The sequence below is a fragment of the Bombina bombina genome, chromosome 11 (assembly GCF_027579735.1).
Source record: "Bombina bombina isolate aBomBom1 chromosome 11, aBomBom1.pri, whole genome shotgun sequence".
Taxonomy (NCBI): Eukaryota; Metazoa; Chordata; class Amphibia; order Anura; family Bombinatoridae; genus Bombina; species Bombina bombina.
Genome location: NC_069509.1, coordinates 23,555,782 through 23,678,281, shown reverse-complemented (window position 1 = coordinate 23,678,281; position 122,500 = coordinate 23,555,782). Strand labels below are relative to the sequence as shown.

General features: G+C 39.2%; 1 protein-coding gene across 1 annotated transcript; it reads left to right on the top strand.

The window, feature by feature from the left end:
• Positions 1–37,584: 37,584 nt before the first annotated feature.
• LOC128641606 (uncharacterized) lies at positions 37,585–108,132 on the top strand. The gene is made up of 7 exons (XM_053694144.1): positions 37,585–37,686; positions 62,940–63,212; positions 84,678–84,926; positions 91,121–91,146; positions 100,874–100,945; positions 101,021–101,074; positions 108,088–108,132. Exons 2-7 carry the CDS (start codon positions 62,960–62,962, stop codon positions 108,130–108,132), a joined length of 699 nt encoding a protein of 232 aa, XP_053550119.1. The 5' UTR covers positions 37,585–37,686; positions 62,940–62,959.
• The last annotated feature ends 14,368 nt before the right edge of the window (positions 108,133–122,500 follow it).

Here is a 122,500-nt window from a genome sequence, read left to right as displayed (position 1 = left end):
ACACAGCTATCTGACGATAAACCTCTGTATAACATACACATCTATCCGACTATAAACCTCTGTATAACATACACAGCTATCTAACTATAAACCTCTGTATAACATACACAGCTATCTGACTATAAACCTCTGTATAACATACACAGCTATCTGACTATAAACCTCTGTATAACATACACAGCTATCTGACTATAAACCTCTGTATAACATACACAGCTATCTGACTATAAACCTCTGTATAACATACACAGCTATCTGACTATAAACCTCTGTATAACATACACAGCTATCTGACTATAAACCTCTGTATAACATACACAGCTATCTGACTATAAACCTCTGTATAACATACACAGCTATCTGACTATAAACCTCTGTATAACATACACAGCTATCTGACTATAAACATCTGTATAACATACACAGCTATCTGACTATAAACCTCTGTATAACATACACAGCTATCTGACGATAAACCTCTTTATAACATACACAGCTATCTGACTATAAACCTCTTTATAACATACACAGCTATCTGACTATAAACCTCTGTATAACATACACAGCTATCTGACTATAAACCTCTGTATAACATACACATCTATCTGACTATAAACCTCTGTATAACATACACAGCTACATGACTATAAACCTCTGTATAACATACACAGCTATCTGACTATAAACCTATGTATAACATACACAGCTATCTGACTATAAACCTCTGTATAACATACACAGCTATCTGACTATAAATCTATGTATAACATACACAGCTATCTGACTATAAACCTCTGTATAACATACACAGCTATCTGACTATAAATCTCTGTATAACATACACAGCTATCTGACTATAAACCTCTGTATAACATACACAGCTATCTGACTATAAACCTCTGTATAACATACACAGCTATCTGACTATAAACATCTGTATAACATACACAGCTATCTGACTATAAACCTCTGTATAACATACACAGCTATCTGACGATAAACCTCTTTATAACATACATAGCTATCGGACTATAAACCTCTTTATAACATACACAGCTATCTGACTATAAACCTCTGTATAACATACACAGCTATCTGGCTATAAACCTCTGTATAACCTCTGTATAACATACACAGCTATCTGACGATAAACCTCTTTATAACATACACAGCTATCGGACTATAAACCTCTTTATAACATACACAGCTATCTGACTATAAACATCTGTATAACATACACAGCTATCTGGCTATAAACCTCTGTATAACATACACAGCTATCTGACTATAAACCTCTGTATAACATACACAGCTATCTGACTATAAATCTCTGTATAACATTCACAGCTATCTGACTATAATCCACTGTATAACATACACAGCTATCTGACTATAAACCTCTGTATAACATACACAACTATCTAACTATAAACCTCTGTATAACATACACAGCTATCTCACTATAAACCTCTGTATAACATACACAGCTATCTGACTATAAACCTCTGTATAACATACACAGCTATCTGACTATAAACCTCTGTATAACATACACAGCTATCTGACTATAAATCTCTGTATAACATTCACAGCTATCTGACTATAAACCTCTGTAAAACATACACAGCTATCTGACTATAAATCTCTGTATAACATTCACAGCTATCTGACTATAATCCACTGTATAACATTCACAGCTATCTGACTATAAACCTCTGTATAACATACACAGCTATCTGACTATAAATCTCTGTATAACATTCACAGCTATCTGACTATAATCCACTGTATAACATTCACAGCTATCTGACTATAATCCACTGTATAACATTCACAGCTATCTGACTATAAACCTCTGTATAACATACACAGCTATCTGACTATAAACCTCTGTATAACATACACAGCTATCTGACTATAAATCTCTGTATAACATTCACAGCTATCTGACTATAATCCACTGTATAACATACACAGCTATCTGACTATAAACCTCTGTATAACATACACAGCTATCTGACTATAAACCTCTGTATAACATACACAGCTATCTAACTATAAACCTCTGTATAACATACACAACTATCTAACTATAAATCTCTGTATAACATACACAGCTATCTGACTATAAACCTCTGTATAACATACACAGCTATCTGACTATAAACCTCTGTATAACATACACAGCTATCTGACTATAAACCTCTGTATAACATACACAGCTATCTGACTATAAACCTCTGTATAACATACACAGCTATCTGACTATAAACCTCTGTATAAAATACACAGCTATCTGACGATAAACCTCTGTATAACATACACAGCTATCTGACGATAAACCTCTGTATAACATACACATCTATCTGACTATAAACCTCTGTATAACATACACAGCTATCTGACTATAAACCTCTGTATAACATACACAGATAGCTGACTCTAAATCTCTGTATAACATTCACAGCTATCTGACTATAATCCACTGTATAACATACACAGCTATCTGACTATAAACCTCTGTATAACATACACAGCTATCTGACTCTAAATCTCTATATAACATTCACAGCTATCTGACTATAAACCTCTGTATAACATACACAGCTATCTGACTATAAACCTCTGTATAACATACACAGCTATCTGACTATAAACCTCTGTATAACATACACAGCTATCTGACTATAAACCTCTGTATAACATACACAGCTATCTGACTATAAACCTCTGTATAACATACACAGATAGCTGACTCTAAATCTCTGTATAACATTCACAGCTATCTGACTATAATCCACTGTATAACATACACAGCTATCTGACTATAAACCTCTGTATAACATACACAGCTATCTGACTATAAACCTCTGTATAACATACACAGCTATCTGACTATAAACCTCTGTATAACATACACAGCTATCTGACTATAAACCTCTGTATAACATACACAGCTATCTGACTATAAACCTCTGTATAACATACACAGCTATCTGACGATAAACCTCTTTATAACATACATAGCTATCTGACTATAAACCTCTTTATAACATACACAGCTATCTGACTATAAACCTCTGTATAACATACACAGCTATCTGGCTATAAACCTCTGTATAACATACACAGCTATCTGACTATAAACCTCTGTATAACATACACAGCTATCTGACTATAAATCTTTGTATAACATTCACAGCTATCTGACTATAATCCACTGTATAACATACACAGCTATCTAACTATAAACCTCTGTATAACATACACAACTATCTAACTATAAACCTCTGTATAACATACACAGCTATCTGACTATAAACCTCTGTATAACATACACAGCTAGCTGACTCTAAATCTCTGTATAACATTCACAGCTATCTGACTATAATCCACTGTATAACATACACAGCTATCTGACTATAAACCTCTGTATAACATACACAGCTATCTGACTCTAAATCTCTATATAACATTCACAGCTATCTGACTATAAACCTCTGTATAACATACACAGCTATCTGACTCTAAATCTCTGTATAACATACACAGCTATCTGACTATAAACCTCTGTATAACATACACAGCTATCTGACTATAAACCTCTGTATAACATACACAGCTATCTGACTATAAACCTCTGTATAACATACACAGCTATCTGACTATAAATCTCTGTATAACATTCACAGCTATCTGACTATAATCCACTGTATAACATACACAGCTATCTAACTATAAACCTCTGTATAACATACACAGCTATCTGACTATAAACCTCTGTATAACATACACAGCTATCTGACTATAAACCTCTGTATAACATACACAGCTAGCTGACTCTAAATCTCTGTATAACATTCACAGCTATCTGACTATAATCCGCTGTATAACATACACAGCTATCTGACTATAAACCTCTGTATAACATACACAGCTATCTGACTCTAAATCTCTATAGAACATTCACAGCTATCTGACTATAAACATCTGTATAACATACACAGCTATCTGACTATAAACCTCTGTATAACATACACAGCTATCTGACTATAAACCTCTGTATAACATACACAGCTATCTGACTATAAACATCTGTATAACATACACAGCTATCTTACTATAAACCTCTGTATAACATAAACAGCTATCTAACTATAAACCTCTTTATAACATACACAGCTATATGCCTAAAAACCTCTGTATAACATACACAGCTAACTAATCTGACTATAAACCTCTGTATTACATACACAGCTATCTGACTATAAACATCTGTATAACATACACAGCTATCTGACTATAAACACCTGTATAACATACACAGCTATCTGACTATAAACATCTGTATAACATACACAGCTATCTGACTATAAACCTCTGTATAACATACACAGCTATATGACTATAAACCTCTGTATAACATACAAAGCTATCTGACTATAAACCTCTGTATAACATACACATCTATCTGACTATAAACCTCTGTATAACATACACAGCTATCTATAAACATCTGTATAACATACACAGCTATCTGACTATAAACCTCTGTATAACATACACAGCTATCTGACTATAAATCTCTGTATAACATACACAGCTATCTGACTATAAACCTCTGTATAACATACACATCTATCTGACTATAAATCTCTGTATAACATACACAGCTATCTGACTATAAATCTCTGTATAACATACACAGCTATCTGACTATAAACCTCTGTATAACATACACAGCTATCTGACTATAAATCTCTGTATAACATACACAGCTATCTGACTATAAACCTCTGTATAACATACACAGCTATCTGACCATAAATCTCTGTATAACATACACAGCTATCTGACTATAAATCTCTGTATAACATACACAGCTATCTGACTATAAACCTCTGTATAACATACACAGCTATCTGATTATAAACATCTGTATAACATACACAGCTATCTGACTATAAATCTATGTATAACATACACAGCTATCTGACTATAAACCTATGTATAACATACACAGCTATCTGACTATAAACCTCTGTATAACATTCACAGCTATCTGACTATAAACCTCTGTATAACATACACAGCTATCTGACTATAAACCTCTGTATAACATACACAGCTATCTGACTATAAACCTCTGTATAACATACACAGCTATCTGACTATAAACCTCTGTTTAACATACACAGCTATCTGACTATAAACCTCTGTATAACATACACAGCTATCTGACTATAAACCTCTGTATAACATACACAGCTATCTGACTATAAATCTCTGTATAACATACACAGCTATCTGACTATAAACCTCTGTATAACATACACAGCTATCTGACTATAAATCTCTGTATAACATACACAGCTATCTGACTATAAATCTCTGTATAACATACACAGCTATCTGACTATAAACCTCTGTATAACATACACAGCTATCTGACTATAAATCTCTGTATAACATACACAGCTATCTGACTATAAACCTCTGTATAACATACACAGCTATCTGACTATAAATCTCTGCATAACATACACAGCTATCTGACTATAAATCTCTGTATAACATACACAGCTATCTGATTATAAACATCTGTATAACATACACAGCTATCTGACTATAAACCTCTGTATAACATACACAGCTATCTGACTATAAACCTCTGTATAACATTCACAGCTATCTGACTATAAACCTCTGTATAACATTCACAGCTATCTGACTATAAACCTCTGTATAACATACACAGCTATCTGACTATAAACCTCTGTATAACATACGCAGCTATCTGACTATAAATCTCTGCATAACATACACAGCTATCTGACTATAAATCTCTGTATAACATACACAGCTATCTGATTATAAACATCTGTATAACATACACAGCTATCTGACTATAAACCTCTGTATAACATACACAGCTATCTGACTATAAACCTATGTATAACATACACAGCTATCTGACTATAAACCTCTGTATAACATTCACAGCTATCTGACTATAAACCTCTGTATAACATACACAGCTATCTGACTATAAACCTCTGTATAACATACACAGCTATCTGACTATAAACCTCTGTATAACATACACAGCTATCTGACTATAAATCTCTGTATAACATACACAGCTATCTGACTATAAATCTCTGTATAACATACACAGCTATCTGACTATAAATCTCTGTATAACATACACAGCTATCTGATTATAAACATCTGTATAACATACACAGCTATCTGACTATAAACCTCTGTATAACATACACAGCTATCTGACTATAAACCTATGTATAACATACACAGCTATCTGACTATAAACCTCTGTATAACATACACAGCTATCTGACTATAAACCTCTGTATAACATTCACAGCTATCTGACTATAAACCTCTGTATAACATACACAGCTATCTGACTATAAACCTCTGTCTAACATACACAGCTATCTGACTATAAACCTCTGTATAACATTCACAGCTATCTGACTATAAACCTCTGTATAACATACACAGCTATCTGACTATAAACATATGTCTAGCATACACAGCTATCTGACTATAAACCTCTGTATAACATACACAGCTATCTGACTATAAATCTATGTCTAACATACACAGCTATCTGACTATAAATCTATGTATAACATACACAGCTATCTGACTATAAACCTCCGTATATAACATACACAGCTATCTGACTATAAACCTCTGTATAACATACACAGCTATCTGACTATAAACCTCTGTATAACATACACAGCTATCTGACTATAAACCTCTGTATAACATACACAACTATCTGACTATAAACCTCTGTATAACATACACAGCTATCTGATTATAAACATCTGTATAACATACACAGCTATCTGACTATAAACCTCTGTATAACATACACAGCTATCTGACTATAAACCTCTGTATAACATACACAGCTATCTGACTATAAACCTCTGTATAACATACACAGCTATCTGACTATAAACCTTCACATTTATCTGACTATAAACCTCTGTATATAACATACATAGTTATCTGACTATAAACCTCTGTATAACATACACAGCTATCTGACTATTTACCTCTGTATAACATACACAGCTATCTGACTATAAACTTCTGTATAACATACACAGCTATCTGATTATAAATCTCTGTATAACATACACAGCTAAATAATATGACTATAAACCTCTGTATAACATACACAGCTATTTAATCTGACTATAAACCTCTGTATAACATACAGTTATCTGACTATAAACCTCTGTATAACATACACAGCTATCTGACTAAAAACTTTTGTTTAAAATACACAGCTATCTGACTATAAACCTCTATATAGCATACACAGCTTTCTGACTATAAACCTTTGTATAACATACACAGCTATCTGACTATAAACCCGTCTGTCTATCTATCTATCTATCTATCTATCTATCTATCTATCTATCTATCATCTATCTATCTATCTATCTATCTATCTATCTATCTATCTATCATCTACAGTATCTATCTCTCTATCTCTCTATCTCTGTTGATATCTATCTATCTATCAACTATCTATCTATCTATCTATCTATCTATCTATCTATCTATCCATCCAACTGTCTGTCTGTCTATCTGTCGATATCTATCTATCTATCTATCTATCTATCAACTGTCTGTCTGTCTGTCAATATCTATCTATCTATCTATCTCTGTCTGTATATATCTGTCTATCTATAATCGTATTATCCCTTACCAGTCTATCTGTATATAACACACAGCTATCACCCAGATACCTTTTCTTTAGATAACACACAGATATCTCTCTCACCTCCTGATATGTGTATTATATATTCTCATGCCTCACGTATCACATGCTGATATATAGCAGGATGTTACCAGGATTTTGTTACTGGGGTATTTGCATTTCTGAATTTTTATATTGCGTCTATAGGTTTGTTGTTACCTGTCGCCCTGTTTGCACATCATTTTATTAGTCTAGTTTTATGTGATTATTTGACAGTGCTTCTTATCTTAGTATTTGTTTTTTTCCATAACTTTGTGTGACCCCACAATTAGGCACTCTTGTCCTTTAACCCATCCCCCCCAATAAAGGCTAAGACACAGTCACTTGGGGTTGAAAAGGCTGCAGCCAATTTATTTTAAAACACGTAAACAAATAAATAACGTTTAACCACTTGAAAAGGTATTGGTTACAAAGTAACCAACATAGTGCTTGCCCCATAGGAGTTCAATAACTCTTCAAACTTTATCAAGTAAACATATTGCTAACCTCTCCTGAACCCATAGGAGGTACCCACATTACTTCCGAAACTTCTAAACATCAAGCACACCGCCGAAAACGTCTCCCCTGCCATATAACCAAACAGGGAAGGGAGGGCGGGAGCTGTTCTTCTCCCCAACAGGTCCGGATATGGAGATGTCACCTATACTTCCTGCCTCTCCTTAATTACCCTACTCTGGAGCTCGCCCTCTAACACAACCCACCTATCCTTTCCTCTGGCCTGCCCTGGGGTCAAAAGCCCCTCCTTTCTATATTCTGCATCTGGGGCTGCCTTGACCCCACAATTAGGCACTCTTGTCCTTTAATCCCCCCCCCCAATAAAGGCTAAGACACAGTCACTTGGGGTTGAAAAGGCGGCAGCCAATTTATTTTAAAACATGTAAACAAATAAATAACGTTTAACCACTTGAAAAGGTATTAGTTACAAAGTAACCAACCTAGTGCTTGTCCCATAGGAGCTCAATAACTCTTCAAACTTTATCAAGTAAACATATTGCTAGCCTCTCCTGAACCCACAGGAGGTACCCACATTACTTCCAAAACTTCTAAACATCAAGCACACTGCCACAGGCCCGGACACTGTCTGAGCCCCGCCAAAAACCTAAGGCCTTTAAAACCCCTTCCTTCAAATTAAAATTGAAGAGCTGCAAACCTACCTCGTTTAGGTGAACCCCATCCCATAAGAAAAAACATCTTCCCGCTTCCCCTTCGAACTCCCCGTGCCATATAGACACCCCCCTTTTGCCTCACAAAGCTACTCAATACCCTGTTAATTTTCCTTCTAGATGTATCCAATCTTTTACTATCCCATACCGCCCTCCAGACCACCCTGGGTTCCAACTCTGACCAAAACACCAGCAGCTGAGGAAATAAAACCCACAAACGCACCAAATCCCTTTTCATCTTTGACACCAGATCCTTCTGTGCCGTGTACCCAAGATCGTTCCCTCCCGCGTGAATTACCAAAATACCTGGAGGGCAGAACAACCTGGAATAATCTACCACTTGCAACAGCACTTGGTCCCACTTCAAGCCCCGAACCCCAAACCACCGCATCACCACCTCCTCAGTAGGCAAACCCAGCAGGCAACCATCATTCTTCACTGCAGCAGCACGTCGTGCCCAATAGATGTAAGAGTGCCCGACAAACCAACAATCCATAGGACCTAAAAACAACAAATATAAAACTTATAAAGCCAAATACTGGTGAACGTATGACTTAAACCTTCCCGATGACCACCTCTCAATTCCCTGAATCATTTCGTCACTCATTCCTAACATTCTCGCTTCAGTAGCCGCGCCAATTCTGAACGAATGAGAACTAAATTCCCTGGCAGGAAAACCCACTAAAGTCAATGCCTTCCGGAACACGGCAACAAACTGGAATTTTGACAAAGACGAACCCTCAGCATGAATCAACAACGGGCCATCACCAGCTGGTCTTATTTGCAAGAATTCACTCACGGCCCCAACTGGGCAGCACGGGCCCCCAATCACCCTCAAGCATATCAAACGGCCTCTACCCATCTGATCAGTGTTTGATCGCCGGAGCCAGATGACAATCTGTCGCCCCTCAGCCACCACATCACCTACTTGGATCCCACCCCTGTCCTTCCTGTTGGCACAACTACTTCTGAGACACGGAAGGCTGCAAAAAAGGCTAGCACAAAGGCCGCCCGGAACAATGCAATTTCGAACGCATCCGAGCAGACAGAGGGCAAAACCCCCACCACCTTTTGTAGAACAGAAAATATGACAGGCCGCCTCCCGTCCACCCTAGGAGGGCCCCTACACAAACTGCGTCCTACCATCCAGACCACGAATGACTTTTTAATATCCTGGAAGCCCAACAGTTGACATATAAAGGCAAAAGCTGCTAAGCACCTCCGAACTAGTGCCATAGAGACCCAGGACTCATTCCACCCCCCCATCCAATCTACCAGGGCTTGGAACCACCCAACTTCTGAAAAAGAATAACCACCTGACCCCAGAAACAATTGCCAATCACCCCATACCTGCACATATGCCTTCCAGGTACTCTTGTCTAACGCCAACCTCACCAAACTCATCAACCTGGGAATGCCGCCTTCCACAATCCTGCTGGACAGCGATCCCCCTCCACGGCTGCTTCTGAGGCCAAAGCCCAGAAACGATCCCACTGCAGACGTGAGAGCATCAGCAATGTCATTAGATGCACCAGGGACATGAACAGCCCTAAACCACACGTTCAATCTCAGACACTCCAACACAAACAGGCGTAGCAAGAAAACCACTGGAGGGGAAGAGACCACCCCATATTATCCGAGTGGAAAATAACCTTCCTGTCCCTCAACACATACGCCCACAATTTTAAAGACACTAGCAAAGGGAACAGCTCCAAGAACACCAAATTTTTATTTAAACCTGCATCCACCCATGTCTCCGGCCATACGTCAGCACACCATCTGCCACCCAGATAAGCTCCGAACCCATGGGAACCGGAAGCGTCAGTGAAAAGGTTCAACTATGACCCCAACACTACTCTCTGAATGATGGACTTGCCCTTATATTCCTGGAGGAACACGAGCCAAACTCTCAAATCCTCCCTGATCTGAAAGGTCACACGAATGTGGTGGAAAGGCTCCGTTGCCCTTGCAGTCGCCAGGGACAACCGCCTTCAGAAAACCCGACCAACCGGAATAATCCGTCACGCAAAATTAAGTTTACCCACAATGGACTGTAACTCACGCAACGTCAGCTTATGGCGACCCACAGTCATTCGTAAATCCTGCACTAAATCAACCACTTTTTCCATCGGTAAACTACACTGCATCAAATCTGAATCAATCTATATCCCCAAGAAGCACAGGACCGACGTCGAGCCTTCAGACTTCTCCTCTGCTATTGGGATACCGAACTCCCCCGCAACATGCATAAAGGTCGACATCAGCTTGCGACATACATCAGACTGCGGGGGACCAATGAATAAGTAGTGGACTAACGATTTCAAACCCGATAGACGCTTAACCACCCACTGCACAAAGCAACTAAAAGTCTCAAAGTATGAGCAGGAAATGGAGCATCCCATCAGTAAACAAAGGTCTACGAAAAACTCATCATCGAAGGTACAACCCAATAGATGATGGCATTTGGAATGGACCGGCAACAAATGGAAGGCAGCCTCCATGTCCACCTTTGCTAAACACGCCCCCCTGCCGGCTTGCCGGACTAAACCCACCGCTGAATCGACGGAAGCGTAGGACACCGCTGCCAATTCTGGGTCAATGCCGTGATTCACGGACGATTCTTTAGGGTAGGACAGATGAAGGATCATCCGGAATTGCCTGTGGACTTTTTTGGGTATGACCCCTAGCGGAGAAATCCGCAAATCGGACATGGGCAATTTGGGAAATGGACCTGCCATGCGGCCCAATGCCACCTCCTTCGCCAGCTTTTCCCGAATGATCTCCGGATGGACACTGGCTGATTTTAAATTACCAGAAACGCGGGGGCCCTCCCCCGGCAGAAATGGTATCCAAAAACCCGAGCTGAAACCAGTAAGCAATGGTTCAGCTGCTCCTGCTTTTCCCCTAACCCTAGCATATCGCCTTAACCATGGCACCATCTTCCTTATGTTCACTGGCGTCTTGGCTCTGTACAGCCATGTCTCCTGGGCGTGCTCCCGCCCATCCTCTTTTGAAGCATTTGGCATAGGAGTGCAATCCTCCACACCCCGAACACTCATGCTTGTATTTGCATGAGAGACCAAAACGGCATTGACTCTCATTATATTGGAAGCACAGCCCCTTCCTACCGGAGACAGCGGTACTGGCACCGGTGCCGCCAGTAACGGAGGCTCCCCCGACTTGAAAGGACTGTCCCGACCGTAAAGGGGTCATGATCTCGAGCCAGATACCCATATCCCTATCGTCCCAACGCATGGCGGGCCGCACAGCAAACTGCTGACAAAACTGTTTGTCGTACCACCACCATGCTAACCCGCCATACGTATAGTACGCTGAGGAAATCTCATCATAATAACAAAAGAGAGCTGACCCCTGCTCCGGGAATCTCTCTGTAATGACGCTGGCCAATATACAAAATGACCTAGACCAATTGCTCAGAGTTTTCGGCAACTTCCGATATCTCTTTTTTCTCTCCTCATCCTCTTTCTTTCCCGACTCCCCCTTAGGATCTTCCTTAAAGTCTAGAAACTGCTCAACCGGGAGTAAAGAAAAGATCTCCAAAAACTCACGCTTCCAGATCTTTTCCTTGACTTCCGACTGCAAATGTAGCCCCAGCGGGCCGATGGAGCACAGGCAAGGATGCTGAAAGGCTTCCTCGGAGACCCGGAGCCCTACAGTAACGCCAACCGACCCCACAGCAGGAGTCCCCGCTCCTCCCGGAACCGGGCTACCTTTTGGCTGCGACTCTACCCCCGGGGCTGGTGGGGCCCACGCACCCCTGCCCCTTGACTCCCCGAAGAACCATCACTCTTCTCAAAATTCGCAATCAAGTCTTTCAAATCTTGCAATAACGCATGCTGTTTGTCTAAGCCCCCGCCCGGCCCAACAGGCGTCCCCACACCCGGCACCTCACCTGCTCCACCAGGCGCCGTCCCAGGTCCTATAGCATAAGCCGTGTATGCCACTGGAGGCGCCGCCAATGTCCTAGCCCTATGGCAGCTTTCGTCTTTGTCATCCGACTGTCTCCTCTGTAAAGGCGACCTCCTCCTGTTATCAGCACATTGCCTCCGTTCTCTGCTCTTGCCGCGAGGGGATCTGTCCAAACGCGCCCATGTAGGCGATAAGCGTGAGTCAACATCTCTTCTTCTAGGCAGCGGCGAACGAGACCGGCCCCGCCTGTAACCAGCACCAGCACCTCGTGGTGCTGCCAGCCGACTGTTCCTATCCTCCTGTAACAAAAGATTAGATGCTAATGCCACCTGTCTCCTGCAACCTGGCCCACCCACCGGCGGCTCACCACCACCGGCGGCCTTCCCTCTTAGCAGCCTAGCACTCTGTTTTTTTATTTTTTTGCATACAAAATTGATTACGAATGTATGAAAAAATGTATAGATTCTAATTTAAGCAGCTAACAATTTCATAAAGAAAAAATTCAGGGAATGGCAACATTAAATGAAGGGATTAGGAATTAGATAATTTCTTATCCTGCAGCGCCACCTGCTGGGAAAATATATATTCTATTTTATTTATTATTTTTTTAACATTCGGGACACATATACATACAAGGACAAGTGAATATGGGGTGGGGGGTGGGGAGGTGTATAAAACCTCCCAGGACCTCCTGCAAATTTGCAAAATTGACCCCCCTACTCCCATACACACTGTGAAGTGCAATAAAACTGGGGCCGCTTCCTAGAAGATCCTCCTTGTTCTGCCTAGCCTCCAGCATTCTCCCGTCAAAACTTCCCGCGCAACCACCCGTGTCCTCCTCCCCCCAGACAACAGCCTACCGCCACACACCTGCACCCACATCCGGACTCCTTCCCCAGGAGGACCACTCCCACCACTTAGGAGCCTTACCTGGACGCTGCGCAGCCGATGCCGCCAGCGTGTGAATTCCGGACAGTTCCTGCAGCTCGGCTTCCTCCTGGCCACCATCCGCAAGCGGCAATGTCATGGGTCCCACCGTCAACGCCTTACCTCGCACCACAGGCGCTCCGCTCTCCATATGGCCTGCATCCAGTCTCCTCTTCTCCCCCACCTTCCTTGGACAACCAGTGGACCTACGAGGCCCTCCACCCTGGGCTCCACGGGACCGTCGTGCAGGTGCTTCTGGACTCAGCCGCTCCGGAGCCTTGGATCACCGGACCGGCCTTTTCATCCGCCCAGCAACATCACCCGCTTCCTGAAGGGCATCGGCCACCTTCAGTTGCTCCAGCAACCAGCCCGGACCAGGCTCCTTAGAGAGGGCCGCCGCCGCCGCCATCATCTCTCCAAGATTCTCCATTCAGGTAAGTTCTCCTTTTCCTCCACAGGAGTTGTTCTTCTCCCCAACAGGTCCGGATATGGAGATGGCACCTACACTTCCTGCCTCTCCTTAATAACCCTACTCTGGAGCCGCTCTCTAACACAACCCAAATATCCTTTCCTCTGGCCTGCCCTGGGGTCAAATGTGTTAAATGTGGAAGTGAATAGTACGATACACATCCTATAGCACTGAGAAAACTCATAGCCCTGGGTACTCACCAGCACTCACAGACAGCTGGGTTTACATCTAGTGACTCAGGCAGTTAACCCCAGACAAGCTTGGGACAAAGCCCAATAAGAGAAATCACATAAATATTATAGACATAAAAATCATTAGTTACTTTTTATAGCACACAAAGATACAAAAATCTATGTGAAGTTGGCACCCCATGTTTGTAAAAACTGAATAAAAATATATAATTCGTGCTGCGTTTGTGCTGATTTGTGCCTCAAAAACTAACGTTTGTGCCGGTTTTGTTTTGGAGATATTGTGCACTATTTTTGCTAAAACTCCGCCCACTTTGCACCCCAGGTTATTACATTTTAAAAACAAATATACCATTTGTTTGTGCTGATTTGTGCCGCAAAAATGGACGTAACAAGTACGGCCACACCTACATGTAAATCCCGCAGACGCAAAGGAAATAGAGCGGTTTCCTATCCGCCATTTTTGTTTCAAACGGAAGCTGATGTTAAAATAGTGGTCGGATGGTTATATTTGGCTGTTTTCAGTGCAGATCTCGCAGAAACATCAAAAAATTAAAACATAAACTCAAAATATTATGTATGGTATTAGCTTGTGATGATAGCGTTCATTTTATAAATGTATTTTTCATGCTATGTAAGAACAAATAATTAAAACATATCTCTAGCCTGAAAAATACATTTATAAAATGAACGCTATCATCACAAGCTAATACCATACATAATATTTTGTGTTTATGTTTTAATGTTTTTTTGTTTCAGCAAGATCTGCACTCAAAACAGCCAAATATAACCATCCGATCACTATTTTAACATCAACCTCCATTTTAAACAAACATGGCGAATATGAAAGTGCTCTATCTAGATGTAGGCTTGGCCGTACGAGTTACATAGGTAGAAAACGTAACAAGGTAGGAAAAATATTATAGAACACCGGTTTGGTTTCTGAGATAATGGACATTCAAGATTTTTAGATTATGTAACACCAAGCACCGCCCACTTTGCACCCATGTTATTAAATTTAAAAAACAAACATACCATTCGTTTGTGCTGATTTGTACCACAACAAGTGTTTGTGTCGATTTGGTTTAAAAAATACTGCATATTATATGGTATCAATCCCCAATTTATGTTATTAAATGTTAAATACAACTATATTAATTTGTTCCCTGTTTGTGCCGATTTGGTGGATATTGCACATGAAATTTTAGTTAATCTCTGTAGTTGTGCCTACTGAGATTTTACACATATGTCAGGACAGTCTGCAACCAGTAATTAATTGTAAATAAAAATACACTATTGTGCTGGATAGAAACAATTTGTGGATGTTTTTTTAGGGAAAATATATAGAAAACTAGTGATTAACACTGCAACAGAAAGTTTAATGTAAGGTGGTTAACATTGCAACCGAGATGTTATTGTAGAATTAACAGGGCCAAATTTCTAATGAGGCAAAGTAGGCATGTGTCTACAGGTGCTCTCCATAGAGGGGCGCTGTGCCCATGCCTGCCGTGCCTAATTGCTGGTGTTCTGTCAACTAATTCAACAGAACATTGACAACAACACAGAGGGTGCGCTCTATACAGAACTCTATTCAGAGCGCACCTGCTTATTTTCCATGACCAGCGGCTTCCGTGGGAGCAGAGATCGACCTCGGTGTAGGCTGCCCATTGAAACGCCTGTCCAGCACAGGCAGGCTTTTCATTGAGCAGCCTATGCCGGGGTCCTTCCCTGCCCCCACTGAAGCTGCCGGTCACAGAAAACAAGGAGGATGCGCTCTGTATAGTGTGCTCTGTGCCTATTGGCACCCAAAATGTATATCCAAAATGTATATTAAAGCATAATGGATGTGAAGGAGCCCAAACCATAGCTTAAGTAATGTAACTGCAAAGTGAATAAGTAGAAACTCACTACTTAATTGAAAAATTAAGTTTTCAATTAACCCCTTAACAACCAAGGATGTGTCAGACACATCCTACAAAAAAATACCCTTAAGGACCAAGGATGTGCCTGATACGTCCTCTGGGGTTTGAAGCTCTGGAAGCGATTGGGATCACTTCCAGCCACTTCCAGGGTGTTGCAGTGATGCCTCGATATTGAAGCATCACTGAAATACCTTTTTTTAAGCATCCGATCCAGAGAGAGACACTCTGTGGCCTTCTCTGCACCGGTCAGCGATAGTGCCGATCATTGATGGGTGGGAGCCATTGCAGAGAGGCGGGTGGGCGGCCATCACTGGAGGGAACTTGTCAGAGGGGGGCGGGATCACGTGTGGGGGTGTTGGGAGTGCGCACGGGTGCATACGCGCATGGGACCTGAGGCAGGTGCGTGCACGGGGGCGGGAGCAGGTGGGAATGCTACACTTCGGGACAATTTGTTAAGGGAAGGAGGGAGAGAGGAGGGGGTAAAATTGTATCTAAGGGATCTGGGAGCGGCTGGGAGGTAAGTTATTGAGGGGGGGCAGCTACACTACAGAAAAATAGTTTTTCTTATTTTTATATTGAAAGGATATTCCAGCCAAAAATGGAAACCACATCGGTGCATTTCTGTATTGGACAGAAGCAATTTTGTAATATACATGCATTAGCAAAAAGGCTTCTAATAACAACTATAGCTGTTTCAAAAGTGTATTTAAAGGGACACTAAACCCAAACATTTTCTTTCATGATTCAGGTAGAGAATACAATTTTAAACAATGTTACAATTGACTTATATTATCTAATTTGCTTCATTTTTTAGATATATTTTGTTGAAGAAATAGCAATACACTTGAGTGAGCCAATGACATGAGGCATCTATGTGCAGCCACCAATCAGCAGCTACTAAGCCTATCTAGATATGCTTTTCTGCAAAGAATATCAAGAGAATAAAGCACATTAGATAATAAAAGTAAATTAGAAAGCTGTTTAAAATTGCATACTCTTACTAAATCATGAAAGAAAAAATTTGGGTTTAATGTCCCTTTAACCCCTTAATGACCGGACCATTTTTCAGTTTTCTTACCCTTAATGACAATGGCTATTTTTAAATTTCTGCAGTGTTTGTGTTTAGCTGTAATTTTCCTCTTACTCATTTACTGTACCCACACATATTATATACCGTTTTTCTCGCCATTAAATGGACTTTCTAAAGATACCATTTTTTTCATCATATCTTATAATTTAATATAAAAAATATATAAAATATGAGGAAAAAATGGAAAAAAACACACTTTCTCCAACATTGGTGTGTCCGGTCCATGGCGTCATCCTTACTTGTGGGATATTCTCTTCCCCAACAGGAAATGGCAAAGAGTCCCAGCAAAGCTGGTCACATGATCCCTCCTAGGCTCCGCCCACCCCAGTCATTCTCTTTGCCGTTGCACAGGCAACATCTCCACGGAGATGGTTAAGAGTTTTTTGGTGTTTAAATGTAGTTTTTATTCTTCTATCAAGTGTTTGTTATTTTAAAATAGTGCTGGTATGTACTATTTACTCTGAAACAGAAAAGGATGAAGATTTCTGTTTGTAAGAGGAAGATGATTTTAGCAGACAGTAACTAAAATTGGTTGCTGTTTCCACACAGGACTGTTGAGATGAAGTAACTTCAGTTGGGGGAAACAGTTAGCAGACTTTTCTGCTTAAGGTATGACTAGCCATATTTCTAACAAGACCATGTAATGCTGGAAGGCTGTCATTTCCCCTCATGGGGACCGGTAAGCCATTTTCTTAGTCACACATAAAAGAATAAAGGGCTTAAAAAAGGGCTTAAAAACTGGTAGACATTTTTATGGGCTAAAACGATTGCTTTATTGGGGCATATTATGCAGATTCTAGCTAATAATTGGCATTATAATCTTGGGGAACGTTTAAAAAACGGCAGGCACTGTGTTGGACACCTTTTTTAGTCTGGGGGCCTTCCTAGTTGTAGACTGAGCCTCATTTTCGCGCCATTACTGCGCAGTTGTTTTTGGAGAGCAAGGCATGCAGATGCATGTGTGAGGATCTAAGAATCACTAAAAAAGCTTCTAGAAGGCGTCATTTGGTATCGTATTCCCCTCTGGGCTTGGTTGGGTCTCAGCAAAGCATATAGCTGGGACTGTATAGGGGTTAAATTTAAAAACGTCTCCGGTTCCGTTATTTTAAGGGTTAAAGCTTTGAAATTTGGTGTGCAATACTTTTAATGCCTTAAGACACTGTGGTGAAATTTTGGTAATTTTTGAACAATTCCTTCATACTTTTTTACATATTCAGTAATAAAGTGTTTTCAGTTTGAAATTTAAAGAGACAGTAACGGTTTTATTTTAAAACGTTTTTTGTGCTTTGTTGACAAGTTTAAGCCTGTTTAACATGTCTGTACCATCAGATAAGCTATGTTCTATATGTATGAAAGCCAATGTGTCTCCCCATTTAAATTTATGTGATAATTGTGCCATAGTGTCCAAACAAAGTAAGGACATTAATGCCACAGATAATGATATTGCCCAAGATGATTCCTCAAATGAGGGGAGTAAACATGATACTACATCATCACCTACTGTGTCTACACCAGTTATGCCCACACAGGAGGCCCCTAGTACATCTAGTGCACCAATACTTATTACCATGCAACAATTAACGGCTGTAATGGATAACTCCATAGCAAATCTTTTATCCAAAATGCCTACTTATCAGAGAAAGCGCGATTGCTCTGTTTTAAACACTGTAGAGCAAGAGGGCGCTGATGATAACTGTTCTGACATACCCTCACACCAATCTCAAGGGGCCATGAGGGAGGTTTTGTCTGATGGAGAAATCTCAGATTCAGGAAAAATTTCTCATCAAGCTGAACCTGATGTTGTGACATTTAAATTTAAATTAGAACATCTCCGCGCACTGCTTAAGGAGGTGTTATCTACTCTGGATGATTATGACAATTTGGTCATTCCAGAGAAATTATGTAAGATGGACAAGTTCCTAGAGGTTCCGGTGCCCCCCGACGCTTTTCCTATACCCAAGCGGGTGGCGGACATAGTAAATAAAGAGTGGGAAAAGCCCGGCATACCTTTTGTTCCCCCCCCTATATTTAAGAAATTATTTCCTATAGTCGACCCCAGAAAGGACTTATGGCAGACAGTCCCCAAGGTCGAGGGGGCGGTTTCTACTCTAAACAAACGCACTACTATTCCTATTGAAGATAGTTGTGCTTTCAAAGATCCTATGGATAAAAAATTAGAGGGTTTGCTTAAAAAGATTTTTATACAGCAAGGTTACCTTCTACAACCAATTTCATGCATTGTTCCTGTCACTACGGCAGCGTGTTTCTGGTTCGAGGAACTAGAAAAGGCGCTCAGTAAAGAATCTTCGTATGAGGAGGTTTTGGACAGAGTTCAAGCACTTAAATTGGCTAACTCTTTTGTTTTAGATGCTGCTTTGCAATTAGCTAGATTAGCGGCGAAAAATTCAGGGTTTGCTATCGTGGCGCGCAGAGCGCTTTGGCTAAAGCCTTGGTCAGCGGATGTGTCTTCCAAGACAAAATTGCTTAACATTCCTTTCAAAGGTAAAACATTATTTGGACCAGATTTGAAAGAGATTATTTCAGACATCACTGGGGGAAAGGGCCACGCCCTCCCACAGGATAGGTCTTTTAAGGCTAAAAATAAGCCTAATTTTCGTCCCTTTCGCAGAAACGGACCAGCCTCTAATTCTGCATCCTCTAAGCAAGAGGGTAATACTTCACAACCCAAACCAGCCTGGAAACCAATGCAAGGCTGGAACAAGGGTAAGCAGGCCAAGAAGCCTACCACTGCTACCAAAACAGCATGAAGGGATAGCCCCCGATCCGGGACCGGATCTAGTGGGGGGCAGACTCTCTCTCTTTGCTCAGGCTTGGGCAAGAGATGTTCAGGATCCTTGGGCGCTAGAAATAGTTTCTCAAGGTTATCTCCTGGAATTCAAGGAACTACCCCCAAGGGGAAGGTTCCACAGGTCTCACTTATCTTCAAACCAAATAAAGAGACAGGCATTCTTACATTGTGTAGAAGACCTGTTAAAGATGGGAGTGATACATCCAGTTCCAATAAGAGAACAAGGAATGGGATTTTATTCCAATCTGTTCATAGTTCCCAAAAAAGAGGGAACATTCAGACCAATTTTGGATCTGAAGATCCTAAACAAATTTCTCAGGGTACCATCGTTCAAAATGGAAACTATTCGAACGATCCTACCCACCATCCAGGAAAGTCAATTTATGACTACCGTGGATTTAAAGGATGCGTACCTACATATTCCTATCCACAAGGAACATCATCAGTTCCTAAGGTTCGCTTTTCTGGACAAGCATTACCAGTTTGTGGCACTTCCATTCGGATTAGCCACTGCTCCAAGGATTTTCACAAAGGTACTAGGGTCCCTTCTAGCGGTTCTAAGACCAAGGGGCATTGCAGTAGTACCTTACTTGGACGACATCCTAATTCAAGCGTCGTCCCTGTCAAAAGCAAAGGCTCATACGGACATCGTCCTAGCCTTTCTCAGATCTCACGGATGGAAGGTGAACAAAGAAAAAAGTTCTCTGTCTCCGTCGACAAGTGTTCCCTTCTTGGGAACAATAATAGATTCCTTAGAAATGAGGATTTTTCTGACAGAGGTCAGAAAATCAAAACTTCTAAGCTCTTGTCAAATACTTCATTCTGTTCCTCGTCCTTCCATAGCGCAGTGCATGGAAGTAATAGGATTGATGGTTGCAACAATGGACATAGTTCCTTTTGCACGAATTCATCTAAGACCATTACAACTGTGCATGCTCAGACAGTGGAATGGGGATTATACAGACTTGTCTCCGATGATTCAAGTAGATCAAAAGACCAGAGATTCACTCCGTTGGTGGCTGACCCTGGACAATCTGTCACAGGGAATGAGCTTCCGCAGACCAGAGTGGATCATTGTCACGACCGACGCCAGTCTAGTGGGCTGGGGCGCGGTCTGGGTATCCCTGAAAGCTCAGGGTCTATGGTCTCGGGAAGAGTCTCTTCTCCCGATAAACATTCTGGAACTGAGAGCGATATTCAATGCTCTCAGAGCTTGGCCTCAACTAGCAAAGGCCAAATTCATAAGGTTTCAATCAGACAACATGACGACCGTTGCATATATCAATCATCAGGGGGGAACAAGGAGTTCCCTGGCGATGAAAGAAGTGACCAAGATAATTCAATGGGCGGAGGATCACTCCTGCCACTTGTCTGCGATCCACATCCCAGGAGTGGAAAATTGGGAAGCGGATTTTCTGAGTCGTCAGACATTCCATCCGGGGGAGTGGGAACTCCATCCGGAAATCTTTGCCCAAATAACTCAATTATGGGGCATTCCAGACATGGATCTGATGGCGTCTCGTCAGAACTTCAAGGTTCCTTGCTACGGGTCCAGATCCAGGGATCCCAAGGCGACTCTAGTAGATGCACTAGTAGCACCTTGGACCTTCAACCTAGCTTATGTATTCCCACCGTTTCCTCTCATTCCCAGGCTGGTAGCCAGGATCAATCAGGAGAGGGCCTCGGTGATCTTGATAGCTCCTGCGTGGCCACGCAGGACTTGGTATGCAGACCTGGTGAATATGTCATCGGCTCCACCATGGAAGCTACCTTTGAGACAGGACCTTCTTGTTCAGGGTCCATTCGAACATCCGAATCTGGTTTCCCTCCAACTGACGGCTTGGAGATTGAACGCTTGATTTTATCAAAGCGTGGGTTTTCAGATTCTGTAATAGATACTCTGATTCAGGCTAGAAAGCCTGTAACTAGAAAAATTTACCATAAAATATGGAAAAAATATATCTGTTGGTGTGAATCCAAAGGATTCCCATGGAACAAGATAAAAATTCCTAAGATTCTATCCTTTCTACAAGAAGGTTTGGAGAAAGGATTATCTGCAAGTTCTCTGAAGGGACAGATCTCTGCTTTATCTGTTTTACTTCACAAAAGACTGGCAGCCGTGCCAGATATTCAAGCATTTGTTCAGGCTTTGGTTAGGATCAAGCCTGTTTACAGACCTTTGACTCCTCCCTGGAGTCTAAATCTAGTTCTTTCAGTTCTTCAAGGGGTTCCGTTTGAACCTTTACATTCCATAGATATTAAGTTACTATCTTGGAAAGTTTTGTTTTTAGTTGCAATTTCTTCTGCAGGAAGAGTTTCAGAGTTATCTGCTCTGCAGTGTTCTCCGCCCTATCTGGTGTTCCATGCAGATAAGGTGGTTTTGCGTACTAAGCCTGGTTTTCTTTCGAAAGTTGTTTCTAACAAAAATATTAACCAGGAGATAGTTGTACCTTCTTTGTGTCCGAATCCAGTTTCAAAGAAGGAACGTTGGTTACACAATTTGGACGTAGTCCGTGCTCTAAAATTCTATTTAGAGGCTACTAAAGATTTCAGACAAACATCTTCCTTGTTTGTTGTTTATTCTGGTAAAAGGAGAGGTCAAAAAGCGACTTCTACCTCTCTTTCCTTTTGGCTTAAAAGCATTATCCGGTTGGCTTATGAGACTGCCGGACGGCAGCCTCTCGAAAGAATCACAGCTCACTCTACTAGGGCTGTGGCTTCCACATGGGCCTTCAACGAGGCTTCTGTTGACCAGATATGTAAGGCAGCGACTTGGTCTTCACTGCACACTTTTGCCAAATTTTACAAATTTGATACTTTTGCTTCTTCGGAGGCTATTTTTGGGAGAAAGGTTTTGCAAGCTGTGGTTCCTTCCGTTTAGGTGACCTGATTTGCTCCCTCCCTTCATCCGTGTCCTAAAGCTTTGGTATTGGTTCCCACAAGTAAGGATGACGCCGTGGACCGGACACACCAATGTTGGAGAAAACAGAATTTATGCTTACCTGATAAATTACTTTCTCCAACGGTGTGTCCGGTCCACGGCCCGCCCTGGTTTTTTAATCAGGTCTGATGAATTATTTTCTCTAACTACAGTCACCACGGTATCATATGGTTTCTCCTATATATATTTCCTCCTGTCCGTCGGTCGAATGACTGGGGTGGGCGGAGCCTAGGAGGGATCATGTGACCAGCTTTGCTGGGACTCTTTGCCATTTCCTGTTGGGGAAGAGAATATCCCACAAGTAAGGATGACGCCGTGGACCGGACACACCGTTGGAGAAAGTAATTTATCAGGTAAGCATAAATTCTGTTTTTTCTAACTTTGACCTCCAAAATCTGTTACACATCTACAACCACCAAAAAACACCCATGCTAAATAGTTTCTAAATTTTGTCCTGAGTTTAGAAATACCCAATGGTTACATGTTGTTTGCTTTTTTTGCAAGTTATAGGGCAATAAGTACAAGTAGAACTTTGCTATTTCCAAACCACTTTTTTTCAAAATTAGCGCTAGTTACATTGGAACACTGATATCTGTCCGGAATCCCTGAATATCCCTTGACATGTATATATTTTTTTTTTAGAAGACAACCCAAAGTATTGATTTATGCCCATTTTGGTATATTTCATGCCACCATTTCACTGCCAAATGCGAGCAAATAAAAAAAATTGTTCACTTTTTCACAAATTTTGTCACAAACTTTAGGTTTCTCACTGAAATTATTTACAAACAGTTTGTGCAATTATGGCACAAATGGTTGTAAATGCTTCTCTGGGATCCCCTTTGTTCAGAAATAGCAGACATATATGGCTTTGGCGTTGCTTTTTGGTTAGGCTGACCATACGTCCCGTTTTGAAAGGGACAGTACCGTTGTTTTATGTTTTTTCCCCCGTCCCATCGTTTCATTAATAATATTAATTTTGTCCCGTTTTGAGGGTTATCAAACCGTGCGGTCAGCGCAAGTGTAATTTTTTAGCACACACACCACTTACTAAACATTTTTTTTAACTGCAGGGTTAGGGTTGGGTGGCCGTGCCCACATGATCCACAGCACCGCGTCTATGCTGCCCGTGCTCAAAATTAGGGGCATGACTCATTGAAAGCAAGTGACAGCAGGTCAGTACTCAGTCGTGAGCTGTCAGACTGAGCTGAGGAGAGAGACTGGTCATGAGAGGGAAGTTAGAACTACTAGCTAGTGCCTAGTAAGGACAGGAGTCGGACTAGATCTGTCATCATCTGATGTGCTGATCATCTGCCTCTGCCATCATCCGAATTAGTGGCTGACCATCACCAGAGAGATAATTCTTGCCATCTTCTTGTGTCACAGTGCGAACATACAAACATAGTGATCAAGTAGATCAATTGTCTAAGTTCTGCAAGAATTGTGCACTTCCAAGGTAAAACCAGTGTCTGTGCCTGTCAATCCATTTAATTGTCATTAATTATGCTTATTATTATGCTGTTGCAGTGCTGGTTGTACAGACTTTATAAATAACGGTTATCATTATCAAGTAACTATTTCCACATTTTTCTCAGTTCTTCCACCATGTAACAATGATTTTGGGCAACTTAGCTAAAAAAAATCTACAATTACTAATCCAGATCTTTAAACCAAATGCCTGTTCAGAGGCTACACTTTTACCATTTAAAATCAGTTAATACGGGGAAATTTGCCTTGACAACATAGAGGATAATTTCAATTTTGGAAACATTCAGGCCCATTTATCAAGCTCCGTACGGAGCTTGAAGGGCCGTGTTTCTGGCGAGTCTTCAGACTCACCAGAAACACAAGTTATGAAGCAGCGGTCTAAAGACCGCTGCTCCATAACCCTGTCCGTCTGCTCTGAGCAGGCGGACAGGAATTGCCGGAAATCTACCCGATCGAATACAATCGGGTTGATTGACACCTCCCTGCTGGCGGCTGATTGGCCGTGAGTCAGCTGGGGGCGGCGTTGCACCAGCAGCTCTTGTGAACTGCTGGTGCAATGTTAAATGCGGAGAGCGTATTGCTCCGCATTTAGTGAGGTCTTGCGGACCTGATCCGCAGTGTCGGATGAGGTCTGCAAGACCTTTGATAAATTGGGGCCATTGAGTTAAGGGCATGTGATTAACCCCTTAATGACAACTGACGTACCAGGTACGTCATGCATTAACTAACAGTTAATGACAATGGACGTACCTGGTACGTCAGTTGTCTAAGAGAGTGCTGGAAGCGATCGCAATCGCTTCCAGCAGCTCTCAGGGTATTGCAGTGATGCCTCCATATGGAGGCATCCTGCAATACCATTTAGAAGACTCCGATGCAGAGAGAGCCACTCTGTGGCCCTCTCTGCACCGGTAGCGATGGTGCCGGTTCGTTGGTGGGTGGGAGCGTAACAGGGAGGCGGGTGGGCGGCCCATCGCTACCCGGCATCCGGTTCCTAGAAGTGCAATGTGCACGCCGGGTGCCGGGAGCGTGGGGGGGGGCGCGCGTGCTCGTGCATGTGCGCGCGTGCGCGAGCGCGCATTAGCTGGCACTGACACTGACACCAATGAGGAGGGAAGAGGGGGGGGGAAATATTTTTTTTTAAAATAATATAAAAGGATCTGGGAGGGGGAGGGGGATAGGGGTATTGTGGGGGGCTGCTACACTACAGAAAAAATAAAAAAAAGCAAAAGAACAAAAAACACTTGTTTTTGGGGCAAATTGGGTACTGGCAGACAGCTGCCAGTACCCAAGATGGCCGCAATTAGATAGGGGAGAGGGTTAGAGAGCTGGGGGGGGGGGGGATCATGGAGGTTGGGGCTAAGGCAGGAGTCCATCACAGCTAAAATATTTTATTTTTTTTATAAAAAAAAAAAAAAAAACTCCTTTTATTTAGTACTGGCAGACTTTCTGCCAGTACTTAAGATGGCGGGGACATTTGTGGGGTGGGGGAGGGAAGAGAGCTGTTTGGGAGGGATCAGGGGGTGGGATGTGTCAGGTGGGAGGCTGATCTCTACCCTAAAGCTAAAATTAACCCTGCAAGCTCCCTACAACCTACCTAATTAACCCCTTCACTGCTGGGCATAATTTACGTGTGGTGCGCAGCAGCATTTAGTGGCCTTCTAATTACCAAAAATCAGTGCCAAAGCCATATAAGTCTGCTATTTCTGAACAAAGGGGATCCCAAAGAAGCTTTTACAACAATTTGTGCCATAATAGCACAAGCTGTTTGTAAATAATTTCAGTGAGAAACCTAAAATTGTGAAAAATGTAAAGTTTTTTTTTTATTTGCTCGCAGTTGGCGGTGAAATGGTGGCATAAAATATACCAAAATGTGCCTAGATCAATACTTTGGGTTGTCTTCTAACAAAAAATATATACATGTCAAGGGATATTCAGGTATTCCTGACAGATGTCAGGGTTCCAATGTAACTAGCACTAATTTTGAAAAAAAGTGGTTTGGAAATAGCGAAGTGCTACTTGTATTTATGGCCCTATAACTTGCAAAAAAAGCTAAGAACTTGTAAACATTGGGTATTTCTAAACTCAGGACAAAATTTAGAAACTATTTAGCATGGGTGTTTTTTGGTGATTGTAGATGTGTAACAGATTTTGGGGGTCAAAGTTAGAAAAAGTGTGTTTTTTTCCATTTTTTCCTCATATTTTATTATTTTTTTTGTAGTAAATTATAAGACATGATGAAAATAATGGCATCTTTAGAAAGTCCATTTAATGGCGAGAAAAACGGTATATAATATGTGTGGGTACAGTAAATGAGTAAGAGGAAAATTACAGCTAAACACAAACACAGCAGAAATGTAAAAATAGCCATTGTCATTAAGGGTAAGAAAATTGAAAAATGGTCCGGTAATTAAGGGGTTAAGAAAAATACACACGTCACATTCCCAATTTAGATCATGGGAACATTGTGAAAACACTGTGGATTGGTATTTAGATGTTATAGCTCTATGTCTACCTAAAATTTTTTGTATGAGTTCTCCTGTAACTGAAGGATAATTGTTGGCTCAATAGTTTATATTCATGTCAGAAAAGTTAACTTTTGTTAAAATCTTACTTTTTTTCCTATGAATAAAGAATATTAACCCCGTCCCGTTTTTGACATCTCAATGTCCCGTTTTTGTCTCAAGGAAATATGGTCAGCCTATTTTTGGTAATTAGAAGGCCGCTAAATGCAGCTGCGCACCACACGTGTATTATGCCCAGCAGTGAAGGGGTTAATTAGGGATCTTGTAGGGACCTTGAAGGGTTAATTTTAGCTTTAGTGTAGTGTAGTAGACAACCCAAAGTATTGATCTAGGCCCATTTTGGTATATTTCATGCCACCATTTCACCGCCAAATGCGAGCAAATAAAAAAAAAAAGTGAAATTTTTCACAATTTTAGGTTTCTCACTTAAATTATTTACAAACAGCTTGTGCAATTATGGCACAAATGGTTGTAAATGCTTCTCTGGGATCTCCTTTGTTCAGAAATAGCAGACATATATGGCTTTGGCGTTGCTTTTTGGCAATTAGGAGGCCGCTAAATTCTGCTGCGCACCACACTTGTATTAAGCCCAGCAGTGAAGGGGTTAATTAGGTAGCTTGTAGAGAGCTTGCAGGGTTAATTTTAGCTTTAGTGTAGAGATTAGCCTCCCACCTGACACATCCCACCCCCTGATCCCTCCCAGACAGCTCTCTTCCCTCCCCCACCCCACAATTGTCCCCGCCATCTTAAGTACTGGCAGAAAGTCTGCCAGTACTAAAATAAAAGGTGTTTTTTTTTTTTTTTTTTTTTTTTTTTAATTATTCAGCTGTGATGGACCCCTGCCTTAACCCCCCAACCTCCCTGATCCCCCCCCAACACCTCTCTAACCCTCCCCACCTACCTATTTGCCACCATCTTGGGTACTGGCAGCTGTCTGCCAGTACCCAGTTTTCCCCAAAAAATAAAGTGTGTTTTTTTTTTATTTTTAAATGTTTTTTTCATTTTTTCTGTAGTGTAGCTGCCCCCCCCCCAGTACCCCCACCCCCCTAACCCTACCAGATCCTATTATTATTAAAAAAAAATTACAGTTTGCTGCCCCCCCTCCCTCTTAACAAAATTCATTGGTGGCAGTGTTTGCTGCGCGCGCGCGCACACACACACGCACGCGCGCGCGCGCACGCAGGCCCCCCCTCCGCACGCTCCCGGCATCCGGCGTGCACAATGCACTTGTAGGAACCGGATGCCGGGTAGCGATGGGCCGCCCACCCTCCTCCCTTGTAAGCTCCCACCCACCAACGAACGGCCCCATCGCTACCGGTGCAGAGAGGGCCACAGAGTGGCTCTCTCTGCATCGGATGCTTTTTAAAGGGTATTGCAGGATGCCTCAATATCGAGGCATCACTGCAATACCCTGAGAGCTGCTGGAAGCGATTGCGATCGCTTCCAGCACTCTCTTAGACAACTGACGTACCAGGTACGTCCATTGTCACTAACTGCTAGTTTTTGCAGGACGTACCTGGTACGTCAGTTGTCATTAAGGGGTTAAGTATGCACCGTGCACCAGCATTGTAAACATAACACTTGTTCAGAGAGCCTAAGGTGCTTGTACCATCTGGTAATGACTCAATTTGTTAATTGCTGACATGATACAAGCCCCAGTGATGATCTGAGCAGCTGCATTATTTAAAATGTGGGTGCAGTGAAAATATCTAGCTATGCCTCACATGCACGTGCAGAGAAAAATGTTAACACTAAAATAGTGATAACTCCTAATTGAATCATTATTGCCAATACATTTATATTGAAAATATGTTTCTACTCAAAGATGCAATAGATTTATGTGCATTTATATTTTCACTGGAATGTCCCTTTAACAAAAAATGATAATTTTATGGCAAACTGGGTACTGGCAGACCATTGCCAGTACCCAAGATGGCGGACAATAAGGTAGAGGGGGAGAGTTATAGAGCTGTTTGGGGGTATCAGAGAGGTTGGTGGCTAAGGGGGGATTCTACACACTATAATATATCTTTTTATATTATTATTATTTTTAAAAAGCCTTTAATTTTAGTACTGGCATACTTTCTGCCAGTACTTAAGATGGCGGGTACAATTGTGGGGTGGGGGAGGGAAAAGAGCTGTTTGGGAGGGATCAGGGGGTGGCATGTGTAAGGTGGGAGGCTGATCTCTACACTAAAGCTAAAATTAACCCTACAAGCTCCCTAATTAACCCCTTCACGTCTGGGCATAATACAAGTGTGGTGCGGAGCGGCATTTGGCGGCTTTCTATAAAGCAATGCCAAAGCCATATATGTCTGCTATTTTTGAACAAAGTGGATCCCAGAGAAACATTTACAACCATTTGTGCCATAATTGCACAAGCTGTTTGTAAATAATTTCAGTGTGAAACCTAACGTTTGTGAAAAAGTGAACAATCTCTTTTATTTGATCGCATTTGGCAGTGAAATTAGCTGCGTAGAAAACCAACAAGACGGGCTTTTTTTCCCGACGCCAGGATGTAATTTCACCCATATGTTTTTAAATATTTTTTTTCTGGTGTGTAAGTCACATCTGTTCTTTTTTGTACCCCAAAGTTTTATAATTCTATTGGTACTTATGAACATTTTTTGTTTCTTATAATACTTTTGAATCAAACAGTAAATGTATTAATAGACTAAGTAGGAGCCAGGTGCTGCTAATCAAATGCCCTTAATTAATTGATCATCAGCAAGTGTAACCACCTCTATAACAGCCAAAGTTTTTAGCAGTTTACCCTGTCTTGAGCATTCAGGTGTGTGTTAACGAAATGCCAAGAAGGAAAGACATCAGCAATATTCTTAGAGAAGCAATTGTTGCTGCCCATCAATCTGGGAAGGGTTATAAGGCCATTTCCAAACAATTTAAAGTCTATCTTTCTACAGCGAGGAAGATTATTCACGAGTGGAAAACCTTCAAGACAGTTGCCAATCTTCCCCGGAGAGGACGTCCTAGCACATTCTCCCCAAGATCAGACCATGCTGCAACGCTCTGAGAAATTGCAAAAAAACAAAGAGTTACACCCTACAGGCCTCAGCTAGCATGTTAAGGGACCTTAAGAGCGATGGGCATAAACAAATGCTGGCAAACCTCAATGACCTGAAGCTACATTGTAAAGAAGAGTCGGCCAAAATTCCTCGACAATGATGTGAGAGACTGATAAAGTCATACAGAAAACGATTACTTGAAGTTATTGCTGCTTGTGGTAAAATAGGGTGAAGAGGGGGAAGGCTGAAATGGGGTAAAAGAGGGGGAAGGCTGAAATGGGGAGAAAGAAGGGCCTATTTTTGTCCCAGTCCAGGCCTGCGTAGAACTATAGAATTTAGAGAGGTTGTACTTTCTTTTTCAGATGACTGTACCTGGTTCCATCAGTTTGTAACACAACAAAAGTAAAAGTTAGGAAGTTAAATATTGATTTTCCATGGATTATCTTGGCAAGTAGTCAAACCATCAAGCATGTAGTTGCTTAAGCTCTATTGGTGCCTTTCCCAGAGTACAGTATGCAGTGCTCTGTACAGGGGCGGAGCATTACATCAAGGAAACCTAGGCTGACTACAGAGGCGGATCGAGGGGAGAATGGGGCAATTACCGATGGCCATCTTGGTAATGGGTGCATGACATAATGTGCATGCACACATGCGTATTAGGTCAAATGCCCATTACCAAAATGGCCACCAGTAGAACTTTCACTGCCGGTGGCCATCTTGATTATGGGCACCGTGTCCTTAGGGACACATAGTGCCCCTCCCGACACAACACTCTGGATCTACCCCTGGCTGAGAATAGGAAACATCTAAACATTCTTGCTATTATAATATTATGGATATTTTTTTTTAAACAAATTGCTCTGGCAAGCCAAATGTGTTTGCATAAATTGATCTCTTCTTTCTTCCCTGTTTCCATCTCTATATATCAGTGATGGTGAACCTTGGCACCCAGATGTTTCTACAGGCAGCATCTCCCATGATGCTTATACACTCTGCAGTCTAGTTGAGGATCATGGGAAATGTAGTTCTGAAACATCTGGGGTGCCAAGGTTCACAATCACAGCTATATATTTTATCCAGTAAACCCATAGATGAAATCTACAACTGGGAATTCTCCCTCCCCATTATTTACACTTTATTAAACTTTTTTTTTTTTCAACATAGCATTCTCATTTTGTATCAGAACGAATTATTATGGGCTGTTCAGGAAGTGCTATCTGTGTGAAAGCGAAATGGTTAGAATGTCATAGGGCATTTATTTGGGAACCAATGCCCTGGCTCATGATTTGCACTTTACCACTACATTTGTTTTTGTGGCACAAATCAGCACAACACAAATTGTATATTTGTTATTAAAATTTAATAACACGAGGTCAGACATCCCAACCTTCAAAAACTCATTTCAGGGAGGTGGCTACTGCGCAACCCGCCCCCCCCCCCCAAAAAAAAAAGTGGTTTAACGTCCCTTTAAATTGTTACCTGACCAAATTATATATATCTTTTTTTTATATATAATATATATAGTGATGTCGCGAACCTAAAATTTTCAGTTCGCGAACGGCGAACGCGTACTTCCGCAAATGTTCGCGAACAGGTGAACCGGGCGAACCGCCATAGACTTCAATAGGCAGGCGAATTTTAAAACCCACAGGGACTCTTTCTGGCCACAATAGTGATGGAAAAGTTGTTTCAAGGAGACTAACACCTGGACTGTGGCATGCCGGAGGGGGATCCATGGCAAAACTCCCATGGAAAATTACATAGTTGATGCAGCGTCTGGTTTTAATCCATAAAGGGCATAAATCACCTAACATTCCTAAATTGTTTGGAAAAACGTGCTTTAAAACATCAGGTCATCAGGTATGATGTTGTATCGATCAGGTAGTGTAAGGGTTACGCCCGCTTCACAGTGACAGACCAAATTCCCCGTTTAACGCACCGCAAACAACCGTAAACAGTCCATTTGCACAACCGCAAACTCCCCATTTGCACAAGGTTGGATACCAAGCTAGCTAGCAGGCCCTGAAACGCACACGTGTGAAGGAAACTGACTGCTATTATTTCACAGTCAAATTTCTAGTTTTTTTTTTAATGTACACTACTGTTACACCAGACATGAGTTGCACTGGTGTGACACTGTGCCCTGGCAGGCCCTGAAATGCACACGCGTGAAGGAAACTGACTGCTATTATTTCACAGTCAAATTTCTAGGCTTTTTTTAATGTACAATACTGTTACACCAGATATGAGTTGCACTAGTGTGACACTGTGCCCTGGCAGGCTCTGAAATGCACACGTGTGAAGGAAACTGACTGCTATTATTTCACAGTCAAATTTCTAGTTTTTTTTTTTAATGTACACTACTGTTACACCAGATATGAGTTGCACTGGTGTGACACTGTGCCCTGGCAGGCCCTGAAACGCACACGTGTGAAGGAAACTGACTGCTATTATTTCACAGTCAAATTTCTAGTTTTTTTTTTTAATGTACACTACTGTTACACCAGATATGAGTTGCACTGGTGTGACAATGTGCCCTGGCAGGCCCTGAAACGCACACGTGTGAAGGAAACTGACTGCTATTATTTCACAGTCAAAAAAGTGTTGTTTTTTTTAAATGTACACTACTGTTACACCAGATATGAGTGGTGGCACTGGTGTGACAATGTGCCCTGGCAGGCCCTGAAACGCACACGTGTGAAGGAAACTGACTGCTATTATTTCACAGTCAAAAAAGTGTTGTTTTTATAAAAGGTACACTACTGTTACACCAGATATGAGTGGTGGCACTGGTGTGACAATGTGCCCTGGCAGGCCCTGAAATGCACACGTGTGAAGGAAACTGACTGCTATTATTTCACAGTCAAAAAAGTGTTGTTTTTTTTAAATGTACACTACTGTTACACCAGATATGAGTGGTGGCACTGGTGTGACAATGTGCCCTGGCAGGCCCTGAAACGCACACGTGTGAAGGAAACTGACTGCTATTATTTCACAGTCAAAAAAGTGTTTTTTTTTTAAATGTACACTACTGTTACACCAGATATGAGTGGTGGCACTGGTGTGACAATGTGCCCTGGCAGGCCCTGAAACGCACACGTGTGAAGGAAACTGACTGCTATTATTTCACAGTCAAAAAAGTGTTGTTTTTTTTAAATGTACACTACTGTTACACCAGATATGAGTGGTGGCACTGGGCAAGTGGGCACAGTATACGCTGTGAGCCTGACACACACGCTGGCAGGCAGGCAACTGCAATTAGATTACACAGAAGAAAAAAAAAAGCAGACTGATGTTCTAGCCCTAAAAAGGGCTTTTTGGGGTGCTGTCCTTACAGCAGAGATCAGATGAGTCCTTCAGGACTGTAGTGGACACTGAATACACTAGCATAGCTATCGATTTCCCTATTAAATCAGCAGCAGCTACACTGTCCCTCCTCTCACTAAGAATGCAGCTTCCAAATTAATCTAAAATGGATGCTGTCCAGGAGGTAGGAGGGTCTGGGAGGGAGGGTCTGCTGCTGATTGGCTGCAATGTGTCTGCTGACTGTGAGATACAGGGTCAAAGTTTACTCAATGATGACGAATAGGGGGCGGACCGAACATCGCATATGTTCGCCCGTCGCTGCGAACGCGAACATGCTATGTTCGCTGGGAACTATTCGCCGGCGAACTATTCGCGACATCACTAAATATATATATATATATATATATATATATATATATATATTAATATATAATGTTATCCACACTTTGTACAGCTCATGGCAGAAATTGTAAAACTGAACTAGAAAACATCACCATTCTCTCACCATTACAAGACACCCTCCCCTCTGTTACAGGCATAGGTTGCTCCACGGCCACCTGACCTCTTAAGAGTATGGGAGTCTGCACAATATAGAGGTATGGGAGCCTGCACAATATAGAGGTATGGGAGGAGAGCCTGCACAATATAGAGGTATAGAAGCCTGCACAATATAGAGGTATGGGAAGCCTGCACAATATAGAGGTATGGGAGCCTGCACAATATAGAGGTATGGAAGCCTGCACAATATAGAGGTATGGGAGCCTGCACAATATAGAGGTATGGGAGCCTGCACAATATAGAGGTATGGAAGCCTGAACAAGCCTGCACAATATATAGGTATGGGAGCCTGCACAATATAGAGGTATGGAAGCCTGCACAATATAGAGGTATGGAATCCTGCACAATATAGAGGTATGTGAGCCTGCACAATATAGTGGTATGGGAGCCTGCACAATATAGAAGTATGGGAGCCTGCACAATATAGAGGTATGGGAGTCTGCACATCTCACTTATATATATCAGGTCTGCTGCTGTCTCACACTGCACTAGAGTAGAGTAGAGATCAGGAAGGGGGAAAAGTCTAGAGAGGAACGCAGTAACTATTTACATTGAGCTATAACGGAACAGTGACACCTAGAGGTAGAAATGAAAAGAGCAGGCACACATTTGATTTTCTCTGGTACTGCTATTTCCGGGAGATTGTGTTTAATTTGCAGGTGTCAGGGAGCCGCTATTTCAATGCGGAAGACTCCCGGACCTTCCGGGAGAGTTGGGATGTCTGCGAGGTGCAAATGGGGGGGGTCTCATAAACTATATGCACAATATCTCCAAAACCAAACCGGCACAACCATTTGCTTTTGCGGCGCAAATCAGCACAAACGCAGCACAAACAAATGGTACATATGTTTTTGAAATGTAATAACATAGGGTGAAAAGTGGGTGGAGTTTCAGCAAATATATAGCGCAATATCTCCGAAATCAAACCGGCACAAATATTCATTTCTGCGTCCGAAAATCAGCACAAACACAGCAAAACAAGTGGTATATTTGTTTTTAAAATTTAATAACATGGGGTGCAAAGTGGGCGGGGTTTTTGCGATATCTCAAAAACCAAACTGGCACAAACGTTAATTTTTGCGGCACAAATCAGCACAAACAGAGCACAAACAAATGGTATAATTATTTTTAAAACTTAATAAAATGGGGTGCAAAGTGGGCAGTTTCATAAAAAATAATGCGCAATATCTCCTAAACCAAACTGGCACAGACGTTCATTTTCGGGCACAAATCAGCACAAACAAATGGTATAGTTGTATTCAGTTTTTACAAAAAATAGGTATATGTAAGTTTTCTAGACATATATAAAATATAATAATGGACTTAATGCTCAAACCAGTATGGGTACATATACCGTGCCACTGGCAAATCTCCCAGCTCTGGGTGCGCAACTGCACTCACAGGTATGTTATAGGGGCCACTTCAATACCTTACCTTACCATCTGCTCTCACATTCCAATGTTCATCACATAGAAGAATATGTTCAAATACCTATTTCTATATATAATGCTGATTTAGTAAAATATATAGCTATAACTATATACATAGGTGATTATATATAGATAGATATATACAGATACAAAGAAATATCTTTTAAAAAAATACATGGAACATATTGTGCTATATGCAGAACATTGGAATGTGAAATTTACATGTTTTCAAAAGGGCTCCAGTGCATGTGCGTCTCTCTTTCTTTCTTTCTTTTTTCTTTATTTCTCTTTCTCTCTCTTTTTTTCTTTCCCTCTCTTTCTCCCTTTCTTTCTTTCTTTCTTTCTTTCTTTCTTTCTTTCTTTCTTTCTTTCTTTCTTTCTTTCTCTTTCTCTCTCAATTTTTTGCTTTCTCTCTCTCTCTCTCTCTCTCTCTTTCTTTCTTCCCCTCTCTCTCTCTTTCTCTCTCTCTCTCTCTCTTTCTTTCTCTCTTTCTTTCTTTCTTTCTTTTTTACTCTCTCTCTTTTTTTCTTTCTCTCTCTCTCTCTCTCTCTCTCTCTCCCTTTCTTTCTTTCTTTCTTTCTTTCTCTCTTTTTTTCTTTCTCTCTCTCTCTCTCTCTCTCTCTCTCCCTTTCTTTCTTTTTTCTTTCTCTTTCTCTCTCTTTTTTTTTCTTTCTCTCTCTCTCTTTCTTTCTTTCCCTCTCTCTCTCTCTCTCTCTGTCTCTCTTTCTTTCTTTCTTTCTTTCTTTCTCTCTTTCTTTCTCTTTCTCTCTCTCTATTTCTTTCTTTCTCTCTCTCTCTATTTCTTTCTCTCTCTCACTCCCTGAGGCCTATATATCAAATGTCTGTCGGACCTAATCCGACAGTGCAGATCAGGTCCGACAGACATCGCTGAATGCGGAGAGCAATACGCTCTCCGTATTCAGCATTGCACCAGCAGCTTACAAGAGCTGCTGGTGCAACGCCACCCCCTGCAGACTTGCAGCAAATCGGCCGCCAGCAGGGGGTGTCAATCAACCCGATTGTACTTGATCGAGTTGAATTCTGGCGATTCCTGTCCGCCTCATCAGAGCAGGTGGACAGGGTTAAACCGCTGCATCATAACTGCATCATAAACACGGGCCGTCAAGCTCCATTCGGAACTTGATAGATAGGCCCCTCTCTCTCTCACTCTCTCTCTCTCTTTCTTTCTCTCTAATTCTTTCTTTCTCTCTCTCATTCTCTCTCTCTATTTCTTTCTCTCTCCCATTCTCTCTCTGTATTTCTTTCTCTCTCTCTCTTTCTTTCTTTTGCTCTCTCTTTCTCTCTCTCTCTTTCTCTATTTCTTTCTCTCTCTCTCTATCTCTCTTTCTTTCTCTCTCTCTCATTCTCTCTCTATTTCTTTCTCTCTCTCATTCTCTCTCTCTATTTCTTTCTCTCTCCCATTCTCTCTCTGTATTTCTTTCTCTCTCTCTCTTTCTTTTGCTCTCTCTTTCTCTCTCTCTCTTTCTCTATTTCTTTCTCTCTCTCTCATTCTCTCTCTATTTTTTTCTCTCTCTCATTCTCTCTCTGTCTTTCTTTCTCTCTTTCATCTCTTTCTTTTTGTCTCTCTCTCTCTCTCCCTCTCTCTCTTTCTTTCTTTCTTTTGCTCTCTCTTTCTCTCCCTCTTTCTCTATTTCTTTCTCTCTCCCTCTCTCTTTCTCTTTCTCTCTCTCTCTATTTCTTTTCTCTCTATCTCTCTCCCTCTCTCTTTCGCTCTCTCTTTCTCCCTTTCTCTCTCTTTCTCTATTCCTTTCGCTCTCTCTCTCTCTCTCTCTCTCAGTCGTTATTGTTTAGGAGATACAAATACATGTACAGTAACTCTCACTGTTTTATTACAACTAAAGTACAAAAGTGAGAATAAGTCCATGTGCCAAGTAATTTGTAATCTTATCTGCTGTTTAATCACATCCAGTGAGCAAAGGTTCATTTTATAAGTAACAGTCACTCCCCGCCCCCATACAAGTCACAGAAGCTTTTATAGTTCACTTCCACTTTCATTTTGAGTCACAGTCAGTTTCACTTTATGTTTTTACAGACAGAAGACGACAGACGCAATATACAGAGGAAAAGAGAGCAGTGATCATACAAAAAGGTGAGCATTTGTATTACATATTGTATGAAATAACGGATACAGTTACAAGAAAAGGAGAGAAAAGAATAAAGATTTGAGAAGCAGATAAAAGTATATATAGATATAGCTAGGAAGAGAGAGGGTTAAAGAGTTACAGGAGTCAAATGAGAGACAGAAATGAGATCTAGAGCATAAGAGAGAGTGTTAGCAAAAGAGAAAGAGGAACAAGGTACGTCATGGTCGTTAAGAGGTTAAAAGGATAGACATAATTGCATTTCAATTTGAAATAAAAGCACTTTTGCAACATTCTTTCATTACCAAAAATGCTTCTAATGCTTTTACTGTTTTATAGCGGCATATGCACATATGCTGTGGGGGCCGTGCACTAGTATTCAAGCGCAGAGAGCTGGCTATGGCGTTGTGTTAGGTCTGAAGGTGTCATGAATATTGCTGGATATGTGCGTATGCTGTGGGGGCCGTGTACTAGTATTCAAGCGCAGAGAGCTGGCTATGGCGTTGTGTTAGGTCTGAAGGTGTCATGAATATTGCTGGATATGTGCGTTTGCTGCTGAATCACACTAATAACGTTTACTAGCAGCATGTTTGCAAATGGAAGTATATTGTTAAATGCTTCTATTTCAAATTGAAATTCACATTTTTTTACTTTTTATTCCTTTAACCAAAACACAACATTTCAACAGCAAATTGTTTCTATCAATAGTGTATTGTATAAACAAACAAATGAATATTGATAACTTTATCCGTACATTGCTGAACAAATTCTTTTGGTGTCTGCTTAACCCCTTGAATGCAAGAGGATTGCAGGATAATAATATACAATGTGCAGCAGCCATCTCTGGTAACTAATGGGTTAAAACAACATTTCTCTTGTAAGGTGTATCCAGTCCACGGATTCATCCATTACTTGTGGGATATTCTCCTTCCCAACAGGAAGCTGCAAGAGGATCACCCACAGCAGAGCTGTCTATATAGCTCCTCCCCTAACTGCCACCCCCAGTCATTCTCTTGCAGCTCTCGACAAGAGAAGTATCAAGAGATATGTGGTGACTTAATGTAGTTTTTCTTCAATCAAAAGTTTGTTATTTTCAAACGGTACCGGAGTTGTACTGTTTTTACCTCAGGCAGAAGTTAGAAGAAGAGTCTGCCTGAGGTTTTTGGATGATCTTAGCGGTTTGAAACTAAGGTCCACTGCTGTTCTCACACATAACTGAAGAGTATGGGAAACTTCAGCTGGGGGAATGGCCTGCAGAATTGCCTGCTTTGAGGTATGTTCAGTATATTTTTTTCTAGAGAGATGATAAGACTAGAAAATGCTGACAGTGCCTGATTTATTTAAGGTAAGCCTGATTACAGTGATTTAACAACAACTGGGATCATGCTTGCAGTAAAGGGTAATATTCATGTTAATTGCTCTTATTACTTAGTATGTAAAACGTTTGCTTGATGTATATAAAACGTTTGTTACTAATGGTGATAAATCTTTATTCTGGGGCCTAGTTTTCCACATGGCTGGCTAGATTTTTCCTAGGGATAGTTATTTATGGCCCTCTCACTGTGAGTACATGTTGGGAGGGGCCTATTTCGCGCTCTAATTGCGCAGTAATCTTTGCAGTTTGAGACATCCAGCTTCCCTGAAGGAGTCCCCTGACATTTAGGACCTCTCTAAAGGGTTTTTGTGCCTTCAAAAGTCATTTTAAGGACAGGTAGGAGCCACAGTAGAGCTGTGGCAGTTGGTTTGTGACTGTTTAAAACAGTTATATAATTTTTTTGATCCGGTTTTGAGACTAAGGGGTTAATCATCCATTTGCAAGTGGGTGCAATGCTATTTTAGTCTATTATACACACTGTAAAAATTTCGTAGAATTTACTGCTTTTTTTCACTGTTTTGCAGTTTATGTGATTGTTTTTTTCTCTTAAAGGCACAGTACCGTTTTTATTTTCTGCTTGTTCACATTTATTAAAGTGTTTTCCAAGCTTGCTGGTCTCATTACTAGTCTGTTAAACATGTCTGACATAGAGGAAACTCATTGTTCATTATGTTTAGAAGCCATTGTGGAACCCCCTCTTAGAATGTGTACCAAATGCACTGATTTTACTATAGATTATAAAGACCATATTCTGGCTTAAAAAATTTATCACCAGAAGAAATTGACAAGGAGGAAGTTATGCCGTCTAACTCTCCCCACGTGTCAGAACCTATAACTCCCGCTCAAGGGACGCCAAGTACATCTAGCGCGCCCATTGCGTATACCTTACAAGACATGGCGGCAGTTATGAATCATACCCTTACAGAGGGATTGTCCAAACTGCCAGGATTACAAGGAAAGCGAGACAGCTCTGGGGCTAGAATAAATACAGAGCTTTCTGATGCTTTAGTGGCTATGTCTGATATACCCTCACAATGTGCAGAAGCCGAAGCAGGGGAGTGACTGTGGGTGATTTTTCTGATTCAGGGAAGACACTTCAACCTGATTCTGATATGTCTACATTTAAATTTAAGCTTGAACACCTCCGCGTATTGCTCAGGGAGGTTTTAGCAACTCTGGATGACTGTGACGCTATTGTAGTCCCAGAGAAATTGTGTAGATTGGATAAATACTATGCAGTACCTATATACACTGATGTTTTTCCAATCCCTAAGAGGTTTTCAGAAATTATTACTAAGGAATGGGATAGACCAGGTGTACCGTTCTCTCCCCCTCCTGTTTTTAAAAAGATGTTTCCTATAGATGCCGCTACATGGGACTCGTGGCAGACGGTCCCTAAGGTGGAGGGAGCAGTCTCTACCCTAGCTAAGCGTACAACTATCCCTGTCAAGGACAGTTGTGCTTTTCTAGATCCAATGGACAAAAAAATTAGAGGGTTACCTTAAGAAAATTTTTATTCAACAAGGTTTTATTCTCCAGCCTCTTGCATGCATTGCCCCAGTCACTGCTGCTGCGGCTTTCTGGTTTGAGTCTCTAGAGGAGGCTCTACAGGTCGAAACCCCGTTGGAAGATATTATTGACAAGCTTAAGGCTCTTAAGCTAGCCAATTCATTTGTTTCTGACGCCGTTGTTCATTTAACCAAGCTAACGGCTAAAAATTCAGGTTTTGCTATTCAGGCGCGTAGGGCGCTATGGCTTAAATCCTGGTCAGCTGACGTTACTTCAAAGTCTAAGCTTCTCAAAATTCCCTTCAAGAAACAGACCCTATTACGGGCCTGGACTGAAGGAGATAATTTCTGACATTACTGGAGGAAAAGGTCACGCCCTTCCTCAGGATAGGTCCAACAAATTAAGGACCAAACAGACTAATTTTCGTTCCTTTTTAAACTTCAAGAGTGGCACAGCTTCAACTTCCTCTAATACAAAACAAGAGGGAACTTTTGCCCAGTCCAAGCCGGTCTGGAGACCTAACCAGGCTTGGAACAAGGGGAAACAGGCCAAAAAGCCTGCTGCTGCCTCTAAGACAGCATGAAGGAGCAGCCCCCGATCCTGAAATGGATCTAGTAGGGGGCAGACTCTCTCTCTTCGCCCAGGCGTGGGCAAGGGATGTCCAGGATCCCTGGGCGTTGGAAATTGTGTCCCAGGGATATCTTCTGGATTTCAAAACTTCTCCTCCAAAAGGGAGATTTCATCTCTCACAATTATCTGCAAACCAGATAAAAAGAGAGGCATTCTTACATTGTGTTCAAGACCTCCTAGTTATGGGAGTGATCCACCCAGTTCCAAAGGAGGAACAGGGACAGGGTTTTTATTCAAATCTGTTTGTTGTTCCCAAAAAAGAGGGAACCTTCAGACCAATCTTAGATCTCAAGATCTTAAACAAATTTCTCAGGGTCCCATCCTTCAAGATGGAGACTATTCGAACCATCCTACCTATGATCCAGGAGGGTCAATATATGACTACCGTGGACTTAAAGGATGCTTATCTTCACATTCCGATACACAAAGATCATCATTGTTTTCTCAGGTTTGCCTTTCTAGACAGGCACTACCAGTTTGTGGCTCTTCCCTTCGGGTTGGCCACGGCACCAAGAATCTTTACGAAGGTTCTAGGGTCCCTCCTAGCGGTCCTAAGGCCGCGGGGTATAGCAGTAGCCCCTTACTTAGATGACATTCTGATACAGGCGTCGACTTTTCAAATCGCCAGGTCCCATACGGACATTGTTCTGGCATTTCTGAGGTCTCATGGGTGGAAGGTGAACGAAGTAAAGAGTTCTCTATCCCCTCTCACAAGAGTTTCATTCCTAGGGACTCTGATAGATTCGGTAGAAATGAAGATCTACCTAACGGAGGCCAGATTGTCAAAACTTCTAAATTCTTGCCATGTTCTTTATTCCACTTCTCGTCCTTCAGTGGCTCAGTGTATGGAAGTAATCGGTTTAATGGTAGCGGCAATAGACATAGTGCCGTTTGCCCGCCTACATCTCAGACTGCTGCAACTTTGCATGCTCAGTCAGTGGAATGGGGATTACACAGATTTGTCCGCTCTACTAAATCTGGATCAAGAAACCAGGGATTCTCTTCTCTGGTGGCTATCTCGGGTCCATCTGTCCAAAGGTATGAGCTTCCGCAGGCCAGATTGGACTATAGTAACGACAGATGCCAGCCTCCTGGGCTGGGGTGCAGTCTGGAACTCCCTGAAGGCTCAGGGCTTGTGGACTCAGGAGGAGGCACTCCTTCCGATAAACATTCTGGAACTAAGAGTGATTTTCAATGCTCTTCAAGCTTGGCCTCAGCTAGCTGGGGTCAGGTTCATCAGATTTCAGTCGGACAATATCATAACTGTAGCCTACATCAATCATCAGGGGGAACAAGGAGTTCCATAGCAATGTTCGAGGTTTCAAAGATAATTCTATGGGCAGAGGTTCACTCTTGCCATCTATCAGCTATCCATATCCCAGGAGTCGAGAACTGGGAGGCGGATTTTCTAAGTCGGCAGACTTTTCATCCGGGGGAGTGGGAACTCCATCCGGAGGTATTTGCACAGTTGATTCAACTTTGGGGCAAACCAGAACTGGATCTCATGGCGTCTCGCCAGAACGCCAAGCTTCCTTGTTACGGGTCCAGGTCCAGGGATCCCAAGGCAGCGCTGATAGATGCTCTAGCAGCGACTTGGTCCTTCAACCTGGCTTATGTGTTTCCACCGTTTCCTCTGCTCCCTCGTCTGATTGCCAAGATCAAGCAGGAGAGAGCTTCGGTGATTTTGATAGCACCTGCATGGCCACGCAGGACTTGGTATGCAGATCTGGTGGACATGTCATCCTTTCCACCATGGACTCTGCTGCTGAGACAGGACCTTCTACTTCAGGGTCCTTTCAACCATCCAAATCTAATTTCTCTGCATCTGACTGCTTGGAGATTGAACGCTTGATTTTATCAAAGCGTGGTTTCTCTGATTCGGTCATTGATACCTTAATTCAGGCTCGAAAGCCTGTCACCAGGAAAATCTATCAAAAGATATGGTGTAAATATCTTCATTGGTGTGAATCCAAGGGTTACTCATGGAGTAAGGTCAGGATTCCTAGAATATTATCTTTTCTCCAAGAAGGATTGGAGAAGGGATTGTCGGCTAGTTCCTTAAAGGGACAGATTTCTGCACTGTCTATTCTTTTGCACAAACGTCTGGCTAATACTCCGGACGTTCAGGCATTTTGTCAGGCTTTAGTTAGAATCAAGTCTGTGTTTAAACCTGTTGCTCCACCATGGAGTTTAAATTTAGTTCTTAAAGTTCTTCAAGGCGTTCCGTTTGAACCTTTGCATTCCATAGATATTAAGCTTTTATCTTGGAAAGTTCTGTTTTTAGTAGCTATCTCCTCGGCTCGAACAGTTTCGGAGTTATCTGCTTTACAATGTGATTCACCTTATCTCATTTTCCATGCAGATAAGGTAGTGTTGCGTGCCAAACCTGGGTTTCTTCCTAAGGTGGTATCTAATAAGAATATCAATCAGGAGATTGTTGTTCCTTCACTATGTCCTAATCCTTCTTCTAAGAAGGAACGTCTATTACACAATCTTGATGTGGTTCGTGCTTTAAAATTTTATTTACAAGCTACAAAGGATTTTCGTCAAACATCTGCTTTGTTTGTGGTCTACTCTGGGCAGAGGAGAGGCCAAAAGGCTTCGGCAACTTCTCTTTCTTTTTGGTTAAGAAGCATAATCCACTTTACTTATGAGACTGCTGGCCAGCAGCCTCCTGAGAGAATTACAGCTCATTCCACTAGAGCAGTAGCTTCCACATGGGCTTTTAAAAATGAGGCCTCTGTTGAACAGATTTGTAAAGCGGCGACTTGGTCTTCGCTTCATACTTTTTCTAAATTCTACAAATTTGATATTTTTGCTTCTTCGGAGGCTATTTTTGGGAGAAAGGTCTTACAGGCAGTGGTGCCTTCCGTTTAAGCGCCTGCCTTGTCCCTCCCTTCATCCGTGTCCTATAGCTTTGGTATTGGTATCCCACAAGTAATGGATGAATCCGTGGACTGGATACACCTTACAAGAGAAAACAAAATTTATGCTTACCTGATAAATTTATTTCTCTTGTGGTGTATCCAGTCCACGGCCCGCCCTGTCATTTTAAGGTGTTTTTCATTTTTAAACTACAGTCACCACTGCACCCAATAGTTTCTCCTTTCTCTTGCTTGTCTTCAGGCTACACGTGTCATTAAAGAGCACCGTCTACACGTGTCATTAAAGAGCACCGTCTACACGTGTCATTAAAGAGCACCGTCAACATGTGTCAAAGATATCTTTTTGCCTGGAAAAATATTAAATAAATATATTTTCATTTAAAATGAAATTACAACTTCAGTATTAGCTATGTACTCGCTACTAATCCTGCTAATGCCTAATTGGCAGAGAGGGACGCGCATCTACAAGTATGGCAGGAAAACATTGGCCTAGATTTATAGATGCTTATGAGGACCTCTCTGTGCAGGCTATATTTTTTATACACATTTATTAGTAGGGGTTCTTGCTTTTACCGTCTTGTTTCTGGTGCCCAATACATAAAATCTCACACATGAAACCTATTGCCTTAAAGGGACAGTATACACCAATTTCCATATAACTGCATGTAATAGACACTACTATAAAGAATAATATGCACAGATACTGATCTAAAAATCCATTATAAAACTGTTTAAAAACTTACTTAGAAGCTCCCAGTTTAGCACTGTTGAAAAGGTTAGGCTGGAACACCCACTTAAAGTGTCTGTATAGCAAAAAGAGCAGACCCCTACCCCTTCCTCTACATATGAAAAGACTCTTTACACAAACAGGAACAAGCTGGAGTAGGCATACATCAGTAAACTATGGGGCTTGGTTAGGAGTCTTTATTTGAAAAGCAGGGATGTAAGCTTAGGAGCTGGCCCATTTTTGGTTCAGAACCTGGGGAGCTCTTGCTTATTGAAGGCTAATCAGCAAGCGCTACCCAGGGTACTAGATAGAGATGTTTTGTCACACTAGATGCAGGAGTTTTGTCTCACTGCATGCAGGAGTTTTGTCACAATAGATGCAGGAGTTTTGTCACACTAGATGCAGGAGTTTTCTCTCACTGCATGCAGGAGTTTTGTCACACTAGATGCAGGAGTTTTGTCTCACTGCATGCAGGAGTTTTGTCAAAATAGATGCAGGAGTTTTGTCACACTAGATGCAGGAGTTTTGTCTCACTGCATGCAGGAGTTTTGTCACACTAGATGTAGGAGTTTTGTCACACTGCATGCAGGAGTTTTGTCACAATAGATGCAGGAGTTTTGTCACACTAGATGCAGGAGTTTTGTCTCACTGCATGCAGGAGTTTTGTCACACTAGATGTAGGAGTTTTGTCACACTAGATTCAGGAGTTTTGTCACAATAGATGTAGGAGTTTTGTCAAGCAGGGATGTAAGCTTAGGAGCTGGCCCATTTTTGTTTCAGAACCTGGGGAGCTCTTGCTTATTGAAGGCTAATCAGCAAGCGCTACCCAGGGTACTAGATAGAGATGTATTGTCACACTAGATGCAGGAGTTTTGTCTCACTGCATGCAGGAGTTTTGTCACAATAGATGCAGGAGTTTTGTCACACTAGATGCAGGAGTTTTCTCTCACTGCATGCAGGAGTTTTGTCACACTAGATGCAGGAGTTTTGTCTCACTGCATGCAGGAGTTTTGTCACAATAGATGCAGGAGTTTTGTCACACTAGATGCAGGAGTTTTGTCTCACTGCATGCAGGAGTTTTGTCACACTAGATGTAGGAGTTTTGTCACACTAGATGCAGGAGTTTTGTCACAATAGATGTAGGAGTTTTGTCACAATAGAAGCAGGAGTTTTGTCACACTAGATGCAGGAGTTTTGTCTCACTGCATGCAGGAGTTTTCTCACAATAGATGCAGGAGTTTTGTCACAATAGATGCAGGAGTTTTGTCACAATAGATGTAGGAGTTTTGTCACACTAGATGCAGGAGTTTTTTCACAGTGCATGCAGGAGTTTTGTCACAGTGCATACAGGAGTTTTGTCACAGTGCATGCAAGAGTTTTTTCACAGTGCATGCAGGAGTTTTGTCACAGTGCATGCAGGAGTTTTGTCACAGTGCATACAGGAGTTTTGTCACAGTGCATACAGGAGTTTTGTCACAGTGCATGCAGGAGTTTTGTCACAGTGCATGCAGGAGTTTTGTCACAGTGCATACAGGAGTTTTGTCACAATAGATGCAGGAGTTTTGTCACAATAGATGCAGGAGTTTTGTCACAGTGCATGCAGGAGTTTTGTCACAATAGATGTAGGAGTTTTGTCACACTGCATGCAGGAGTTTTGTCACACTAGATGCAGGAGTTTTTTCACAGTGCATGCAGGAGTTTTGTCACAGTGCATACAGGAGTTTTGTCACAGTGCATGCAGGAGTTTTGTCACAGTGCATACAGGAGTTTTGTCACAGTGCATGCAGGAGTTTTGTCACAGTGCATAAAGGAGTTTTGTCACAATAGATGCAGGAGTTTTGTCACAATAGATGCAGGAGTTTTGTCACAGTGCATGCAGGAGTTTTGTCACAATAGATGTAGGAGTTTTGTCACACTGCATGCAGGAGTTTTGTCACACTAGATGCAGGAGTTTTTTCACAGTGCATGCAGGAGTTTTGTCACAGTGCATATAGGAGTTTTGTCACAGTGCAAGCAGGAGTTTTGTCACAGTGCATGCAGGAGTTTTGTCACACTAGATGTAGGAGTTTTGTCTCACTGCATGCAGGAGTTTTGTCTCACTAGATGTAGGAGTTTTGTCACAGTGCATGCAGGAGTTTTGTCACAGTGCATGCAGGAGTTTTGTCTCACTAGATGTAGGAGTTTTGTCACACTGCATGCAGGAGTTTTGTCACACTAGATGTAGGAGTTTTGTCACACTAGATGTAGGAGTTTTGTCTCACTGCATGCAGGAGTTTTGTCACAGTGCATACAGGTGTTTTGTCTCACTAGATGTAGGAGTTTTGTCACACTAGATGTATGAGTTTTGTCACAGTGCATGTAGGAGTTTTGTCACACTGGATGTAGGAGGTTTGTCTCACTGCATGCAGGAGTTTTGTCACAGTGCATACAGTTTTGTCACAGTGCATGCAGGAGTTTTGTCTCACTGCATGCCAGAGTTTTGTCACACTAGATGTAGGAGTTTTGTCTCATTGCATGCAGGAGTTTTGTCACAGTGCATACAGGAGTTTTGTCACACTGCATGCAGGAGTTTTGTCACACTAGATGTAGGAGTTTTGTCTCATTGCATGCAGGAGTTTTGTCTCACTGCATACAGGAGTTTTGTCACAGTGCATACAGGAGTTTTGTCACAGTGCTTGCAGGAGTTTTGTCACAGTGCATGCAGGAGTTTTGTCACAGTGCATGCAAGAGTTTTTTCACACTAGGGGGGGTAGTTATCATCGTCTCAACTTTCCTGCCTTCGCCGGCCCAATACGCCCGCCTAAGCTCGCCTACCTTTGCCGCCGCGGACCTGAAAAAATACGCCTAAGTTATCAAATAAAGCTGTCAAAAGCCGCGGGGCGATGAGCAGCGGACTGTGAGAGTTATCACTCATCCGATCTCGCTGCTCTTCGGCTTTTTCACAGCTTTATTGCTAGCCTGTCACTAAGCACCCACACTAAACTAAACTGTTCTACACCCTATACTGGCGCCCCCGGAGCCCCCCGCAACTCAATAAAGTTACTAACCCCTAAACCGCCGCTCCTAGACCCCGCCGCAACACTTATAAATGTATTAACCTCTAAACCGCCGCTCCTAGACCCTGCCGCAACTCTGATAAATGTATTAACCCCTAAACCGCCGCTCCCGGAGCACACCGCCACCTACATTATACCTAGTAACCCCTATCCTGCCCCCCCTATACCGCCGCCCTCTATAATAAAGTTATTAACCCCTATCCTGCCGATCCCGCACCTCGCCGCAACTAAATAAATAGTTTAACCCCCTAAACCGCCGCTCCCTGACCCCGCCGCAACCTATATTAAATTTATTAACCCCTATCCTGCCCCCCCTACACCGTCGCCACCTATAATAAATTTATTAACCCCTATCCTGCCCAACACTACACCGCCGCCACTGTAATAAAATTATTAACCCCTAAACCTAAGTCTAACACTAACCCTAACACCCCCCTAACTTAAATATTAATTAAATAAATCTAAATAATATTTCTATTATGAACTAAATTAATCCTATTTAAAACTAAATACTTACCTATAAAATAAACCCTAATATAGCTACAATATAAATAATAATTATATTGTAGCTATCTTAGGATTTATTTTTATTTTACAGGTAACTTTCAATTTATTTTAACTAGGTACAATAGCTATTAAATAGTTATTAACTATTTAATAGCTACCTAGCTAAAATAAAGAGAAATTTACCTGTAAAATAAAAACTAACCTAAGTTACAATTACACCTAACACTACACTATACTTAAATAAATAAATTAATCATATTTAAAACTAAATACTTACCTATAAAATAAACCCTAAGATAGCTACAATGTAATTAATAATTACATTGTAGCTATTTTAGGATTTATATTTATTTTACAGGTAACTTTGTATTTATTTTAGCTAGTTAGAATAGTTATTAAATAGTTATTAACTATTTAATAACTACCTAGCTAAAAGAAATACAAAATTACCTGTAAAATAAATCCTAACCTAAATTACAATTAAACCTAACACTACACTATCTTTAAATGAATTAAATAAATTAACTACAAATAACTACAATTAAATACAATTACATAAACTAACTAAAGTACAAAAAATAAAAAAGCTAAGTTACAAAAAATAAAAAACATAAGTTACAAACATTTAAAAAATATTACAACAATTTTAAGCTAATTACACCTAATCTAAGCCCCCTAATAAAATAACAAAGCCCCCCAAAATAAAAAAATGCCCTACCCTATTCTAAATTAAAAAAGTTCAAAGCTCTTTTACCTTACCAGCCCTTAAAAGGGCCTTTTGTGGGGGCATGCCTCAAAGAATTCAGCTCTTTTGCCTGCAAAAGAAAAATACAACCTCCCCAACATTAAAACCCACCACCCACATACCCCTAATCTAACCCAAACCCCCCTTAAAATAACCTAACACTAATCCCCTGAAGATCATCCTACCTTGAGTCGTCTTCACTCAGCCGAGCAGCGATGGAACCGAAGTGGACATCCGGAGCGGAAGAAGTTATCCTCCAAGCGGCGCTGAAGAAATCTTCCATCCGATGAAGTGATCCTCCAAGCGGCGCTGAAGAAGTCTTCGATCCGGGCGATGTCATCTTCCAAGAGGCGCTGAAGAAGTCTTCTATCCGGGCGATGTCATCTTCCAAGCCGGGTCTTCAATCTTCATCCCGCCGCCGCGGAACATCCTTCTTTACCGACGGACTACCGACGAATGAAGGCTCCTTTAAGGGACGTCATCCAAGATGGCGTCCCTTCAATTCCGATTGGCTGATAGGATTCTATCAGCCATTCGGAATTAAGGTAGGAAAAATCTGATTGGCTGATGGAATCAGCCAATCAGATTCAAGTTCAATCCGATTGGCTGATCCAATCAGCCAATCAGATTGAGCTTGCATTCTATTGGCTGTACTTTAGTTAGTTTATGTAATTGTATTTAATTGTAGTTATTTGTAGTTAATTTTTTTAATTAATTTAATGATAGTGTAGTGTTAGGTTTAATTGTAACTTAGGTTAGGATTTATTTTACAGGTAATTTTGTATTTCTTTTAGCTAGGTAGTTATTAAATAGTTAATAACTATTTAATAACTATTCTAACTAGCTAAAATAAATACAAAGTTACCTGTAAAATAAATATAATTCCTGAAATAGCTACAATGTAATTATTAATTACATTGTAGCTATCTTAGGGTTTATTTTACAGGTAAGTATTTAGTTTAAATAGGAATAATTTATTAAAGTATAGTGTAGTGTTAGGTGTAATTGTAACTTAGGTTAGTTTTTATTTTACTGGTAAATTTCTCTTTATTTTAGCTAGGTAGCTATTAAATAGTTAATAACTATTTAATAGCTATTGTACCTAGTTAAAATAAATTGAAAGTTACCTGTAAAATAAAAATAAATCCTAAGATAGCTACAATAAAATTATTATTTATATTGTAGCTATATTAGGGTTTATTTTAAAGGTAAGTATTTAGTTTTAAATAGGATTAACTTAGTTAATAAGATAAATATTATTTAGATTTATTTAATTAATATTTAAGTTAGGGGGGTGTTAGGTTTAGTGTTAGACAGGTTTAGGGGTTAATAATTTTATTACAGTGGCGGCGGTGTAGTGGGGGGCAGGATAGGGGTTAATAAATTTATTATAGGTGGCGACGGTGTAGGGGGGGCAGATTAGGGGTTAATAAATTTAATATAGGTTGCGGCAGGGTCAGGGAGCGGCGGTTTAGGGGTTAAACTATTTATTTAGTTGCGGCGAGGTGCGGGATCGGCAGGATAGGGGTTAATAACTTTATTACAGAGGGCAGCGGTATAGGGGGGGCAGGATAGGGGTTACTAGGTATAATGTAGGTGGCGGTGGGCTCCGGGAGCGGCGGTTTAGGGGTTAATACATTTATTATAGTTGCGGTGGGCTCCGGGAGCGGCGGTTTAGGGGTTAATAGGTATAGAGTAGCTTGCGGTGGGCTCCGGGAGCGGCGGTTTAGGGGTAATACATTTATTTAGTTGCGGCGGTGTAGGGGGACAGATTAGTGGTGTTTAGACTCGGGGTACATGTTAGGGTGTTAGGTGTAGACATTACCATAGGAATCAATGGGATGTCTGGCAGCAGCGAACTTGTACTTTCGCTATGGTCAGACTCCCATTGATTCCTATGGGATCCGCAGCCTTCAGGGTGGCGGTTTGAAAACCAGGTACGCTGGGCCGGAAAAGTGCCGAGCGTACCTGCTAGTTTTTTGATAACTAGCAAAAGTAGTCAGATTGTGCCGCACTTGTGTGCGGAACATCTGGAGTGACGTAAGAATCGATCTGTGTCGGACTGAGTCCGGCGGATCAAAGTTTACGTCACAAAATTCTACTTTTGCCGGTCTTTAGCCTTTGATAACTAAGGCGAATGAGCCTCGCCACAAATACGCTGCGGAATTCCAGCGTATTTGAGGTTGACGGCTTGATAACTACCCCCCTTTATGTAGGAGTTTTGTCACACTAGATGTAGGAGTTTTGTCACAGTGCATGCAGGAGTTTTGTCACAGTGCATGCAAGAGTTTTTTCACACTAGATGTAGGAGTTTTGTCTCACTGCATGCAGGAGTTTTGTCACACTGCATGCAGGCGTTTTGTCACAGTGCATGCAGGAGTTTTGTCACACTAGATGTAGGAGTTTTGTCACACTAGATGCAGGAGTTTTGTCTCACTAGATGTAGGAGTTTTGTCACAGTGCATGCAGGAGTTTTGTCACACTAGATGTAGGAGTTTTGTCTCACTAGATGTAGGAGTTTTGTCTCACTGCATGCAGGAGTTTTGTCACACTAGATGTAGGAGTTTTGTCTCACTACATGCAGGAGTTTTGTCACACTAGACGTAGGAGTTTTGTCTCACTAGATGTAGGAGTTTTGTCTCACTGCATGCAGGAGTTTTGTCACACTAGATGTAGGAGTTTTGTCTCACTGCATGCAGGAGTTTTGTCACAGTGCATGCAGGAGTTTTGTCATAGTGCATGCAGGAGTTTTGTCACACTAGATGTAGGACTTTTGTCTCACTGCATGCAGGAGTTTTGTCACACTGCAGGAGTTTTGTCACACTTGATGTAAAAGTTTTGTCTCACTGCATGCAGGAGTTTTGTCACACTGCATGCAGGAGTTTTGTCACACTAGATGTAGGAGTTTTGTCTCACTGCATGCAGGAGTTTTGTCACACTGCATGCAGGAGTTTTGTCACACTAGATGTAGGAGTTTTGTCTCACTACATGCATGAGTTTTGTCTCACTGCATGCAGGAGTTTTGTCACACTAGATGTAGGAGTTTTGTCTCACTGCATGCAAGAGTTTTGTCACACTAGATGTAGGAGTTTTGTCACACTAGATGTAGGAGTTTTGTCTCACTACATGCATGAGTTTTGTCTCACTGCATGCAGGAGTTTTGTCACACTAGATGTAGGAGTTTTGTCTCACTACATGCATGAGTTTTGTCACAGTGCATGCAGGAGTTTTGTCTCACTGCATGCAAGAGTTTTGTCACACTAGATGTAGGAGTTTTGTCACACTAGATGTAGGAGTTTTGTCTCACTACATGCATGAGTTTTGTCTCACTGCATGCAGGAGTTTTGTCACACTAGATGTAGGAGTTTTGTCACAGTGCATGCAGGAGTTTGTCACACTAGATGTAGGAGTTTTGTCTCACTAGATGTAGGAGTTTTGTCTCACTGCATGCAGGAGTTTTGTCTCACTAGATGTAGGAGTTTTGTCTCACTACATGCAGGAGTTTTGTCACAGTGCATGCAGGAGTTTTGTCACACTGCATGCAGGAGTTTTGTCACACTAGATGTAGGAGTTTTGTCACACTAGATGTAGGAGTTTTGTCTCACTGCATGCAGGAGTTTTGTCACACTAGATGTAGGAGTTTTGTCACAGTGCATGCAGGAGTTTTGTCACACTAGATGTAGGAGTTTTGTCACACTAGATGCAGGAGTTTTGTCACACTAGATGTAGAAGTTTTGTCTCACTGCATGCAGGAGTTTTGTCTCACTAGATGTAGGAGTTTTGTCACAGTGCATGCAGGAGTTTTGTCACACTTGATGTAAGAGTTTTGTCTCACTGCATGCAGGAGTTTTGTCACACTGCATGCAGGAGTTTTGTCACACTTGATGTAGGAGTTTTGTCACACTGCATGCAGGAGTTTTGTCACACTGCATGCAGGAGTTTTTTCACACTAGATGTAGGAGTTTTGTCACACTAGATACATGAGTTTTGTTTCACTGCATGCAGGAGTTTTGTCACACTAGATGTAGGAGTTTTGTCTCACTGCATGCAAGAGTTTTGTCACACTAGATGTAGGAGTTTTGTCTCACTGCATGCAGGAGTTTTGTCACAGTGCATGCAGGAGTTTTGTCATAGTGCATGCAGGAGTTTTGTCACACTAGATGTAGGACTTTTGTCTCACTGCATGCAGGAGTTTTGTCACACTGCAGGAGTTTTGTCACACTTGATGTAAGAGTTTTGTCTCACTGCATGCAGGAGTTTTGTCACAGTGCATGCAGGAGTTTTGTCTCACTGCATGCAAGAGTTTTGTCACACTAGATGTAGGAGTTTTGTCACACTAGATGTAGGAGTTTTGTCTCACTACATGCATGAGTTTTGTCTCACTGCATGCAGGAGTTTTGTCACACTAGATGTAGGAGTTTTGTCACAGTGCATGCAGGAGTTTGTCACACTAGATGTAGGAGTTTTGTCTCACTAGATGTAGGAGTTTTGTCTCACTGCATGCAGGAGTTTTGTCTCACTAGATGTAGGAGTTTTGTCTCACTACATGCAGGAGTTTTGTCACAGTGCATGCAGGAGTTTTGTCACACTGCATGCAGGAGTTTTGTCACACTAGATGTAGGAGTTTTGTCACACTAGATGTAGGAGTTTTGTCTCACTGCATGCAGGAGTTTTGTCACACTAGATGTAGGAGTTTTGTCACAGTGCATGCAGGAGTTTTGTCACACTAGATGTAGGAGTTTTGTCACACTAGATGCAGGAGTTTTGTCACACTAGATGTAGAAGTTTTGTCTCACTGCATGCAGGAGTTTTGTCTCACTAGATGTAGGAGTTTTGTCACAGTGCATGCAGGAGTTTTGTCACACTTGATGTAAGAGTTTTGTCTCACTGCATGCAGGAGTTTTGTCACACTGCATGCAGGAGTTTTGTCACACTTGATGTAGGAGTTTTGTCACACTGCATGCAGGAGTTTTGTCACACTGCATGCAGGAGTTTTTTCACACTAGATGTAGGAGTTTTGTCACACTAGATGCATGAGTTTTGTTTCACTGCATGCAGGAGTTTTGTCACACTAGATGTAGGAGTTTTGTCTCACTGCATGCAAGAGTTTTGTCACACTAGATGTAGGAGTTTTGTCTCACTGCATGCAGGAGTTTTGTCACAGTGCATGCAGGAGTTTTGTCATAGTGCATGCAGGAGTTTTGTCACACTAGATGTAGGACTTTTGTCTCACTGCATGCAGGAGTTTTGTCACACTGCAGGAGTTTTGTCACACTTGATGTAAGAGTTTTGTCTCACTGCATGCAGGAGTTTTGTCACACTGCATGCAGGAGTTTTGTCACACTAGATGTAGGAGTTTTGTCTCACTGCATGCAGGAGTTTTGTCACACTAGATGTAGGAGTTTTGTCACACTAGATGCATGAGTTTTGTTTCACTGCATGCAGGAGTTTTGTCACACTAGATGTAGGAGTTTTGTCTCACTGCATGCAAGAGTTTCTTCACACTAGATGTAGGCGTTTTGTCACACTGCATGCAGGAGTTTTGTCACACTAGATGTAGGAGTTTTGTCTCACTACATGCATGAGTTTGGTCTCACTGCATGCAGGATTTTTGTCACATTAGATGTAGGAGTTTTGTCTCACTGCATGCAAGAGTTTTGTCACACTAGATGTAGGAGTTTTGTCACACTAGATGTAGGAGTTTTGTCTCACTGCATGCAGGAGTTTTGTCACAGTGCATGCAGGAGTTTTGTCACACTGCATGCAGGAGTTTTGTCACACTGCATGCAGGAGTTTTGTCACACTAGATGTAGGAGTTTTGTCACAATGCATGCAGGAGTTTTGTCACACTGCATGCAGGAGTTTTGTCACACTAGATGTAGGAGTTTTGTCTCACTGCATGCAGGAGTTTTGTCACAGTGCATGCAGGAGTTTTGTCACAATGCATGCAGGAGTTTTGTCACACTGCATGCAGGAGTTTTGTCACACTAGATGTAGGAGTTTTGTCACAGTGCATGCAGGAGTTTTGTCACACTGCATGCAGGAGTTTTGTCACACTAGATGTTGGAGTTTTGTCTCACTGCATGCAGGAGTTTTGTCACACTAGATGTAGGAGTTTTGTCTCACTGCATGCAGGAGTTTTGTCACAGTGCATGCAGGAGTTTTGTCACACTGCATGCAGGAGTTTTGTCTCACTGCATGCAGGAGTTTTGTCACACTAGATGTAGGAGTTTTGTCTCATTTAATGCAGGAGTTTTGTCACAGTGCATGCAGGAGTTTTGTCACAGTGCATGCAGGAGTTTTGTCACACTAGATGTAGGAGTTTTGTCTCACTGCATGCAGGAGTTTTGTCACAGTGCATGCAGGAGTTTTGTCACACTAGATGTAGGAGTTTTGTCTCACTGCATGCAGGAGTTTTGTCACACTAGATGTAGGAGTTTTGTCACACTAGATGTAGGAGTTTTGTCTCATTGCATGCAGGAGTTTTGTCACAGTGCATGCAGGAGTTTTTCACACTAGATGTATGAGTTTTGTCACACTGCATGCAGGAGTTTTGTCACACTGCATGCAGGAGTTTTGTCACACTGCATGCAGGAGTTTTGTCACACTGCATGCAGGAGTTGTGTCACAGTGCATGTAGGAATTTTGTCTCACTACATGCATGAGTTTTGTCTCACTGCATGCAGGAGTTTTGTCTCACTAGATGTAGGAGTTTTGTCACACTAGATGCAGGTGTTTTGTCACACTGCATGCAGGAGTTTTGTCACACTAGATGCAGGAGTTTTGTCACAATACATGCAGGAGGTTTGTCACACTGCATGCAGGAGTTTTGTCTCACTGCATGCAGGAGTTTTTTGGTTACAGTGCATGTAGGAGTTTTGTCACACTGCTTGCAGGAGTTTTGTCACACTAGATGTAGGAGTTTTGTCTCACTGCATGCAGGAGTTTTGTCACAGTGCATGCAGGAGTTTTGTCACAATGCATGCAGGAGTTTTGTCACACTGCATGCAGGAGTTTTGTCACACTAGATGTAGGAGTTTTGTCACAGTGCATGCAGGAGTTTTGTCACACTGCATGCAGGAGTTTTGTCACACTAGATGTTGGAGTTTTGTCTCACTGCATGCAGGAGTTTTGTCACACTAGATGTAGGAGTTTTGTCTCACTGCATGCAGGAGTTTTGTCACAGTGCATGCAGGAGTTTTGTCACACTGCATGCAGGAGTTTTGTCTCACTGCATGCAGGAGTTTTGTCACACTAGATGTAGGAGTTTTGTCTCATTTAATGCAGGAGTTTTGTCACAGTGCATGCAGGAGTTTTGTCACAGTGCATGCAGGAGTTTTGTCACACTAGATGTAGGAGTTTTGTCTCACTGCATGCAGGAGTTTTGTCACAGTGCATGCAGGAGTTTTGTCACACTAGATGTAGGAGTTTTGTCTCACTGCATGCAGGAGTTTTGTCACACTAGATGTAGGAGTTTTGTCACACTAGATGTAGGAGTTTTGTCTCATTGCATGCAGGAGTTTTGTCACAGTGCATGCAGGAGTTTTTCACACTAGATGTATGAGTTTTGTCACACTGCATGCAGGAGTTTTGTCACACTGCATGCAGGAGTTTTGTCACACTGCATGCAGGAGTTTTGTCACACTGCATGCAGGAGTTGTGTCACAGTGCATGTAGGAATTTTGTCTCACTACATGCATGAGTTTTGTCTCACTGCATGCAGGAGTTTTGTCTCACTAGATGTAGGAGTTTTGTCACACTAGATGCAGGAGTTTTGTCACACTGCATGCAGGAGTTTTGTCACACTAGATGCAGGAGTTTTGTCACAATACATGCAGGAGGTTTGTCACACTGCATGCAGGAGTTTTGTCTCACTGCATGCAGGAGTTTTTTGGTTACAGTGCATGTAGGAGTTTTGTCACACTGCTTGCAGGAGTTTTGTCACACTAGATGTAGGAGTTTTGTCTCACTGCATGCAGGAGTTTTGTCACACTACATGCAGGAGTTTTGTCACACTACATGCAGGAGTTTTGTCACACTACATGCAGGAGGTTTGTCATACTAGATGCATGAGTTTGGCCACACTGCATGCAGGAGTTTTGTCACACTAGATTAGGGGTATCAAGCTCAATTTATCTGGGGGCCAATGACCAAGTGTTCTTAGCCTATGGGGGCTGCTTGAACTGAGTAAGTGTTCCAGAACTAGATATTCAAGGAACTGGAAGTGACATTTTCCCAAGTAGTAGTGCATGGTGGGAGTTGTAGCACACAGCAGACATACAGAGTTGTCTATAATTATCTTGTGAGTGGCAAGTGAAGTGATCATTCTGGAACTGTATAAAAATGTAAAAAGTAACATTTATCAAGCAGTGCAAGGTGGGAGACTACACTGAACACTTGTCTTTATATTTATCTTGTGAGTGTCTATATAGAACATCAACTAGTTACATCTCTTAAAAAAATAATGGTTTACATATTAAACAAAGTAGGGCCAGTTTAAACTATTTTGAGGGCCGCATATGGCCCCAGGGCCTGTACTTTGAGACCACTGCACTAAATGAAGGAGTTTTGTCACACTAGATGAAGGAGTTTTGTCACACTTGTTGCAGGATTTTTGTCATACTTGATGCAGGAGTTATGTCACACTGCATGCAGATGTTTTATTAGATGCAGGAGTTTTGTCACACTGCATGCAGATGTTTTATCAGATGAAGGAGTTTTGTCCCACTAGATAAAAGAGTTTTGTCATACTTGATGCAGTAGTTATGTCACACTGCATGCAGATGTTTTATCAGATGAAGGAGTTTTGTCCCACTAGATAAAAGAGTTTTGTCATACTTGATGCAGTAGTTATGTCACACTGCATGCAGATGTTTTATCAGATGCAGGAGTTTTGCCAGCTCTTGACAGGGCTGTGAGCAGAGGCAAAGAGGGGAAAATGCTTGAGAGCTCAGGACCACAGTAGCGCAGTGCTGGCAGGAGCCCTGTAGACTGGGAACAGAAATTATTATGAGACCTACAGATTGGAAGCAGATCATTTAACTGCTGCCCTGTAACTGCTAGCACATCTGTCAGTGTTGAGCCAACGAATGTTCATGGTCTGTGAGAGGAGACAAGGAATTTTATGTGATGGGGTCTGGGACTCAAATTGTAAGCGCCAATCATAATTTTTGGGGCTCTTTGTAAAATCGAGCACTGGGCTAGACTACAAGTGAATCGCAATCAATAGCGCAGAGTTTGTAATTGTGTGCTCGGTTTAGCACGGATTGTATAAATGTGTGTTTAAATGAATGTATATGTGTATATAAATGTATTTATATATGTGTATAAATGTATGTATGTGTATATAAATGCATATATGTGTATATAAATGTATGTATGTATGTGTGTATATGTATATAAATGTATGCATGTGTGTATGTATGTGTATGTATATAAATGAATGTATGTTTGTATAAATGTATGTATGTTTGTATAAATGTATGTATGTACTGTATATATAAATGTATGTATGGGTATATAAATGTATGTATGTGTATATAAATGTATGTAAGTGTATAAATGTATGCATGTGTGTATATAAATCTATGTATGTGTATATAAATGTATGTATGTGTGTATACATGTATGTAGGTGTATGTGTACATAAATGTATGTACTGTATGTGTATATAAATGTATGTATGTGTATGTAAATGTATGTATGTGTATATAAATGTATGTATGTGTATGTAAATGTATGCATGTGTATGTAAATGTATGTATGTGTATGTAAATGTATGCATGTGTATGTAAATGTATGTATGTGTATGTAAATGTATGTATGTGTATATAAATGTATGTATGTGTATGTAAATGTATGTATGTGTATATAAATGTATGCATGTGTATGTAAATGTATGTATGTGTATGTAAATGTATGTATGTGTATATAAATGTATGTATGTGTATGTAAATGTATGTATGTGTATATAAATGTATGTATGTGTATATAAATGTATGTATGTGTATATAAATGTATGTATGTGTATATAAATGTATGTATGTGTATGTAAATGTATGTATGTGTATATAAATGTATGTATGTGTATATAAATGTATGTATGTGTATATAAATGTATGTATGTGTATATAAATGTATGTAAATGTATGTATGTGTATATAAATGTATGTATGTGTATGTAAATGTATGTATGTGTATATAAATGTATGTATGTGTATATAAATGTATGTAAATGTATGTATGTGTATATAAATGTATGTATGTGTATGTAAATGTATGTATGTGTATATAAATGTATGTATGTGTATATAAATGTATGTATGTGTATATAAATGTATGTATGTGTATATAAATGTATGTATGTGTATGTAAATGTATGTATGTGTATGTAAATGTATGTATGTGTATATAAATGTATGTAAATGTATGTATGTGTATGTAAATGTATGTATAGTGTAAAGCAAGATGTAATACCAGCGCTCAACTGTTAGCCTATAACCGTATACAAATGGGGAAGAAACAAACTCACATAAGTGAATATGTTCTAATGTTTAGATCGGTGAATTGTGCAGCATGAACATATGATTCAATGTACCCTTAACACTGTAAGTAATATTAAAAACAAGATGATAAATCAAAAGTAATTCAGCGCAACAAAATCTAATTAAAAAATGAAGTAGTCCAATCTCTAGGTATTAATATACTATAGTCCTTAGATGTAATATACAAAACAATAAGAAGTAATATGAAGTAGATATGACTGGTGAATAGATGTCTCCTTACCGGAAATTACCTCAATCTTATGAGGTAATGTATGCTCACATAGGGACTGATACTGATTTAGCCCTTGGTCTGGGTGGTTATCGTCTATAACACCTTCTTGGAGTAAAAAATGCCTTTCTCTGGAATCTTGCGTATGGTACTTGTCCGCCAGAAACTTCCAAATTCTTCTTTGGTGTATTGCCTTGGTGTCTCCCAGGAGTATGGTATTTCTACTATGTATCCTCTGGTCTCCAATTCTCAAAAGGATGTAGTGAAAGAAAAGAGAAGGCACATAGCGTAATACTGTTTAGACAAAATATGTATTAACAAGATAACGATATGCACTCACATTTAAGACCCTCAAACCTTGATGAGGTAAGCATTCACACATAAACATACACCTGAATGGTGTTTAAACCTGGCCAATGTTGAAGACAATTCTCCACTTAATATGATATAGATAGCTCCTGGTATAAAATGATATATCCTTGTCTTTGCCAACGTTCCAATTTGTTTAAAACAAGCAATAAAAAACACACATCTTATTTCATGAAGACTTGATAAAAACCATGAATAAAAACTGAAACAGAAACATATGTATCAACCTCACAAACGTCTCAAGCCTCTTTCTGGCTCCAGTTTTGACTATGATGCTGTGCACTAACAATCAAGTCCTGGGCTGTATAATGACAGAAACTGCAAGGCTGAATTATCATACAATAAAAACAAGCAGACAGGTCCTGAGCTGTGTATTAACAGAACTTGCGAATCTGAATTGTGATACTATAAAACGAAAAAAAGAAATGTTTGATTCAAAGAGAACTACGTCCTAAAGATACCGGTCACACTTGTGGGAGGTAAAACTGCACTACCACACTTTAATATAAACTTACGCGTTTCGAAGTTTAATGATACTTCTTCGTCAGAGGTAGAATCGAAAATGTATGTATGAGTATATAAATGTATGTAGGTGTATGTGTATATAAATGAATGCATGTTTGTATAAATGTATGTATGTGTATATAAATGTATGTATGTGTGTATGTGTATATAAATGTATGTAGGTGTATGTGTATATCAATGTATGTATGTGTATGTAAATGTATGTAGGTGTATGTGTATATAAATGTATGTAGGTGTATGTGTATATAAATGTATGTATGTGTATGTAAATGTATGTATGTGTATATAAATGTATGTATGTGTGTATGTGTATATAAATGTATGTATGTGTGTATGTGTATATAAATGTATGTAGGTGTATGTGTATATCAATGTATGTATGTGTATGTAAATGTATGTAGGTGTATGTGTATATCAATGTATGTATGTGTATGTAAATGTATGTAGGTGTATGTGTATATCAATGTATGTATGTGTATGTAAATGTATGTAGGTGTATGTGTATATCAATGTATGTATGTGTATGTAAATGTATGTAGGTGTATGTGTATATAAATGAATGTATGTTTGTATAAATGTATGTATGTGTATATTAATGTATGTATGTGTGTATGTGTATATAAATGTATGTAGGTGTATGTGTATATCAATGTATGTATGTGTATGTAAATGTATGTAGGTGTATGTGTATATAAATGAATGTATGTTTGTATAAATGTATGTATGTGTATATAAATGTATGTATGTGTGTATGTGTATATAAATGTATGTAGGTGTATGTGTATATAAATGTATGTATGTGTATGTAAATGTATGTAGGTGTATGTGTATATAAATGAATGTATGTTTGTATAAATGTATGTATGTGTATATAAATGTATGTATGTGTGTATGTGTATATAAATGTATGTAGGTGTATGTGTATATAAATGTATTTATGTGTATGTAAATGTATGTAGGTGCATGTGTATATAAATGAATGTATGTTTGTATAAATGTATGTATGTGTATGTGTGTATAAATGTATGTATGTGTGTGTGTATAAATGTATGTATGTGTGTGTGTATAAATGTATGTATGTGTTTTTGTGTATAAATCTATGTATGTTTTTGTGTGTATAAATGTATGTATGTGTTTGTGTGTATAAATGTATGTATGTGTTTGTGTGTATAAATGTATGTATGTGTTTGTGTGTATAAATCTACTGTATGTATGTGTGTATAAATGTATGTATGTGTTTGTGTGTATAAATCGACTGTATGTATGTGTGTATAAATGTATGTGTGTGTGTATAAATCGACTGTATGTTTGTGTGTATAAATCGACTGTATGTATGTGTGTATAAATGTATGTATGTGTGTGTGTATAAATGTATGTATGTGTTTGTGTGTATAAATCTACTGTATGTATGTGTGTATAAATGTATGTATGTGTTTGTGTGTATAAATGTATGTATGTTTTTGTGTGTATAAATGTATGTATGTGTTTGTGTGTATAAATCTACTGTATGTATGTGTGTATAAATGTATGTATGTGTTTGTGTGTATAAATCTACTGTATGTGTGTGTGTATAAATGTATGTATGTGTGTATAAATGTATGTATGTGTTTGTGTGTATAAATCTACTGTATGTATGTGTGTATAAATGTATGTATGTATGTGTGTATAAATGTATGTATGTATGTGTGTATAAATGTATGTATGTATGTGTGTATAAATGTATGTATGTATGTGTGTATAAATGTATGTATGTATGTGTGTATAAATGTATGTGTGTGTGTATAAATGTATGTATGTATGTGTGTATAAATGTATGTATGTATGTGTGTATAAATGTATGTATGTATGTGTGTATAAATGTATGTATGTGTATGTGTGTATAAATGTATGTATGTATGTGTATATAAATGTATGTATGTGTGTGTGTATAAATGTATGTATGTGTTTGTGTGTATAAATCTACTGTATGTATGTGTGTGTATGTATGTGTGATTTACAGACTAGCAGACAGAAAGCTAGAGAGGCAGACAAAATAACAGACGGACAAACAGACACAGACTTAAAAAGACAGACAGAGCAATACATTTTGAAGCAATATAAATACTGTACATTTACTGATACAACCCATATTACATGTATGACATTTCTGCCTTTTTTTAGTAATTTGGAAGAAACAAAGAATGTCTCCAATAGTCGGGGTATTTTCCAGGTCTGGCAAGGAAGAATATTCCTGGCTAACCCAATCGCTTGAGTCTGTCGCTTCAGTCCATCCTTGGTACATATCAAATAGCAATGGCAGCAAATTGAGAGGAGAGGTCAAAAAATGTGATTTTGCTATTTTGTATCATACAAAGAGGAGAGGAAGAGTCAACATCACCAATGTGACGGATTCTCTGTATGATGAAGAGCTGAACATAATGTCACAAACACTTGGTAGGTATCACATCTGTAGCACTAATCCTTTAATATCTAATGTCTGATGCTAAATTATATTTGTGTTCCCAACATATGTTCTCTCTTTGTGTTGTCTGCATTGTGCAAAGGGAAGGGGGTCTTAAGTGTTTATTTTAGAGATTCTGTCAGTACTGATTTAACTGACAAGCCCTGGATTAGAGCAGTGGTTCTGAACCCAAGTGACCCCTCTGATCTACCTACTGGCTACATGTACACAGCGCACACAGGTGCAGTGGCACTCTGACAGGCCTGGCCGTTATTCCTTATGTGTGGAGCGGCACACCTGTAAGAGCGCACCGTAGGGGCATGTGGGGTCGCGGCCCACCAGCAGGACCATAACGGCCCAGTACCGTGCTGCGGCTGTTGAGAAACCAGGGATTAGAGCATATAGATGACAATGTTTAGTCTGCTGCGCATAGCCTGTAGGGATTTATATTATTTAATGTTATGCTTCTATTTCATACTCTCATCACAGATGTTAAAATAGATTCTGATTTCCATTCATACCCTAATAAATGCTAAAATGGAAGATACACTTTTTATGCAATGTTACCACAGTTTCCACAATATGATGACTAGTCACTAAATGCTGTTTATTATGAGGTATTGTAACGTTTCAGTACATATATAGCGTAGTGTTAAAATAGCAATAAATTATAGTCTGTAAGGCATCTGATTGGCTGTGCCACATGCTGGTAATAGGTCAAAAAAGACGCTTATGAGAGTAGCCACAGAGCTGGTAACCTACACCTTGTAGTTTGTTTTAAGTCTGTCCTCAATGCCTATACCCTTTATGTACTGAGATGCTAACTCTGTCCTCAATGCCTATACCCTTTATGTACTGAGATGCTAACTCTGTCCTCAATGCCTATACCCTTTATGTACTGAGATGCTAAGTCTGTCCTCAATGCCTATACCCTTTATGCACTGAGATGCTAGGTCTGTCCTCAATGCCTATACTCTTTATGTACTGAGATGCTAACTCTGCCCTCAATGCCTATACTCTTTATGTACTGAGATGCTAAGTCTGTCCTCAATGCCTGTACCCTTTATGTACTGAGATGCTAACTCTGTCCTCAATGCCTATACCCTTTATGTACTGAGATGCTAACTCTGTCCTCAATGCCTATACCCTTTATGTACTGAGATGCTAACTCTGTCCTCAATGCCTATATCCTTTATGTACTGAGATGCTAACTCTGTCCTCAATGCCTATACCCTTTATGTACTGAGATGCTAAGTCTGTCCTCAATGCCTATACCCTTTATGTACTGAGATGCTAACTCTGTCCTCAATGCCTATACCCTTTATGTACTGAGATGCTAACTCTGTCCTCAATGCCTATACTCTTTATGTACTGAGATGCTAACTCTGTCCTCAATGCCTATACCCTTTATGTACTGAGATGCTAACTCTGTCCTCAATGCCTATACCCTTTATGTACTGAGATGCTAAGTCTGTCCTCAATGCCTATACCCTTTATGTACTGAGATGCTAACTCTGTCCTCAATGCCTATACCCTTTATGTACTGAGATGCTAACTCTGTCCTCAATGCCTATACCCTTTATGTACTGAGATGCTAACTCTGTCCTCAATGCCTATACTCTTTATGTACTGAGATGCTAACTCTGTCCTCAATGCCTATACCCTTTATGTACTGAGATGCTAAGTCTGTCCTCAATGCCTATACCCTTTATGTACTGAGATGCTAACTCTGTCCTCAATGCCTATACCCTTTATGTACTGAGATGCTAAGTCTGTCCTCAATGCCTATACCCTTTATGTACTGAGATGCTAACTCTGTCCTCAATGCCTATACCCTTTATGTACTGAGATGCTAACTCTGTCCTCAATGCCTATACTCTTTATGTACTGAGATGCTAACTCTGTCCTCAATGCCTATACTCTTTATGTACTGAGATGCTAACTCTGTCCTCAATGCCTATACCCTTTATGTACTGAGATGCTAAGTCTGTCCTCAATGCCTATATCCTTTATGTACTGAGATGCTAACTCTGTCCTCAATGCCTATACTCTTTATGTACTGAGATGCTAACTCTGCCCTCAATGCCTATACCCTTTATGTACTGAGATGCTAACTCTGTCCTCAATGCCTATACTCTTTATGTACTGAGATGCTAACTCTGTCCTCAATGTCTATACCCTTTATGTACTGAGATGCTAACTCTGTCCTCAATGCCTATACCCTTTATGTACTGAGATGCTAACTCTGTCCTCAATGCCTATACTCTTTATGTACTGAGATGCTAACTCTGTCCTCAATGCCTATAGCCTTTATGTACTAAGATGCTAACTCTGTCCTCAATGCCTATACTCTTTATGTACTGAGATGCTAGGTCTGTCTTCAATGCCTATTCCCTTTATGTACTGAGATGCTAACTCTGTCCTCAATGCCTATACTCTTTATGTACTGAGATGCTAACTCTGTCCTCAATGCCTATACTCTTTATGTACTGAGATGCTAACTCTGTCCTCAATGCCTATACCCTTTATGTACTGAGATGCTAACTCTGTCCTCAATGTCTATACCCTTTATGTACTGAGATGCTAAGTCTGTCCTCAATGCCTATACCCTTTATGTACTGAGATGCTAACTCTGTCCTCAATGCCTATACTCTTTATGTACTGAGATGCTAACTCTGTCCTCAATGCCTATACTCTTTATGTACTGAGATGCTAACTCTGTCCTCAATGCCTATACCCTTTATGTACTGAGATGCTAACTCTGTCCTCAATGCCTATACCCTTTATGTACTGAGATGCTAAGTCTGTTCTCAATGCCTATACCCTTTATGTACTGAGATGCTAACTCTGTCCTCAATGCCTATACCCTTTATGTACTGAGATGCTAACTCTGTCCTCAATGCCTATACTCTTTATGTACTGAGATGCTAACTCTGTCCTCAATGCCTATACCCTTTATGTACTGAGATGCTAGGTCTGTCCTCAATGCCTATACTCTTTATGTACTGAGATGCTAGGTCTGTCCTCAATGCCTATACCATTTATGTACTGAGATGCTAACTCTGTCCTCAATGCCTATACCCTTTATGTACTGAGATGCTAACTCTGTCCTCAATGCCTATACCCTTTATGTACTGAGATGCTAACTCTGTCCTCAATGCCTATACTCTTTATGTACTGAGATGCTAACTCTGTCCTCAAAGCCTATACCCTTTATGTACTGAGATGCTAACTCTGTCCTCAATGCCTATACCCTTTATGTACTGAGATGCTAACTCTGTCCTCAATGCCTATACTCTTTATGTACTGAGATGCTAGGTCTGTCCTCAATGCCTATACTCTTTATGTACTGAGATGCTAACTCTGTCCTCAATGCCTATACCCTTTATGTACTGAGATGCTAACTCTGTCCTCAATGCCTATACTCTTTATGTACTGAGATGCTAAGTCTGTCCTCAATGCCTATACTCTTTATGTACTGAGATGCTAACTCTGTCCTCAATGCCTATACCCTTTATGTACTTAGATGCTAACTCTGTCCTCAATGCCTATACCCTTTATGTACTGAGATGCTAAGTCTGTCCTCAATGCCTATACTCTTTATGTACTGAGATGCTAACTCTGTCCTCAATGCCTATACCCTTTATGTACTGAGATGCTAACTCTTTCCTCAATGCCTATACTTTTTATGTACTGAGATGCTAAGTCTGTCCTCAATGCCTATACCCTTTATGTACTGAGATGCTAACTCTGTCCTCAATGCCTATACCCTTTATGTACTGAGATGCTAAGTCTGTCCTCAATGCCTATACTCTTTATGTACTGAGATGCTAAGTCTGTCCTCAATGCCTATACTCTTTATGTACTGAGATGCTAACTCTGTCCTCAATGCCTATACCCTTTATGTACAGAGATGCTAACTCTGTCCTCAATGCCTATACCCTTTATGTACTGAGATGCTAAGTCTGTCCTCAATGCCTATACTATTTATGTACTGAGATGCTAAGTCTGTCCTCAATGCCTATACTCTTTATGTACTGAGATGCTAAATCTGTCCTCAATGCCTATACTCTTTATGTACTGAGATGCTAAGTCTGTCCTCAATGCCTATACCCTTTATGTACTGAGATGCTAACTCTGTCCTCAATGCCTATACTCTTTATGTACTGAGATGCTAACTCTGTCCTCAATGCCTAAACCCTTTATGTACTGAGATGCTAAGTCTGTCCTCAATGCCTATACTCTTTATGTACTGAGATGCTAAGTCTGTCCATATGTACTGAGATGCTAAGTCTGTCCTCAATGCCTATACTCTTTATGTACTGAGATGCTAACTCTGTCCTCAATGCCTATACCCTTTATGTACTGAGATGCTAACTCTGTCCTCAATGCCTATACTCTTTATGTACTGAGATGCTAACTCTGTCCTCAAAGCCTATACCCTTTATGTACTGAGATGCTAACTCTGTCCTCAATGCCTATACCCTTTATGTACTGAGATGCTAACTCTGTCCTCAATGCCTATACTCTTTATGTACTGAGATGCTAGGTCTGTCCTCAATGCCTATACTCTTTATGTACTGAGATGCTAACTCTGTCCTCAATGCCTATACCCTTTATGTACTGAGATGCTAACTCTGTCCTCAATGCCTATACTCTTTATGTACTGAGATGCTAAGTCTGTCCTCAATGCCTATATCCTTTATGTACTGAGATGCTAACTCTGTCCTCAATGCCTATACCCTTTATGTACTTAGATGCTAACTCTGTCCTCAATGCCTATACTCTTTATGTACTGAGATGCTAACTCTGTCCTCAATGCCTATACCCTTTATGTACTGAGATGCTAGGTCTGTCCTCAATGCCTATACTCTTTATGTACTGAGATGCTAAGTCTGTCCTCAATGCCTATACCCTTTATGTACTGAGATGCTAGGTCTGTCCTCAATGCCTATACCCTTTATGTACTGAGATGCTAAGTCTGTCCTCAATGCCTATACCCTTTATGTACTGAGATGCTAAGTCTGTCCTCAATGCCTATACCCTTTATGTACTGAGATGCTAAGTCTGTCCTCAATGCCTATACTCTTTATGTACTGAGATGCTAACTCTGTCCTCAATGCCTATACTCTTTATGTACTGAGATGCTAACTCTGTCCTCAATGCCTATACCCTTTATGTACTGAGATGCTAAGTCTGTCCTCAATGCCTATACCCTTTATGTACTGAGATGCTAAGTCTGTCCTCAATGCCTATACCCTTTATGTACTGAGATGCTAAGTCTGTCCTCAATGCCTATACTCCTTTATGCTACTGAGATGCTAACTCTGTCCTCAATGCCTATACCCTTTATGTACTGAGATGCTAACTCTGTCCTCAATGCCTATACCCTTTATGTACTGAGATGCTAACTCTGTCCTCAATGCCTATACTCTTTATGTACTGAGATGCTAACTCTGTCCTCAATGCCTATACCCTTTATGTACTGAGATGCTAAGTCTGTCCTCAATGCCTATACTCCTTTATGTACTGAGATGCTAACGTCTGTCCTCAATGCCTATACCCCTTTATGTACTGAGATGCTAAGCTCTGTCCTCAATGCCTATACCTCTTTATGTACTGAGATGCTAACTCTGTCCTCAATGCCTATACCCTTTATGTACTGAGATGCTAACTCTGTCCTCAATGCCTATACTCTTTATGTACTGAGATGCTAACTCTGTCCTCAATGCCTATAGCCTTTATGTACTAAGATGCTAACTCTGTCCTCAATGCCTATACACTTTATGTACTGAGATGCTAAGTCTGTCCTCAATGCCTATACTCTTTATGTACTGAGATGCTAAGTCTGTCCTCAATGCCTATACTCTTTATGTACTGAGATGCTAGGTCTGTCCTCAATGCCTATACCCTTTATGTACTGAGATGCTAACTCTGTCCTCAATGCCTATACTCTTTATGTACTGAGATGCTAACTCTGTCCTCAATGCCTATACTCTTTATGTACTGAGATGCTAACTCTGTCCTCAATGCCTATACTCTTTATGTACTGAGATGCTAACTCTGTCCTCAATGCCTATACCCTTTATGTACTGAGATGCTAACTCTGTCCTCAATGCCTATACCCTTTATGTACTGAGATGCTAAGTCTGTCCTCAATGCCTATACCGTTTATGTACTGAGATGCTAAGTCTGTCCTCAATGCCTATACTCTTTATGTACTGAGATGCTAAGTCTGTCCTCAATGCCTATACTCTTTATGTACTGAGATGCTAACTCTGTCCTCAATGCCTATACTCTTTATGTACTGAGATGCTAAGTCTGTCCTCAATGCCTATACCCTTTATGTACTGAGATGCTAACTCTGTCCTCAATGCCTATACTCTTTATGTACTGAGATGCTAACTCTGTCCTCAATGCCTATAGCCTTTATGTACTAAGATGCTAACTCTGTCCTCAATGCCTATACTCTTTATGTACTGAGATGCTAAGTCTGTCCTCAATGCCTATACTCTTTATGTACTGAGATGCTAAGTCTGTCCTCAATGCCTATACTCTTTATGTACTGAGATGCTAGGTCTGTCCTCAATGCCTATACCCTTTATGTACTGAGATGCTAACTCTGTCCTCAATGCCTATACTCTTTATGTACTGAGATGCTAACTCTGTCCTCAATGCCTATACTCTTTATGTACTGAGATGCTAACTCTGTCCTCAATGCCTATACCCTTTATGTACTGAGATGCTAACTCTGTCCTCAATGCCTATACCCTTTATGTACTGAGATGCTAACTCTGTCCTCAATGCCTATACCCTTTATGTACTGAGATGCTAAGTCTGTCCTCAATGCCTATACTCTTTATGTACTGAGATGCTAAGTCCGTCCTCAATGCCTATACTCTTTATGTACTGAGATGCTAACTCTGTCCTCAATGCCTATACTCTTTATGTACTGAGATGCTAAGTCTGTCCTCAATGCCTATACCCTTTATGTACTGAGATGCTAACTCTGTCCTCAATGCCTATACTCTTTATGTACTGAGATGCTAACTCTGTCCTCAATGCCTATACCATTTATGTACTGAGATGCTAAGTCTGTCCTCAATGCCTATACTCTTTATGTACTAAGATGCTAAGTCTGTCCTCAATGCCTATACTCTTTATGTACTGAGATGCTAAGTCTGTCCTCAATGCATATACTCTTTATGTACTGAGATGCTAACTCTGTCCTCAATGCCTATACCCTTTATGTACTGAGATGCTAACTCTGTCCTCAATGCCTATACTCTTTATGTACTGAGATGCTAACTCTGTCCTCAATGCCTATACCCTTTATGTACTGAGATGCTAACTCTGTCCTCAATGCCTATACCCTTTATGTACTGAGATGCTAACTCTGTCCTCAATGCATATACTCTTTATGTACTGAGATGCTAGGTCTGTCCTCAATGCCTATACTCTTTATGTACTGAGATGCTAACTCTGTCCTCAATGCCTATACCCTTTATGTACTGAGATGCTAACTCTGTCCTCAATGCCTATACTCTTTATGTACTGAGATGCTAAGTCTGTCCTCAATTCCTATACTCTTTATGTACTGAGATGCTAACTCTGTCCTCAATGCCTATACCCTTTATGTACTTAGATGCTAACTCTGTCCTCAATGCCTATACTCTTTATGTACTGAGATGCTAACTCTGTCCTCAATGCCTATACCCTTTATGTACTGAGATGCTAGGTCTGTCCTCAATGCCTATACTCTTTATGTATTGAGATGCTAAGTCTGTCCTCAATGCCTATACCCTTTATGTACTGAGATGCTAGGTCTGTCCTCAATGCCTATACCCTTTATGTACTGAGATGCTAGGTCTGTCCTCAATGCCTATACCCTTTATGTACTGAGATGCTAAGTCTGTCCTCAATGCCTATACCCTTTATGTACTGAGATGCTAAGTCTGTCCTCAATGCCTATACTCTTTATGTACTGAGATGCTAAGTCTGTCCTCAATGCCTATACTCTTTATGTACTGAGATGCTAACTCTGTCCTCAATGCCTATACTCTTTATGTACTGAGATGCTAAGTCTGTCCTCAATGCCTATACTCTTTATGTACTGAGATGCTAAGTCCTGTCCTCAATGCCTATACTCTTTATGTACTGAGATGCTAACTCTGTCCTCAATGCCTATACTCTTTATGTACTGAGATGCTAAGTCTGTCCTCAATGCCTATACACTTTATGTACTGAGATGCTAACTCTGTCCTCAATGCCTATACTCTTTATGTACTGAGATGCTAACTCTGTCCTCAATGCCTATACCATTTATGTACTGAGATGCTAAGTCTGTCCTCAATGCCTATACCCTTTATGTACTGAGATGCTAACTCTGTCCTCAATGCCTATACCCTTTATGTACTGAGATGCTAACTCTGTCCTCAATGCCTATACCCTTTATGTACTGAGATGCTAAGTCTGTCCTCAATGCCTATACTCTTTATGTACTGAGATGCTAAGTCTGTCCTCAATGCCTATACTCTTTATGTACTGAGATGCTAACTCTGTCCTCAATGCCTATACTCTTTATGTACTGAGATGCTAAGTCTGTCCTCAATGCCTATACCCTTTATGTACTGAGATGCTAACTCTGTCCTCAATGCCTATACTCTTTATGTACTGAGATGCTAACTCTGTCCTCAATGCCTATACCATTTATGTACTGAGATGCTAAGTCTGTCCTCAATGCCTATACTCTTTATGTACTAAGATGCTAAGTCTGTCCTCAATGCCTATACTCTTTATGTACTGAGATGCTAAGTCTGTCCTCAATGCCTATACTCTTTATGTACTGAGATGCTAACTCTGTCCTCAATGCCTATACCCTTTATGTACTGAGATGCTAACTCTGTCCTCAATGCCTATACTCTTTATGTACTGAGATGCTAACTCTGTCCTCAATGCCTATACCCTTTATGTACTGAGATGCTAAGTCTGTCCTCAATTCCTATACTCTTTATGTACTGAGATGCTAACTCTGTCCTCAATGCCTATACCCTTTATGTACTTAGATGCTAACTCTGTCCTCAATGCCTATACTCTTTATGTACTGAGATGCTAACTCTGTCCTCAATGCCTATACCCTTTATGTACTGAGATGCTACGTCTGTCCTCAATGCCTATACTCTTTATGTATTGAGATGCTAAGTCTGTCCTCAATGCCTATACCCTTTATGTACTGAGATGCTAGGTCTGTCCTCAATGCCTATACACTTTATGTACTGAGATGCTAGGTCTGTCCTCAATGCCTATACCCTTTATGTACTGAGATGCTAAGTCTGTCCTCAATGCCTATACCCTTTATGTACTGAGATGCTAAGTCTGTCCTCAATGCCTATACTCTTTATGTACTGAGATGCTAAGTCTGTCCTCAATGCCTATACTCTTTATGTACTGAGATGCTAACTCTGTCCTCAATGCCTATACCCTTTATGTACTGAGATGCTAAGTCTGTCCTCAATGCCTATGCTCTTTATGTACTGAGATGCCAAGTCTGTCCTCAATGCCTATACCCTTTATGTACTGAGATGCTAAGTCTGTCCTCAATGCCTATACCCTTTATGTACTGAGATGCTAAGTCTGTCCTCAATGCCTATACCCTTTATGTACTGATATGCTAAGTCTGTCCTCAATGCCTATACCCTTTATGTACTGAGATGCTAAGTCTGTTCTCAATGCCTATACCCTTTATGTACTGAGATGCTAAGTCTGTCCTCAATGCCTATATCCTTTATGTACTGAGATGCTAACTCTGTCCTCAATGCCTATGCTCTTTATGTACTGAGATGCTAAGTCTGTCCTCAATGCCTATACTCTTTATGTACTGAGATGCTAACTCTGTCCTCAATGCCTATACCCTTTATGTACTGAGATGCTAAGTCTGTCCTCAATGCCTATGCTCTTTATGTACTGAGATGCTAAGTCTGTCCTCAATGCCTATATCCTTTATGTATTGAGATGCTAACTCTGTCCTCAATGCCTATACTCTTTATGTACTGAGATGCTAGGTCTGTCCTCAATGCCTATACTCTTTATGTACTGAGATGCTAACTCTGTCCTCAATGCCTATACTCTTTATGTACTGAGATGCTAACTCTGTCCTCAATGCCTATACCCTTTATGTACTGAGATGCTAACTCTGTCCTCAATGCCTATACCCTTTATGTACTGAGATGCTAAGTCTGTCCTCAATGCCTATACCCTTTATGTACTGAGATGCTAAGTCTGTCCTCAATGCCTATACTCTTTATGTACTGAGATGCTAAGTCTGTCCTCAATGCCTATACTCTTTATGTACTGAGATGCTAACTCTGTCCTCAATGCCTATACTCTTTATGTATTGAGATGCTAAGTCTGTCCTCAATGCCTATACCCTTTATGTACTGAGATGCTAACTCTGTCCTCAATGCCTATACTCTTTATGTACTGAGATGCTAACTCTGTCCTCAATGCCTATAGCCTTTATGTACTAAGATGCTAACTCTGTCCTCAATGCCTATACTCTTTATGTACTGAGATGCTAAGTCTGTCCTCAATGCCTATACTCTTTATGTACTGAGATGCTAAGTCTGTCCTCAATGCCTATACTCTTTATGTACTGAGATGCTAGGTCTGTCCTCAATGCCTATACCCTTTATGTACTGAGATGCTAACTCTGTCCTCAATGCCTATACTCTTTATGTACTGAGATGCTAACTCTGTCCTCAATGCCTATACTCTTTATGTACTGAGATGCTAACTCTGTCCTCAATGCCTATACCCTTTATGTACTGAGATGCTAACTCTGTCCTCAATGCCTATACCCTTTATGTACTGAGATGCTAACTCTGTCCTCAATGCCTATACCCTTTATGTACTGAGATGCTAAGTCTGTCCTCAATGCCTATACTCTTTATGTACTGAGATGCTAAGTCCGTCCTCAATGCCTATACTCTTTATGTACTGAGATGCTAACTCTGTCCTCAATGCCTATACTCTTTATGTACTGAGATGCTAAGTCTGTCCTCAATGCCTATACCCTTTATGTACTGAGATGCTAACTCTGTCCTCAATGCCTATACTCTTTATGTACTGAGATGCTAACTCTGTCCTCAATGCCTATACCATTTATGTACTGAGATGCTAAGTCTGTCCTCAATGCCTATACTCTTTATGTACTAAGATGCTAAGTCTGTCCTCAATGCCTATACTCTTTATGTACTAAGATGCTAAGTCTGTCCTCAATGCCTATACTCTTTATGTACTGAGATGCTAACTCTGTCCTCAATGCCTATACCCTTTATGTACTGAGATGCTAACTCTGTCCTCAATGCCTATACTCTTTATGTACTGAGATGCTAACTCTGTCCTCAATGCCTATACCCTTTATGTACTGAGATGCTAAATCTGTCCTCAATGCCTATACCCTTTATGTACTGAGATGCTAACTCTGTCCTCAATGCATATACTCTTTATGTACTGAGATGCTAGGTCTGTCCTCAATGCCTATACTCTTTATGTACTGAGATGCTAACTCTGTCCTCAATGCCTATACCCTTTATGTACTGAGATGCTAACTCTGTCCTCAATGCCTATACTCTTTATGTACTGAGATGCTAAGTCTGTCCTCAATTCCTATACTCTTTATGTACTGAGATGCTAACTCTGTCCTCAATGCCTATACCCTTTATGTACTTAGATGCTAACTCTGTCCTCAATGCCTATACTCTTTATGTACTGAGATGCTAACTCTGTCCTCAATGCCTATACCCTTTATGTACTGAGATGCTAGGTCTCTCCTCAATGCCTATACTCTTTATGTATTGAGATGCTAAGTCTGTCCTCAATGCCTATACCCTTTATGTACTGAGATGCTAGGTCTGTCCTCAATGCCTATACCCTTTATGTACTGAGATGCTAGGTCTGTCCTCAATGCCTATACCCTTTATGTACTGAGATGCTAAGTCTGTCCTCAATGCCTATACCCTTTATGTACTGAGATGCTAAGTCTGTCCTCAATGCCTATACTCTTTATGTACTGAGATGCTAAGTCTGTCCTCAATGCCTATACTCTTTATGTACTGAGATGCTAACTCTGTCCTCAATGCCTATACTCTTTATGTACTGAGATGCTAAGTCTGTCCTCAATGCCTTTACTCTTTATGTACTGAGATGCTAACTCTGTCCTCAATGCCTATACTCTTTATGTACTGAGATGCTAAGTCTGTCCTCAATGCCTATACTCTTTATGTTCTGAGATGCTAAGTCCGTCCTCAATGCCTATACTCTTTATATACTGAGATGCTAACTCTGTCCTCAATGCCTATACTCTTTATGTACTGAGATGCTAAGTCTGTCCTCAATGCCTATACCCTTTATGTACTGAGATGCTAACTCTGTCCTCAATGCCTATACTCTTTATGTACTGAGATGCTAACTCTGTCCTCAATGCCTATACCATTTATGTACTGAGATGCTAACTCTGTCCTCAATGCCTATACCCTTTATGTACTGAGATGCTAACTCTGTCCTCAATGCCTATACCCTTTATGTACTGAGATGCTAACTCTGTCCTCAATGCCTATACCCTTTATGTACTGAGATGCTAAGTCTGTCCTCAATGCCTATACCCTTTATGTACTTAGATGCTAACTCTGTCCTCAATGCCTATACTCTTTATGTACTGAGATGCTAACTCTGTCCTCAATGCCTATACCCTTTATGTACTGAGATGCTAGGTCTGTCCTCAATGCCTATACTCTTTATGTATTGAGATGCTAAGTCTGTCCTCAATGCCTATACCCTTTATGTACTGAGATGCTAGGTCTGTCCTCAATGCCTATACCCTTTATGTACTGAGATGCTAGGTCTGTCCTCAATGCCTATACCCTTTATGTACTGAGATGCTAAGTCTGTCCTCAATGCCTATACCCTTTATGTACTGAGATGCTAAGTCTGTCCTCAATGCCTATACTCTTTATGTACTGAGATGCTAAGTCTGTCCTCAATGCCTATACTCTTTATGTACTGAGATGCTAACTCTGTCCTCAATGCCTATACTCTTTATGTACTGAGATGCTAAGTCTGTCCTCAATGCCTATACTCTTTATGTACTGAGATGCTAACTCTGTCCTCAATGCCTATACTCTTTATGTACTGAGATGCTAAGTCTGTCCTCAATGCCTATACTCTTTATGTACTGAGATGCTAAGTCCGTCCTCAATGCCTATACTCTTTATGTACTGAGATGCTAACTCTGTCCTCAATGCCTATACTCTTTATGTACTGAGATGCTAAGTCTGTCCTCAATGCCTATATCTTTATGTACTGAGATGCTAACTCTGTCCTCAATGCCTATACTCTTTATGTACTGAGATGCTAACTCTGTCCTCAATGCCTATACCATTTATGTACTGAGATGCTAAGTCTGTCCTCAATGCCTATACCCTTTATGTACTGAGATGCTAACTCTGTCCTCAATGCCTATACCCTTTATGTACTGAGATGCTAACTCTGTCCTCAATGCCTATACCCTTTATGTACTGAGATGCTAAGTCTGTCCTCAATGCCTATACTCTTTATGTACTGAGATGCTAAGTCCGTCCTCAATGCCTATACTCTTTATGTACTGAGATGCTACCTCTGTCCTCAATGCCTATACTCTTTATGTACTGAGATGCTAAGTCTGTCCTCAATGCCTATACCCTTTATGTACTGAGATGCTAACTCTGTCCTCAATGCCTATACTCTTTATGTACTGAGATGCTAACTCTGTCCTCAATGCCTATACAATTTATGTACTGAGATGCTAAGTCTGTCCTCAATGCCTATACTCTTTATGTACTAAGATGCTAAGTCTGTCCTCAATGCCTATACTCTTTATGTACTGAGATGCTAAGTCTGTCCTCAATGCCTATACTCTTTATGTACTGAGATGCTAACTCTGTCCTCAATGCCTATACCCTTTATGTACTGAGATGCTAACTCTGTCCTCAATGCCTATACTCTTTATGTACTGAGATGCTAACTCTGTCCTCAATGCCTATACCCTTTATGTACTGAGATGCTAACTCTGTCCTCAATGCCTATACCCTTTATGTACTGAGATGCTAACTCTGTCCTCAATGCCTATACTCTTTATGTACTGAGATGCTAGGTCTGTCCTCAATGCCTATACTCTTTATGTACTGAGATGCTAACTCTGTCCTCAATGCCTATACCCTTTATGTACTGAGATGCTAACTCTGTCCTCAATGCCTATACTCTTTATGTACTGAGATGCTAAGTCTGTCCTCAATTCCTATACTCTTTATGTACTGAGATGCTAACTCTGTCCTCAATGCCTATACCCTTTATGTACTTAGATGCTAACTCTGTCCTCAATGCCTATACTCTTTATGTACTGAGATGCTAACTCTGTCCTCAATGCCTATACCCTTTATGTACTGAGATGCTAGGTCTGTCCTCAATGCCTATACTCTTTATGTATTGAGATGCTAAGTCTGTCCTCAATGCCTATACCCTTTATGTACTGAGATGCTAGGTCTGTCCTCAATGCCTATACACTTTATGTACTGAGATGCTAGGTCTGTCCTCAATGCCTATACCCTTTATGTACTGAGATGCTAAGTCTGTCCTCAATGCCTATACCCTTTATGTACTGAGATGCTAAGTCTGTCCTCAATGCCTATACTCTTTATGTACTGAGATGCTAAGTCTGTCCTCAATGCCTATACTCTTTATGTACTGAGATGCTAACTCTGTCCTCAATGCCTATACCCTTTATGTACTGAGATGCTAAGTCTGTCCTCAATGCCTATGCTCTTTATGTACTGAGATGCTAAGTCTGTCCTCAATGCCTATACCCTTTATGTACTGAGATGCTAAGTCTGTCCTCAATGCCTATACCCTTTATGTACTGAGATGCTAAGTCTGTCCTCAATGCCTATACCCTTTATGTACTGATATGCTAAGTCTGTCCTCAATGCCTATACCCTTTATGTACTGAGATGCTAAGTCTGTTCTCAATGCCTATACCCTTTATGTACTGAGATGCTAAGTCTGTCCTCAATGCCTATATCCTTTATGTACTGAGATGCTAACTCTGTCCTCAATGCCTATGCTCTTTATGTACTGAGATGCTAAGTCTGTCCTCAATGCCTATACTCTTTATGTACTGAGATGCTAACTCTGTCCTCAATGCCTATACCCTTTATGTACTGAGATGCTAAGTCTGTCCTCAATGCCTATGCTCTTTATGTACTGAGATGCTAAGTCTGTCCTCAATGCCTATATCCTTTATGTATTGAGATGCTAACTCTGTCCTCAATGCCTATGCTCTTTATGTACTGAGATGCTAAGTCTGTCCTCAATGCCTATACTCTTTATGTACTGAGATGCTAACTCTGTCCTCAATGCCTATACCCTTTATGTACTGAGATGCTAAGTCTGTCCTCAATGCCTATACCCTTTATGTACTGAGATGCTAAGTCTGTCCTCAATGCCTATACCCTTTATGTACTGAGATGCTAAGTCTGTCCTCAATGCCTATACCCTTTATGTACTGAGATGCTAACTAAATATACAGGAAATATTAAAGGGATTTGAAGATTAAAATGAAAGGATCACTCAGTACAGTAGAATTGCATAATTAACAAGTGCATAATAAAAAGACAATACAATAGCACTTTGGCCCCTATTTCTTAATGTGCGGATGGACATGATCTGCTATAGCGAACCATGTCCGCTGCACATCAATAAATGCTGATAACATACGCTGTCGGCATTTATCATTGCACCAGCAGTTATTGTGAACTGCTGGTGCAATACCGCCCCCTTCGATCGAGTTGATTTCTATCCGCCGCCTCAGACCAGGCTGACAGGTTATCGAGCAGCGCTCTTTAGACTGCTGCTTCATAATTTGTGTTTCTGGTGAACCTGAAGGCTCGGAGCTTGCTAAATAGACCCCTTACTCTGAATTTCAAATAAGCAGTAGATACTCTCCTATTTCCCGGCCCCTTGTATCATGTGACAGACACCAGCCAATCACAGACTAGTATATGTATACCCATATGTATACCCTGTGAGCTTGTGCACATGCTCAGTAGGATTTTGCTCCCCAGAAAGTGTGCATATAAAAAGACTGAGCAAAATGTGATAATGGAAGCAAACAGCTAGATTTATTGTTGGGCGGTAGCCGTCAAAACCAGCGTTAGAGGCTCCTAATGCTGGTTTTGGGCTACCGCCGGTATTTGGAGTCAGCCAGGAAAGGGTCTAACGCTCACTTTCCAGCCGTGACTTTTCCATACCGCAGATCCCCCTACGCCATTTGCGTATCCTATCTTTTCAATGGGATCTTTCTAACGCCGGTATTTAGAGTCGTGGCTGAAGTGAGAGTTAGAAATCTAACGACAAAACTCCAGCCGCAGAAAAAAGTCAGTAGTTAAGAGCTTTCTGGGCTAACGCCGGTTCATAAAGCTCTTAACTACTGTGGTCTAAAGTACACTAACACCCATAAACTACCTATGTACCCCTAAACCGAGGTCCCCCCACATCGCCGCCACTCTATTAAAATTTTTTATCCCCTAATCTGCCAACCGCACACCGCTGCCACCTACATTATCCCTATGAACCCCTAATCTGCTGCCCCTAACACCGCCGACCCCTATATTATATTTATTAACCCCTAATCTGCCCCCCCTCAACGTCGCCTCCACCTGCCTACACTTATTAACCCCTAATCTGCCGAGCGGACCGCACCGCTACTATAATAAAGTTATTAACCCCTAAGCCGCCTCACTCCCGCCTCAATAACCCTATAATAAATAGTATTAACCCCTAATCTGCCCTCCCTAACATCGCCGACACCTAACTTCAAGTATTAACCCCTAATCTGCCGATCGGAGCTCACCGCTACTCTAATAAATTTTTTAACCCCTAAAGCTAAGTCTAACCCTAACCCTAACACCCCCCTAAGTTAAATATAATTTTATTCTAACAAAATAAATTAACTGTTATTAAATAAATTATTCCTATTTAAATCTAAATACTTACCTGTAAAATAAACCCTAATATAGCTACAATATAAATTATAATTATATTATAGCTATTTTAGGATTAATATTTATTTTACAGGCAACTTTGTATTTATTTTAACCAGTTACAATAGCTATTAAATAGTTAAGAACTATTTAATAGCTAAAATAGTTAAAATAAGTACAAAATTACCTGTAAAATAAATCCTAACCTAAGTTACAATTAAACCTAACACTACACTATCAATAAATTAATTAAATAAAATACCTACAATTATCTACAATTAAACCTAACACTACACTATCAATAAATTAATTAAATACAATATCTACAAATAAATACAATGAAATAAACTAACTAAAGTACAAAAAATAAAAAAGAACTGTTACAAAAAATAAAAAAAATATTTACAAACATTATAAAAATATAACAACAATTTTAAACTAATTACACCTACTCTAAGCCCCCTAATAAAATAACAAAGCCCCCCAAAATAAAAAAAATGCCCTACCCTATTCTAAATTAAAAAAGTTCAAAGCTCTTTTACCTTACCAGCCCTTAAAAGGGCCCTTTGTTGGGCATGCCCCAAAGAATTCAGCTCTTTTGCCTGTAAAAGAAAAATACAACCCCCCCCCAACATTAAAACCAACCACCCACATACCCCTAATCTAACCCAAACCCCCCTTAAATAAACCTAACACTAAGCCCCTGAAGATCTTCCTACCTTATCTTCACCATACCAGGTTCACCGATCCGTCCTCCGAAGTCTTCATCCAAGCCTCGGAAGTGTTGATCCAAGCCCAAGCGTGGGGCTGAAGAGTGATGTCCATCCTCGGGCTGAAGTCTGGATCCAAGCGGCGGCTGAAGAAATCCATCATCGGGCTGAAGTCGGAAGTCCATCATCGGGATGAAGTCTTCTATCAAGCAGCATCTTCAATCTTCTTTCTTCCGGAGCGGAGCGGAGCCATCTTCTTCCCAGCCGACGCGGATCCATCCTCTTCTAACGACGCCTACTAGCCGAATGACGGTTCCTTTAAATTACGTCATCCAAGATGGCGTCCGTCGAATTCCGATTGGCTGATAGGATTCTATCAGCCAATCGGAATTAAGGTAGGAAAATTCTGATTGGCTGATGGAATCAGCCAATCAGATTCAAGTTCAATCCGATTGGCTGATCCGATCAGCCAATCAGATTGAGCTCGCATTCTATTGGCTGTTCCGATCAGCCAATAGAATGCGAGCTCAATCTGATTGGCTGATTCCATCAGCCAATCAGAATTTTCCTACCTTAATTCCGATTGGCTGATAGAATCCTATCTGCCAATCGGAATTCGACGGACGCCATCTTGGATGACATCATTTAAAGGAACCGTCATTCGGCTAGTAGGCGTCGTTAGAAGAGGATGGATCCGCGTCAGCTGGGAAGAAGATGGCTCTGCTCCGGAAGAAAGAAGATTGAAGATGCTGCTTGATAGATGACTTCATCCCTATGATGGACTTCCGACTTCAGCCCGATGATGGATTTCTTCAGCCGCCGCTTGGATCCAGACTTCAGCCCGAGGATGGACGTCACTCTTCAGCCCCCCGCTTGGGCTTGGATCAACACTTCCGAGGCTTGGATCAAGACTTCCGAGGACGGATCGGTGAACCTGGCATGGTGAAGATAAGGTAGGAAGATCTTCAGGGGCTTAGTGTTAGGTTTATTTAAGGGGGGGTTTAGGTTAGATTAGGGGTATGTGGGTGGTGGGTTGTAATGTTGGGGGGGGGTATTGTATGTTTTTTTTTTACAGGCAAAAGAGCTGAATTCTTTGGGGCATGCCCCACAAAGGGCCCTTTTCAGGGCTGGTAAGGTAAAAGAGCTTTGAACTTTTTTAATTTTAGAATAGGGTAGGGCATTTTTTTATTTTGGGGGGCTTTGTTATTTTATTAGGGGGCTTAGAGTAGGTGTAATTAATTTAAAATTGTTGTTATATTTTTCTAATGTTTGTAAATATTTTTTTATTTTTTGTAACTTAGTTCTTTTTTATTTTTTGTACTTTAGTTAGTTTATTTAATTGTAGTTATTTGTAGGTTTTGTATTTAATTAATTTATTGATAGTGTAGTGTTAGGTTTAATTGTACATAAGTGTAGGTATTTTATTTAATTAATTTATTGATAGTGTAGTGTTAGGTTTAATTGTAACTTAGGTTAGGATTTATTTTACAGGTAATTTTGTTATTATTTTAACTATTTTAGCTATTAAATAGTTATTAACTATTTAATAGCTATTGTACCTGGTTAAAATAATTACAAAGTTGCCTGTAAAGTAAATATAAATCCTAAAATAGCTACAATATAATTATAATTTATATTGTAGCTATATTAGGGTTTATTTTACAGGTAAGTATTTAGCTTTAAATAGGAATAATTCATTTAATAAGAGTTAATTTATTTCGTTAGATTTAAATTATATTTAACTTAGGGGGGTGTTAGGGTTAGGGTTAGACTTAGCTTTAGGGGTTAATACATTTATTATAGTAGCGGCGAGCTCCGGTCGGCAGATTAGGGGTTAATAATTGGTTAGGTGTCGGCGATGTTAGGGAGGGCAGATTAGGGGTTAATACTATTTATTATAGGGTTAGTGAGGCGGGAGTGAGGCGGATTAGGGGTTAATAACTTTATTATAGTAGCGGTGAGATGCGGTCGGCAGATTAGGGGTTAATAAGTGTAGGTAGGTAGCGGCGACGTTGGGGGCGGCAGATTAGGGGTTAATAAATATAATATAGGGGTCGGCGGTGTTAGGGGCAGCAGATTAGGGGTACATAGGGATAATGTAGGTGGCGGCGCTGTACGGAGCGGAAGATTAGGAGTTAAAAATAATATGCAGGGGTCAGCGATAGCGGGGTCTGCAGATTAGGGGTTAATAAGTGTAAGGTTAGGGGTGTTTAGACTCGGGGTACATGTTAGAGTGTTAGGTGCAGACGTAGGAAGTGTTTCCCCATAGGAAACAATGGGGCTGCGTTAGGAGCTGAACGCGGCTTTTTTGCAGGTGTTAGGTTTTTTTTCAGCTCAAACAGCCCCATTGTTTTCTATGGGGGAATCGTGCACAAGCACGTTTTTGAAGCTGGCCGCGTCCGTAAGCACAGCTGGTATCGAGAGTTGCAGTGGCGTTAAATTATGCTCTACGCTCCCTTTTTGGAGCCTAACGCACTGAAAACCCAGCCATTCTGTGAACTCTAAATACCAGCGGTATTTAAAAGGTGCGGGGGAAAAAAAGCACGTGTAGCTAACGCACCCCTTTGGCCGCAAAACTCTAAATCTAGGCGTCAGTGTCTTAAAACTGCTGCTCAATCTGACTCATAAAATGTTTATTTTGACTTGAGTGTCCCTTTAAACGTTCATGATTTAGAGAGAGCATACAATTTGTTTCAAAACCTTTTCCAATTTATTTCTACTATTTGTAAATGTGCTTCTTTCTGTTCATGTCTTTTGTTGCAACCTAGCTCCAGCCTATGAGTGTATACTGAGGCTCAGGAGGGGGCACGTGTGTATTATCTAGTGTAATGCTTGGGGATGAATATATTTTACATTTCATTAGTAGTTTTAAAAGATTCAGAGGCCGATTATCTAAAAATCGCCATGATGGGGAGAAATCGTATGGTAGTCCTCGCATGGGCGACTTGCACTGATTTCTCTAAGGGGCTATCGTGAGCTGAATTACATAGGACGTAAGGAATCAATTTATAATAAAAATATAAAGAACTAATTCTACCATTTACATTAAAGGGACAGGAAAGACAAAATGTTTCCGTTCATGATTTAGATAAAACACACATTTCAAATTCACTTCTATTATCAATTTTGCTTTATTCTCTTGGTATCCTTTCTTAAAGGAGCAGCAATGCATTACTGGGAACTTGCTGAACAAATAGGTAAGCTAATCACAACAGGCATAATTGTGCTGACACCAATTAGCAGCCAGTTCCCAGCACCTGAGCCTATCTAGATATGCTTTTCAACAAAGTATACCAAGAGAATGAAGCAAATTAGATACAAGAAATGTTAGAAAATTGTTTAAAAATTGTATTTCTTCTAAGGAAATTTAATTCTCACTAAAAATCCATATGATATTGTAATTACATGTATATGTATGTATGCATCTGTTTGTCTATCTATCTATCTATCTATCTATCTATCTATCTATCTATCTGTCTATTTATCTGCCTGTATTGCAAAAGCTCTCTTTACATAGGTCACATAACGGTAGATACAAGATACTTGCCCTTCTCCCTGTAAATCTGAGTGTTGTACAGAGGGACACATTACTAATATGAATGTGTATAATACAAGGGGGGTTTCAGAAGGAGCACGTACCATTTAATATCTTGATATTTTTGTATCTTCCTTGTAGGTAAAGAAAAAGTAATTGTGGTGGTAGATGATCTGGATGACAGTGGTCCTGGTGTAAAAAACAGAATCCTACAAGATCAGACAAATATTAGGGATCAGGCCAGAGATATTTTCCTGTTCAGCACAGCAGATAAGCAGAACAGATCTGTGATGGAAAAAAAGCTTGAAGACATAAAGTATATCCTGAGACCGACCCATTACATACCTCCCAGTGACATCAGTACCCCTAGAAACAGCGCCAGTAGAAATGGTAAGTGAACAGGCTGGGGTTTGGGCATTTGTATTATTATTATCAATATATATAAATCAGACAACAATATATTTTCTGTTTTTATTTTGTTCACAAATTAAAAGGTTGAGAAATAAAACAATACATTTTGTAATAGATGTAGGTTTAATTGTAATCATAAAGGAAAAAAGGTAATCAGCTGCACTGGCGGTTATAATAAAAATCCAAAATTTATTAGTTCAGTTTAAAAACAAGGTACAAGCAGGCTAGGCAGACAGAACTTCCTAACATGTTTCGTGCCAAACACGGCACTTAATCATAGGACAGGTGTTCAAGGTATGGCCCCTTCCTTTTAAAGGGGCGATACCCAATAGTATGCTATGTACAATTTAAAAAGACAGTACTTAAAAAACCTATGCACTAAAGAGGAGGGAGAGGGAGACATATGCAAATGCAAGAGGAAAGAGCATTAGAATAGAGCATATGCAGGGGTTCAAACATGATATAAATCACCCAATAGTGTAGTTCATTAATTAATACGTAAATAAGTAAGTAAATAAATACAAAGTGAATTACATTAAATAATGAATTATACCTGAAAGCAGTGAGACTGCTATTATTTAAACTTAACAAAAAGTTTTCTTAGAACAACATAGGTGATAATAATAATGAAATAATATAAATACACTGTAGGGCTTACTGTGGCATGTGTATTAGCTATGCTACTTTTGATGCATGCATATGTGCATATGAGAAAAGAAATCATAATCATATGAAAAAGTATTTTGATAAATGGATCATCAATCAAAAGCCTATTACAGTATAATTCAGATTGGGATACAAAATTGTACATGCATGACTCCTTGGTAATACTTAAAATGTTGAATATACCAAAACCATTCATTTAGAGTAAGTAATATGCACTCCCAACATGAAATGCTGTACATCAAAATAGATAAAAACTAAGCAGAATTAAGGGAAGCCACTTATTCGAAGTAGTAAGACATGTCCCACTCTCTATTTAAGCCAGAGGGAGTTACAGTTTTGAGTTTATGTATCCAATATAACTCACGTTTCTGTAATAATTTACATTTGTTCCCCCCTCTAATTGGAGCTTCTATTTTGTCTATCACTGTGACAGTTATCAAGGCCTCATGAGTGAAGTGTACTTGATTAAAGTGTCTCGCCACAGCAGAATCTTTGTTATAATTCTTGGTGTCGTTGATGTGCTCCCTGACTCTAGATCTGAGTTCCCTCGTCGTTTGTCCGACGTATTGAAGGGAGCACATGCTACATTCAAGTAAATAAACAATAAATTCACTTCTGCAGTTGGCATAAAAGTTGACCATGAAATTTTCCCTAGTTACAAAGCTGGAAAAGCTATTACTTTGTCTAATGACACCACAAGTGATGCAGGACCTTGCTCCACACTTAAAAGTGCCTTTTTTCCTTAGCCAATTAGCGGCTTGTTTTCTATTACTGGTAACCATACTAGGGGCCAGTCTGGTTGCTAGGGTAGGTGGTTTTTTAGAGACGAATTTACAGGACTCAGAGATATTACACAAAAGTTCATCACTATTCAAAATATGGAGATTATTTTTCAAAATTTTACAAATATCGTAAAATTGTTTGGAATATTCTGTAGAGAATACCACAGAATCTCCATTGAATTTGCTCTTCTCCTTTTTACGACCAATAACTTCTGATTGTTTTTTATCCCTGACACTATCAAATGATTTCTGTAGTTCTTTTTCTGAATAGCCCCTCATTTTAAGCCTATTAGTAAGATCCACTGACTGGGTATAGAAATTACTATCAGAATTAGTATTCCTCCTCATACGAATATATTGAGCTCTCGGAATGGAGCGGATAAGATGGGGAGGGTGACATGACTTAGCATGGAGTATGGTGTTCCCTGCTGTGGGCTTGCGAAAAGTATCGGTTAGTATGGTACCCGTCTCAGTATCACCAGTTAATATTAAATCCAAAAAGCACGTTTTATATGGATCTATTTGTCCCGTAAATTTAAGGTTCAACTGATTATCATTAAGATAGTTTAGAAAATTGTTGAAATCTAGCGGGTCTTGTACTATAAAGATCAAGTCATCGATAAATCTCATGTATTTAATTATTGAGTCTGCAAAAGGATTTAGAGTGGTGTAAAGATACATGTCTTCCCACCATGCAACAGATAGGTTGGCAAACGAGGGGGCAAACTTAGCCCCCATCGCCGTGCCACATACCTGTAAAAAATAAATGCCATCAAACATAAAGAAATTGTGTTTGAGTAAAAATTCCACGATTTCACAGAAAAAAATGATAAATTCAACAGAATATTGTGTCCTGGAGGTTAAGGCATATTGTAATGCCTTAATCCCCAAAGCATGTGGGATACTTGAATATAATGCTGTAGCATCAACAGTTACCCAACTGAAACCTTTGCACCACCTGGTATTTTCAAGATAGCTAATGAGGTGTGTTGAATCCCTCAAATAGCTGTTCAAATCCTGAACAAGGGGCTGCAGAATTGAGTCCACCCATTCAGACAATGGCTCAAACATTGAGCCAATCCCCGAGATGATGGGTCTCCCCGGGGGACATTGAATATCTTTGTGTGTTTTAGGCACATGATGAAATATAGGGGTGATTGGGTGTGTGGGAATCAATGACTCTGCTTGTTCTTCTGAAAAGATATTTAGTGCAATGCCTTGTTCAATTAAATGGCGTAGCTTAGATTTAAATACAGTAGTGGGGTTACTCTCTAGTCTTCTGTACGTGTTGGCATCAGCCAGTTGGCGTTTTGCTTCCTCAATGTAGTAGTCCTTATCAAGGACCACTACATTGCCACCCTTATCTGACGCCCTGATAACTATGTTATCATTTGTTTGTAATTTTTGAAGGGCTATTTGTTCAGCTCTTGTAAGATTAGAATGTACTATACGTTGTCTAGCAGTGGTCTCTAATTCTAGTAATTCTTTCTGTACCTTTTTCTGAAAAAGATTGATTGCATGACCCCTAGCAAAAAATGCTCTTTCCTCTTGCATTTGCATATGTCTCCCTCTCCCTCCTCTTTAGTGCTTAGGTTTTTTAAGTACTGTCTTTTTAAATTGTACATAGCATACTATTGGGTATCGCCCCTTTAAAAGGAAGGGGCCATACCTTGAACACCTGTCCTATGATTAAGTGCCGTGTTTGGCACGAAACATGTTAGGAAGTTCTGTCTGCCTAGCCTGCTTGTACCTTGTTTTTAAACTGAACTAATAAATTTTGGATTTTTATTATAACCGCCAGTGCAGCTGATTACCTTTTTTCCTTTGTACTTTTGCGGCGGAACCGGCCGCATTTTCGGCTTGCACCCCCTGTGGCTCTACACCTATTGCCTTCCCCCTGTGACTTCCGGTGGCGTCTACAGCCAGCAACGGACTGGAGCGGCAGTTTTCTATGGATTTAATTGTAATCATGTGGCATCAATTTCGTGTCTTGTGCATTTGTAATTATGATTGTTTTAGCCTCAAGAATTGTGTAAAATAGTATGTTATTGAATTTCCTTGTGTGACTGTTTCCTTTTAAAAAGAAAAGAATCACAAAACAGAAATAACAGAAATATGTATCAATATTTACTCTGTAGGGGAATATATTGGCTGATAAAATTAACACATTATGGGGCCCATTTATCAAGCTCGCCAGAAATACCGGTTATGAAGCAGCGGTCTAAAGACCGCTGCCCCATAACCTGTCCGCCTGCTATGAGGAGGCGGACAGACATCACCGCAAATCAACCCAATCCAATACGATTGGGTTGATTGACACCCCCTGCTAGCAGCCGATTCACAAGAGCTGCTGGTGCAATGCTGAATGCGGAGAGCGTATTGCTCTCCGCATTCAGCGATGTCTGTCGGACATGATCCGCTGATCGGATCATGTCCGACAGACAGATGATAAATAGGCCCCTATGGGTCAGATTACAAGTGGAGCGGTATTTAACACTTCCACTCACACACTAACTCCGCTAGAAGTAAGCTTTTTGCGTGTGGCAGGTAGCGCTCTTATTGCAAGTTGAAAGTAAAACGTTTTTGCTTGTGTGCTAACCGAAAGTTAGAATATTGTGACCGCCTTAACGTATTACCCCATATAAGTTAATGGAGCAAAAAAAGTGAAAAAAAACTCCCTACTCAAGCACAAACCCGATAACATATTCTCAAGTGCATTAACGAAACATAAAAATATAAATATTTCACATTCCAATGTTCTTTTCATAGCAGAATAGGTTCTATATATATATATATATATATATATATATATATATATATATATATATATATATATATATATATATATATGATGGTATTTTGGTACAATATATATCTATCTATATATATATATACATATATATATATATATATATATATATATATATAAAATGATCAAATAGCAGAGTATTGCAGTATGCAGTGATACCTTTTTAATTGGACTAACATAATATTTCAAAGACAAGCTTTCGAGAGTTTTCCTCTCTTCCTCAGGTCTGAAGCAAATATATATACATACATGATTATATATAGGTATAGATATATAAGGATATAAAGGAATATCTATTTATAAATACATATAACATATTCTGCTATGTGAAGAACATTGGTATGTGAAATATTTACAGTAACTACATAGTATAACACTTTTTTTTATAAAAGAATATTGCATAAATATGATTTACCATGTTTTCATCTACTTGACTGCTCCAATGCTTATCCCTTTGACTGCCTTTTTTCCTCGAGCCCTTATAACTTTTTTGTTACTGATTTTTATTAAATGATGTTCGTATGAGTGTAACTGTACTTTTCAGTGTATTTTTTGATGCATTTTGTGACCATTTTTTGTTTTGCGAAACAGTTAACCAGAGCTGTGAGGTTGCTCTATCCCAACATGAATTAACTTCAATTGCGCTCAAGCGATCGCATTTACTTTAAAATTAAAATATGAGCGCTACATCTGACACGTGCAAACAGCCGCAAGAACCCAATATTGCTTGTGAGCAACTGGTAGCGCAACACTTGTAAACTAGCCCTTTATCTTAATAAAATGAAGAGCATTTTCAGACAAGATTTAAATGATTTCCCTGCCTGAGTGCAGGTGATGTTGTTACAGCGGGCGATGAGCTGAGCAGCCCAAGAAGGGAAATACTTAAAGCTACACTGAACCCAAATTTTTTCTTTTGTAATTCAGATAGAACATGCAATTGTAAGCAACTTTCTAATTTACTCCTATTATCAATGTTTCTTCATTCTCTTGCTATCTTTATATGAAAAATAAGGCATCTAAGCTTTTTTCTTGGTTCAGTACTCTGGATAGCAATTTTTGATTGGTGGATGAATTTATCCACCAATCAGCAAGGACAACCTAGGTTGTTCACCAAAAATGGGCCGACATCTAAACTTACATTCTTGCATTTCAAATAAAGATACCAAGAGAATAAAGAACATTTGATAATAGGAGTAAATTAGAAAGTTGCTTAAAATTTCATGCTCTATCTGAATCATGAAAGAAAAAATTTGCGTTCAGTGTCCCTTTAATATATGTTCTTGAGGGCTGGAACTGAGAATCCCTGACCCAGACAGCTTTGTCTCCCCCTAAACCAGTGGTGTATGGATTTATTTATAACTAGGAAAGAGAAATCATTTTGTTTACTTCCTTTTACCTTTTTTTAAACTGATGTAAAATATCTTATTAACGTTTTATATTAAGGGTCTTGTAGCCTAAGTTAATATCAGCCAGTTATACTATTTTAACTATGTGATATACAAAGCGATAACAGACAACAGAGGTGATTTGTTTCTTTTTAAATGAGAGGATGGTATCTCTTTAGGTTATTTGAATTTTATACCCCCAGGAGTCATTGCCTCACTTAGTACCAACACCGGACACCCATAGTATTGCTGCATTGTCTTTGTAATCACATTATTTCACATTTTATATATATCATTTTTTGCTTGAAACTTTCAAATATTGTTTATGTGTAAAAGTTAAACTGATTTATTTAAAATCTAACAAGTGTATGTGTTTGTTCTTATTGGTCAGTTTACGATAAGCAGAACTCACATCACTATTGGTAGCTATAATTTATTTTAAATCTCATTTTCCAAAAGATATTTATTTAAGGGTAAACATTTAAACATAATCATCTTTAATAACATCTTGTTTTATGTTTATTTTTACAGATCGTTCAATAGATTGGTTGCTTGCTGTAAGTATTTATATGTGGTTATTCTGCCCCTGTATCATAAACACAAGAAACACCACACACACAACCTCCATAATACACAGCAGGTGTTTAACATAGGAGATTTATATTTACCTGTCAGCTATGTAACTTTTAAAATGTCATGGGCTCTTAAAGGTCCCTAGGACCTCCACTGAAGCAGTCTAGTAAGACATGTGACCCTTATTTAATATCATGCACGTGCATGACCAGGTGGCTATCATATAATCAGCATGGTACCTGATGGAGCTAAATGCGTAACAAGTGAAATCTTGGAGGTAGGAAAGCCCCTCTCTTAACTCTCACAAGAGATATTGTTTCCTACCATCCAAATAGGGAGTTTAATCTCTTTACAAGAGATATTGTTTCCTACCATCCAAATAGGGAGTTTAATCTCCTCATAGCATAAAGTGGTCACCTGTCAGTAAAAGTAATAAACAGCAGCATTAAATGGACACTAAAACTAAAATGATTCAGACAGAGCAGCAATTTTTTACAACTTTCCACATTACTTCCTGTGACGTACAACCTCTCCTGATCAGACTGCGCAGGCAAAGCTGTGACTGAGATGAATGGGTTAACAAAACACTTTCTAAACTATTTTATCTCCAGAAAGTACAAAAACAACTTTTATCATCACCCTCTATCTGCATCTATAACTGCAAATGCTGCTACCACAAATGAGTCATTTATCCCCAAATACACAGATTAAAACCCAAAAACCCAGTTAATATTACTAGCCTCTTTAAGTAACGTGGTTCAAATATTAGACAAAGGATTATTTATTGAAAGAAAATGAATAGGTACATTTATATAAAAAGGAGAAATAACAGAAACCTGTAACTTTAACCATAATCTTATAGTCTTCTGTTTCCAGGGAAATGGAATTAGGAAATGGCCAGATACACTGTTATGCACAGTTTCCAATGTAAAATGACAAACTTATATTGTTGCAATCAAAGTTATATACTCTTCTCTGATATCAGATATCTTGACCAAACCTCCTTCTTGAGTGGGCCCAGTAAGTACCCAAAACTCTCCCTTATGACCTGTCATAAAGCTCTGAATCCCTGGCTGAAGTTATAGAACACCTTATAACTTCTGTTATGTACATCTAGTTCATATACGCAGATAGAAAATCCCTCTGTGATGTCATGAGGATTATTTTGATAAAAACATGTCCAGAAGAAGAGGTGTCTGAAAGGCCTAATATTCATAAAAGATTATTCTGATTTTATCCAAACAATAACCCTTAATTGACCTCAGGCCAGTGCCTGGATATAGACAGTGTGTTTTATCACACTCTGTGTTTACCGGTTGGGGCAATAAAATGACTCAAGCTTACAAACGATTTATGATGGAGTTCTGGTTTATCTAAGAAAAGAACCCCACAATAACAGTTCTTTCTAAAAAAAAAAAAAAAAAAATTATTAAGCACATAAGCTAAAACGTTAACCCCTTACAATTAAAATCATGAGACCTTATTGGCACTTTCATTATCAAAGTATTCCCAGTCTTTTTCTATACACACTTTCTGAGGCACCAGCTACTACTGAGCATGTGCAAGACTTTAAGGTGTATATGTATATGGATTTGTTATTGACTGATGGCTATCACATGATACAGTTATATACACACTTGCTGAGGCACCAGCTACTACTGAGCATGTGCAAGTGTTCACAGTGTATAGGTATATGGATTTGTAATTGGGTGATGGCTATCACATGATAGAGGGGGTAAGGAAAATGGAAGTAACTGAAATTTGTCAGAAAAAAAATCTGCTGCTCATTAGAAATTCAGACTAAGGTCCAAATCATCAAAAGCGCTCTGCTCAGGCGAGATAATCTAAAATGTCCCTCAACGAATTTTAGAAACACAAACTTACCTGAGAGGTGTTTATCTCACTATGGGCTAGACTACAAGTGGTTTATTACGGGTGTTTGTGTGTGTTAGCAGTAGTTAGTAGTAGCGTGTGTAGGTTTTTCTTCTGCGCTCTCCATTGCCCTCTATGGAGAGAATATGTTAAAGCAGTTGCAATATTTCAAAGTCCTTTGGTTAGCGTGCATTGGGTTTCGTTCACACGAAAAAGTTTTACTTCCAACTTGTAATGCTAGCGCAATCCAAAGTGCATTAAAGGATTACTTCTAGTGAACTTTGCTCTCGAGCAGGAGCGCCCCTTGTAATCTAGCCCATATTCTCAACAAGGGTCTGAAATAGTCTAGCAGCTAAAGGATGAAATACTTTTATTGGTAAATAATGGCAAAAAGAAATTCATGTAGAAAATTACTGTTGTAATTTAATTTTTTATTGTATGCTTAGTTTAAAAGTACAACAACCTATGAGTGTGTTCCTTTTGTGTTGCTAAGAATAGGTATAAACAACTTGTAAAGTTATTGCTTAAAAAAGCTCTTGTGATGTAAACACTATAGGATTTTATAAAACACTCGCATGGATCCAGCTGATAAGATTTAAATTAAAGCACATACTGCAGTATAATATGGAAGTCTGCCTCTGTCATTCTGCTGACAAATCTCAGCAAGTATAGCATGAAAGAGATACTTTATTCACAACAGGAACATGAGTTTTATTTAAAAAAAACTAAACTAAATTACAATATAAAATACTCTTCTTTAGATCACACAAAGAAAAAAGTTGATCACAATGTCCCTTTAAGTAATTTAAGATTGTAAAGATATAGGGGTAGATTTATTTAAAGTCGAGCACACATGATTTGCTGTAGCGAATCGTGTCTGCTCAACCTCACTAAATACTGACAGCACACGCTGTCTGCATTTAACATTGCACAGGCATTTCTAGTGAAATTTTATACACTAAACTAAAAGAGAGAAAGTTACACCAAAATATGGTGTAACACAAAAGACCAGGATATCATGCAAACACTTTATAATATCAAAAAAATAATACAAATGGATATCCAAAAACTGTGCAATTTATTTAAACATAATTCCATATACTACAAAAGCCACTAGATGAGTAGTGAGCTTATGAAATATGAAATACAGTAATAAAATACTAAAAAACTGACACACACACAAAGGACAAACAGACAAATCACATGGGCCCCACACGCAGTTCCTAAATATAACCTAAGCTGGCTGTAATCAGTCCAGTATGTCAAACTGAAAGTTCAAAGGCAAACTTCATGCACATGTAGATGAAATGAATGTGAATTAAACACATAAATTATATCCAATGAATGAAGGATGACGGTAGACCACTATATGCAGTGTGGAAATATGGATGATAGATGAATAAACAATGTAGGATAATGATGATAACAGATTGCCCAGCTTGCTTAGGTAAATATATCAGGCTTGCAAACATTCACAGCAACCAGTATAAGTGGCAATTCACAATCAGAAGTGTGCGGGGTAAGATGTGAGAAAGTTCTATTTTAGGGCGAGTGTCTTCCAATGCAAAACGAAACCATGAAAGTATACGGCAGTTCATACCACACTCACAGCCCTTTACAAACGATCACTCATGCGATCCTCTGAAATGTACTCACAACACCTCCACACTAAGAACATCGTCTCTCGGACCGGCAAATACTGGAAAGGTCCCACTGGTAATTGCTGCCACTCAAACAGATAGTGGGGGGATCCCACGGACTAAAGCGCTGCTCCCCAACGCGTCCTGTTGCGCGTTTTGCTCCTGACTTGCAGCACGGAGCTTCTTCCGGGATATGACGTAACACGTCTCAAAGTCTCTTTTTATTGGTAGGAGGCGATTTGTCAAGAGTTCCATCACTCTGTCTTAAAGCGGCCCATCAGGTGCTTATAAACCTTAAAGGGGAAATGTCGGGACTGAACTCAGCCTAATCTACCAATCCATACAAAACAGACTAACAGAAACACGAGGACAAACATATATTCAAAATTATACATTATGCACAAAGCTACTTAAGTAAAAATACATTACTTTTATTTACCATACCGGTTATTGTTGGATAGGCTCAACATAATATGCTTCATATATAGATTAACATTGTGTGTGTTTAGACTATAAATCCAAATACATTATTTAGACAAAATAAATGAATATCCAAATAGTTTTATTACAATCATATTAGAATTTTAAATTCAATGTCGTGCATGAGGAACTGGGTTGGCGCACTGGGGTGATTCAAGTCACTGAAGGCAGGAAAGATGCACAGCTGATGCATAGATAAATTATTTTATTTAATTTATTGGGCGAAAGGATACAAATTCAAGTTTTTCATTTAAACCCCTGGGGGACAATGTTTTAAGATGGTATATCCACCGTGTTTCTTTTTGAAGAAGTGTAGTATCAATATTTCCACCCCTTCTATGTGGATTTACTTTTTCAATACCAATAAATTCCAAGCCATCTAGCCTGGAATTATGGTATTTAGCAAAATACCTGGCAATTGGACTATCTATATCCACATTTTTGATATCATCACGATGTTCATAGATTCTTGTCCTCAATTCCCTATAGGTTTTCCCTATATAGAAACAGAGACACGTACATGATAGTAAGTAAATGATACCAGTACTGGAGCAATTGATAAATTATCTAATCTGATACTTTCTACCAGTACTAGTTTCAAAAGTTTTTGTACGTTTAACAAATGTACATGCTGCACAATGACCGCAGGGAGAGCAACCCACTATAGTTTGTGAGTGACTTAACAGCCAATTCTTTGGTGTTGCCTTAACAAATTCACTTTTAACTAAAAGATCCTTCAAATTGCTCGCTCTCCGTGCGGTCATTGATGGATATACTTCAATACAGCCAGACAGGTCCTCATCTTGAGCTAACAAATGCCAATTGTTATTTAGAATCATTCATAATTTCTCCCAATGGGAATTATATTTGGTTATAAACCGTACTTTATTGTCAACTAGATGTTGAACCCTCTGTCCATAAAGAAGATTAGATCTGTCTTGTGTTGAAGCACGATATTTTGCTTTCTTTAGAGTCCTTTTTGAATACCCTCTTTGTAGAAATCTTTGTGTCATTTCTGATGTTTGGTTATTAAACGTATGTGTGTCTGAGCATGTCCTGCGTAGGCGTAAAAATTGCCCATATGGAATACCTTTCTTCAGATTGTTGGGGTGATGACTGCTCCCTAATAAAATGCTATTTGAAGCAGTAGGTTTCCTGTATACATCTCTATGGATCTGGTTTCCTTTCTTACTTATAAGTAAATCAAGAAAACTAATGCTAGAATAGCTACTTGTACAGGATAGAAAAATGTTAAAAGCATTCTCATTAAGGATTGTTACAAATTCATTGAGTTTTTCCACTGTCCCTTCCCACAAAATTAGTATGTTGTCCATGTTGAATTCATAGGGTCACATGTGCCTCCACCCATGTGGCCAGATCTCCAAACACAACCTGGTTCTCCCAGAACCCCAGGTGTAGGCAGGCATAGGTGGGGGCACATGTGGCCCCCATGGCAGTACCACGCAATTGTCTGTAATATTTTCCGTTGAACATAAATATGTTGTTTTTAAGTACAAAATCCAAAAGTTGAACTACAAAGTTAGTATGCATATTAAATTCCATACCTCTTGATTTTAAGAAGTTTTCATATGCTTGAATCCCTACATTATGGGGGATTGAGGAATATAGTGATTCTACATCCAATGATACAAAGAGCATTTTTTCTGAGATAGTAATCCCGTCTAATTTCCTAATTACATCTATTGAATCTTTGGTGAATGTTCTTAATTCAGGTAAGAAGGGCTTCAAGAAACAATCTACTTATTGACTAATGCCCTCTGTAGGGCCCCCTATACCCGATATAATTGGGCGTCCAGGGGGTTTAGTTGCAGATTTATGCAGCTTCGGTATCCAGTAGAAAACTGCCACTTTTGGTTTATCTCTATACAGAAAGCCTTGCTCTTGACTATTGATGAGACCATTTCATCTAGCATCGTTAAGCAAAAATAACAATTCATTGTGGGATTTTTGGAAGGTATCATGTGTTACATTTTGATATTGCTCAACATCTCCCAATTGTCTATTAGCCTCCTCTATATAGTATCGTTGATTAAGAATGACTACATTACCACCTTTATCCGCCGGTTTTATCACCAGCTCATTATGTCTCATCAAATCATCTAAAGCAATGCGCTCTGTATAGGTCAAATTATCATTAGTTATTCCAGTAAGTTGGATTTGTTCAAGCTCTACAGTTACATTTTTCACAAACGTAGCTATGCTGGGTATAGATGAAAAGCTTGGCATATATGTAGATTTTCTCTTGAAGCCCGTCTTAGGTTTAATCTCTGTCTTAACGCTGTTATCTTGATCAATCAAAAGTGACTCAAGTGTATTCATTGCCTCTCTTTCTTTTTGGTCAGTTAAATCAATTGTAGTCCTAGGTCTCATAATTTTTTGAAGTGCCAATTTACGAGCAAATAAATTAAGATCTTTAATAACTTCAAAAGTATCTAATCTAGCACTGGGACAGAAACTTAGCCCTTTTTCCAATAGTTTTATATGTTCAAGATTGAGGCTAAAATCAGACAGATTGACTATATTTGAGTTCCCTGAGGGTTGGTCACCTAAAATGGAGGTACTATTATCAATGCTATTTAATTGAAGCGTAGTCTGTTCCTGGTCATCATGTGATAACATCTGTTGTTGGTTTGTGCACTCCCACCTCCCCCTCTTCTGTTTCTTTGCAATCTTTGTGTCAATGAATTTGTAACAATCCTTAATGAGAATGCTTTTAACATTTTTCTAACCTGTACAAGTAGCTATTCTAGCATTAGTTTTCTTGATTTACTTATAAGTAAGAAAGGAAACCAGATCCATACAGAGATATACAGGAAACCTACTGCTTCAAATAGCATTTTATTAGGGAGCAGTCATCACCCCAACAATCTGAAGAAAGGTATTCCATATGGGCAATTTTTACGCCTATGCAGGACATGCTCAGACACACATACTTTTAATAAGCAAGCGTCAGAAATGACACAAAGATTTCTACAAAGAGTGTATTCAAAAAGGACTCTAAAGAAAGCAAAATATCGTGCTTCAACACAAGACATATCTAATCTTCTTTATGGACAGAGGGTTCAACATCTAGTTGACAATAAAGTACGGTTTATAACCAAATATAATTCCCATTGGGAGAAATTATGAATGATTCTAAATAACAATTGGCATTTGTTAGCTCAAGATGAGGACCTGTCTGGCTGTATTGAAGTATATCCATCAATGACCGCACGGAGAGCGAGCAATTTGAAGGATCTTTTAGTTAAAAGTGAATTCGTTAAGGCAACACCAAAGAATTGGCTGTTAAGTCACTCACAAACTATAGTGGGTTGCTCTCCCTGCGGTCATTGTGCAGCATGTACATTTGTTAAACGTACAAAAACTTTTGAAACTAGTACTGGTAGAAAGTATCAGATTAGATAATTTATCAATTGCTCCAGTACTGGTATCATTTACTTACTATCATGTACGTGTCCCTGTTTCTATATAGGGAAAACCTATAGGGAATTGAGGACAAGAATCTATGAACATCGTGATGATATCAAAAATGTGGATATAGATAGTCCAATTGCCAGGTATTTTGCTAAATACCATAATTCCAGGCTAGATGGCTTGGAATTTATTGGTATTGAAAAAGTAAATCCACATAGAAGGGGTGGAAATATTGATACTACACTTCTTCAAAAAGAAACACGGTGGATATACCATCTTAAAACATTGTCCCCCAGGGGTTTAAATGAAAAACTTGAATTTGTATCCTTTCGCCCAAGAAATTAAATAAAATAATTTATCTATGCATCAGCTGTGCATCTTTCCTGCCTTCAGTGACTTGAATCACCCCAGTGCGCCAACCCAGTTCCTCATGCACGACATTGAATTTAAAATTCTAATATGATTGTAATAAAACTATTTGGATATTCATTTATTTTGTCTAAATAATGTATTTGGATTTATAGTCTAAACACACACAATGTTAATCTATATATGAAGCATATTATGTTGAGCCCTATCCAACAATAACCGGTATGGTAAATAAAAGTAATGTATTTTTACTTAAGTAGCTTTGTACATAATGTATAATTTTGAATATATGTTTGTCCTCGTGTTTCTGTTAGTCTGTTTTGTATGGATTGGTAGATTAGGCTGAGTTCAGTCCCGACATTTCCCCTTTAAGGTTTATAAGCACCTGATGGGCCGCTTTAAGACAGCGTGATGGAACTCTTGACAATTCGCCTCCTACCAATAAAAAAAGACGTTGAGACGTGTTACGTCATACCCCGGAAGAAGCTCCGTGCTGCAAGTCAGGAGTGAAACGCGCAACAGGACGCGTTGGGGAGCAGCGCTTTAGTCCATGGGATCCCCCCACTATCTGTTTGAGTGGCAGCAATTACCAGTGGGACCTTTCCAGTATTTTCCTGTCCGAGAGCCGATGTTCTTAGAGTGGAGGTGTTGTGTGTACATTTCAGAGGATCGCATGAGTGATCGGTTGTAAAGGGCTGTGAGTGTGGTATGAACTGCCGTATACTTTCATGGTTTCGTTTTGCATTGGAAGACACTCGCCCTAAAATAGAACTTTCTCACATCTTACCCCGCACACTTCTGATCGTGAATTGCCACTTATACTGGTTCCTGTGAATGTTTGCAAGCCTGATATATTTACCTAAGCAAGCTGGGCAATCTGTTATCATCATTATCATCCATTGTTTATTCATCTATCATCCATATTTCCACACTGCATATAGTGGTCTACCGTCATCCTTCATTCATTGGATATAATTTATGTGTTTCATTCACATTAATTTCATCTACATGTGCATGAAGTTTGCCTTTGAACTTTCAGTTTGACATACTTGACTGATTACAGCCAGCTTAGGTTATATTTAGGAACTGCGTGTGGGGCCCATGTGATTTGTCTGTTTGTCCTTTGTGTGTGTGTCAGTTTTTTAGTATTTTATTACTGTATTTCATATTTCATAAGCTCACTACTCATCTAGTGGCTTTTGTAGTATATGGAATTATGTTTAAATAAATTGCACAGTTTTTGGATATCCATTTGTATTATTTTTTTGATATTATAAAGTGTTTGCTTGATATCCTGGTCTTTTGTGTTACACCATATTTTGGTGTAACCTTCTCCCTTTTAGTTTAGTGTATATAATATACTTACCAGGCAGCAATACTTTTTGCTTAATCTAATTACTGAGTGTATTATCATCTTTTGTTTGTTTTGGTTGTATTTCTAGTGAAATGCTTGTGCAATGCCGACCCCTGCTTACTGGCGGCCAATCGGCCACTAGCAAGGGCGGTCAATCATCCCAGTCGGATCAGGATGATTTCAATCTGCCACCTAAAAGGTTGCGGACAAGTTAAGGAACAGCGGTCTTACGAACGCTGCTTCTTAACTTCCGTTTCAGACGAGCTGGAAACGATGGGGCTCCGAAGTAGCATCGGCTGCTTAATAAATGGGGGCCCATACTGTTTATATATTTAGAATATGACCTAAACATATTATTGATGATTGTGGAAATTTTTGTTTTTGTTTTTTTTGCAGATTTTTAAATGGTTTGTGTTAGCTTTGAGTTTAAAGCTAACATTAAAAGCTGACTAGGTCCATATTATTATTATTATTATTATTATTATTATTATTAATATAAGGAAACTGCTAATTTTATCTTTCTTCCTTAATATTAATGATAAAACTTATTACATCCTGCAGGTTTTTCTGGTATTTTTGTGTGCTGGATGGACCTATATTATTCCATATGATGACATATACATTTTATTTCCTGTAAGTATACTCCATGTTACATAAATATAGATATAGCAAAGAAGACAACTAATATCTTACTCTTCTCTTTTGCAGATGTCTGGGATAATCATATTGAACGCTGGTGGATCATTTTTTATTCTTTATGCTGTAAGTTCAACCGATCCTGTGAGTATTTATTATTTAGCTATTATATACCTAAGCACATGTTTATAGATAAAATAATATAATAATAATGGTCAATATGTATTTGTAACTCACCAAAGTAAATCATTTAACTGAACACAGATGATGAAGACATTTTGGGGTGTTCGGCAGATGATGAAGACATTTTGGGGGTGTTTGACAGATGATTAAGACATTTAGGGGGGTTTGGCAGATGATTAAGACATTTTGGGGTGTTTGGCAGATGATTAAGACATTTAGGGGTGTTCGGCAGATGATGAAGACATTTTGGGGTGTTTGGCAGATGACGAAGACATTTTTGGGTGTTTGGCAGATGATGAAGACATTTTGGGGTGTTTGGCAGATGATTAAGACATTTAGGTCTGTTCGGCAGATGATTAAGACATTTTGGGGTGTTTGGCAGATGATTAAGACATTTAGGTCTGTTCGGCAGATGATTAAGACATTTTGGGGTGTTTGGCAGATGATTAAGACATTTAGGAATGTTTGGCAGATAGCAATTCCTGAATATTATCTGGTAGTGTCTTTGCGTTTCCCATATGAATATTATAATAGTTCTGCGGTTAATTTACCAAAAGTGTTCTCTGCATCGTCAGTGCAAGAGCCAAATGAACCAGATTAAAGGGGCATGAAACACAATGTTTCTCTTTCATGATTCAGATACAGCACGTGATTTTTATCAACTTTCTATTTACTTTTATGATCAAATATTTTCTTTGTATCCTTTGTTGAAAAGCAGGGATGTAAGCTCAGGAGCGTGCACGTGTCTCGAGCACTTTACGGAAGCAGTTTTGCAAGAATGTTATCCATTTGCAAGAGCACTAGATGGCAGCACTAGTGCTTCAGATGCCTACCTAGGTATCTTTTCACCAATGGATATAATGGGAACAAAGAAAATGTAATAATAGAATTAAATTGGAAATGTTTAAGTATTGTCTGCTCTGTCTGAACCACAAAAGAACATGTTTGGGTTTCATATCCCTTTAAGAGTAAACCAAATGTTGATTTCATGGGTTTTGTGATTCCATCACACTTGAAGGACCTGTATATTGATTGGTTCCTTTTAATAGTGAGTAGCGATGCTAAAAGATGAAGCATAGAATTTGTTCTACAGGGGCATTGTGGGTATAATGGTCACATGTGTTTGTTGGGTTATGGATTAATTAGTATAAAAGTGCTTATTATTCTTTTAGCTTTTTAGCATTTGAATCTGTTTGGTGACGTTGCTTCCTGATATCATCCAATGTCCAAAAACCCAAAATGGGAACAATGCATACATTTCAGAATGAATTATTTTTTAATGGGGAGTACAGTGCTGTACTCACTGTTATAAAATAAATTATTTTAAGATTTCATGTGATGCTGCTGTGTTGAATATTTGGAATTATGTTGAAAGTCTGTGCAGTGGTTTCCTCGGTGTGCTCGTTGTATTGACCGAGGTGCTGGATTTGCCTACATTTGAGACTGTCATTCATTATGGCGGGAATAATGTCATTGAATTTTTCCATGCGCTAAACTAATTTTACTTTAGAAAACATTTTGGGTTACTGGGTAACAAGTCGAAAAGTGTTGTCTGGGATTTATCAAGTCCTATCAGCCATAGATTTGAGTAAGTGAAAAGTGGCCCGTTTAAAGTGCTAGATTACAAGTACTGTTGCGATCTAGCGAAAAAGGGGTTTATCACGGATGTTTGCGCACGTCTGAAGTAACGCGCATATTACAAGTTGAAAGTAAACACCCTCACTCGAATGCATTTGAATTTACCGCACGTCGCAATAGCGTAACTTCCAAGCTCTGGTTAACTGTTACGTTGGACTAAAAAGATGCACAAACACATCAAAAATACATTTACACTCATAAAACACTATTCAATAAATAATTAGAAGGGCTCAAAGATATTAGGTCTCAGGTGTTAAAAAAAGGGCTGCAAAAGGCTTTAACATATAAAGTCTATTCTACTTAGTTGTCCCGGACACAGCACTTTCAAGCTGTATACATCACAACACTTAGCCCTTACCTTATCCCACATCCTTGTCTGTTTTTTTATATTTAACATATAGATACATACATATAAATGTCTAAAGATGTATATGTATGTATGTACAGTATGTATATATATATATATATATATATTTGTTTGTGTGTGTGTATACATATGTATTTATAGACATATATATATATATATATATATATATATATATATATATTTGTTTGTGTGTGTGTATACATATGTATTTATAGACATATATATATATACACATATAAAACACATAAATACATATGTATACATATGTATTTATAGACACATATATATATATACACATATAAAACACATAAATACATATGTATACATATACAGACAAACAGATACGTGCATTGGAGCCCTTTGCAGTCAAGTAGCTAAAAACATGAAAAATCATTCATGCAATATTTATATTTAATAAAATGTTTAACTATGTATTTAATGTAAATATTTCACATTTCATAGTTCTTCACATACGAAAATATGTTCTAAGAATTTTTAAATAGATATATCTGTGTATATCTATGCCTATATATAATCATATAGGTATATACATATAGATATATTTTACCAAAAAAACATTGGATATATCAAGACATACTGTATGTATAAATAAATAGAACATATTCTTCTATGTGAAGAACATTGGAATGTGAAATATTCATATTTTCATGTCCGGTTAGCGCATATGAGAGTATGCAATTAGGTTTGCGTGACTTGTTGGGTGTTTTTTCCCAATTTTCGTGCTCTATTAAAGTCTATTGGGGAATTCATTAATGCAGTGGCAAAATTCTATTTTCAGCTTTTTGTGCGTGTCGGGTAATGCGCAACCAAAAACGTTTTACTTTCAACTTGTAATACGAGCGCTACCCAATGTGTGGAAAAACGCTTACTGCTCAAGTTAGTGAGCAAGTGGGAGTGATAAATAGCACTCCAATCATAATCTTGCCCAATGTATCATTAAAGGGACATGAAACCCAACATTGCATGCAATTTTAAACAGCTTTCTAATTTATTTCTATTATCTATTTTTTGTTCTCTTGGTATCCTTTGTTGATGGAGCATCAATGGGCTAACTGAAAGTCAATGACAAGAGGCAGATATGTGTAGCAACCTGCTTTATATGAGTCATGAATGAATATTGTTGGGCTTCATGTGCTTTTAAGCATAAGGAATTTGGATTTTAATCAGAAAAACAGGACTGGCACATTTATGGAATTCTCTGCCTTGCTACACAAGACCCACTGGTAACTTTCATACACTCCCTAAAGACTACTGCTCAGTGATGCATTCAATTTATACTAAACACTTCTTACCCCAGTTCCTCTCCTTCTATCTGCAGTGCCCCTTGCACCCTTTAGTGTATAAGCTCACAAGCCCAGCTTTCCTCTAACCCATTCAAGGTGATTTACACCATCTGACAACTCGTGGGCACAGCCTTCTGCCCATTGACCTGGTCTATTACTGCCTCTTATACATATTATATTATATATTTATAGCGCTGCAGAATCTGTTGGCACTCTACAAATAAATAATAATAATCTGCAGCTAGCTCCCAGTAGTGCATTGCTGCTGCTGAGATATCTAAATATGCTTTTCAGCAACAAAGAGAAGACAGAAGGCTTCACATAGTATAGATCATTTCAGCATTAACACGGTCTAAATGGTAAAATGTCAACTTACAACAGTTGAAGCCCTTGTTTGTACTAACAGAGGCTGGTTGTGTTCAGCTCACTGAGGACCTGATATTTAAAATCTCGCTACTCAGGTGAGATATTCTAAGAAGTCTCGTTGGTACAATGAGGCTTTTTATCTTGAGAAATGTTTATGTTACTATGTAGTGATCTTTTTGTGAAACAAACTCCTACATTACAATACACAAGGTCTAAAAATTTCCAAAGATTCTGTGTGATTTCTCTACATGCCGGTGAGGTTTTAACCATCAGACCCTGAAAGATCTGAGAGCTTGTCTGACCCCATGACTATCCAGTGCAATGACTTGTTTTTTATACAGCTGTAAACTTGTCAACAGCTCAATGAAAGGCTTCACAAAGTAAATACAAATCAAGAACATATTTACACAGCTTTCACCATCTAACCAATCAATGCAAAGTGTTTCTCAGCTACTCAGAGACATGTTTTTTCAGGGATAATGAACTTTAACTATCAGAATCTTTAAAAACACGGTGACCCAATCATACTCAACCTCATAATAAAGCTACTTCCCCTTACTTGGGTGTTGCCCGAATTAAACTCTATAGCTTTCAAAACCATGAGTCAAGGTGCACAAACATTCTGATAAATGTGCTCAATCATTCCAATAAAGGTGCATAAACATTCCGATAAATGTGCTCAATCATTCCAATAAAGGTGCATAAACATTCCGATAAATGTGCACAAACCTTCCAATAAATGTGCATAAAACATTTCAATAAAAGTTAACAATCTTTCTGATAAAGGTGCATAAACAATTCGATAAATGTGCACAAACATTCCTATAAATGTGCACAAACATTCCGATTAAATGTGCACAAACATTTCGATAAATGTGCACAACATTCCAATAGAGGTTAATAAACATTTCAATAAAGGTTAACAAACATTCTGTCAAAGGTGCATAAACATATTTTAAAATATACAGTATCAAATATAAAATCCATACAAAAATAATTAAGAATCAACTTCACATGCTACAAAATATAATACAAACAAGAACTGCAAATTAAACATTAAGTAATTTACAGTTTAAAACCTACTTGCACGTGCACTTAACAATCTGTACTCTGAAAGATCAACTGTTCTTTATGATAGTGTAACTTAAAAACGATGACTAACAAGTGCTAAATAATATATATACTCATGTATCCCTCATGGACAGTAATACATTAACACCACGACAAGATTACATTTACGGCACAGGCTTCAGCACAAGCGCTGCAAACCCGCGCCGCTCGTAATTTCACCTTGCACATCAATGTATCCAATAAACCCCCGCCAGCAGTTCATAAAGTGCCGTAAGTCGGATAAACTAGCGATGTCAAGAAATGAGCATAGATACAAATTTCTGGAGTCGTTAGTGACTTACGGCACCTTAGAAACTGTCGGCACCTAAGAAAAGTAAAAAAAATATCAAATCCTCCCGTAAAAGTCTAACACACCTTCCAAAAATAAGCCTGACACGTAAAACCCCTATATCCGCCATCAAACCCACAATCGGAAACTAATACAAGTATTAACCCCTGAACCAACAAACCCCACCACAACGCAATAAGCCTAATTAAAACTATTAACCCCTAATCCGACATTAACCCACAACGCAAACTACCTATTAAAGTATTAACCCCTAAACCGCCCAAAGCCTGCAACACAAATAAATAATTAAATTACTAAGCCCCCTAACCTAACACCCCCTAAATGAACCCAAATTACCTAAATTACAAATACTAAGTTACTATTAAAATAAAAAAACTAATACTACTTTAAAAATAAAAAAATAAACTAAGTATAAAAAATTTAAATACTGGTGTAGACTGTCCCTTTAAGCTACAATTACAGAAAAATAAAAAACAAAATTATCAAATTTTAAAAAATTATACCTAATCCCTATAAAAATAAAAAAGACCCCAAAATAAAACACCCACTACTTAAGAATAAACTACCTGTAGCCTTTAAAAGAGCTTTTTCAGGGCATTGCCCCAAGATAAACAGCTCTTTTACATTAAAAATACACAAAGTCCCCCTAACAGTAAAACCCCCCACCCACCAAACCCCCTAAAATAAAAAAACCCTAACACTAAAAAACCTAATCTACCCATTGCCCTGAAAAGGGCATTTAGCTCTTTTACAAAATGCCTACCCTAATCTAAATAAAATAAAATTCAAATAAAAAAAACCCGAAGTCTAACCCCCAGGTTGGTATTCACTGTTCCTGAAGTCCAGCAGAGAAGGTCCTGTCTTTTTTTATGTTAATGTGACTGATGAATTATAGTAATTAATATGACATGATTCAACTATACTGACTTAACCCTCATGGGCGATGATGCATTAACACCCACTTGTGCAAACTAAGAATAGTTACAAACCAACTCTAATTATATTCTGTAATTCACTTGAGTCTTATCTGGTGGTTCAAAAATAAAATATGACTATTGTCTCATCGTTAGCAGTAAAGCTGTGCAGTAATCAATGCCAAGAGTTGAAGTAAATTTGATAACTGAAGTAAATTAGAAAGTCTTAAATTTGCATGTTATGTGTTAATCGTGAAAGTTTAAATTTGACTTTACTGTCCCTTTAATTGAAAAAGTACAAAAATGTTATATACATTTCAATAAAGCTTGTTCATTTTTTTTCACATCTTTCAACTCTGTTGTACTATAAAATATTTAATATTAGTTTAAAAGGTCTAGAAGATTAACAGCAGACCATCCCATATTGCTGTATACAGTTATATCTGAAAGGGGGTATGTTAGGATTTCTGTGTTTAATATATGTTTTTAAAGAAACTTTCAATAAACTTTAAATTAGCATTTTGTAAAATAAATAAATCAACTTTTATTTCAATAAAAATAAGTTTATCTCATGTAGTGTCCTTATATTAACATGATATGTTTAATATGATAAGTATTTAAAATCCTCAAGATTGGAGACTTTGGGGCTGAATTATCATAGTGCGGGCGAACATGATCCGCTGTAGCATTTCTCGTGAACTGCTTGTGCAATACCACCCCCTGCACATTCGCGGCCAATCGGCCGCTAGCAGGGGGTGTCAATCATCCCGATCATATACGATCAGGAAAACTACGGGGGTAGTTTGAAGCATCCGCTGCTTCATAAATCTACCCCTATATAGTAGTTTGATAAAAATAAACTATATCACAGATATATAGGTGACTGCAGCTGATTTATCTATGTTTTTTTTATTTTTTATTTAATACTTTATCATTTTACTTTACAGGCTTTAGAATTAGAAACACTTCCAGTGCCAGTTAGTACCACATAGATCCAAGCATTCACTGACCTATAGAGGGTATCACAGGTAGGTACACAGTGTCTGGAATATTCACACAAGGGCTTCACACTGTAAATGATGAGATTAAAATATTAACATAGGACTTATTTTTGCAGAAAATTAACCTAAACTTTAGAAAGAAAAGATTACTTACATATGTTGTAATTTGTTTTCAAAGCAGAGGTTGAGACTTTATTGTGAGGCTGCGGAAAGGGTAGACCCTGTGTGTCCATAAACCATCTATATACACTGCTTGTCCAACAGAATAACTACCCTTAAAGAGGACTGTCTAGTCAAAATTAAACTTTCATGATTCTGATAGGGCAAGCAATTTTTATCAACTGTCCAATTTACTTTCATCATCAAATTTGCTGTGTTCTCTTGGTATTCTTAGTTGAAAGCTAAACCTAGGTTGGCTCATATACTACTTTGACAGTTTTGTCACAGCTAGAGGGTGTTAGTTCATGTGTGCTATATATATATAACATTGTGCTCACGCCCGTGGAGTTACTTATTAGAGGGCACTGATTGGCTAAATGCAAGTCTGTCAAAGAACTGAAATAAGGGGCCAGTCTGCAGAGGCTTAGATACAAGGTAATCACAGAGGTAAAAAAGTATATTATATAAACCATGTTGGTTATGCAAAACTGTGGAATGGACAATAAAGGGATTATCTATCTTTTTTAAACAATAAAAATTCTGGAGTAGACTGTCCCTTTAATAGATTCTCCTTAAAATGATTAATAGAAATAGAAATTGAAATAGAAAGTGTTGCTTGAAGTCTACTATAAAGTAATCATAATAAAACTGACATAGTCAAAAAGCTATATTCATAGAATCTGGTGAGGGAAATCTCTGTAATGGTGAGATGATGGGGCCGGTTTATGAAAGTCTGGCAGTCATGATACGCTATAGCCAGATATCGCTGAATGCCAAAAGCATACGCTGTTGTATGCTGTCCTCAAAGGTGGTTGCCTTGCACCCCTGTAAACAGCTCTGGGCTGCTCTGTCCATCCTGTGTGCCCATTCTGTGTGGGAATCTTTAGCCAAAATGTGGTCATGCCTGAAGCGCTGTCGAAATGTATCTGGGGTCCATGGCATACCGAGCAGGAGATGTTTCTTTACTTTCTTGTAGTCTCTGCTGTGATCCTCTGGTATGGCCCGGTATGCCTCAGCTGCCCTGCCTGCAATTTTGCCAACTAGTATAGGCACCCACTCCCGGGGTTCAATATTGTATAATCTGTTTCTCAAAATCTTGTAGAAATCCGTCAATGTCTTCTGTCTGATCATCAAAGGTTTAGATGTGTCACCTTTATGCTGCTGGTTGACCCAGTGTTTCTTGTGGACCGTCTGTCCTTTGAACTGTTGTTGAGTGCATTAGTCTTGCGGATGGTTAGCTCTTCCACCATTTCATTCTCTGCAGCCTCCATAACCCGGTTGATTATCTCGATTGAGGGGTTAGGACCATAGAACGTCAAACGCTCCCGCACTTTCTGTGAAAGTTCATCTTTCCCAGTTGCGTGCACTGATGACCCAAAGTTGCTTATGCCTGGGTTGACTCTCCCTCCTGCTCTGATTCCATCAGAGTGGCGATTAACTCTGGTTTCTTAAGCCCTGTCAGGTCTTGTCCTTTCTGAGTCATCAGTTCTCATAGGGCAATGACAGTCAGTTGCTAATAGTTCCCTGCCATCCTGTTTGCGCTGGGACTTGGCACATCCCACTTCTTGACACCAATGTAACAGACCTGCTACCAAGAACTATGCTGTCCCTTGTCTTTTTGTTGCTGATTCCCCTCCTGTGTCCCTTAGATACTTGCAGAGAACAGCCCTTGAAAGCTCTGCACACGGATTACTCTCAATTTTATTCAATAGAACAGTATGTTATGTCACAAATGTTGAAATTTGTGACGTAACATACGATCCGCCAGTCTCATCCAACACAGATCGATGCTTATTACAGATGTTCCGAATACACATTCGGCTCTATTTGACACTTTTTCCCAGTTATCAAACTTTTAACAGCTACTCTCGCGGATATTCCGGCCCAGTGTACCTGATTTTCAATCCGCCACCCTGGAGGCCGCAGATGCCATAGAAATCAATGGGAGTCTGAAAGCACCGAAAGCTTATGTTCGATGCTGCTAGAGAATGAAGCGCATCCCATTTGTTTCTATGGTTGAAAACAAGTAACGTTTACACCTAACACCCTAACATAAACCCTGAGTCTAAACAACCCTAATATGCCGCCTCCGACATTGCAGCAACCAAAATAAACTTATTAACCCCTATTCCACCGCTCCCTCTACATCGCCGCAACATAAATAAAGTTATTAACCCCTATCCCACTGCTCCCGACACCGCGCCCCTAAATAAATTTATTAACCCCTAAGCCTCTGGCCTCCCACATCACTACCACTAACTAAACCTATTAACCCCCTAAACAGTCAGCTCCCCCATCTCCATAAATTAATTAAGATATTAACCCCTAAACCTAACAACTGCTTACTTTAAATTACATTTACAACATCCCTATCTTCAAATAAATTTAAACTTACCTGTAGAATTAAAATAAACTCATTTTAAACTATTAATTAACCTACCTAACTTTTATACTACAATTAAATTAAACTACCAATTAAATTAACTAAAGTAAATATTAAAAAAAAACCAAACCCTACTCAAATTATTTAAATATACTATTAAACCTTATTAAAAAAGTACTACATTACAAAAATAATAAAGTCGCTAAGTTACAAACAAAAAACCCCACTAAAAACACATTATCAAAAATAAAAAAAGAATTACACCTAATCTTATAGCCTATCAAAATAAAACACCCGCCCAACAGTAAAACCCACCACCCAGCCAACCCCCCCCAAAATTAAAAAAACCTATCTAAAATAACCTAAGCTCCCCAATGCCCTGAAAAGGGGCATTTGTATGGGCATTGCCCTTAAAAGGGCATTTAGCTCTTTTACTGCACAGACCCTAATCTAAAAATGAAACCCACCCAAAAAACCCTTAAATATACCTAACACTAACCCTGACAATCCACTTACAGTTATTGAAGTCCCGCTTGAAGGATCCATCCAGCCGGCAAGAAGTCTTCATCCAGGCGGCCTTTTCGATCTTCATCCAGACGGCATCTTCTATCTTCATCCATCCCCGGCGCGGAGCGGGGTACACTCCTGAAGACATCCAGCGCAGATCATCCTCTTCATACGGTCGTCGCCGTAAACTGGAACTTGCAAGTGACATCATCCAAGATGGCGTCCCTTACATTCCTATTGGCTGAAATATTTCAATCAGCCAAATAGGATTAGAGCTGCTAAAATCCTATTGGCTGTTCAAATCAGCTAATAGGATTTGAGCAGCTCTCATCCTATTGGCTGTTCCAAAGTTTATTTAGGTTGCGGCAGATTAGGGGTGTTTAGACTCTGGGTTTATGTTAGGGTGTTAGGTGTAAACGTTACTTGTTTTCAAAAACCAGGTACGCTGGGTCGGAATAGCCGCGAGCGTACTGTTAAAAGTTTGATAACTGGAAAAAGTGTGTATTTGGAACCATCTGTAATGACGTAAGCATCAATCCTGACTTCGGATTGAGACGGCGGATCGTATGTTACGTCACAAATTTCAACATTTGCCGTCTGTAGGCTTTGATAACTAGGTCGGATCAATCTTGCAACAATTACTCTGTCGGAATTCTGACGTATTTGCGGTTGACGGCTTTGATAAATATCCCCCATAGTGTTGAATAAGTGAAGAATATTCACAATCTTTTTTTGTAACAGAAATTGAGTACTTCCTGGATAGTAAAAAGCATTTGGGTGGACAGTGAGCTTTCTGGGGTGTTTCCAGGGTGTGATCAGGATTTTTTAACATAAACCTTAGATAAGCATATATAATTCTTAAAATAATATTAACCCCTTAATGACCACAGCACTTTTCCATTTTCTGTCCGTTTGGGACCAAAGCTATTTTAACATTTTTGCGGTCTTTGTGTTAAGCTGTGATTTTCTTCTTACTCATTTACTGTACCCACACATATTCTATACTGTTTTTGGAGCCATTAAATGGACTTTCTAAAGATACCATTATTTTCATCATATCTTTTATAAAATATGAGGAAAAAATGGAAAAAAACACACTTTTTCTAACTTTGACCCCCAAAATTGTGTATTATGTCTAGCAGTGAAGTGGTTAATTAAGTAGCTTGTAGGGAGCTGGCAAGGGTAATTTTAGCTTTAGTGTAGAGATCAGCCTCCCACCTGACACATAAGACCCCCTGATCCCTCCCAAACAGCTCTCTTCCCTCCCCCACCCCACAATTGTCCCCGCCATCTTAAGTACTGGCAGAAAGTCTTCCAGTACTAAAATAAAAGCTAACTTTTTTTCCAGCATATTTGCATATGCTGCTGTGTAGGATCCCCCAACTTTCCTGACCCCCCCTAAACAGCTCTCTAAACCCTCCCCCTCTACCTTATTGAGGGCCATCTTGGGTACTGGCTGCCAGTACCTAGATTACAATAAAATCATTTTTTTTTGTATTTTTTTTTTTCCGTAGTGTAGCTTTCCCCCCCCAAAGATCAAACCCCACCCTCTCCCAGATCCCTTAGTTATTTTCTTAAAACTATCCTTCTCCCACTTTTAGATTTTTGCCCGTAGTGTAGCAGTTCCCCACCGCTTCCCTCCCCGTGCACGCCCCCTGCTGACTCGCGGCCCATCCTGGCCGCCAGCAGGGGGGTGTCAGTCAACCCGATCGTACTTGATCGGGTTGATTTGTGGCGATTCCTGTCCGCCTCATCAGAGCAGGCAGACAGGGTTATGGAGCAGCGGTCTTTAGACCGCTGCTTCATAACTGGTGTTTCTGGCGAGTCTGAAGACTCGCCCAGAAACACGGGGCCCATAAGCTCTGTTCGGAGCTTGATAAATGGGCCCCTCTGAGATTGTAATATACAATGTTTTATTGATTTTTTCCCATTAATTTATTTCTGAAAATTTCTTGGTTTTCTGAATTGCTCTAAGTATCTATAAAGTAATAGGTGCCACCATATTTGTACTTAAGTTTCCCCTTATCTGTTTGCCCTGCTGAAGACAATTAGGGACACATAAAACATGCAATAAAGGGACTGTTCCCACACAGCTAATTGTGCTCACGGTAAATCAATAGCACTCCCATATTTGTGCTGGTATTACAAGTTAAAAGTAAAAATGTGGCATGCGAGTAAAACGCTCAGCGGTACAATCTGAAGGTCGGCTATAGCGACCACACTAAATCCCTTTCACCATAGCCATTCTATGGGATGCGCTAAAAAACTTTTTCTTTCTCTTGAGCACTAGGTACGCTAGGTCAAGTGCGCTAAATTCCAAGGTGCGCAAGTAATACCTTTCACCTAGATTACAAGTTTTGCGCTAAAAAGGGTGCGAAACAAACACAACAAAAGTTGCGTTATTTCACTACCCATAGTGCTGCCATTATGAGTTTCTGAAAAGTCTCCTTTTCAAGTTTACGTGCTTATGCAAGCTTTTCCCATAGGACATCAATGGGGAGAGAGTGTAAGACACAAAAACTAACACCTAAAGTGCAGAATGGCGATCACTAAAACGCAACCCTATTGATGTCTATGGGGAAAAAAAGTTACGTTTAAACCTAGAACCCTTACATAAACCCAGAGTCTAAACACATCTAATCTGACATCGGCCGACACCTAAATAAAGTTCGTAACAAAGGAGGAAAAACCAATGGCACTACTAGTTTAAGTAGAAGATGAGCTCAAGATCTCTTAGTGTAATTGTGACAAAACCAATCTCACCACTGTACATTGGAGGGCTGTTATGGAACATTCTTTGGGCAGGGGAACATGGGCTTAAGGATACCCAGAGACTGCATGGAAATATGGAAATTTTATATGCTGGACACCCCATGTACTTTCATAACTCTGTCTTATGTTTAGTCACCCTGTATCCATAAATACAGGATGGGTACAGGGTGTGAGTGCCCCTTGTGGGAGCAATTGTGACTCTATAAGCCAAGTGGGGCATAAAGACTTTATAGGCTAATAAGAACTGTTCCCTATATTCCTGTAATAAGATGTATTCTCTGTATGTTTAAGATCTGATTGTGTCTCAGGAGTCTGTCTAGGTAAACTGATTGGGGTTTTGTGTGATTATGTTAAACTAGACTGCCCAACATCAGATTGTCTGGTACTTAATATGTTAATCTGTTTTATACCTGTGAATAGACAATTCTTAGAGGTTTGATGCATTGTTCATATGTTTGCTTTACTGTTTAACCAATGCCCTCTGTAACCTGAAGCCAGGGTTATATTCAACCCCCCCATCTGGGGTCAAAACCTGTATAAATACTAGGCATTCAGCCTTTAATAAATACATTCTGTTGAAACCTGAAAACTGGCTGGTTTGTGAATTGCTGATTCCCTATGCAGGACGTTGTTCCCTGGTATTAACCCTTGGTATCCTGTTGGTACCGTAACAGTAATAGACTCTGGAGTGTGTCCCAGATCAATACTTTATAATAATAGAGTCTGTGGTGCTGTGTACTATATATAAACTTGAACAACAAAATGTGTTTAAGAGAATAACCACAGAAAAGAGTACACTTATAGCACTCAAGAGCTGGTTAAATTACTTGAAAAATACTGAAAAGCACAATGTAGTGAAAAATTAAAGAGACAGCATTAGTCTCCAAGTGTACTGAACCTAACTAAGTTAAAACTTAACATTTATTAAATATACAGTGCAAAAATTTGCGGGAAAACAAGAAAATTAAAAACACTAACCGTAATTGGAGCAAGGATAGGTCTGAAATGTATAGGCTAATTAGACCAATGTAGAGATCTATATATCAGAGTCTCCTCTTTAAGGGCTGTGTGGTGTGGGTACAATTATCCACAATTTATATACGCTCAGAAATTTAGTGCGTTGGATATATAGAATCTGATCAATTCAAATATACAATTAATTATATGCAGGTATGATGATTAGAAGTACCTCAGTTGGGGTTAAATTTACTCCCACTCTGGTGGAGTTTATTATATTGAGGTGTGTGACACTCCCTGTTAATTTTGCCCACTATTGATTAATACCCTCTTTGGACACAATAGTGTGGTTATATCTAAGGAAATAGGTTGCAATATGTTGAAGTGTATAACCTAGGTCTCTAAATAGGTATACGTGAAGAGATATACTGTGTCCAAATTTCTCAATTCCTACAAATAATCGTTAATGTTACCCAGTTGAAGTTGGTTCACTTTGTTTATATAGCTACCAAGTTAGCCTATATAATGTAACCAGTTTATTGTGAGTGCACAATTCCAAATTAGATTAATGCAGGGATGCGTGTTACATATTTTCTATAGTTTTTATACCTCAGTGACGGTCAAAAAATACTCGCACTGTAGTAGAGTTTATTGGATTGAGGTATGTAACAGTCCCTTTGGTTCACTCTTAACTGGTACCGCTATTGTACACAATAGTATGGTTATATATGAGTAGCTGGACTATTGTGTATTTCAGCCAAATAATATAACTTGTTGGCTGTGAGTAGAAATTTTCTAGTTGGGTTAATGTAGGGATATGTGTCAATTTTTAATACATTGTAACTGTTTCGGTTGTGCTTGTGCAAACATTGGTTACATTTGGATATCTTGGTTTATTGAATCAAAGACACAAAATTATAATTTTTAAATTGAAGCCTACGTAGCTTACAATGAATATTTGAGCTGAGTTATTATATCATAGGTTAAAGTTTAACCATATAATATTTACTCGCAATCGGATGTTTGATATTTTGCCGATATTTCTGTACTCTATAGTTAGTATTTAAGAGACTGTTTAAATGAATAGATATATCGTTTGATTTGGTTGCTCAATATTTGCGAATAATTTTGTGATTTGATCTGTTGTAATCACCTAAGCATTAGACGTGATTTAACAGACTGTATTTGAGTCTAAGTACATTATTTCTCAGTATAATATAACTATAATTATAATTCTGCGGTATTCAACACTCCAGTTTAATCTATCTATAACAGCGCTATATATCTGCTTTGCTTGTGATCAGAAAATTTGTAATTGTCAAATTATAACAAAATTGAGCGTTTTCTGAGCTATACGAAACTCTGGTTGGGTAGTTCTATATGTACTTTGAATCACAGTGTAGTTATCCTGTGGTGTATCGCAACTCTGTGTTTGATCAATAGTCTATATTGCTACAGGAGCACAGGATATAACTACCACTAGCTAAGGCTGTCGGATATAACCCGATAGCTGAGTTACTGAATTTGGCGCTTTCCCTGTTATTTTAAATTAAACTGACCGTTAGGGCAGTATCGCTCCTAAGCGGTTTCAACAATTAACAAGTGAGGTTCAAAGCTTAGCAATTGTGACAGTAACATCAGCTATTTTAAATTAAACTGACTGTTAGGGCAGTAACGCTCTTAAGCGGTTACAGCAATTAACAAATGAGGTTCAAGCTTAGCCACTTGTGGACATTATCCTCAGCTAGCCCAATATGCCGAAAGAGACCCTGAATAATCTTGTAATTTTAATAAAGGTTCATTGTTATAGCCATAGTCTAATGACAAATTACCATACTAGCACCAATTTTAGTTAGACGCTAAAATACAGGAGCTCGCAACGGCTCCTCACCATTTCCCTAAATCCCCCTAACATGTTTCGGCAGTCTAAACACGGCTTTCTCAAAGGGTTATCGCGAGTGCACTGTCTGCATACGCCTTATAAACCCTGTTAATAGTTAGCTCCCGCCTGGTGGGAGGCAATGTTGATGTTGCGTGCTGATGAATAACATAGTATTGGGGAATTCTGGGGGATGTAGTTTCTAGGGAAACACGTAAATTGCGATACACTTTGCCCAGTGTTACCATAGTTGGATCAATTCTTTTCTTGGAGCACAAATCTAGCATAGTTTATGTGCTTAATGACCCAACTTGACCTAGATCGTTCCACATCGTGTTATTTCAGTTTATAAAAAATAAAACTATGAAGTTTGTTAATTTTAGTCTCTTTCTTTTAAGGCTACAGTGATGACAATATCTTTATAATGATAGTGAAAGATTGTCATTGATTTGAATTTTTGGAGCTTGGAAGTTATAATGAAAGGTTTTGAATAAGACTTATATAGTTCCCAGTCTCTTGCCTATTGTTCTGTTCTTGTATAGATAATATTATCTTATGCTTGAACATTATAATGAGAGCTTTAGATAAGACTTGTATAACTTGTAAGTGAGACTTGTTATGTTACCAGTCTATTGTTTACTATTCTGTTATGTATATATTATCTTGAGTCTTACTTCAACTTTACTAAATACCAGAAAATAATAAAAATTAAATAAAAATAAATAAATAAAAATATGTGTTCTGTACCACATTTATTTAAAAAAATATATATTGTGTGTGAGTAATGCTTCATATAATCAATACATACTTATAATAAGCTTGCTCAAAGGGGATACAAAATGTCCATATAGGTGATGGCTTGTGTCAAGTGTGAGAGACAGTAATCTATGTGACTATAAATTGCACTGAGTGCTAAATGTGCCTAATGAAGTTCTGTGCTGGGATTTTGCCTCAGTGCAGAATAGTATAAATCCCTTGTGGGGGAAGTGGTAAGGTCAAAATTAAGGAATGACTTGTTGTTTTAAAAAAATTATATTAATAATATGTGTGATTGTGTGATTCAACTAAAAAACGCCTAATAATATAGTGACAAAAATTGAAAAAATATTAAAAAATACTGTAATTGGAGAAGTGGGAAAGGGAGAAAAAGAGGGGGGGGGGGGAAGGGAACTAAGGGCCAATGAGAGAAAGTGAGGCCTACATGTGTTCTGATTAAAATAAAATTAATGTATCAATATTTATTCAGCAGTGAAAGCACTGCCTTGAGTAGTATTAATCTGCTGTTATATTGATTTTAACATATACTATAGTTATACTATCTTTTAGCATATTCGATTCCTGGAATTCCATTATTTTTAGTTGTGACTGTCATTAATGATGGCATCATATAGTGTGTATGTATCCATTGAAGCCATACTTGGTTTCCTCCTAGATCATATCATAACTAATAGCTAGAAATTTAATTGCCTGCTGTTATGAATCTCTTCATTCGTTATAAAATTTGTTGTTTTAAATAATATTAATATTTAGGAGGAACTTGATCAGAATGTTGATGTTTTGTTACACTACTATGTTTTTCCTGACTCATGTCATTTATATCCTACAAGATTTCTTTATATTGACATTTAGATTTGAAGGTTATAATTTATTTTCAATTGTTAAGTTTTAAAGAAAAGAACTGAAATTGTTTTGTTCGTTAAGTCCGTGTGGATTGAACACTGTTGAGCAGGAATATCCATTTTGTTTCTGCTTTGTTACTAATCTTGTTTCCCAAGTCACCTCCCGAATCCCTAAAGAGATTTTCTGCAGACCAAAACATTTCAATTCATTTTGTCTCGATTGATGATGCTTCAGGAAGTGTCTAGCCACTAAAGTGATTTTTTGCCTTCTTTGAGGTCCTTATCAGCGTTTTTGATGTTCCTCAGGTGCTCCTGAAGTCTGGTTCTTATTTTTCTTGATGTCATTCCAACGTAGTATTTTTTGCATTTGCATTGGAGGGCATAAATTACCCCTTCAGTGTGACAATTGATGTGCTTATTGATTTTGTGTTTTTTGTCGACTCTGTCTATGACAGTATCAATTTTCAACATGAAGCTGCAGGTACTGCGTGTTCCACATTTGTAAGTACCTGGTTTAAAGGCATTTCTGGTTCTTGGGCCTTGGAAGTGACTAGGACTTATCAAGTCCTTTAGATTTTTCGTTCGTCTATAGCCTACTTGTACTCTGTTTTCCAACATCTTCCCCAGAATTGGGTCCGATTTCAAAATGTGCCAATGCTATTAATTACATTAGTAATTGCTCTAGAGTTTGGGTTGTAAGTAGAAATAAATCTTACTTTGTTGTCAGATTTTTTCTGTTTAGTTTCAAGTAGTGCGGTTCTTTTGTCATTCTTGCCCTGAATTCTGCCTTTTTAATAGACCTTTTGCTATAGGGATTCGGGGAGGTGACTTGGAAACAAGATTATTACAAGCAGAAACAAAATGGATATTCCTGCTCAACAGTGTTCAACCACACGGACTTAACGAACAAAACAATTTCAGTTCTTTTCTTTAAAACTTAACAATTGAAAATAAATTATAACCTTCAAATCTAAATGTCAATATAAAAAAATCTTGTAGGATATAAATGACATGAGTCAGGAAAAACATATAGTGTAACAAAACATCAACAATCTGATCAAGTTCCTCCTAAATATTAATAATATTTAAAAACAAATTTATAACGAATGAAGAATTCATAACAGCAGCAATTAAATTTACTAGCTATTAGTTATGATATGATCTAGGAGGAACCAATATGGCTTCAATGGATACATACACACTATATATGCCATCATTAATGACAGTCACAACTAAAATAATGGAATTCCAGGAATCGAATATGCTAAAAGATAGTATAACTATAGTATATGTTAAAATCAATATAACAGCAGATTAATTACTACTCAAGGCAGTGGCTTTCACTGCTGAATAAATATTGATATATTAATTTATTATTTTAATCAGAACACATGTAGGCCTCACTTTCTCCATTGGCCCTTAGTTCCCTTCCCCCCCCCTCTTTTTCTCCCTTTCCCACTTCTCCAATTAGAGTATTTTTTAATATTTTTCAATTTTTGTCACTATATTATTAGGCGTTTTTTAGTTGAATCACACAATCACACATATTATTAATATAAATTTTTTAAAACAACAAGTCATTCCTTAATTTTGACCTTACCACTTCCCCCACAAAGATTTAATACTATTCTGCACTGAGGCAAAATCCCAGCACAGAACTTCATTAGGCACATTTAACACTCAGTGCAATTTATAGTCACATAGATTACTGTCTCTCACACTTGACACAAGCCATCACCTATATGGCCATTTTGTATCCCCTTTGAGCAAGCTTATTATAAGTATGTAGTTGATTATATGAAGCATTACTCACACACAATATATATTTTTTAAAATAAATGTGGTACAGAACATATATTTTTATTTATTTTTATAAACTGAAATAACACGATGTGAACAATCTAGGTCAAGTGGGTCATTAAGCACATAAACTATGCTATGATTTGTGCTCCAAAAAAGAATTGATCCAACTATGGTAACACTGGCAAAGTGTATCGCAATTTACATGTTTCCCTAGAAACTACATCCCCCAGAATTCCCCAATACTATGTCATTCATCAGCACGCAACATCAACATTGCCTCCCACCAGGCGGAGCTATCTATTAACAGGGTTTATAAGGCGTATGCAGACAGTGCACTCGCGATAACCCTTTGAGAAAGCTGTGTTAGACGGCGAAACATGTTAGGGATTTAGGGAAATGGTGAGGAGCCGTTGCGAGCTCCTGTATTTTAGCGGCTAACTAAAATTGGTGCTAGTATGGTAATTTGTCATTAGACTATGGCTATAACAATGAACCTTTATTAAAATTACAAGATTATTCAGGGTCTCTTTCGGCATATTGGGCTAGCTGATGATAATGTCACAATTGGCTAAGCTTTGAACCTCATTTGTAAATTGCTGTAACCGCTTAAGAGCGTTACTGCCCTAACGGTCAGTTTAATTTAAAATAGCTGATGTTACTGTCACAATTGGCTAAGCTTTGAACCTCACTTGTTAATTGTTGAAACCGCTTAGGAGCGATACTGCCCTAACGGTCAGTTTAATTTAAAATAACAGGAAAGCGCCAAATTCAGTAACTCAGCTATCGGGTATATTCCGACAGCCTTAGCTAGTGGTAGTTATATCCTGTGCTCCTGTAGCAATATAGACTATTGATCAAACACAGAGTTGCGATACACCACAGGATAACTACACTGTGATTCAAAAGTACATATAGACTACCCAACCAGAGTTTCGTATAGCTCAGAAAACGCTCAATTTTGTTATAATTTGACAATTACAATTTTCTGATCACAAGCAAAGCAGATATATAGCGCTGTTATAGATAGATGAAACTGGAGTGTTGAATACCGCAAATTATAATTATATGTTATATTATACAGAGAAATAATGTACTTAGACTCAAATACAGTCTGTTAAATCACTCTAATGCTTATGTGATACAACAGATCAAATCACAAAATTATTCGCAAATATTGAGCAACCAAATCAAACGATATATCTATTCATTTAAACAGTCTCTTAAATACTAACTATAGAGTACAGAAATATCGGCAAAATATCAAACATCCGATTGCGAGTAAATATTATATGGTTAAACTTTAACCTATGATATAATAACTCAGCTCAAATATTCACTGTAAGCTACGTAGGCTTCAACTTAAAAATTATAATTTTGTGTCTTTGATTCAATAAACCAAGATATCCAAATGTAACCAATGTTTGCACAAGCACAACCGAAACAGTTACAATGTATTAAAAATTGACACATATCCCTACATTAACCCAACTAGAAAATTTCTACTTACAGCCAACAAGTTATATTATTTGGCTGAAATACACAATAGTCCAGCTACTCATATATAACCATACTATTGTGTACAATAGCGGTACCAGTTAAGAGTGAACCAAAGGGACTGTTACATACCTCAATCCAATAAACTCTACTACAGTGCGAGTATTTTTTGACCGTCACTGAGGTATAAAAACTATAGAAAATAGTAACACGCATCCCTGCATTAATCTAATTTGGAATTGTGCACTCACAATAAACTGGTTACATTATATAGGCTAACTTGTAGCTATATAAACAAAGTGAACCAACTTCAACTGGGTAACATTAACGATTATTTGTAGGAATTGAGAAATTTGGACACAGTATATCTCTTCACGTATACCTATTTAGAGACCTAGGTTATACACTTCAACATATTGCAACCTATTTCCTTAGATATAACCACACTATTGTGTCCAAAGAGGTATTAATCAATAGTGGGCAAACTTAACAGGGAGTGTCACACACCTCAATATAATAAACTCCACCAGAGTGGGAGTAAATTTAACCCCAACTGAGGTACTTCTAATCATTGGTTTTTCCAATAAAAACAAATACGGTACAAGACCTCAATTTTCCTCATTACTCTGTTTGTATAATATAACCATAATTGCTGAATTTACAACAGAGTGACAGCGTTACTGCTGTCACACTGTTATACTATTGATATCCAGAGCACATTCTATCTAGCATCAGCCATTGCTGGACATTGCAGCTCATACCTGCATAGAATTAATTGTATATTTG

Excerpts from the sequence above, each read along its gene's own strand:
- LOC128641606 (XM_053694144.1), top strand. The coding sequence starts at position 62,960 with ATGTCTCCAATAGTCGGGGTATTTTCCAGGTCTGGCAAGGAAGAATAT. Across the intron at positions 84,927-91,120 it reads AAACAGCGCCAGTAGAAATG|ATCGTTCAATAGATTGGTTG; the intron begins GTAAGTGAACAG and ends TTATTTTTACAG. Across the intron at positions 100,946-101,020 it reads ACATATACATTTTATTTCCT|ATGTCTGGGATAATCATATT; the intron begins GTAAGTATACTC and ends TCTCTTTTGCAG.